General features: G+C 38.0%; 2 protein-coding genes and 1 pseudogene across 3 annotated transcripts; 2 read left to right on the plus strand and 1 right to left on the minus strand.

The window, feature by feature from the left end:
* The first annotated feature begins 8,031 nt into the window (after positions 1 to 8,031).
* Positions 8,032 to 93,792, plus strand: ABCB11 (ATP binding cassette subfamily B member 11). The gene is given in 28 exon segments (XM_036023345.1): positions 8,032 to 8,103; positions 8,105 to 8,123; positions 9,791 to 9,812; positions 13,162 to 13,213; positions 13,994 to 14,232; positions 24,241 to 24,328; positions 25,435 to 25,568; positions 27,178 to 27,349; positions 30,888 to 31,012; positions 33,027 to 33,201; positions 40,347 to 40,460; positions 42,476 to 42,586; positions 44,543 to 44,668; positions 46,559 to 46,762; positions 48,438 to 48,608; positions 49,074 to 49,275; positions 50,172 to 50,247; positions 54,393 to 54,496; positions 66,004 to 66,167; positions 71,318 to 71,422; positions 71,534 to 71,695; positions 79,354 to 79,557; positions 80,885 to 81,126; positions 83,097 to 83,253; positions 84,417 to 84,614; positions 87,517 to 87,723; positions 89,725 to 89,871; positions 90,696 to 93,792. Coding segments are annotated over 28 exon segments (3,978 nt in total). The 5' UTR covers positions 8,032 to 8,046; the 3' UTR covers positions 90,897 to 93,792.
* LOC114495726 lies at positions 91,455 to 91,553 on the plus strand (annotated as a pseudogene).
* Positions 93,793 to 100,525: 6,733 nt separating the features above from the next.
* Positions 100,526 to 107,829, minus strand: G6PC2 (glucose-6-phosphatase catalytic subunit 2). 2 transcript variants are annotated; one of them, XM_028511020.2, is made up of 5 exons: positions 107,495 to 107,799; positions 106,785 to 106,894; positions 105,034 to 105,145; positions 102,732 to 102,847; positions 100,526 to 101,948 (listed from the first exon to the last, which is right to left on the minus strand). In XM_028511020.2, exons 1-5 carry the CDS (start codon positions 107,710 to 107,712, stop codon positions 101,437 to 101,439), a joined length of 1,068 nt encoding a protein of 355 aa, XP_028366821.1. In that variant the 5' UTR covers positions 107,713 to 107,799; the 3' UTR covers positions 100,526 to 101,436. The 2 variants fall into 2 exon arrangements, with proteins under 2 accessions (XP_028366821.1, XP_028366822.1); XM_028511021.2 differs by lacking the exon at positions 102,732 to 102,847 and having other exon boundaries at positions 101,831 to 101,948; positions 107,495 to 107,829.
* Positions 107,830 to 108,517: the final 688 nt, after the last annotated feature.

Raw genomic sequence — 108,517 nt, forward strand, 5'->3', positions numbered from 1 at the left:
CTTCCCCCTTTAGTTCATGTCCATGGGTCATGTAAGTTCTTTGGCTTCTACATTTCCTATACTATTCTTACCCTCCCCCTGTCTATTTTCTACCTACCAGTTATGCTTCTTATTCCCTGTAACATTTCCCCCTCTCTCCCCCTCCCACTCCCCTCTTGATAACCCTGCATGTGCTCTCCATTTCTGTGGTTCTGTTCCAGTTCTAGTTGTTTACTTAGTTTGCTTTTGTTTTTGTTTTAGGTGTGGTCGTTAATGATTGCAAGTTTGCTGTCATTTTACTGTTCATATTTTTTATCTTCTTCTTCTTAGATAAATCCCTTTAACATTTCATATAATAAGGGCTTGATGATGATGAACTCCTTTAACTTGACCTTATCCGAGAAGCACTTTATCTGCCTTTCCATTCTAAATGAAAGCTTTGCTGGATAGAGCAATCTTGGATATAGTTCCTTGCCTTTCATAACTTGGAATAGTTCTTTCCAGCCCCTTCTTGCCTGTAAGGTCTCTTTTGAGAAATCAGCTGACAGTCTGATGGGAACTCCTTTGTAGGTCACTGTCTCCTTTTCTCTTGCTGCTTCTAGGATTCTCTCCTTAATTTTAATTCTTGGGTAATGTAATTATGATGTGCCTTGGTGTGTTTCTCCTTGGGTCCAAATTCTTTGAGACTCTCTGAGCTTCCTGGACTTCCTGGAATATTTCCTTTGCCAGATTGGGGAAGTTCTCCTTCATTATTTGTTCAAATAAGTTTTCCACTTATTGCTCTTCCTCTTCTCCTTCTGGTACCCATATAATCCAGATATTGGAATGTTTAAAGATGTTCTGGAGGTTCCTAAGCCTCTTCTAATTTTTTTTGAATCCTTGTTTCTTCATTCTGTTATGGTTGGTTGTTTATTTCTTCCTTCTGCTCCAAATTGTTGATTTGAGTCCCAGTTTCCTTCCCATCACTATTGGTTCCCTGTACATTTTCCTTTAGCGTAGGCTTCATTTTTTCATCTAATTTGCAACCAAATTTAACCAATTCTGTGAGCATACTGATTACCAGTGTTTTGAGCTGTGCATCTGATAGGTTGGTTATTTCTTCATTGCTTAGTTGCATTTCTTCTGGAGTATTGATCTGTTCTTTTATTTGGGCCATTTTTTTTTTTTCTCAGCACACCTGTTACATAGAGAGGGGCAGAGCCTTAGATGTTCACCAGGGCAGGGCAACCCAGTTGCTGGGTTGTGACACTGTATGTGGGGGAGGGGCCCAAGAGGGAACAATGGTGCTTACTCCACTCTCTGCCACCTTTCAGTCACTTCCCCCACTTCCCACAAGCAAATTGGGCCCTTCTGGTGCTGATTCCCATGTGGGTGAGTTTGTGTACATTCTAGGACGCAGTGGGTCTCTCCAACGAACTTTCCTGTGAAGCTGGGAGTTTTTCCTGCTGCTGCCTCAACCCCCACAGGTGTTTTTAATTGGTGGTTTGAGGCTTTATTTCCCTACACTGGGGCCCTGGGTTGAGCAGTCCATCCTGCTCCCCAGTTGTTTCTCCTGGTTCATCTGCTCATGAAAGTGGGACCGCCAGGTCCACCAGCCGCCTTGAGCACCGTGCCCCTCCACAATATGCCACCTCGCTGAGTCCACCAGCTGCTTCTTTGCTGTGAGTCCTCTCTGCCTGGCTGCCCGTGACTCTGCCCCTTCTACTGGTCTGAATAAGTGTTTCTTCTTTAACTCCTTGGTTGTTGGATTTCCATACAGTTTGATTTTCTGTCGGTTCTGATTGTTTTTTGTTTTTAAAATGTTGTTCTCTTTCTTTTAGTTGTGTGAGGAGGCACAGTGTGTCTACCTATGCCTCCATCTTGGCCCAAAGTCCTAAAATTACTTAAGTTTTTATTGAGATGTAATTGACATACAACATTGTGTAAGTTTAATGCAACATATTGAATTGATATATTGCAATATGATTACCACCATAGCTTTAGCTGACACCTCTTTCAAGTCACAAAATTATCATTTCATTTTTGTGGTAAGAACATTTAATATCTAGTCTCAGCAGTTTTGAAGTATACAACATAGTATTCTTGACTATAATCACTATGCTGTGTACTAGATCTCCAAAACTCACTCATCTTCTAGTTGCAAGTCTGTACCTTTAACAACATCTCCCCAACTCCACCATCCACCAGCCTCAGCTAATCCCCATTCTGTCCTGTTTCTATGAACTCACATTTTTTTGAAAATTATATTTTATTGATAATGCTATTAGTTTTCCTGATTTATCCCCTTTTTCTCCCCTCCACCCAGCACCTGTCTGAGGTGTCCACACCTCAGATAATCCCTGCAAACTTGTTCATGTCCATGGGTCATGTGTGTATGTTCTTTGGCTACTCTCTTACCTACACTGTACTTTACATCCCCATGGCTAATCTATAACTACTAATTTGTATTTCTTAATCCCCTCACCTCTCACCCATTCTCCCACAACCCTCCACCTCTGCATCTCTTTAACCTTTGGATTTTAATTATGATGTGTCTTGAAGTGGGCCTCTTTGCAACTATCTTGTTTGGGACTTTTTGTGCTTCCTAGACTTACATGCCTATTTCCTTTACCAAAGTAGGGAAGTTTTCTTTTGTTATTTTTTCAAGTAGATTTCCAATTGCTTGCTCTTTCTCTTTTCCTTCTGGCATCCCTATGAAGTGAATGTTGGATTGCTTAAGTTGTCCTACAGGATGCTTACACTATCCTTGATTTTTAGATTCTCTTTTCTTCTTCTTGTTCTGATTGGTTGTTTTTTGCTTCCTTATGTTCCTTGTTACTGATTTGAGTCCTAGCTTCATCCACTCTACTGTTGTTTCCCTATAAATTATTCTCTATTCAATTAGTGTATCCTTCATTTCTGACTTGATCTTTTTTATGCTATTGCGCTTCTCACTAAGTTCCTTGAGCATCCTTATAATCAATGTTTTGAACTCCATGTCTGATAGCTTGCTTCTCTCTGTTACATTTAGCTCTTTTTCTGGAGTTTTGATTTGTTCTATAATTTGGACCATTTTTTTTTATCTCCTCATTTTTGCATCCTCCTTATGTTTGTTTTTATGTATTAGGTAGAGATGCTTTGACTCCGTGTCTTGGTAGTGTGGCCTAATGTAGTAGGTGTCTTATATGGTCCAGGGGCACAGCCTCCCCTACCATCCAAGCTGGGTATTTGAGGTGTGCCCTTTGTGTGGGCTGAGTATATCCTCCTCTTGTAGTTGAGCCTTGGTTGCTTTGGCAGATCAATGGGAGGGATTTACCCAGGCCAGCCAGCTGTAACGATTGGCTGTGACACTGAACACCAACCTTCACCCTCTGTGGAGGATCAGCTGTGCAGGGGCAAGGTGATGGTGCTCCAATGTTGTCTCTAGCTTGTACTTGGGTGCACTAGCCCTAGCGTTTCCTGGGTGGTATAGGCCAAGGTCAGCACCCACCTGTGTTTTTGCCCAGGGCCACCTTGCCCTGAGTATAAAGCAATCTGAGATGGCTGCTACTTATGCTGGGCTTGGGGATTCCCAAGCAAAGCCAATCTGTGAATCTAGGCATGCTAGTTACGGATCTGGAGCTCACTGAGGCCAGCTGCTGCTTGTTTGTTCTATGGAAAAGCAGCTTGGGTGGGCTTGTAAGTTGGGTGGGATAGAGTCTCTGGGAATTTCCAAGGTGGGTTCAACAGTGTTAGCCAGGTTGATAGAATCTTAGATATGACACCAGTCTGCCACCCTCTGTGGGGGACAGGTCCAGAAATGGGAACAATGGCCTCTTCCCGCTTTGATGTCTGATACCTCAGCTTCCCCTGCATGCCACTGGTGCATCTCAAGCCACCTCCCTGGTGCAGGAGCCCAGAGGGAGTAAGTCTGTGTAGGTGAGTCCACTGTGTGGGTTCTTTATTATTGTTATTATTTTATTTTAATATTGTTCAAGTACAATTTTCTATCTTTACTCCCATCCCAGCCCACCTGCCCAGCCCTCCCTACCTCCCTCTCATTTCACCCACCCCCTAGTTTTTGACTATGTGTCCTTTATACTTGTTCCTGTAAACCTGCCCCTTTTCCCCTGAAATCCTTCCCTCTCTCCTCTGAACACTATCAGCTTGTTCTCTATTTCAGTGTCTTTGGTTATATTCTAATTGCTTCTTTGGTTTGTTGATTAGGTTCATGTAAAGGTGAGATCATCGGGTATTGTTCTTTCCACGCTTGCTTATTTGCTTAGCATAGGCTTTACAGCTCCATCCACGCTGTTGCAAAGGGTAGGAGTTCTCTTTCTTTTGTTGCATAGAATTCCATGTGTAAATGTACCATGGTTTTTTGATCCATTCATTACTAATGGGCACCTAGGTTGCTTTCAACACTTGGCTATTGTAATTGTGCTGCTATGAACATTGGGGTGCATAGGTTCTTTTGGATTGGTTGTTCAGGGTTCTTAGGATATAATCCTAGCAGTGGAATTGCTGGGTCAAAAGGCAGTTGCATTTTTAGTTTTCTGAGGAAATTCCATACTGTTTCCATAGTGGTTGTACCAGTCTGCAATCCCACCAACAGTGTACTGGCGTCCCTTTTTCTCCACAACCTCTCCAACACTTGTAGCTTGTTGCTTTGAGCACCAATTTACACCATACACAAGAATAAATTCAAAGTGGATAAAATATTTAAATATAAGCCATGCCACTATTAAAGTCCTAGAGGAGAACATAGACAGGAAAATCTCAGATATCTTGCGCAGCAACATTTTTACTGATATGTCCCCCAGAGCAAGGGACATAAAGGAAAGAATAAAGAAATGGATCTCATCAAAATAAAAAGCTTCTGCACAGCTAAATAAAACAGTATTAAAATAAAAAGAGAACCAACTGTATGGGAAAACATATTTGCCAATGATACCTCAGACAAGGGTTTTAATCTCCGGTGTGTGGACTCTTTAAGAGAAACTGCAGAAGTTTCCTCCACTGACTCAATTCCCACTGGTGTTTGCTGGCAGAAGTTTTGGGGACTTACCATCCTAGCACTGGAACTCTGGACTGGGGGCCTGATGTGGGGCTGGGACTCCTCACTCCAAGATATCCCTTTCCAAATTTTCATCCACCACATGTGGATGTGGGACAAGCCCATTCCACATCTGTGTTTCTCTACCAGTCTGGATGGATGTGTTTACTTTAATTCTACAGTTGTCAGACCCCCATTCAACTCAATTCTGTCAGTTTGAATGATGGTTGTTCTATATTTTAGTTTTAATTTTGTTGTGGTTGTGCAACGAATCAAGCCCATGTCTGCCTATGTGGCCTTCTTGATTGGAAGTCAGTGAGTTCACCTTTTTTAGATTCCACGTATAAATGATATAACACAATAATTTTCCTTCTTTGTCTGGCTTATCTCACTAAGCATTAGGCCTTCAAGATTCACTCATACTATCACAAATGGCAGTATTTCATTCTTTCTCATGGCTGAATATATTCCATTGTTTATATATATATTCACCACATCTTCTTTAACCACTTATCCATTGACAAACACTTAGGTGATTTCCATATCTTGACTATTATGAATAATTCTGCAATGAACTTGGGACTATAGATATCTTTTTGATATTCTATTTTAATTTCCTTTGAATATATACACAGAAAATAGATTTCTGGATCATATGGTATTTGTATTTTAGTTTTTTGAGGGACCTCCATACTGTTTTTCACAGTGACTGCACCAATTCACACCCCCATCAACAGTGCACAAGAGTACCCTTTCTCTGTATCCTTACCAACACTTATCTTGCCTTCTTGATGATAGCCATTCTAACAGATGTGAGGTGATGTCTCATTATGGTTTTGATTTGCCTTTCCCTTATGATGAATGTTGAGTATTTTTTTCATTTACCTGTTGGCCGTTTGGATATCTTCTATGGAAAAACGTCTATTTGATTTCTCTACCCTCAGTTTCTCTGCCTTTTTGTTCTGTTCAAGCCTTCAAAAGATTGAATGAATGGTGCCCATCTACACTGGTGAGGGAGATCTTCTACTGATTCAAATGATAATATCTTTTGGAAATATCCTCACAGACACACCCAAAAATAATGTTTCACCAGTTATCTGGGTATCCCTTTGCCCACTTGAATTGACACATAAAATTAACCATCCCATCAACCTCAGACAAGGCCACTCTGAGGCCAGGATACAATGAGAAAAAGCAAGCCCATTTCATAATGTTGCACAGGACAAAATAAGATCACTGTGCAACACACAAAAAAACAAACATCCCTCTCTTCTGCTAAATAAATGACTACTATTTCTTTACCCAGTCATAAAACTGCTCTGGCTTTCTGATAGCATCCAATCTGGAGCAACCTCCACTTCATTGGACCTTCTCCCAAATCACCTAACTAAAGCCCCATGTCCTATAATTGTTCTTCCTAACATCCATTTACTGAGCTACCTATAGTTTCCCACAGTGTGTTCTCTCTTGCTGCAACAAGAAATCCAAATTGTTTAACCACAGGTGTATTCCTGGTGGTCCCTGGCTGAAGAGCATGATGATGCTATGAGGATAAAACATCTTCATAACACTTTGCAATATTAGATATTTACTCTTTGCCAGTATTTCAATGAATGATTTTAGTATTCATTGCTGATCATTTTCCAAAAATTATTCATTGGGGTGCAAAATAATAATTTTTCTAATTTTGTAAGATTTTAAAAATCACCCAGGCTGGTGTGCCTCAGTGGATTGAGTGTTGGCCTGGGAATGGCCACTGGTTCGATTCCCAGTCAGGGCACATGCCTGGGTTGTGGACCTGGTCTCCAGTTGGGGGCATGGGAGACGAACCAATTGATATATCTCTCACACATCAATATTTCCCTCCCTCTTTTTCTCCCTCTCTTCCCCTTTCTCTAAAAATAAATAAAATCTTTTAAAAAATCAATAATGGATTTTTATTTTTATTGAATACTTTTCTGCTTATATCAAAGTAATCAAAATAGTTTTACATTGAACAATCACTGCATTCTTGGAATTAACATTGCTCATTATATATTTTCATATAATGAAAACTTCTGAATGATATTTAACAACTTATTTAATGGTTTTAAACCTATTTTGAAAAGTATTTATGATTTTTATAACATTTTTGTTTTGATGCCAAGATTATACTTGTTTTCTTTTTTTTTTTTTTTAAAGATTTTATTTATTTATTATTAGAGAGGGAAGGGAGGGAGATAGAGATAGAGGCAGAGAGATAGAGAGAAACATCAATGTGCGGTTGCTGGGGGTTATGGCCTGCAACCCAGGAATGTACCCTGGCTGGGAATCGAACCTGGGACACTTTGGTTCCCAGCCCGCGCTCAATCCACTGAGCTACGCCAGCCAGGTTGTTTTCTAAAATAAGTTGGATAGCAGTTCTGGTCCACACTGGACTTGCTGCATCCTGGATCTAGGAACTTTATTTACAAAGGAGCTCTGAAGGTTGCCCACTGGTATTTGCGTGTCATTGGTCAGATATTGACCCCAAAATTTTGCCAATTGGTTGTGCACTTCCAGTGTATTTAAAAAAAATTATGTTATTGATTCCAGAAAGGGGAAGGGAGAGATGGAGAGAAACACTGATCAGTTGCTCTTGCATGTGCCCCAACTGGGCACTGAACCACAACTCAGGCATGTGTCCTGACTGGGAATTGAACTGGTGACATTTTGGCTTACAGGACAATGCCTAAGCAACTGAGCCATGCTGGCCAGGGCATAGTTATTTTTCTTTTTAATGATAGAAGAAAGGAAGAAAGGAAAAAAAGACAGATAAGCTGAAAGAACAGATAGCTAAAAAAGCAACTGTCCATTCATCAGTGTGAGAAATCTATAATCAATGGTTTGGGTTTATCTTTCCTAATCATTATTCCCTTTCATGGGGTTATTAATCACTAAACAATCTTTTTATGAGATTGTTAGTGAAGGTTTTTTCTTGAACCAAATTGTTCTATGTTTTGCTACTTAGTTAAAAAAGGGATAATTGTAATCATTCTTTTATTTTATCTTATAGGGTTACTGGCTGCAGTTACATGTCTGACTCAGTAATTCTTCGCAGCGTGAAGAAATTTGGAGAGGAGAATCACGGTTTTTGAGTCAGATGGGTCATGTAAGTGGCCTTTTTCTCTCACTTCCTGTTGTAAAAAGACAGCTTAGAACAAAAGTGGGACAAGCCAGTGAGGTTTCAAGGGGCAGAGAAACCATCAACAATATTTAGAACTATTACTGAACATGTTTCTCATACATGAATGGGTGCTGCTCCCCAGAATCCATGTAATGGAATGTCTGAAAATATTATGGTAAAAATGTACAAAATATGGGTGAGTGCATTATCTAATCTATAAATAATCTCTTTCCTAGGCAGAGCCAGGTTTTTCCAACATTGGCTATTATTATTACCTTTATTCATACATTGTAATAACTAATTAGAGTAGTAAGTGTTCAGCAAGCACTGCCCCCTGAGAGGAACTGTACCAGGACCATGCTGGCCAGAATGGAAGGGGGCTAGTACCAGCATATAATGAGCACAGATGATTCTAAGCAAGTCTTATTTTTTAAACAAATCTTATGATTTTATGAAACTGAGACTTGGATAAATTTTTTCAAGACTTGGCAAAGATCACATGACTAATAATGGAGCCATAATCCTAATCCAGTTCTCTCTGTTTCCCAAACCTGCATTAATCTCTATCTATACTATGATGGCTCTTTATTCTTACTTACATTAAATTAAAATGCCAGGAGAATTAGGATGTGCTATCCTATGGTAATGGTTGGCATTGGCAACTTGGGTTCCTTTCCCTGTGGCTTCTCTACCCCAGGCCCTTTTACTTCCTACCCTCCACCTGCTCTGATTTATGCTGGGAAAAATAATATGCTGCTCAATCCCATAGCTTCTACTCGTATGTGAATATCAATGGCATCATACTGCATAGTTAGTTTGTGGTATAAATTTTAAATAGATAAATTCTGATGTTTCTAAAGAACCAAATAGTAAATAAATATTCATTTTACTTGGTATTAGGGTGGTCGGGGACATGGGCCATGTCAGAATTCACAAAGAAAAGAAAATTCAGAGAGTAAAGTTTTTACTCACTTTCCAAGAGTGGAAGGGGGCAGGGTATGAAGAGATACACCAGCATTGATGGGTGGGAGCTTTGAGCTTTTATTGGATTATAAAAGTATGGGGGATTGCTGTTGCATGGGCCATGGGCTGTTGGGAGCATTGCAACAAAGGAGGTTTTGGGTGGTTTTGCATAAGCTGCAGTTTGCTCCAATGTTATCTTCTGCCTGTGGCTGTGGGGAGTGATTAGTTATGTTCTGTTCTCACTTTACTGTAATTTCCAGTCCTGGGGTCATAAGTTCAGAAGAGTAAAATGGCAGTCATGTTTAATAAGGTCATAGGCCTGCTCAGCAAGGGGTGCCATAATAGCAAATGGATCTGATTTTGTCTTTTGATATGGTACTTCCAAAAATCATATCTTCTTCAGCTAATTTAGAAACGTTGGTCTCCAGCTGATATTCAGAAGATACATTTCATATCCTAGAAAAAGTCCAGAAATGTACTCAAGCCAGCAGTCCTAATCCTGAAAGAATACCATCTTCATATATATGTAAAGAAAGAATAAGAGAAAGGAGAAAAAGCAAATAATCATTTTGCTATGTTTCATGGACAAAAATAATTTATAGGAATTTTTTCCCAGAGCAAAATCGTTAATGATTATGTTATATTTTGTCATTATTAACTGCCTTATGCATTGTTTTTTTTTCTAACAGATAACAATGATAAGAATTCACGGTAAGTGACTATTTCAACAATGCATCTTTTCTAGAATAATTCTACAATTTTCCTATAAAAGGCACAGAAAAGAAAAGATATTTTTTAAGATTTTATTCTTTATTTTTAGATAGAGGGTAAAGGAGGGAGAAAAGAGTGGACAGAAACATCAAGTGTGGTTGCCTCCCATGTAACCCCTACTGGGGACCTGGCCCACAGTCCAGGCATGTGCTCTGACTGGGAATTGAACTGGTGACCCATTGGCTCACAGGCCCACACTCAACCCACTGAGCTACACCAGCCAGGGCAGAAAAAAATTTTTATGTATGTTGTACTTCCTATAAGTGGTATAGATAATCCTTATTGTTCTCTTTAGATTTACTATATATAATTTGATTTCAAAAACCTTTTGGAATATCCCTTCTAGTCTAGGTCCAAATCTCCCCTGTATATCCAGGAACAGTACAGAATTCTGACATAAACAGTAGAAGAAAGTTGGGACAATTATGATTTCATAGTACAGGGGAGGTACGTAAGACCCAGATTGTCCTCACAAGCAAATAGGAGAAACCTAAACCTTAATTAATTGATATTCCTCTTTAGTTAAAATTCTCATATAAAACAAATATCAATTAGTTATACTTTGACAAGAGAGCAAGAATACATGAGTCTAATTTAGAAGACAGAAGGGAGGAGCCAAGCAAGGTGTTATAATAGAAGTGGTGGAAAGGGACAGGTGAAGGTATTTAAGAAATTCTAAGTAACTCATGGAGGGGTTGGGTGTGGCAGCATTAGTTTGTAGTAGGAAGTGGTAGGACCAGCCTGGGCCTAGAAGAATTACACTGGGTGGGAAAGACATGAAAATGTAGATGAAAGGTGATGAGAGACTGAGCAGGAAGTTTAAGTAAATTCTTAAGAACTTAAGTATTTCTCAAGAACATAAGTAAGTTCTAGAGGAGAGATGAATCTATCTCCTAAGAGATGTGATAATGTAGGATGAAAAGATAAGTGTGAAAGTTTGATAAAGTTGCTGAGGAGAAAGAAGGGAAGAATCGCTAGAGGGATGAAGTACAGAGTTTGGATTGAGCTAAGGCTGGAGACCATACTCATTCATTCGTTCATTCATTCATTATTTCACAATCAATATTTCACAAATATTGAGTGTCTACTAGGTATCAGACACTAAAATTAGTGCTGATGTACAGAAAAGAACAAATTAGGCAAAAATCTCTGTCCTTGAAGAGCTTGCAGTTTAGTGAGGAAGACATAATAAACACCATAAATAGATAAAACATATAGCATGGTAACTAGTTATAATTGATCACTATTTTCTACAAAGGGAAAAGTAAACATGGAATGGAGTTATGAAATGATGTGGGGAGAAATTGGCATTTTAATGACTTTGACCAGGGAAGGCCTCATTGAGAAGGTGACTTTTGAGGGAAAAGATCCGAAGGAGGTGAGGGAATTGGCCATGTACACATCTGAAGAGACAGCATTCTGGCAAGAGGAAATAGCAAATGTTGCAAATGCCCATAGGGTGGAAATAAATTTGGCATGGACAAAGTTAGCAAAGAGGCCAGGTGGCTCAGATGGTGAGAACTGGAATGCAGTAGAAGAAGACAAGGTGAGAGATCCAGTTGACCAGACCACGGAGGGCCTTGAATGTTTCTCCAGGACTTGGGTTTCTTTAAGACAAACTCAGGGCTAGCAAATGCTAAACATGGCATGTGTTTAGCATTAGACCAGAGAAGTTGTCTCCAGTTGGCCTAGTAGCCTGTTTCAGGAGAAGAGGGCAAACATGCTGGATGGATGCAAAGATGGAGTTTCCACAGAAGGGTTTGGGGAAAATGATTGATTGAAGGTGATATTGAGAGTGTGGTTCAATTGGCAGATAGTGGGATCAGGAATTCATCGGGAAGGAAGCAAAATCTTGATGAGGTTTAGCAATTATAAGTAGGTAAAGGGCTTAAAGGACTGTATGTCTCAACTGAATGACAAATAGCTGTGGAAGGGGGAAGGAAGCAAGAAAACAAAATGCCTGAACTGTCCCTGCATGCGATGGAGTGGAGTAGAGTAGTTCCTGGTGAAATCAAGGTCCAGGGTGTATCCATGAATGAATGACTCAGCTGAAGTAGAGATTCCTGGAGTTGAGAAGGTCAAAGATGGTTTAAGTATAATTTTATGAGAAATAAAATAAGTAAGAGATACTAAGAAAGTATAATTTTATGGAAAGTATGGAAGTTTAGGGGGAACTTTTTATCATATCAATATTATTTAATGTAGTTGTAAAATTTTTAAAATGCTATAAGGATGTTTTAAATCAGCTAATCCAACCACTTCAATTTACCCACAAGGAAATGTATGTAGAAATACGTGAAGTCAAGACTGAACTCCAATAGTTATTTTTTCTTTTGATTATGCTATTACAGTTCCCCCAATTTTTACCCTTGCCCCCCTCCACCCAGCACCCCATTCTGTCTGGCAATTCCCCCTCCTTAGTTCATGTCCATGGGTCATGCATATAAGTTCTTTGGCTACCCCATTTCCTATACTTGCTCTTAACATCCCTCTTTCTATTATGTACCTTCCAATTTGTACTTCTTAATCCCTTCACCTTGTCCCCCATTCCACCAGACCCCACTGGCCACCATCCCAATGTTCTCCAAATTAATGATTCTGTTTCTGTTCTGCTTACTTACTTAGTTTATGCTAAAGGAGTTCATCATCACCAAACCATTATTATATGAACTGTTAAAGGGACTTATTTAAGAAAAAGATCAAAACTATGAATCTTAAAATGGCAATAAATACACAACTATCAATAATGAATCCAATAGTTATTATTAGTATAACTGAGTGTACAGAGTACTTTTTATTTTCTTTCAGTTCCTTTAGAAAACCTCAGTGAATCTCTACGAACATGATATATAGCTATACTGAATTCTCTCTATATACAGCTGTACAGAAGATGGTAACATCTTGAAGAACAAAATCTTGTTTTTAATGGTAAACTGTTTGGCAAGAATTTCTCAGCCAGGGGGAGGCTTTCATTTCTTACTGAAGATGACTCATAGCTCTGGCCAGCAGCTCAGTTGGTTAGAGCACTGTCCTGATACACCAAGGTTGCAGGTTTAATCCCTGTCATGGCACATCCGAGAATCAACCAACGAATGCATCGATAAGTGGAACAATAGATTGATGTCTCTCTCTCTCTCTCTTTTCCTCTCTCTCTAAAATCAATAAACATATCTTCAGGTGAGGAGTGAAAAAAAGAAGAGAAGGAGTGATTCATAAAATCACCATCTAAGGAGAATTTTTCATTGTTTAGAAATGCTAGTCTGTAAATCCCTATTTTTTTTCTCCTCAGGTTACAAAATGAGAAGAAAGGTGACAGCAGTCAAGTTGGCTTCTTTCAATTGGTAATAAAACTGTGCCAATATAGGACATAGTGTTGCAACTATGAATTGTTCAGACCATGGAGGAAGTATTAAATCATTAGTCATATTGGCAGGTTTTCAACTATAGTGATCACTTTTTCAGTCATAAGCTTTGTCTATGTGATAACATAGCTGACTAACAATTAGAAAAATAGTGCTGATCAAACACATCAGATGGATTAGAAAAGTGTCCTGTAAAATAATTACTAGGTTTACGATTATTTTAGTAAGGAGAATCATCACAGTAATCATATCATGTATATTTATTACTATAACAAGAGTTTAGAAATTACATAGTATAAGTATTTTCTCCAAATCTGTTCAGAGTAGAGTCATTTTTAGACACAAGTGGGCACTCTTCATTGTCAGTATTAGTTCTGGGAGAAAATTCAAACTATTGCTGAATGCCCCACACAATAGGTACGCATGGCAATGGCATCAGTGCTGGTGATTGTGTCTCACTTAAGTTGTGGACAAATAACTAAGAGCTAAAGTCAGCTCCTGATATTAAAAAATTAAAAAGTCAATTCAGAAACCAGGAAAGAAATAACATGGACAGATAAGGTAAGAGTCTAATGTTCTAGACAATTGATACACCATTTATTTTGATAAAATTAGTGAGAACTCTATTGTTCATTAAGAGGATCACACAAAGATTAGTGTTGAATACTGTTTATCAGAATGGAGTAACTAACATTAAATAGTCCTCTACCTCTCCTGCTTTGCACCCATAGATGATCTCTGAATCCTTTGTTTTTTAAGTTCCGATTTGCTTCAGCGACTGACATTTGGCTGATGTCTGTGGGAAGTATATGTGCATTTCTCCATGGACTAGCCCATCCAGGAGTGCTACTCATTTTTGGCACCATGACAGATGTTTTTATTGAGTATGAAAATGAATTACAAGAACTCCAGATCCCTGGAAAAGCATGTGTAAATAACACCATAGTGTGGACCAACAGCTCCCTCAACCAGAATGTGACAAATGGAACGCGTTGCGGGTAGGCTGTGATTTTGTATTTTTTACTTCTTTTTTGACATTTTAAATTGTAATTCAATAATGTGTAAAGGGGACTTATTGACTAAGCTGGAATGGTATCTAAGATAGAGAAAACATTACCCATATTTCTACAAATTACTCTGACCTGAGGTTCTCTATCCTACCACATTTTAAAATCCTAGCAGAAAAACATAACTGGAAATTGTCCATTAAATACATCACCTAAATTAAACCACTTTTTAGACTATAGACTCGAGGATGGGACTACCAATACTTAATGCCAAAGAAGATGGCCCATGAATTTTACTTGAGTCCCATGTCATGTTTCATATCCAAGACTTCTTTTTTTTGGGGGGGGGGGTAACTCTCTCCTGTTCCCTAACTTCTGTGGCCATGACTAATGATCCACTAGATCCCAAGCCTTTTCTATACAATGAGAATTTCATTAGTGTGCCTCAGGACTTGGAATAGGGACCACTGGTCTTGGTTAGTAGTTGAGTTTCTTTCAAGAGTGCTACGGGGTAGTGAACAGGAGGAAGCCATGCAGAATTAGCCAAAGCTCAGGGTGCTCTTAGTGATAAGCCCAACAGGCTAACTTGTAATCAGTGAGTCCGTAGAGTGCACAGGTTGACTCACTGTTATGGCATGGACTTTTCAGCCTGCCTCACACTGCCTCAGGGTCATAACAAGCTCATTTGCATGTATGAACACATAGACTCAGGTTTGAGGACCAAGGGCAGGGCACATTCTGGTTAGAAAGACACTCTGAATGACTTTCCAAATGAATTTATATTTTTTACCTTCATTTAAAAATTTTTCTACAGGCTTAATTCCAAATTATATAAAATCCTTCTAAATCATTGACTCTTTTCCATAATATTACCTACTATTTAGGGTATTCTTTTTATTTACTCATTCAACCAAAAATTTTAAAACACCAACTATACCTGAAAGTTGAGAAAGTGTCAAGGATACAGTGGTTAAGAGTCATAGTTCTTATCTCTGATACCATCATTAAATCAATGACTGTTCAAATGAGTATGTAGTTGCAATTTTGGTTACTGCTAGATAGAAAAGCATAGGACAATATAAAATATGCAGAATTGCCCTTTGAAAACTGCTAAGCCTACTCATTAGAAATACATTTTCTAAAACCTAAATATGTATGTTTTTTCTAAATTTAGAAGATTCAGAACAGTTTGTGTAAAAGAGAGACTATCTCCTGTGACAGTTCTTTAAGTCATTTATGGTGGAGGACAGAGATGAACTGCTTTTTACAGAGTGAAATGACAACAAAGTGCAAAGTTAATCCCTTCCTCCTTTGAAAAAAACACATTCAGACTTGTGTGCAATGTAAATAGATCCACATCTTTACAATGGTCATGAAGATAAATTTTTTTCAAGGGAAAATTTCTGTAAGTCTATCCTGCTATATTTAAAAATTTGGAAATAACTATTAGGGAGACCAAAATTTGAGACCAAGTGCTTATAACGGTCTATTAGATGAATTAAAGAATAAATCTACCTTTAATTCTGTATCACCAACATCCATTAGAGAGGAATTCACTGTGGCTACTCATGACTCACACTTTACTCACCCTTACTAGATCATATACTCTAAGGTGAGCAAATAGTGCAAAAGAAATAGGGGCTTTCAGAAATTCACTGGCTTTAGCTGAATCCACATGATACCAAACATGTAAATGAATATTTATCCTTAAAAAATTCTATATGATAACTGAAATTGGGTAGACCATATCTTTGTTGGGCCATTCCATTACCAGGAACTCTGTTGATGAGTTAAATACCTTAATTGTGAGTTATTATGGTCACTGACATAAATACTGTTACACCTCTGAATTAATACATTTGTTTAGCTTTTATGTAGAGTGATCACTGCAAAAATGGAGTTGGGTGGAACAGGGGAGAAGGGAGAGGACATTTTCCTATCTGTAAGTAGTTAATATGCCTCCCAAATTACCCAACTCTTTGCAACTTGTTTTCTTGAGAAAAAAGTATATCATTAAGAGTACAATATCTCCACCTATTATAATAGATGAATTACTCTTGTTATATACAAACCAACTCATGATTTTATCACTTAAGCATGAATGTGTAATGGTAGGAGCTAGTTTTTCTCTTTCATTATATTGGCTTCCAAATATCTATTGGATGGAATTAATAGGCTAAAGCCTTTTAAATGGCTTTTACTGAATAATGCTGAAAAGGATTACAGAAAATTAGGCCTCCTGATTATCTTATCAGAATTTAATTGCTCAGAATAGTCCAACAATGAGGTTAAAGACTGAAAGAGATGAGGAGCTCCAGCCAAGATGGAGGAGTAAATAGATACACTTTGCCTCCTTGCGTAACCAAAAGAAGGACAACGAATTTAAAAAAAAAAACAAAAAAAAAGAACTTCCAGAAAATTGAACTGTATGGAAGTCTGATAACCAAGGAATTAAAGAAGAAATATTCATCCAGACTAGTAGGAGGGGTGGAGATGGGCATCTGAGTGGAGAGGACTCTCGGCAAGGCAATGGCTGGCAGTCCCACATTTAAGTGCATTTAAACTGGGAGGAACAACTGGGGAGTGAGACAGATCATGTTACCCAGAGTTCCAGCATGGGGAAATAAAGCCACAAAATATCTGGCTGTAAAAACCTGTGGGAGTTGAGGCAGCAGGAAAATCTCCCACCTTCACAGGAGAGTTAGTTTGAGAGACCCACAGGGTCCTAGAACTCACTGACCTAGGAGTTAGCACCAGAAGGGCCCAATTTACTTGTGGTAGCAAAGAAGTGACTGAAAGCTGGCTGAGAGCCAAGCAAGTGGCATTGTTCCTCTCGGAGCCCTGCCCCACATACAGCACCACAGCACAGCCACGTGGGTTGCCTCATCCTGGTAAATACTTAAGACTCCAACCTTTACAATGTGACAGGTACACCGAGACAAAGAAATATGGCACAAGTGAAAGAACAGATCAAAACTCCAAAAATAGAACTAAGCAATGAAGAGATAGCCAACTTATGAGATTCAGAATTCAAAACATTTGTAATCAGGATGCTCACAGAAATGGTTGATTATGGCTGCAAAATAGAGAAAAAAGTGAAGGCTATGCAAAGTGAAATAAAGAAAAATATACAAGGAACCAACTATGAAGGGAAGGAAATCAGGACTCAAGTCAATGATTTGGACTAGGAGGAAGAAATAAACATTTAACTGGAACAGAATGAAGAAACAAGAATTCAAAAAAATGAGGACAGGCTTGGGAACCTCTGGGACAACTTTAAATGTTTCAACATCTGAATCATAGGGGTGCCAGAAGGAAAAGACGAAGGCCAAGAAATCAAAAACTTATTTGAACAAGTAATGAAGGAATCCTCCTCACCTCCCCACCCTGCCCCACCAATCTGGCAGAGGAAATAGACACCCAGAAGTCCAGGAAGCTCTGAGAGTTGCAAAGAAGTTGGACCCAAGGAAGCACAGACCAAGGCACATCATAATTACATTATGTGCTGTCTTTGTCTGCTTTTAGTGTCAGGTAATACTGACCTTAAAGAATGAATTTGGAAAAGTTTGTGAAGAGATGGTATTAATTCTTTAAATATTTGGTAAAATTTATCATAAAACCTTCTAATCTTGGGTTTTTCTTTTTTGAAAGTTTTTAAATTATTGATTCAATTTCTTTACCTGTTATTGATCTAGTCTGATGTCTTATTTCTTTTTGCATCAGTTTCAGTAACTTTGTGCTTTCTAAGAATTTTTGCCTTTCATCCAAATTATCTAACTTGTTGACATATAATTGTTTCAAATATTCCCTTATAATTCTTTTAATACTGTAAAGTTAATAGTAATGTTCTTATTTCATTTCTGATTTTTAACTATTAGAATCTTCTCTATTTTTTCCTTGGTCCATCTATCTAAAGGTTTATTAATTTGGCTTTTCTTTGTGAAGATAAACAGCCAGCAGATGAGAAAATATAAGAAAGATAAAAAACAGAAAAACAATATAGGAAATCAATATAACAAAGAGCTGATTCTTCAAAAAGACCAATGATATTGACAGACCTTTAGCAAGGCTGGCAAAGAAAAAAGAGAGAAGACACAATTACCAATATTAGGGATGAAAGATGAGATCACGGCTAAAGGATAATAAGGAAGAGCTATAAACAAATACAAACACTTAAATTTGAAAACTTGGAGAAATGAACTGATTGCTTGAAAACACAAACTACCATAGTTCATCCAATATGATATAAGTAATTTGAGTAGTCCTAACTATTAGGGAATTTAAAAACTCCAAAACAAAAAGGAAGAAATCTCCAGACCTATATGTTTTCACTGTAAAATTCGACCTATGTTTAAAGAATAACACAATTTTATACATTATTTTCCAGATAATAGGAGGGAATACATCCCAATTCATTTTATGAAGCTAATATTACTCTGATACCAAAACCAGACAAAGGTGTTACAAAAAAGAAAACACAGATTACTATTCCCTCAAGAAAGCAGATGGAAGTCCTAGCCTGTGCAATAAGGAAGGAAATAGGTAAAAAAAAATACTGATATAATACTTAACACTACTGAACTGTATGCTTAACAATGGTTAAGGCAGAAAGAGTTGTTATATATATTTTTTTTTACTACAATCAAAAATTCAAAGATGTAAAGGAAGAAATACAACCATTTTTATTGGCAGGTGACATGATTTTCAACATAGAAAATCCCAAAGAATCTACAAAAATTTCCTAGAACCAATAAGTGAGTTCAGCAAGGTCATAGAATACCAGATAAACACACAAAATCCAATAATATTTTTATATACTAGCAACAAACAAATGGGTACCAAAATTCAAAACACAATGCCATTTACAACTGCTTAAAAATTTTTATTTAGGTATAATTCTAGCAAGACGTGTACAGGATTTGTATGCTGAGAAAGGCAAAATGCTGATGAGAGAATTCAGAGAAGACCTAAATGAGAGACACACTGTGTTAATTAACCAGAAGATTCAATACAGTAGAGATGTCAGTTCCCAAAATTGATGTACAGGTTTAATACAATTTCTTTCAAAATCTCATCAAGATTTTTTGTAGATATAGACAAGATTACTCTAAAATTTACATGAGAATGAAAAAGAACTAGAGTATGTAAAAAAATTTTGGAAAAGAAGAACCAAGTGTGAGGAAACTACATACCCAGTTTTAAGAAATTCCATGCCATAGCAACCAGGGCAGCATGGGATGGACAGAGGAGCAGAGCAGAAGAGGACTCAGGCCCATGCAGAGGTGGCTGCTTGTGGGCAGGGGTGAAAAGCAAAGCAGTTCAATGAGGAAAGGATAAAGTTTTCATCAAATGGTGCAGAAATAAGTACTATCAAAATGAACCTACACAGAAATTAGCTCAAAGTGGATTATAAACTTAAATGTAAAAAAAATAAACAGTGAAACTTTAAGAAAACACATAGGAGATCATTTTCAGGTCTATAGCTAGCAAAGGAGTTCTTAAACTTGAAACCAACAATAATACTTCAAAGGAAAAATTTCAGGGGAAAAGGGGAAGGGTTTACAGGAATGAGTATAAAGGACACATGGATAAAAACTAGGGGTGGGTGGAAATGGGAGGGAGGAGGGGAGGGCTGGGTGGGTGGGTTGGGATGGGGAGTAAAAGATAGAAAATTGTACTGCAACAACAATTTAAATAAAATTTTAAAAAAAGAAAAATTGATACTTTGGACATCATCAAAATTTAAAGCCTTGGTCTGCAAAAGACCTTGTTTTGAGGATAAAAAGGCAAACTACAGACTGGGAGAACATATTTGTAAATTATATATCTAACAAAGAATTAGGACCTAGAAGGCTAAACAATTCTCAAAACAATTGTTAAAATAAATCTAGAATATGGGGAAAGACATGAACAGACATTTCACTAAGGCTATAAAGATGGCAAATAAGAACATGAAAAAGATGTTCAGCAACATTAGTAGGGGGTTAGGAAATGCAAATTCAGAGAAAAATAAGATATTAGTATACAAGATCTGTCCAGAAAGTATCCAGCCATGCACTGTGAAAATGGGGACTTACTGAAGATGATACAAGATAGAAGAAACCTTGTACACAGGACAATGATACTTAGTCCCCTTCAAAGTAGGTACTTTGGGACCTAACACAGGTCTCCCAGTTGCCATCAACTGCTCTGTTTTGTTTTCCTGAATCTCATTGCTGGTTTGAAATCTCTTCCCTTTCAAAGGTGATTTTAGTTTTCGGAAAAGCCGGAAGTCACAGGGTACCAAATCAGGGCTGTAGTGAAGCTGAGTCACCTGGGTGATTTGATGTTTTGCCAAAAAGCTGTACATGAGTGGGCGTGTTGTTGTGATGAAACCGCCAATCACCAGTTGCCCATAGCTGCAGCCTTCATCCAGATAGTTTCTGCAGAGGAATGTTCAAGCTTAATGCAAAATTTGATGCAGATTTGTTGCTCTACTTGCTCATTTTAAATGCCACGGCCACACAGTACACACACTCACTCAATGGTGTCTGCCTCCTCTCAACTGACTAGTACAGTGAAGTTGTTATTATTCACACATGTGCATTCTAGTCCACTCTTCTTGGCTTCCAGGTTACACCTATGTTGCACAAACTGTTCTCGTTATATTAATGATGGTTGTACTTTTTCTGGACCGACCTCGTACATCTATCAGAATGACTGAAAAAATAGTGGTAACACCAACTGCTGGTGAGGACGTGGAGGAACTGGATCACTCATACTTTGGTGGGGGTGTAAAATGTGTGGCCACTCTGAAAAATAGTTTGGCAATTTTTTAGGAGCTAAACTTGCAACTATTATATGACCCAGCAATTCTACTCTTGGGGATTTATTCCAGAGAAATGAACTTAAATGTAAAAAAAAAAATAGAAGCTTTATAAAAATCTTTATTTCTAATAGACAGAGAATGGAAACACCCCAGACATCTTTCAATAGATGAGTTAATTAACTCACCTATAGATGTATAAATTGATACATCTATGCCATGGAATACTACTTAACAATAAAAAGAAATGAGATATTTATGAAACTTGAAAGCATTATGCTGACTGAAAAAAAAGCCAATCCCAAAAGGTTACATTCTGTGTAATTCCATTCAACATTTTTCAAATGACTAAACTACAGTGAGAACAGATGAATGGTAGCCAGTGGGTGAGGGAGGAGTGGGGCCAGGTGAAAGCATGTGTGGAAATAAAAGGGCAGCACGAGAAATCCTTGTGCTAATGAGAATGTTTTGATTTTGATTAACCAATCTCAACATCCTGACTGTAATATTGTCTTATAGTTTCCCAAGATGTTACCAACGGGGAAAAAACTGGGAAAAGGGTTAATCTCTCTGTATTAGCTATACTTGCTTGTGAATCTATCCTTATCTCAAAATAAAACATTTGATTAAAAATAAACAAAAATAGCTTCCCAGGTAAAAAAAAATTGTTGTGGACTCTCTGAAATTAACATCTAGCTATTCTAGAAATATGCTACCTACTGTATGGATGTTCTAGCAACTTTAGCCAGGGACAAGCCATTTACTCATAGGTCAATGTCCTTCACATTAAGCAATATAGAGCCTCCAGCATCCTGAAACTAGGACATGAACACATTTCTGCCAGCTCGTGATGCTCAGTTTAGAGCTGACACTGATGTTCATTCTAACATGTCAGAGTTATGTCTACACACCATGGAACCACCAAAACAAAAACTCCTTAGCAAGCAAAGCAACTTGTTGTAATGACCTCCTAGGTATTTTAAATGAAAAGCCTATGGCTTTAGTAAATCTGAAACCTTGAGGTGTAAATTGAGTGATTCAACCTTATGATGCACTTATTTTGTTAGGAAAAGCAAGGTAAGAATCCTCATATATTAATAATTTGTAAAATATCTCTTTCCTTCTAATTGATGTCTCTCTCCCCTCTTCTCTCTTCAACAAATGAGTCAAAGGAAACTTAATTTATTCAAGTAGATGTAAGTTAATTTTGCTGTTAAAAAAATGTGCCCCTTCTGGGATCCAAATCACCTGCACAATTATATAATCCTTTCCAACATCACAAGATCTTCCCACCACACAGATCATGAAGAGTTGGATGTGCAGTCAAAGGAACTAAGCCAACCCGCTCTTTTCCTTCTTGTTAGTTCTGATATGTTTGTCCTGTAGTTCCAGAAATATTCTCAAGTAGTCTCTAAAACAGATAACTTTTTCTTCCCAAGTATAAAATAGAAATGAGTTAACCATTTATCTCTGGGGTGTCTCAGGAGTGAAAAGAATCATGAACGACACATGTCCTTATTCACACCACTTGGCAGTGACATAATTCTCCTGAACTTGGCCTCAGTAATTCCTGGGGCTGGCTCAGTGCTCAGTTCTCTAAATCCACATAAGTTTGTTTATAACTGGCAGCTGTGTTTTTCATGGCAGGCACTTTATCACCTCTGCTTGGAGTGTCTATAGAATGAATGCACTACGGGAAGTCTAAGTAAAACTTTTTGACAAATGCTCATAGGTTTCTGTTTTGGGATAGCCAATTTCATTTCACAAACAGAAAACTAAAGTATGGACTCCTTTATACATTAGAAGGCTTTACTCATAATATTACATGATAGCTCCATACAGAGATAGTTAGCCTCTGGCTGTGGATACTTATATATAAGTTTATGTTTTTCTAGACCTTGTTCATTTTTGGGTTCACTTAAATCATCATGAAAAACTGGGAATGTGGTGAACACAGACATATTAGCTGGTTTGGAGATTATCAGAGGTTGACCAAGACAATTATTCCCTTCCTCGTTAGTATTTCAAAAGTCAGAGCAAAGTCAAGAGACATTTATTGTGTACCTACAACGTGGAAGATATTGTACCACGCTTCAGGCAGTATGAGCAAGCAGCTAAAACTCATATATAAAAATGTATTTAATAAAGACATTGAATAATAGTGCAAGGTAGCATAAAATCCATCATGGATAATAGTTTGTTGTGAATAAAATGAATTCTACTTTGATACTTGGTTTGAGTTCAGTAGAGGGGGAGAACATTCAAGTTTGGTCACAAAAGGAAGTCCCGAGAGAATGCAGAAAGCATATTGTGTGAGAGCATCAATGACGAAGATGATGTTTTCTAATTTTCTAAAGAAATGGACTCCATATCATTTAGCTTGTCCCTGAAAATCAGGATTGTCATCCACCAATATGTTAATTTTCTAATTCTAAAATCCCTTATTTCCTGAAAGAGATCACAGAATAATTGTGTCCTCCTGTCCCTGCTTCTTCCCCTGTCAATCCCAAACCCTGTGCCGCAGCACGACAGTTGTGCTGGAAAATGCTGCAGAGCTTTCTTGCCGTTTCCCACAAGTTCTTTGGCTCCCACCTTGGAAACTGCCCTGGAGAGTGAAGCTTCCTGGGCTGTAGTCAGCAGGACTATGCTAGTGAAGTGTTTTTCTGCCTCTGTGGCGAGATGACACTCAATTTCCTCACAGTGTCACTCTGAGATGGTGGACTTGAAAAGCTTGCTTTGATTCCTAAAGCAGGAAGAGTAAGCCTCCTGATTTACAGCACACACCTCTCTGCCGGGGTCTTTTTAGATACCTGCCTGGCCTTTGAAAATTGTTCTGGAGCTATGATTGCTCCATCACTGCACAAGGAGCCTGAGTGAAGGGGGCCTCAGTGGACAGAGCATTGGGCTGCCATCTAGGGTCCCCGAGCTCCCAACAACTGCATATTCATTACTTCATACCCCTAGCATCTCTGCCTCTAAAACTGAAGGGGATAGGCATCTTGGCTGTGATTGGTACCATGAGATCTATTCAGGGATTTTGTTGGATTCATTATAATTCTACATAGATAAAATGCTTTAACCATATTTAATAGAAACACAAATACACATATTTTAAATTCCTCTGCACCCACAAATGTAATCTTTGGTAGCTTAATTCTACTTGTGAGCCTTAACATTTTCTCTCTTTTTTGAAGGTTGCTGGACATTGAAAGTGAAATGATCAAATTTTCTGGTTACTATGCTGGAACTGCTGTCGCAGTACTTATCACAGGATATATTCAAGTGAGTAGCACCTCTATTTTACTTCTTGATCAACATCTGGGTTCAAAGACATCACAATGAGATATACAGTGTACTCTTCAACTCTTAAGTTATTCAGAAGCCTTAAGGACTACAGTTTTATTTCCAGGGGACAACTGAAGGATTCTTTCCTCAGCTGGAGAGGAGGATACAGCAGCTATCCAGAGAGATGGAGAACAGGCCTTTGGTTTCAGTGTCCTGTCCTTCTCTGCCCTCCCTACTTCACCTTCTCTTCTACACTTAGAAACAGACAGTGTGGAGGTGTTTGTGGACGGAGAGGGAATGGTCTGGAGAAAGCAGGGCCCGAGATTTGGAGGAAAGCAAACTTGACTTCCTTTTTCTCCTTCATTGCTAAAGTCTCACCAAAACAGCATTCCAACTCAAATTCTGTGAACTGAATGTAGATCGCATTCTAGATTTAAGCCATGGAAAGGCCTGGAGTTACTTAAACCTTATTAAGGAAAAAGGTATTTCATCTTTTGCTGCCTCCTGTAAAAAAAGTAATAAATGTCTCCAACCCCCATTCACTCAAAAACTCCAGGAAGTTAGTGTTAGTTGAAGAGAGAAATGCATCAGTTTTTCCACTGTGGCACCGGCTGTTTTAATGACAGGCTCATTTTGTTTGGTTGGGGGAAACTTAGCAGATTCCCTGTTATGTCATAATGTTGTCTTGCTTTCTCTGAAAATCATTGTCCTACACCTGAAAACTATGTATAAATGCTGTTGGCAGGCCTCTCAGGGGAAAAGTTTACTCAGAAGTGGTATGCAAGACTAATGAGTTAAAAGCAATAATTATTTTTGGCACTGTGAGTCAAAAAATAAACTCAATAAGTTTACGTCTAAAAGTGGCAGAGCTGGATTCAAACCCAGAGCTCCTGGCTTCCCTGTTTGCAGTTGTTCTGCTCACCTCCACTTTTAGGAGCAGATGCCAGTGTTTTCACACTTTGATTTCCCCAAATGAGGCATTTTGTGAAATACTTTCCTTCTTTTCTCACCTGTTATATTGGAAGTATTTTCTTAGGAAAAGAGAAGGAATGAATGAATATTTTTAACATTGCAATGCTAAATATTCCTTATTCCATTTCCAGATATGCTTTTGGGTAATTGCTTCAGCTCGTCAGATACAGAAAATGAGAAAATTTTACTTTAGGAAAACAATGAGAATGGAAATAGGATGGTTCGACTGCAACTCAGTTGGAGAGCTGAATACAAGATTTTCTGAGTAAGTAGCTGATGGGACATTATAATATATGTATGACTTTTTTATAATAACACTTTTATTTCTAAATTAGATAACAATTGAAAACCTTCTTAGTTATTTTTGATATGTTTTGTCTCTAAGTTGAACTTTTGTAAGTAGCATGGCTTTCTCATAGATAATGTGTTATCAAATATGGTCATTATAGCTTGAAGGCCAGGATGCTACAACACAGCTTATAGGTCCTTGAATAACTACTAAAATGAAGTATTACAGGAGAGTTAAGAGAAGTAGGGTCATTGGCCTCAAAGGAGAAATTGAAGGATTTCACAATCTAGGCATCTATAAAGACAAATACAATGAAAAAATTTTCTTGCTTTGACTGTTGAGGCAATTTATAGAAACACACAGAAACAAAACCAAAAAAATCCACAGTAGTTTGAAAAAGATTCAAACTGAAAAACTGGTTGTAAATCCAGTTTACACCTGAATACTAGTTTGGGTCATTAATAGCCCTCTCAGTAATTCTGAATGAGCCCTGAGTAATTAGAACCAGTTCAGAGGAATTAAGCTTTGAAACCCCGTGAAAGATAGTGTATAGTGTGGTGAAGATAAATGTAGGTTACATGTTGGATTCCAGCCTCACTCTGTCTCTCACTGTGACTTTGGACAGATGTATAACCTTGCTAGAATACAATTGGTTAATCTCTACATAATGTCTTAGGTCCTTTTTTGCTATCAAGTCCTAAACCTTGTTTGCTCCATCTAGACAGGGGATTACAGGGAAGTTCCCAGGAACATCAATTTGATGTAACTATACTCAACTAACATTCTGGAGCACTCATTCTATGCAAGGCATAAGGATAGCCACAGAACTCCTAATCTCAAGGAATTCACAGCCTACTGGGAGGACAAAAGGTGCCAGGGAATAATTAGAGCAAACACATAGTGATTGCTTACTACATCCTAGGCACTGCTGTACAGATTTATTGTGCATATGTTATCTAACCCTTGTTACTACACACTGAGGTAGGGTGTCATTATCCCCATTTTATAGATGAGGAAACTGAGGCACAGAAAGCTTAAGTAACTTGACCAAGAAGAGCTTGTATTTAAATTTAGTGTCTGGCTCTAGGCTCTCTCTTCTTAACCACTATTCTATACTTTCTATAAGCAGAATACAGTAATTATATACATACACATACATGTATATAGATTAGTTATACAACTATGTAAATGCAGGGAGGAAGATATTACTTCTTTCTGGGGAGTTATGGTATGTGAGAACCTTGAGACTAAAAGGACTTAGCAGATATAAAGGAGGGAAAAAGGGCTTTCCAGGGCAGACCCAGGGTATTAGCTATAAAAAAGAGACAAATAAGATGGTTTCCAAAAGCCTTCGCCAATGTTTCATGGACACCAGCTGGGAAAACTGGGTTAAGGACCAATTTACTTGGCTGTGAGGGGAGACGCTGGATGACTTCCTAAGCTGCAGCAAATTTTCCAAGATGTGAGAGTCTGTTATGTTTCCCAAGGGCAATGGGGTACGGAGAAGAGGAGGACTGTGATTTCTCAGTAGGACATTTGAATTGACCAAATCCATTTGAGTGATCAAAGCCTCTCTTGTTTCTAGTGATATTAATAAAATCAATGATGCCATTGCTGACCAAATGGCCATTTTCATTCAGCGCATGACCACGAGCATCTGTGGGTTCCTGCTGGGCTTTTTCCAGGGCTGGAAGCTGACCTTGGTTATCATCTCTGTCAGCCCTCTCATTGGGATTGGAGCAGCCATCATCGGTCTGGTAAGAATGTCTTCTCATTTCTCTCCATGGGAAGGCGCTGGCTCTGAGACATAGCCAAAAATGTAAGCTGGAGTCCCTTCTCCTGTGTGTCATCAGTCAGCATCTTTATCATTATTTTGATTGATTAATTCTCAGTATCAAATAACATTTCATAGATTAGGGATTAATAATATTTAAATAACAGAAACATTGATGTCCTAATAACAATAATATTATTTATAATACATTTATTGAGCATTTACTATTGTGCCAGGCACTATGAGGAACTTTTACACATTATCTATAATCCAGTAATTATATACATACACATACATGTATATAGATTAGTTATACAACTATGTAAATGCAGGGAGGAAGATATTACTTCTTTCTGGGGAGTTATGGTATGTGAGAACCTTGAGACTAAAAGGACTTAGCAGATATAAAGGTATAAGGGATTGTTTATGACAATCTTATGAAATATTAATGCCACTTTAAATATAAGGAATGGAGACTGAGAGAGGTAAAGAGACTTGTCTGGGACTGCACAGCTAGTGAGTGACTGGACAGAATACAAATTCCAGGGAGACAGATGCAAATTTCCACCCACTCCCCAAAATGCCTATTGCTTCTCTGGTCTTCCAAGCTCAGATGTTCCCCCTCAAAAAGGCCCAATAAATATACCCATGTCAGTGACAAGCACCTAAGAGATTTCTGCAGTCATGACTGTGCTGTCTATTCCATCTGATCAGTTTCAGAGAGATTACCTGCTTCATTCTGAGCAGTTTCCCTTCCACAGTCTCCGCTCCCTGAGTATGCAGGCCAAGAAACAATGTAGGAATAGAAATTTTGGGTTATTCCAGTTAAAACACACTCCCAAAGATTGAGACATTATTAAAGCTTACTTTTAGAGCAGCCACAATTAGATAGCATGTCCTGGGACCAGGGACACTAAAAATTTGCTATAAATGAGGGTAGAATTCAAGTGAAAGCTCACATTATTGAACAACAAGTACCAATCTCCATGATGGTATTTTTCTAGCAAAGTATTGGGTTGGCCAGAAAGTCCGTATTTTTTTTCCATAAGATAAAAGACACATTTTTCATTTTTACCAATAACTTGATTGATTTGGATATTTTGAACATGCCAGCTATCTCCCACCTGGTGTAATGTTGATTGTTCTCAATTAATGTCTTGATTTGATTGCTACCAACTTCAATTTGTCTACTGGACTGTGGAGCATCTTCCAGTGAGAAATCTCCAGCATGAAACTTTGCAAACCAATTTTGACATGTTCACCAGTCACAGCACCTTCTTCATACAGCTGCACAAATCTTTAATCTTTTGCTGCATTTTAGTTGTGTTTTACTTTCTTGAAATAATAAAGCATAATATGTCTAAAATGTTGCATATTTTCTTCCATCTTCAATATTGAAATGGCTACACAAAAATTCACCAATTTTGGTAAGTTTCTTAAATGCACACTGATATGACAGCTGTCACAATATAATCTAACAAAATTGTTTTGGATGAAGTTAAAGACACCTATGTGCTACTTATAGAGCCAGCTTACAAAAAAAAACCAAATGAACTTTTTGGCCAACCCAATATTCTCTACAATCCACTGGTGCTTTATCCAAATGTTTCCCAGGTAATACAGAGTGCCAACAGCAAAAACTCACTCCACTGAACTAGGTCACCACCAGGATCTTTCATCTGGCTTATGAAAGATATGTTTAACTTATCCAAACTTCAGTTTCCTCATCTTAAAAATAAGGATAATACCTCCCAAAGTCATTGTGATGATTTAAAACATAGTCCACATTATGCATTTAGCCCAGCAGCAGACACAGAATTAATTACTAAAAAAATTAGTTTTTATTTTTTCCAATCCACCATATCATGCAGGCTTTATAAAATGCTTTTCTGCCCAATGCTTTCCAGATGCACTCTTAAAAAGCCCCAGTTTCTGTGGAGGGTCTTCAGGGATTCTGTGAACATTTGATTCAGCACTTTTTCCTACCAAATACATTTAATCTCTTTAAACCCATAATAAATTAATATTCACACTTTAATGAATCACAGTCATACTTTAACATATAGGAGACCAACACGTGGCCTGGTTTCCATGGTTCAGGCTTAGAGCACAGTTTCTCTGGTCTCAGCGCCCACATGTCAACTTCCTGTAAGTGCGTCACTGATTGGCAATGTGGTAGCTCTGCAATGGTTTATTTTTGAATTCAAGTCTGTGCATGTTTGTGTAAAATGATACAAGCAATTTCACTGGGTTCAGTTAAAAAGCGAAACAAACAAAAAAGAAAAGGTGGAGGGGCAATGTAGGAGGTATTAGAGGTTATGGGTTCTGTTTGCTTTGACTTTTATGTTTACAATAAGAAACATGAGCATTTGTTAGATATTTCCCAATCTACATTTTTGAAGCTCCAGTATCCATTTAATTGAAATATCCTGAGATTATTTAATGTGCCATTACAACAAAACTAGTAACATCCTAGCTACTTAATTACCTTGTTACCATGCTGCCTGTACACACTGGTGAAATAAATTAGACAGGAGCTGGTGAAAACTGCATGTCATCCATAACACTCACATTTTAATGTTGATGAAAATAGCCCTACTTTTTACTTTTCTTATTGTTGCCTTTTCAGCTCATTAAAGTTTTATAAAATGTGGACTTGTGAAATAAATATAATAAAATACTTTTAATTGTTTTATATCAGAATTGTGCTTAAGATTTTCTTTGCTAAGTGTTTTGCTGCTGAAGGTTTGGAAAAACTTGGAAGATAAACCCTGTTAGTGTGGGAACGGTATATTTTTTAGATTTCTGAATGAGTTGATTTTTCACAATGTTTGCATTTTTCCCCTTCTTGTTTCTTCATCTGTGCCAGAAATTTCTTTGGTGGTTAATTCTAACTGGGACTCAGTCTAAGTCCTATTGTAGAGAAAGTAACTTGTTTAATATTAAGGGCAATGTCTTTTTATTTCCTTTTGTAAACAGCAAAGGTGGTTGAACCCCTACAGCTGAGCTAATATAGTGTGATATTTACCTAAAGCTTTCTCCTACGGAATTACCTCTGCCTCATCGCACCTTTGCATGCTCACTACCTCCCTTGTCATTCCATATTCTGACCAGCAGGATTCCTGCGCTGACCTCTGGCCTTTGCCTCTGTTGTTTGTCTGTGGACTGTGCAATGGTCCTTGGCCCAGTGGCAATGACATGTGACATGATTTGACTTGAAAACTTCATTACTCTAATGACTAAAACACTCACAGAATGCCCTACTGGAGGCTTAATTCTGTATGAAGGTTTTTGAGGCTGGCTTTTAATACAGCCATTTGGATAGGCCAATAACCAAACACCTGTGGATGAGGCTTAGCATGGGTCATGGACCAAAGTCTTCCTCGGTGAATGCTGTTACAGTGAGAATCTAGTCTTGTATTAACCCATGCCACCTGTTTGCTCACCTAAATGAATCACTGAGTGACAGACTGACCCAGTTACCTGGTCTTTACATTTTGTTTTCTTCTTTTGGATTTTAGAGCGTGTCCAAGTTTACTGACCATGAGTTGAAGGCCTATGCCAAAGCAGGGTCAGTGGCGGACGAAGTCATTTCATCCATTCGAACAGTGGCTGCTTTTGGTGGTGAGAAAAGAGAGGTTGAAAGGTTGGTTAATTGAAATGTCTGCCGGAGGCGTGGTGGAGGTGAAAGAGGGCATAAGAGGGATAAATGGTAATGGAAAAAATACAACAAAAGAAAAATTTTTAAAAATGTCTGCCACTTTTCTGAATTTCCTTTATCCTGGAACTTCCCTATTTTTTGTATGAAGTGGCAGTCTCACCCTGGTCTATGCTACCGCAAGGGAGCCTTTGTTCAAAAGGGAGTTTTTGTCCAAGAGATAGCTTGGCAGAGTAATGAGATGGATCAAAGCACCATAAGGGCTCCTAAGTTAGGTGTGTGTTTTGAAGAGGTTAGAGTTGGTAATTTTTAGGAAGTCATCTTAGGTTTGATACTTATTTCAAGCTCTGGTGGGATGCGTGTACACACACTGTACCACATGCCAGTCTGCCACCCCGTCTGCTGCCGCTAAGGAAAAGTTTTCATGATCTAAAGTGCAATTTCACACATTTTTATTGAACACAATGTGTTTTAGTCAGCTACTCTACTACACACTCCTTGTAAGGTCTCAAACTGCAATTGAATCAAACAGAATTTAGCATTGGTATATTATAGACCATCATCCTAGGAGATTAATTCTTAATGAAAATAAAAACCTAAGTGACCAAAACAACATAGTTGCCAAACAGTTGTTTTTACTTATTATTCCATTTATCTAGTATTTATTGAGTGCTTACATGTGCCAGGTGCTGATTTTATAAACTAACCGGCAACTTAATTAAACTCTTATTTCATCTGTTATAGATTTAGTATGATGGTGTCATTCTCAATTGCTAGCAACTTCACCAAATAAAAAACAGGATTTATAATCTTTAATTATCCTCTCTTTTTATTTGCTTCTTTTTGTCTTTATTTTTATTGTTGACACTATTGTAGATGTCCCAATTATCTCTTTTGTTTCCCGCCTCCCAGCCCCCACTCCACCTTCCCTCTGGCCATCCCCACACTCTTGTCTGTGTCCATGGGTCATTTGCTTCTTTCGGTTTGTGGAATGAAGTTATCTTATTTCTCATAAAAATTTCAGTAGCATATTTCCTCCATTATGAAATGTATTATCTTGTCTTTTTAAAAAGATTTTATTTATTTATTTTAGACAGAGGGGAAGGGAGAAAGAGAGGGAGAGAAATATCAATGTATGGTTGCCTCTCATGCACCCCCTACTGGGGACCTGACCTGGACCTCAACCTGGGCATGTGCCCTGACTGGGAATTGAACCAGCAACCCTTTGGTTCACAGGTGGGCACTCAATCCACTGAGCCACACCAGCCAGGAGAAAGGTATTATCTTCTACTGTTAATAAAATAAGCAGTGTAAATGTTTTAAAAATGTAACAAAAATAGGCTAGACCTTCAGTTTTGTCCCATGAAATGTTTAAAATTCTCCATTAATTGATTTTCTTAGATGTAGGAAGGAAGCTACAGAATGCCTGAGCTTTAAGACAATGCCCATTATTGATGGCCAGATGATAGAATTATGGAAGCTTAGTGCTTGGACTGAATTTCCACACAGTTAGCCATGTCCCATGGTGTGAATCTAACCCGTCATGTCACAACTGAACATTCTTGGTCACAGGGCAGATGGGTGAGTGCATGTGGTGCAAACAGTAGTTTCAAACCTGGGAGGGAAACAGTTGCATCATTTTCTGATAGGAAGTATGCCATGTGATTTAATAAAACAATTTAAGCACAAATAGTGCTGGATTTCTCATATCCAAACATTTGTGATGAAAAATTCCTTTCTCTTAAGGGCAAAGCTTACTCCACTGTACTCATCCAGGAAGGAATCAACCGTGAGGCTCTGCTAGGCATAGTCCCTTCAACGCATTTCATTGCCAGGTTTAAACAAACTACACAGAAGTTGCTGTTTTCTTTTCTTACAGCAGCTCTGTGTTTGGTGCTTTGTAATCATTGAAGAAAGCCACTGCATTGTGGTCTGTTTGAAACACTCTAACTTGAGCTGCTGCTTCTGCTGATGAAATAGACTCACTTGTTTCTCTTCACAGGTATGAGAAAAATCTTGTGTTTGCTCAGCGTTGGGGAATTAGAAAAGGGATAGTGATGGGATTCTTTACTGGATTCATGTGGTGTCTCATCTTCCTGTGTTATGCACTGGCCTTCTGGTATGGCTCCAAACTTGTCCTGGATGATGGAGAATATACAGCAGGAACCCTTGTCCAGGTACCTTGGTTTTGATGACCCTCATATGGCATTTCATGTTGGCATCTCAGAAAAGCTGACGCGTGCTCACCTGCCTGCAGTGAGCATGGAACACTGTGGATGGCTCGTCGAAACACAAGAAAAACATACACAGAGACAACCAGGTCCTGTGGGGGAATAGGGACAGGATGGCCACCCTGTCTCTAGTGGGTAGAGTGCCTCGTCTCCATACCCAAGCAGATTTTTATTGAGAAAACAGACTTAGTTTGTGGATTCACAGTCTGGCAGAAAAGATCAAAAGATGTAGGTGACTTACAAAGGTGTAGACAGAACTCCTGCAGTGATTCTGGGCAAAGTTTGGGGTCTTTAACATATGAAAAGACTACAGGTTCCAAAGGTTTCCTGCCTGTGCCTTTAAATTCCAAGTTAATAACATCCTCCAGCAAACAGATCTCACAGGATCTTGCATATTCTATGTCTCAGGCCTGATTACCCTGGGGGCCCACTGTTTCTGGTCTGGGCTGCACTGCCCCTGCAATTTCCCCAGGCTTGAGAAGGGCAGGAGACTTGGATTTCTCACAAGGACAAAGCCAAGGGGGCAGGGGTTGATGCCATCACCCCTTCATATCCACAGCCCCTTCCCTTAGGACTTTTCCACGTGATCGCGTCTGTCTTAGATTCATTCTGTATCTTAGAGAATTGTTACCCCTCATTGACTGCCGACCATGCAAAAAGGAAGCCAGGCATTAGAACAGGCAGCGTTCATGCCAGGGAAATAAGTTTTGTCTCCTAAGTGGCTCCTGGTCCGGAGGTCTTTTACTCAGCCTAAGTCACGGGGGGTTACAACTTCCTGAGACCAGGCAGGGCGGTCCCCAACAAAAAGCCCTCAGTTAAGGCATTTCATTTATTCCTTTAGTGTCTAAGGAAAGAAAGTGTCAATGATTTGATGGAGCCCCTCTGCAGAAACAAGCAGTACATATGCATTTTTATAGTAAAGGGATGCTGAGCATTTGAACTGATGAGCCAGTGACTTCATGATTTCCAATTAAATGAAGGTTTTATAGCTGTAAAACAATGATTTTTCTGACTGAGTCCAAAAGATAATGTGCCAAGAAAATTGCAAGTCAGTGATCTCTCAGTTAAAAATTAACCGCTCATATAGTTGAGCCTAATAATAGCACAAGATATGCGCTAATGGACATATTTGTGGAAACATGAGTTACTAAAATGTCAAGCCAATAAAATCCTCAACTGAACAGATAATACAAACATATTTTATTGGTCACTTGTGCTGTAGCCATACTACAACTAATACCATAAAAACTAAGTTTCTGTGTCCTTTCAGTTGCTCTTTCAAGGATTAGTGAACGCCTACTATATGCCAACCCCAAACAAAGTGCAGAGGGTTCAATAGTGAGCGAAAGAAATGTGATCTTTGCCCTGGAGGAATTTATAGCTTAACAAGGAAAATAAGCAATACATAAATAATCACATAAATCACATAGTGGCAAATGCTAACATGCGTTGTAAAGGAGAGGACAGGGAACCTTTACAGTGCCTAGCAGGATACCCAGGTGTGGCAGGTCAGGGAAGGCTATTCCTCCTGCTCATTCTCCCAGGGCTTTTCCTCCTCAGCTCAGGGCCCCTCTTGTTGCAGCTGAACTGTTGTTGTTGGGATTCTCAGCTGAATGGCACTATCCCAGCCAGGCTTCCATGCTCATCCACTCTTCTTTTTTTGGATTTATTCTTTTTTTTATTTTAAATTTTCATTTATTTTTGAATTGTTCAGGTACAGTTTTCTGCCTTTTCCCCCCACCCCAGTCCAACCCCCCAGCCCTTCTCACCTCCTCCCGTTTCCACCCCCCACAGGTATTGTCCATGTGTCCTTTATAATGGTTCCTACAAACCCTTTACCCTTTTCCCCTGAAATTCCCTCTCCTTTCATCCACTCTTTTATTCTCTTGTACAGCTTGCTGAACTTTTCCTTCAGAGCACTTGAATAATACTGAGCATTCACATGCATTTCCATTTATTCCCACACCTTCCCACCCTCACACAGTGAGCTCTACACAAGGTCAGCAAGGGAAAATGTAAAATGTATGTTTCATTTGGCCTATTTGTCATTTAATTAAGTCTGTTAATTTAAGCATATTAATTCTTCTATAAAATATTTGTGTTCCAGGTTCTTGGTAGAATGGGCACCAATTAAATAATGTAAAAAAACACACCCAAAATCTTGTATGCCAGAAATTTGCTGACTAAAAGCCTGAGATTTGAGATTTACTGCTTTAATAGAAATACATTTCTAGAGAAAGTTTAATGGAAATTTTGTTTGCAAATAGAAAAGATTATCAGAGGTCAAAACATAATTCATTCTATCCCATGGACTTTATTTCATTAGAGCATAATACGCTAAGAACGAGTTTTAAAATTCAGCTATTCTTTAGAAGATGAACAGCTGGCATCACTTGAACTTTGTTTAAAAAATTAAGTATGATAATGCATGTTAAGCTGTTTTATAAACTTTAAAGGGATTGTATAGATGGAAAGTGTTATCATTATCATAATTTAACCACATTCTCAACCTCGATATAGCTTTGCACATTTGAAAAGCCAGTGAAAATATTGCAGGTCTGAAATCTGAGTGTAAAGTCTCTTTTCTTTATTGATCTAATGAATCTTCAGAACTTTCAGCATTTACCAAACTAGAGATACCAGTAGTTGATTTTAGTCACAGCTGCTTATACCTGCTCATTCAGCAGAAGTACATACACTGAGAAAAGACATCCTTCCTTTCATTCCATGCCTTCAAGAAGAGGACATATGTGTGCACAAATAATAATTGAGAAAAAAAATAAATTGGTAAATTGGCAATTAAATAACATACAATTCCACTTGGAAACACTGAATTTAAAAAATCCTAAAAAACTCTCTCTAGCAAGAATCCACTTTTGTGGTTCTGTTAAAAGGAAAATGGAGGCATATTAAAACTTTTAGGAGTTTATTTGAGTAAAAATAATACTGTTGTGAGAGAACCTTGGTTCTTCTTGCCAAAACAGTAAAGAAGTGCAGATCAGCAAGCCTATTAGCATGCAAGCAAAGTGTATGAGTGCTAACTTCTAATGGGAGAGCAAAAGCAAGGGTGGCAAGAGCAAAGTGGCTAAAGGCTAGGTGGCCAGAGCCTGGGTGGCCAAAAAAAGAGATGGCCAGAGGTCAGGTTGCCAGGGCCTCACAACCCCCCTTGTGTGGCAAGAAAGCCAAGAGAATGAGTCCCTTGTTCTGAGGACTTACATAATTGGTGGGATAGGGGTGAAGAAGTTACCTTTTGATTCACAGGTAAGGGTGGTACCAGGTTTCCCCTGAGAAGACGTGACTACCCAGATGTATGTATGTGTGGGGGTCCGTTAGTCTGAATCCTTATCTTGCTCCAGACTCTATTTGTTCATTTTGTATACGTAACAGGAGGCAGGCAATCAACTGAAGTTGTTTTATGGGCTTTTCTTGGGCACTGTGGACCCCCGCCCCTTCCCTTTCCAGGCTTTGGGATGAATACACAGTCTCAAGCTTTTCTTTTTCCCAGCTAGTGGAGATGATACACACAGACTTACACCTTCCTGCACTATCATAGTTGTGCTTGTGTTGTTCAGGATGCCTGGCAATCTTATCAGATTAGGCTCAGGACTGCTGGGTCCATGGTTGAGATGTGTCTTCCTTTGCTTCCAGCCTCCTGTATTAAATTCTTTGTTAGATTGTAATGGTGAGGGTCCTGCCTTTATTTCCCCTCTGGCCACTCATTCCTAGCTGCTGCCTAAAAATATCAATCAGGCAATGCCAAAACAAGTCATTGGAAAGGCTTCACTGATAGAAGTGAGGGGAAAAACTTATAGAGAAGAGGCTGAAACAAAGTGAGGAAATTACTTGGTTGTAACTTAAATAGTTTCCATATTTGAAGAAGCCTAATTAGTTGTTTCTGATTGGTTGTCAATCGGTTTTGATTTCTTAACCTTGAGGAATTTCAGGCTTAGGTTTTGGTTTGTTTATATAGGCTACTAAGGCATTAAAGCCACCTCAGTCTAATTACCTCCTCGTTTAAGGAACAGTTCTCACCTTCAAGTTTCCTGCCAATTGGATTGTGGGCTATGCTATAACTTCTATAAATAATTTATTCTCTCAACTGATATTTCTTGAGAACTTACTGTTTGCAGACATGGGATTCTGCATGCCTCTAATCTTTAAGTCATCATTCTTTTCCATTTTAAAAAATTTTATTTTTCAATTATGTACATTCAACATTATTTTGTATTGGTGTACAGGTACACAGCACATTGGTCAATCATAAATTTTACACAGTGCTCCTTTCAATATTTCCAGTGCCCACCTGCACTATATGTAGTCATTACAATGTTATTGACTATATTCCCTATATTAGTCATCAATTATTAACTCACATTTTACTCCTAACCTCTTCCTGCAAGCCTCCTCTTATACTTCAAGAAATTTTTCTTTGGGAAGATGAGAGACATCCTTTAGCAGTATAATCATTGATCATTCTTTCTCCCCTCACCCCCTCTTTTTCCTCTTTCCCCTTTCCTCTCTCTCTTTCGCTCATGCATGCATGCACCTTTTTGGCTGCACTTCTGAACAGCAAACTCTGAAGACTGAGTATGCATGAGCTGAGTGTTTCAACCACTAACCTAATTAACAATTAGGTTAATCTGATGCATCTTGTGATGCACAAAATCATTATTGGCTGCATGGTAATTGGGCATAAATACTAAGTAGTTCACATAAATGACTATAATCAGTATCACTTGTACCCGGACAAAAATTATGCTCTGTGATTTATCAGAAAAAAAGATGAAAGGGAACTGAATGATGCAGAAGGCTGCTCTTTCATCCCCCTCTTAATTTTCAGGGCTCAATAATAAAAAAAAATAATAGCAGTAATAGAGAGGAACATTATTCAATGTATACAAGGTGTGAAGCACTGAAAGGGGTATTTAATAAAATTACCATATGTAATACAACTTCATTGTGTAATCGATGTCATTATACCACCACTTAAAAATGAAATGAAGCAATGAAGATGAGAAATACGTGCCAAGTAGTATGGAGTAGGATTTGAACTCAGGTCTCTGTGACTCCAGGGCCTGACCCACTAACCACTGTTTTCCTGCCTCTGGACCTGTCTTCCAAAAGGCCACAGATCCCCTTTACTCCAGCACAGCACCCCCATGGGGAGGTTGTTTGCCAGCAGTCTTCCCTTTTCTCACACTAGTGTCCACAAGGCTAATGAGTGGTACTTAGAGTGAGAAATGATGGTCTGTTGGGATGTGTGCTCACTATTGTCAGGTACTAGGTACTTGCCCCAGTCCCATCTCACTCACTTTTCTCCTAAGAACCCTGAGAGGGACCTTTGCTTGAGATAATGCTTGCAAAGCCTGGCTGAGCAAGGATTTGACCCCAAACCTCAGTTTAGGACCCTTGTGAGTCAGTCTAGAATCTAGCCCAAGGATCAGCAAACTATGGCCAGTAAGTTAAAGCCAGCCTGGTGTCTATCTTTATAAGTAAAGTTTTATTGGAACACAGCCACAGCCATTTGTTTAATATTGTCTATGGCTGCTTTTGTACTAGATAGTGCAGTTGAGTAAATGCTTCAGAGCCCATGTGGCCTGAAAAACCTTAAATGTTTATTCTCTGGCTGTTCACAGAAAATGTTTACTGACCCTTGATCATAACACATATGGAAGGCTTCCTTTGCTCAGGTAGGAAGATGTTAAATGAAGTGGTTTTAAACCCAAATTACACCACAATTACTATTCTGTCTGTTCATCTTTTCACTTCCTAAGTATGGAATCTTGCTTATTTCATCATCACCATCATCACTATTATTTACATGGCTGAACTGGATTAATCACCTTTACATGCATTATCTCGTTTAATGCTCATAACAATTCCATGAGATACATACTCATTATCCCTGGGTTGCAGATAAAGAAACTGGGTCTTGAAAGATAATGTAATCTGTCCATGGAAGGAGCTACCTACCATAGACAAGGAAAAGAAACGAGAAGGACAGATGAGATAATGTCTGGTCCCATGCGTTGAGTGGGGAATTCAGGAGGAAGTCAAAAAGAGGCTGGCCTACATAATCCTGACCTGTGGAGTAGAGAGGTTACTGAAGAGGGAGGGAAATGACTGTGAGGCTAAGAGAAGTCCCATGATCCAGCCATAAGGAAGAGAGAGGGTGGAGAGGGACTCTGGGAAGAATCCAGTTCATGGAAACCACTACAGACTAGGATGAATTGATTACCTGAAAAAGACAGTATTCATGCAGAAGGCAACCTTTAGCTCAGCAGATAACTATAGTCCCTTGATAGATGGTGGCCATTGAAACAACCTCCATGTGAGTCATGAGACTAGCAAGCATCTGTGGTTGAAAAGGTGGAGAGAGAAGGAGTCCTGTGCTCTTCCTAGAGGCCAATGTGAGGAGTTGCCTCATTGCCTCTTCCTTTATACACAACACTGATAAAAACAGAGTGCTTCTTGCTAGGAACATCTAGCCATCATCAGGTAGCTTCTACCTAACCTAGTGAGATGGCTGTGCTGGTGAGTCAAGGACAGCTTCCCCAGTTCTGCACAGGAACCTCTCCACTCCACCTGCGTGCAATCTCCAGCAGATGAGCCTGGGAGGTAAACAGAATGTCAGTCATGAGTCTTGGTTTAGATATTGCTCTACCACCTAATATATGTTGTAACCTCCACACACATCTGTTTCCATACACATCTTTTATAAGGACTAAATGAAGTGGTACAGGCGAAACATTCAGAAACATACTTTATTATTGGTATTATTTTTGGTAGTAGTAGTATAGTACTAATAGTAGTAGCAGTAGTTATCCTAATAACTAGTATACTAGTAGCAGCAGTGTAGCAATAGCAGTTGTAGCAGATCTATATTACACATACCAATCTCTAGGACAATCAAGTTAATCTTAGTGTCTTTATTGTTTCAAGGAACCTTTAACCAGAGAAACCATTATAAGGCTACTTATATAATAAATTATCATATCACTATTCTAACCCACTTTGTGTTGATTGAAATCTCTGAGTTCACATGGATAGCTCCAAAACATATGAAAACTATGTTCATCTCTTCTCATCAGATTTTCCTCAGTGTCATAGTGGGAGCTTTAAATCTTGGAAATGCATCTTCTTGTTTGGAAGCCTTTGCAACTGGTCGTGCAGCAGCCACCAGCATTTTTGAGACAATAGACCAGGTATGTGAAAGCCGAAAGTAAAGGCCACTCACAGGTTGGTGTGGGAAGAGAAATGAACTCTCGAGGAATTTACCCTTAGAGGAACTATCACAATGCCCTTAATTCAGCTGTGCTTAATAAATGTCATGAGTCAGACCCTATTGTGAACTGGGCATGCAAGAGTGGAACAGAATCAATAAAAATCCCGCTGTCATATTGTAACCAGGAAACAGGCAATAAAGGAGTAAGCACATTCAAAGGTAAGATAACATTGAACAGGACACTGAAAGAAATAAAATAGGCCAGTGTGATAGCAATTAGGGGTGGGAAGAAGTCTTTAAATTGAGTGGTGATGATTACATCATCTCTGAGGAGGAAGTATTTGAGCTGAGCACCAAAGGAGTCAAGTTGGCCATGCAAAGGGAGACTGGGAGTGGGTTGGGGGTGGTGCATGGGAAGTAAGAGTGGGAAGGTTATTCATGGAACAAACGTTTCCAGTTGGAAAAGGGCTTGGTGAAAGCAAGGGACTAAAACAAGGTCAGTGTAATGGAGCAGAGTAAGCAAAGGACAGAGGCTGGAGGAATGGGAAGGGACTAGATCATGCAGGACTTGAAGGCCAAGTTCATGAGACTGGATTATCTTCTAAATGTGACAGAAAGTCTATACAAGCTTGAAGAGGACCCTGGAAGTATGGCTAGGATTTTTCTGGTTAATCTCTTAAATCAAGCTAGAAAGTCAAAATTCAAGAACAGAAAGGGAAGATGGTGGCAATGCATTTTTTTTTCTCTGAAAAAAATGCCCCGGGCTAAGAGAGGCCCTGTAAATCCAGAGGCACTTTGTGGGTTTCCCAAGTCATCACTGTGTATGAGGCATGTAGCCTGTCTGAGAAAATTTCCCATCACTGTATCTGTTTTATATTTGAGATATAAATATGGGGGTTTTATGTATTTGAGATATGCAGAGATTGTTGAAAAATCATGCAGCCCTGTTGAACAGTCCAGATTCCATCTCATTCTTGGGTTGTTATATGCTCAACTAAGATGATGAGTCTAAAAGGCCCCTGAAATTATTTCAAAAAAATTAAGGCATTTAAAAATTATTTTATTATTTTTACTAAAGACCCAAGGAGAAAGTTGGCTATACTATAGCTTGAAAGAGAGGTGTGAGCATGAATTTCTCTCACTGGTGTGGAAGAGAAAAGAAGCTGACCCGGGAGTGTCTGGCGGCAGGAGAGGACCTTCACTGTTACCTGGTGAAGTTCTAGGTTAGGCTCACCACTAACAACAGCAGAGGTGAAATTCAGCACATCTGTTGAAAGTTTGTAGTGTCTGAGGACACCAGCTGAGCACATTCAGTTGGTTTTCACCATCATTTATAACAGATACTCAAATGTTAGACCCCAGTTTGGTTGACTAGTTATGAGGCCTTGCGCAAGATACTTAACCTGTCCTCCACTTCCTGAAGTGAAAAAAATAGCCATATCATCTGTCTTGTTAGGTTATAGTGATAATTACTTATGGGGAAAAATTATACTAAAACACCTTGTACATTGTCTGCTATAGTATCTTAATAATATTATAATACCTGATAATCTTAATATATTGTATACTAATATATTAATTATATATCAGTATATAATATCATAGTAATGTATCAATAATTAAATTAACTAATGTGATATTATATATAATTTTAAATTAAGTGATAATATTTTATATTATCTATAGTTATTTATGTTACATATAACATACATTTACCTATAATACATATTGCATATATGTATTAATGTATGTGTGCAATATAACATAACACTATTAACATATAGTAGTATAATATCCCATTAATATTTCAATAAATAGTAGTGAGTATTATTACTATTATTAATAATTACTTAATGTGGAAGCAACTTATCTTTAGTGTGTCTCTGCAATGTTTTACCTGGCTATTATTCTCCTTTATGAGTAAATTCAATTGAGATGGACAGTAAATGTATCTAATGCATGTTGTTGCTATCTCCCTTTTATATTCCATTCCAGAAACCTGTTATTGACTGCATGTCAGAAGATGGTTACAAGTTGGATCGAATCAAAGGTGAAATTGAATTCCGTAATGTGACCTTCCGCTATCCTTCCAGGCCGGAGGTGAAGGTAAGTGCCAATCTTTTCGCCAGGAACAGCAGCATTTTCTTCCTTGATGATTCATTTCCAGAGCCACACATTGCTTGTTTTTCTGAAGCATGACTCAGTTTCCAGCAACATGGGAAAGGAGCACGTTTCTCTGGAAGTGCCCTTGGGTGTTGTGTCACTTCTCAGGCACAAAACCACATTCCTTTGTGACACAACGATGTGCAAGTTCCTCTGGTGGGACTTTATGAAGTGCACTGAGTTCACTTTATGAACTCTGCAGAGCTGAGTGTGCCGGGTCCTGTCATCGCAACCACAGGCTCCGAAAACTGCAAGGCAATCAGAGCAGTGAAGGAGTGCAGCTGTGCCCGACTGCTCCGTAGTGACAGCAGAAGCGGCACCCTCTGAGTGGGCAGGGGGTGAGGTGGCAGAGGAGAGCCGCTGCCTTTGCAGTTGTTTCCTTCTTATCTGTGATTTCACAGGGCTACTAGATCAGTCCTCCATGCGAAGGTGATCTTGTGATGTGCTCATATGTCACCCCTGGTAAAGAAAATTCAGTTTTCCTGTACCTACTGAGCAAACATCTTTAAAGGCAATTTACTGTATAAGAAAATTGAGATCTACTTTCCCTGAATGAATTGGCTTTGAAATAAGACTTATTCCTCATTTTGAACAGAGTATCTCTAGCCACCCTTTCTTAATATTTCTGTTATCCCTGCAGAACTAAATTTCGTGCAACTTAATTTTGATACCACATACCTATAACACACATGCATACATCATCCATATTGTATGTGTAAAGCATAAGTACATATATGTTATTACATTATGAAATATATTTGATTAATGTTATATATTACATATATATAAACATTCACTGTCATAACATATGTGAAAGTACTTTGGGAAATACAAATCACAAAGTAGTGTTCACTCAGTAAAGATCTTTGAAGGGATGGCTAAAAAGTTCCTTTATAATATTTGTTCAGAACCAGCTTAGAATAGCTATTCAATAAATACTAGTTAAATGGAAACACAGTTATTTCATTTCTGCTTTACCTTCTAGTCCCAATACCAAAAGTTTGTTTTAATACATATCTTCTTACTTAGATCTATAAATATTCTTCATTCATACCCGAGTATGCATTTAGCCTTGCCGGGCGCCACAATGTCCTGAGACTACAGTGATTAAACACAAAAAAGAAGCAGCAGCAGCATACTCAATGCCTGCCTGCTTGCCGGGCGGGTGGCGGGGGGGCGGGGGGCCCGGGGAGGTGGGGGGGGTGGAGATTACAGTCCAGTAAGTGAAAATTTGTAAGCCTGATCCTCTAGTCACACAGAGGACCCCAAACCAGCTCTACATAATAAGTACAAAAATCACCACTGAACTGGTGAAAATATCCAACAGATGGTTTTGAATTACTTTTTGTGCTTCCCTTTCTAGACTTTGCAGCATTCATTCTCTACCTTGAACTTTGCTACCTAGAGCTTTGCACCCAGCAAACATATCACAGCCACTCAAATAATATGTTCACACACAATGCAAGTGTATGACAGCTTAACCTTGCACACTGGTTTATTATTAATATGCGGTCAGTAAATTAGTATTATATTTCTAACCTGATGGCTTTCTTCCCTTAACTAATTGGGACAGTTTTCTTGGGGTATCCTAGTATGTCCAAAATGTTTCAAATTAAATCCTGGAACATTTAAAAGTTAGGCCTGGTTGATTTACTTTAACTTTGAGGGTTACTACATATCAATTTATTTGATTGGCACAGCTATCAGTCAAATCATCAGTAGCATGCTAAACGCTAAAACCTCATCCTAGGCACTGTTTACAAATTTTCTGCTTATTCATGGATACCCGTGGGCATTGCTTACAGCGCATAAGTAAACAAACACAGTGTCCTCACAAAGCATCCTAACTTGTAGCCTTATTGCTGACAATCTGAACATTGTTCTTTTCTTTTCTCTCAGATTTTAAATAACCTCAGCATGGTCATCAAGTCTGGGGAGGTGACAGCTATGGTAGGACCCAGTGGGTCTGGGAAGAGCACCGCCCTGCAGCTCATTCAGCGATTCTACGACCCCAGTGAAGGCATGGTGTGTGTCTTCCAGAAAGTTCTCGATACAGGGGGTGGGAGTGTGCACACGGTGATAACATAGTCAAACACAAAGGCCTAGCACATGCCGAGGCCATCCTGACACACGCATAGTTGACTCAATGTTTTCACTCGCTGCACTAATTCCCGGCATGACCGTGTTCACTGAAGAACCAGTCCACTCGCCCAGTAATGGGACTGACTGTGCAGGTGCATTCAAAGCAGTACTGCTGCCTCTTCAGTGAGCCAAGGTTTTCATTTATTTCTTTGTATTATAACAGAATTATTATTGTTCTCCTGAAGTTTTTCAAATGCTAAGTATAGGAAAGTTTACATGGCTAGAACTAATGGTACAGCTCCTTTTTTTTAGTATATTTTATTAATTATGCTATTACAGTTGTCCCAAATTTTTCCCCCTCTGTTCCCACTCCACCCTGCACCCCGCTTCTCCAGCATCCTCCCCTGCTACCTTAGTTCATGTCCATGGGTGGTACATATAAGCTCTTTGGCTTCTCCATTTCCTGTACTATTCTAAATCCCCCCCTTGTCTATTTTGTACCTACCAGTTATGCTTCTTATTCTCTGTACCTTCCCCCCATCTTACCCTTTCCCCCTCCCCATTGATAACCCTCCATGTGATCTCCATTCCTGTGATTCTGTTCCTGTTCTAGTTGTTTGCTTAGTTTTTGTTTTTTGTTTTTCAGGTTCAGTTGCTGATAGTTATGAGTTTGTTGTCATTTCACTGTTCATAGTTTCTGATCTTCTATTTCTTAGATAAGTCCCCTTAACATTTCATATAATAAGAGCTTGGTGATGATAAACTCCTTTAACTTTACCTTATTGATTACTGCTTTGAAAAGTTAGGTTTAAAAAATATTGTATATCAGAAGCTACTTACTCTTTTTTTTCTGCATGTTTGATTATAAACATAGAATGAAACTAAGAAATAAATATTAATAATTTCTATTATATATTATAATTCAAGTACCTAATAAAACGATTACTTATTTTCACAATGATTGCAAAAGGTAAACATCATTTTACAAATGTGGAAAAAGTCAGAGGAGATTGAGACTTGCCCCTGATTTAATCCCAGGTTTGCTGGTTGCCAAAGGCTTTTCACTCTCTAAATCACTCTTGTCAACATCTGCTTAGTGCTTTGGGGTGGAGTCATTGGAGTACATATCGAAGACTTCAATGTAATGCATTCTCTGTAGTATGTGTCCTGCTACACTAACATGGCAAAGGAACCAGAATTTTCCTTCATCACAGACATTTCATTTTCTGATTGGATATTTTTTGCACATATCTGCATAACTACACTCTCAATATGTAAAAATAATGGCTTCTTGATGTAAGATTTTTATATTTTTGCTAATAATATAAATTTAATTTTCTCATTCCACTTGACAGCCTCAATTGCTATTGGACACCAAAGTGGTAATTGGTGAATCTGGCCAGAAAGTTAAGAGTTACTGTAAAACATATATACAAGATAGGGGTCATAGGGATATACAATGATAGGGATCATTGCTTATTTTCATTGCATCTTTTGAAGTCCATTTTAGGTCACAAGTCAAAACATAGTAAAAGTATTAAAAGTACAGTGAGTAGCTGATTCTATTCTTTACTGAGAAACTAAAACCTTTTGTTAATCTTATTAAGTGGTCTTTCGCATCATTTGTGTTTCTACAATGAACTTACAGCTCTATTTGATTTCAGTTATATACTGTCAATCATTCTTATATAAGCAACCACACTCTGAGAGGATCTGCCTCTGTTACAGTCTTGCTGCTCTCTCTCTTTTCTCCCCACGGGTTAAGTACAACATAGCATTATGATTCAGTTCCTTAAGGGAATCCAAGACAGGTGATGTGCTCATGCTCTCTAGGTGACTTTGGATGGCCATGACATCCGCTCCCTTAACATTCAGTGGCTCAGAGCTCAGATTGGAATTGTGGAGCAGGAGCCTGTGCTCTTCTCCACCACCATCGCCGAGAACATCCGCTATGGCAGAGAAGACGCCAAGATGGAAGACATAGTCCGGGCTGCCAAGGAAGCTAATGCCTACAACTTCATCATGGGGCTGCCGCAGGTAACCCTCGCGTCCGTTCCGGGGGAAACGCTTGACAGGGAAAAACACTTCTACGATATGTCTTTGTTTTCATTTGGATCCTAAGTTATTAATGGCATATTTCAGCTTCATGCCGGGAAATGTACCATGAGTTTTCCGCTTTATTTGAAACTGTTATTAATCTATTAAAAGTCTACCAAATTGGGAAACTTTTTTTTTAAAGTTACTTTGGCATAGATACAATTTCCTTATTCTTTCCATTAAGCATTTTTCTAAGCAGATGATAAATTTATGTGGCAATAACTTGCACAATCTTCTTTTGATATCTCCCATTGTCATTTAATTTTCCTGTGCTTAGACAGCTAATAGGTGTCCTCAGTACTGTACCAACATATTCAAAAATTCCTCCTTTATCTTCATTTTAAGCAACAATGCCAACATAACCAATCCCATATTATTATATGGATTTTCCTCCTAAGGGTTAGCTAAATCAAAGAAGGGTTATTATTAGTTAAAACATATATAGTGCTTACTATAAACCAGGCATTGTTCTGAGCAGTTTGCATCTATTTAGCCCTCATAACCATCCTTCCAGGCAGCTACTACTATTCTCCTGAACACAAATGGAGAACTGAGGCTCTGAGAGGTCCGATAACTTGCTCAAGGCAGGAGAGATCAGGTTCACACCCAGGGATCTGGTTCCAGAGTCTGTGCTCCAGAACATTTTCTTTTTTTTTCCTTCCTTCCTTCCTTCCTTTCTTCCTCCCTCCCTCCCTTTTTCTTTTCTCTAAGCCAGCACTATTTTATTTTTATTTTTTTGTTGTTGTTGAAACTATTACAGATGTACCCCATTCCCACCCCTGCTTTGCCCCCTCTAAAAAACTTTCTAAATTTCCTGTATGGATAGGATTACAGCTGTGAGTATAACATAGGGTAGTGGTTAAAGTGTATAAAGCTTTAGCATCAGAATGCCTTCATACAAATGCTAGCTCCTCTACTTGCAAGCTTTGTAAACTTGGGGAAGTTACTTTACCCACTTATACCCCAGCATTTCATTATCCATCAACTGAGGAGAATAGCGGTACTTATCTCATGGGGCATCTGTGAAGACTAAATAAGAAAATGTGTAAAGAGCTCAGTTCTCTGCTTTCTTTGTATATGGTGGGTGTTCATCTCGTGTTGACTATTAATATGCAAGAGAAGAGTCTGACATCAATACTTTGTTGTTCCAATATAATGCTGTATGTGCAAGATATTCAGTAACTATTTGCTGTCAATGGTAATGATTATAAAGATAGTTTGGTCTTTTATTCACAATATAAAAACAGCTTTAGCGTTGTGTTTTCTCTGTTGTCTAGCTTGAGAAAAGAAACAAGATTTGATATGTGCTTTAATCCTCTAATGGATTTTCAAGACTCTAATCAACTTTTAGTTTGGTGGAAACATCTTATTTGAGGTTGAGCTAAACAGAAATATTTATACAGCCAGTTAATCTTGAAATAAAAGAATAAATCAATTTATTTATCTTACACACAAATATTGATGAGACAACCTGTTTCAGGAAAGGGCATTTTAGTAAAAGCTGGACCTATGTGGATTCATGCTTGAGGAGGAAGCTAGAAAGGACCTCCTGATGGATTACTGTCAGGAATTATCAAATTCTTCCTTGTTGTTATTGGTATCACTTTCTTCCCAGAAATTTGACACTCTCGTTGGAGAAGGAGGAGGCCAGATGAGTGGTGGCCAGAAACAAAGAATAGCCATTGCCAGAGCCCTTGTCCGAAATCCCAAGATCCTGCTTTTTGACATGGCTACTTCAGCACTGGACAATGAGAGTGAAGCCATGGTGCAAGAGGCATTGAGCAAGGTTTGTTGAAAGTCTGAGTTTATTTTGCATGTGGAAATGTTTGTGCTGCTTTAGAGAGGCTGCTGTTTGAGAGAGGAGAGAGGGAGAGCTGGAGAGAGAGAGGCGACATAGGTCAGTGTATGCAGTCTGACTGTTTGGGAAACATTGGCTGACTACAATGTTCCTCACAGTTGAACAGAAGACACAGGATTTGCTTCCAAAAGTCACACATATCAAATTTAAAATCTGGTTAAGTCTAACTTAAAACATGTGACTTTTACATTTCCTTTTTTTGTTTTTAGCTGTTGATTAATAGCAGCAATGGAACAGCAATGTGAGAAAGTGTACTGGCCATTTCTAAGGCCTATTTAAGGATTTTCCCAGGGACCAAGGTTCTGACTTACTTGCAGATTCTGAAATGATCCAAATGTCAGTGTCAGCTCTATCTTACAGTCTCATTTAACGGCACACTGTCCATTGTTACAGATGCAGCAAGGGCGTACAATCATTTCAGTCGCTCATCGCCTATCCACAGTTCGAGCTGCAGATGTCATTATCGGTTTTGAACATGGCGCAGCAGTGGAAAGAGGCACACATGAAGAACTGTTGGACAGGAAAGGAGTTTACTTCACTCTAGTGACTTTGCAAAGTCAAGGAGATCAAACCCTTAATGAAGAGGGCATAAAGGGCAAGTGACTTTTTCATTATGCTTATACATTATGTTAAATAGTTAACATATATAATGCTTTATGTGTTTCCATGTACTTCAACATAAACTGTCTTATTTGTTCTCCCAAAAGCCCTTGGATGCACTATACAAATGATAAAAGAACAGGGGTCAGGAGGTTCAGTTACTTCATGAAATAGAGCTAGAACCCAGGTCTTCTGTGGAAAAATGTTCAACTCCATCTTCCTCCCTTTCCCCCAAAGTTTGCAAATAAGAGAGGTTTCCTATAGTGTCCTGCACACAATAGGAGTGTTATTCTTGTTGGTTGAGTGAATTAATCAATGACTAAAATATTTTGTGCTTATTTTTACTAATGTAAGTAGATACTTCAGGTACTAGTGCACCTTCTGAATTTTTCAACCTAAATTTTTAGATTTGGTAGTTTATCCCAGCCTATATCAGTCAACCACTCCATACTTTCTATACCATATCACATATCAATTTTTGAACTCCACTGGGTATAACTCTATAGTCTAACTGTATATAACTGTATGCATTTAACATGTGTGATTTATTCTGAATGATTTTTTTTAAATTAGTGAGTCTATTATTTTTTTCCCTACTTCTAGTGGGCTTTCTTTACATTTTTTTATGATTCATGCTATATCTATTTCTGTGGTAATAACATATTGGCTATTTTATATATATACAGTTCAAAGGATTCAGTGTTGCTGAGTATTTTGAAATATTTTTTGTTAGGAGGTGCTAAACAAGTACTAATTATTGCAATAAAGTTAACAGAATGTTTTCGCATCAGACGTAGTAATGGTACATGAGGCAGGCAGAGTAAATAATTTTATTTCAATATGGTTCTGCTTATGGCATGCACTAAGGTATCCCTTATGCTGTGTTAACAGGAAAAGATAACACCGAAGGTGCTTTACTTGAGAGCAGACAGAGCTTTAGTGGAGGGAGCTACAGGGATAGTTTAAGGTAAGTTCAAACCATGGAGCAGATGTTAGGTTTTCAAATATTCTTAGGAGCCTTCTGCAGCAATGATCCTCAGGCAGTGTCTCAGGTGCTCCCAGGAGAGCCCTGAGCATAGCCCCAGTGCTTGGGCAGTAGCAACGTTCAAAACAACCCTTGGTGGCTGTACTGACATTCCTGTTTCTGATTCATGCGGATTTTTTTCTTTATCTTCTCATCTTACTGAGGGTGGGGTCATGGTAGATATGCTCTGTAGTTAAAATGTTGTTTATTGGCTTTAGAAAGAGTATTTAAAAAAAAAATCTGTGTTTCATTTTTTCCCCTAAAGCTAACTGTGAAATGAATTACCATCTTACATGGAGGTCAAATTCATTCTTTAACTCTACTCTTTAACCTACTGAATTGCAACTGAATTCAAATATTTCTTCTTCCAGAGTAACCCATCCAAAACCATATTATGTTTTAATTAGATGAAATAAGAAATGTATTTTCTAATGTTTAGAGAGAATTTTCCTAAACACCAGCTGTTTCTTTTTTCAAAATTTTAACTATTTTTCTATGGATGACTATATGGGTGTTCACTCTCAAAACATTTTTGGAGTATGATTATTAGCAAGACTATAAATTTTAGTTTTTCATCCTGATTTAAAAGTTTTAATAAAATGGGTACTTTAATATTAAAAGACTTTGAATTAAGAAGAATTCTGCTCAGGAATATGTCTATATTCATGAAAATATCATTGAAGATTTTTTCTTAAGTTAGAATACTGTAGTAGGCAATGAGCTGACAGCATATTCCTCTACCATTTTCTTAGCATTGCTAGATCATTTAATTCAAACAGTGCTCTGAGCAAAAGCTGTTACTGGACTTGTTCATTCAAGATAGAGAACTAATCATTTATTGCAAAAAAATGGTTAAAGAGCTTAAAACAAAACATTCAGGTAACAACTTCAAGTAGATCAAATACAAATTTATTTATTTTTAATATTCAAAGGAGAGTCCACTAAGTTTATGCTTAGAGTTTTGTATTTTTCCTTTTGAGAACAAAACTATACAGAAAAATTTCATAAAATGCTATTTTTATTGAATTTGGAAAATAATAAAATGATAACTTCAAGGTACTCTAGGAAGTAAAAGCTATAAAATTGCCAAAGTTATTTGTTAGTTTTTATAGATATCTGGCATTATGTCTATTCATGCTTTTCTGAAACCAGGCAAGGTCAGGCACTCATGTGCAGTTTGGCTGTAGACTAATCATGCTTTTCTGATTAGAAGAAAAAATTAAATTATAAGGATCATTAGAATCATGGCCTGAAGATAAACTAACTTCTTAAACATAGAAAATGACTAGACATCTCTTTTGATCATTAGGTGAAAGGTTGCAAAAAAGAGTTGTATCTCATGTCGACAAGAAAAGGGATATTTTCTTAACTTTCCAAATGAACCAAATCTATCTGTTCTAAGTAGTTTACTTACAGTTTATTATTAGGACCTAATAAACATTTTAATACATACAAATGTTTCTTTTCCTATTTGACCATTTGTTCTCATAAATTATACATTTCGGTGACTAGGATGAGAAATCCAGACATACAGTCTATACATAGAAAATGGCTATTAACCTTCTGCAGAGAAAAATTTGTAAGTTCAAGAGAGAAGGATGGTTAAAAATACCTCATTGTGTATGCTGACAGATTTTATTTTGCTAAAAAATGACTAAGTGGAGTGTTAATTTGTGTCTTATTTCCTTGCCTACAGTCTTTCTGAAAGCTAAGTCTCTCTTTAGTCATATATTTTAGGTTCAAGAACAATTTAATGGATAATAGCAATTAATTTCCAAAATAATAATGTTGAGAGAGAACAAGCGTCTATTCCCCAAATTCGCTGTTTTTATTTGCAGTAGGAAGTGGTGACACAGCTTCTGAGAAAGGGAGTGGCAGGTGTAGGTTTCTGGGAAGAGGTGAGAGAGAATTCTAACTCTGGTTTTTATGGTAGATTGGAAGGGGAACTAGATGACAGATAGAGTGCCTGAGGAACTGTCTCATTGGGGCCACCTATGACAGACATGTGGAATGATATGGGGGATAGGAAGAGAGGCTTAAGACATGTAAGATTAAAGAGTAGAAGTCTGAGGGGACAGGGACAGAGATCTTCCTATGCTCAGAACTGGGAGGTAGTCAACTGAATTTTTACACCTTCCTCTTTCCACATACTCCTCCTATGGGTTCTAATGCTTTCAGTTTTATTTTAGCCCCACGACCTTAAGTCTCAGCCTTATCATGCACTCATCCTTCTCCAGGTGACACCTGTCTGTTCCTTACACCTTCTGGAGAAGACAGCTCCACCTTAGTTACCTAATTCAAAGAAATGACTATGGCTGAAGATCAAGTGGGAGGGAAATGCGGTGTCCCAGAAGAAGCCAGTTTGGTAGCAGGCAGTAGGGCTAAGGAGAGATGTCACGCTTGTTCTTAATGAGGTTTGGCAAGAGTCTGAATATGCAAGATTGAGGAATAGGGAGGACTTGAGATAAATGCACCTGGGTTGTTGAACCTGGGTGACTAAGAGAATGATGGTACCATTAACAGAACGTGGTAACAACTTAAAGTAATTAGGTTGATGAGTTACTGCCTTCTCAAAAAGGCTAGATGGCATATATAATAGGCACCACCTTGATATTTGTTTTAGCCCAATTTCTACCTGGATAGAAATGATAAAGACTTGTGATAGAGATAGAGACTTGTGAATGGCTCTATCTAGATTGCACAAAGCAGTTGATGTAGGTCTCTTCATCTCTAATTTCTCTCTCTTTACATCATATTAGTTCCAGTTAAATGCTTTGATAAGGAAGCTTCCCTCCTCTCAAGTCTTCAGCATTGCCTTATTATTGAAAACTCTGCAAATGAATGAAAACCTAACACAACCTGGTTTAACCTATAAAGGGAGAGAATCAGTTGACATAACTAAGTAGTCCTTGAAGGATGCCTTGGCTACTGGCAAGGCTGAGGCTTCAAAGATTTGTCCAAATCTTTCTCCACTTCTCAGTTCTACTATTTTTTTTCACTGCTGGCTTTATTTGTCAGGAAGCTTCTTAAGAGTTTTGACATAATTACCAGCAGCTCCCAATGCTACATATTTTCACGTTTAACCTAGAGGAGAGTAGGAGTCTCCTTCCCAGAAATTTCAGGAAAACAAAACAAAACAACTTGAACCAATTATTGCCTATATCTGTCCTGTACTAAGTATATGTAATGAATATACCTGTTCTCTCCTCTCTTCATGCTTCCATTTACATTATTCTCTCATTCAGAAATGCTTTTCCTTCTAGCCTACAAAACCCCAAATCCTTCATTAGTTACCTCTTCCAAGAAGCCTTTCATAGAAATACCTGCCATACATTTCTTTTTCCTTTAAATTTCCATACTCTTTATTCAGACCTGCTTTATAGCACTTAGCACATTCTTCCTTAGATCAGGACTGGGTACATGTGTTGCTCTTCTATAAGACTTAAGCTCCTTGAGGGAGAAGCCTGTGATTGACCAGATCCCACGACACCCAGGACTGGTTCGCATGCTGTAGTTGCCCAATAAACATCTGCTGAATGAATGAATGAACACATCAAGCTAAATTAGATTTCTTAAGATATTTGTTGATAAAATGCATCCTTAGAGGTGAGATATAGCATGGAGAAAATCTCACCAGGGGTTTTTTCCTCCCAGTAGCTCATTTGTATCCAGGTGGCATTACTTTAAAGTAAGCACACGGTGAGGGCAGGGTGGGGAGAGGGAGGCCAAAACTGTAACTCACAACCCGAAGGGAAGTAAAGGCAACAGACCATTGCCATTAAAGTAATTAGCAGAGCCAAGTGGGTTTGGAACAGGTTTGAGTCTTACACATTTTTCTGGTAAACTAGTACCCCCTTCTCTTTCTACCCTCTGGATCAAGGTCCAGCTTGGGGCTGAGAGCAACCCCACCAATTAATTCTACCCTAAGAATAGCTCTGTCAGGTCTAACCAGAAAGCTCCCTTATCTGGTTACAGTGTGACCTGGCAAACATTTCTGTATTTGACATGTGTTGTAAACTTTGATACCAGTTGAGTCCTGTTCCAACCTGCCCACAATCTATAGACTCTTTCATCTTTTTTATTTACAGAGCTTCCATCCGGCAACGCTCCAAATCTCAGCTTTCTTACTTGGCACACCAGCCTCCATTAGCTGTTGTAGATCATAAATCTCCTTATGAAGAAGACAGAAAGGTCAGTAACCAACCACTCATGAGGGAGTGATCTCTCCTGGGGACTAGTGTATACCCTTAAAACCTAGAATGTGAGTTTTCAAGGCCTATATCTAGTAATATTTCATGAAGTCAAACTAAATGGAAGAACACATTAGGACCTGATGAAAACTAAATTTTACAAAATCTTTTTAAAGAAGCAAAGATTAATTAATTACTTTTAAGAATATGTGGTAACTAAAACTGGACTATTAAGGGTTAATTAATAGTCCTTAACTACAGCATTCTAATAAACATAGGCAAATTACAAGTACTTAGCAGATTATTTGATTATATAGATACCCTTTAAGAGTTTTTAAGATTATCTGAAACTTTTCCCCTAGATTTTTAAATCCATTTCTTAAATTGTAATAACCTTGGCAGAAGTTTTTGATCAACAAGGATATTTGATAAGGCTAACCTTAACAAGTAACCACAATTTTTTAATTGACAAATAACTGACATACAACATGCTATTACTTTCAGATGTACATCATAGTGATTTGATATTTACATATCTTACAAAATGACACCCTGCAATAAGTCTAGTTACCATCTGAGGTAACTAATCTATACTACTAATTTTAACATAATTCAAAATAACACAAACATGAAAGAAATAGGAGAGGAATCAACACACATAGCAATATAGAACCTTCTTCATCAGGACACACATATTCAAAGTTGTTGAGGGTACTGACTTTTACACAAAGTGACCATCCTCCTCCCTAAAGCCTTTCTTAATCATCACACTTTGTTCTTCAACCCTGATGCTCTCACTTTTGATCCCCCATTACTCTCCACTTGACTCTTTTCATGGCAATTTTATTGTTGAACTTTATTTGAGGTCATGTTATCTTATCTCCTTACTAAATGATAAGTTTCTTTTTTAAAAAAATACACTTTGTCTATATATTTTTAAAAGATTTTATTTATTTATTTATTTTTAGAGAGAGGGGAAGAAAGGGAGAAAGAGAGGGAGAGAAACATCAGTGTGTGGTTGCCTCTTGTGCACCCCCTCCTGGGGACCTGGCCCGCAACCCAGGCATGTGCCCTAGATTGGGAATCAACCAGTGACCCTTTTGTTCAAAGACTGGCACTCAACTCACTAAGCTACGCCAGCCAGTGTCAAATTATAAGCTTCTTAAAGTTAGGGACTATATATTATTTGTGTTTGTATCAATTTGGGCACCTTACCAAGTGCCCTGCACCTAGTAGGACATTGGGAGATTTTAAAACTAGTATAAAAAATTGAATTTCTACAATAAAATAAAGGCTAAAATGCAATATTTATTAAAGGAAATAAGTAAGAGAATATTTTAATTACAAGCACATTTATTACACATAATATAATTTCAAATTGTCTTTAAAGATTGCAATGTGAGAATTTATTTTGGAAGTAATCACAAACCTTCGTTCACAATGACAAATTTGGGAGAAAGTGCAGTACTACTTATGATCTTATGACTAAGAAGGATTTTTAAGGTTCTCTTTTGGTTTCAGTGCATTAATAGTGAGTAAATAAAGGTCCCACTACCTAATAGAGTTGTTTTAAGTAAATTTTATAGGTGAACGCTTTTTCTCAGCAGCAGCAGGGTGAATCACAGTGAGAGAAAACATTTAACAAGCATGATTGCTTACTGCATTTTACCGGTAAGGACTTGAGTCTTCTTTAAGTTCTACAATAGAAATTGGTATTTCATTGATGTTCATGGTGCTTTGACTAATAACTTCGAGGAACATTACGTGAGGTGTTAATAGAGCTTCAAGGGAGAAAGAACCAAACACAACGCTGAAATTTCAAACACAGCAGCACCAGTCATATTCAATTTGTGCATTTTTATGTTTTTTTTTTCCTTCTGGGCAAACATTTGACAATAAAAGCAAGAGCATTAGGAAGAAGAAAAAATCTGCTTTTGTTGTTGCTGTTGTTGAAACTGGTAGGATGGCCCAGCACAGTTGCAGGGAACAATCAGATTCCCTGGAGTTCAGATTGCTGTGGTGTCCTTATGATGCAGGGAAAACTCTGAAGGGAGTCATTTCAATAAAAGGAGACAAATCAAAAACAGAGCTTCATTTTAGAGATGTAAAAATGTTCCATATAATAGTCTACTCGTTAGCATAGTAAATTAGAATGGAACAATTAAACTCAATTAAATGTTAATCAGTGTAATTTTTAAAAGAGCCACTTTATATTCTATGTCTAGTTAAGGGAGAAAAAAGAAGGAGGCAGAAAATGACAGGAAAGCCAATGTGATTTTGCTAAAGTTTCAAAAGGAAAAGATCTTATGCTCCTATTAATACTACTTGCTTGTATGATAATTATATGAAAGTCTTTTAAATTTAAAAATACCAAGTATTTTTATGAAGGATACAGTAGAAGTAGGGTTAATAAATTTTAAGTCATAGAATTTCTAACCCCAGTAAATTTTAAACTATTTTAAATATTTGAGTTATTCTAGTCTCAAGTAAATTTTGCATTATTTTCATAGTTAACTAAATCTGCAAGCTCAAACATTGGTGAAATTCTTCCTTTTTAGGAGCTCTAACCTTACCTTCTGTTAATGGGGAAAACGTTCTATCTTATGTTCCAATGCAAAAGGTTTAATTACATAAAGAAGTTACTCCACCTTGTGGTCTCTTAGAGTTTTGACTCTGAAAAGTTACAAGAGATGGTTTGATAAGTTTTATCATTAGCTAGGCACAGAGCAGAGACTACAGCCCACTTCTCTTCACCCTCCAAGCTGTACTATTGGCTCCCAGCAGTGGGGTCAGATCTTTGTGATAATGCTCATAAAATTCGGTTTAGGATTAGGGGAAATCGGCGGGCTAGGGTTTTTAGTTTCTGATATCTAGGCATCTCCTTCAGGAAAACTAGAACACAGGTAGAATAGAGAGGTGGGCAGAAGTAGGTTACAATAATAATAAATAATATAGTAATAAATAATAATACAATAATAAACTCTGTGTTTCACATACTCACAACTATAAATGTACCTCAGCCCATCCCTGTATATATAAAATCAAGTCAACATTGTTGGGAGGAAAAATTTAGCCCTACCACTCTTTGTTATATGGGCTTTGTTGAAGAGTTAAATTGACATATGGGGTCTCCATAAGAATATGAGATCCAAAGACAAATAGACAATTGAGGCTTATATGTCTTCCAGAGCTAGGAAAGTAGACAGACATCTGCGACTACAAACAGCAGGAGAACGATTCACAGGAAGATAGGAAAAGCAAATTTTGCCAGACAGTGCACAGATACAGGGGCACAGGGAGACTTTTGAATAAGCAGGTTTTGCTAAATTGCCCTCAGTCTACCACACCTAGCTCATATTCTCTGCAGTAATTTCTGGTGATAGCTCACTTCCTGGAAAAGGCCCTCTATCTAAATTCTTTTATTTAAAAAATTTCAGTAGTTTATTTTTATTGTATTGTTTCCATTACTATTTATTCCCTCATATGCTCTTCCAACTCCACCTACACTCTCCCCCCTGTAATCACCACACTGTTGTCCATGCCTGTGAGTTATTTTTACATTTTGCTCAATCCTACCCCCACAATTCCCCCCTGCCCAGAGCTGCCAGCCTGTACTCTATCTATGAATCTGTCTCTATTTTGCTTTTTAGTTTAGTTTGTTCATTAGATTCCACATATGAGTGAAATCACATGGTATTTGTGTTTCCCTGACTGGCCTAATTTCACTAAGCACGATGTTCTCTGGGTCCATCCATGCTATCACAAAGGGTGAAAGCTTCTTCTTTGTTATGGCTGAGTAGTATTCCATTGGGTAAATGTCCCATAGTTGTTTTATACACTCATCTACTGATGGACACTTGGGCTGCTAATCATTAGAAAAATGCAAATTAAAGCCACAATGAGATATCATTTCATACCTCTAGAATGGCTATCATCAATAAGTCAACAAACCAGTGCTGGGGAGAAGTCAGAGAAAGGGGAACCTTGTTGCATTGTTGGTGGGAATGCAGGCCTGTGCAGCCACTGTGAAAAGCAGTATGGAGTTACCTCAAAGAGTTAAAAATGGGGACTTCCACCAAGATGGAGGCATAGGTGGACGCACCGTACCTCTATGCACAACCGAGATTGGAACAACAACAATTTAGAGGTAGAATAACATCCAGAACTGACAGAAAATTTATCTGAATGGAAGTCGGACAGCCAAGAAGTTGAAATAGACCCATTCATCCAGACCAGTAGGAGGGGCAGGGACAGCAGACAGGAGCGGGTCATGGTGAGGAGAGCAGAGAGAGTTGGGCACATAAGGCATACAGGGGCGCATAAGGCATCTGGGGCGCGCAAGATCACAGCAGGTGGACCCTGAGTACACAAGTGGCAGCTGGCAGACCCAGTGAGGTGGCGATTATGGAGCAGGGCAGAGTGTGCAAACCAGGAACCCAGAGAAGGGACTTAGGTCCCACAGAGAATGAAGCAACTGCCATTGTTCCCTCTTGACCCTGCCCCCACATACAACGTCACAATCTAACGACTGGGGTGCCCAGCCCTGCTGAACACCTAAGGCTCCACTTCTCAATGTAACAGGAGCAACCAGACAAAAAAAAAAAGAGAGATGGCTCAAACAGAAGAACAAATCAGTGCCCCAGAACTCATCTTTTTAAGCGACCAAGAGATAGCTAACCTATCAGATGGACAGTTCAAAACACTGGTGATCAGGAAGCTCACAGAATTGGTTGATTTTAGGCACAAATTAGATGAACAAATGCAGGTTATGATTAAAGAAATGAAGGAAAATGCACAGGGAACCAACAGTGATGGGAAGGAAACTGGGACTCAAAACAATAGAGTGGACCAGAAGGAAGAAAGAAACAACCAAACAGGAAGGAATGGAGAAATAAGAATTCAAAAAAATGAGGAGAAGCTTAGGAACCTCCAGGACATCTTTAAATGTTCCAACATCTGAATTATAGGGGTACCAGAAGGAGAAGAGGAAGAGCAACAAGTGGAAAACTTATTTGAACAAATAATAAAGGAGAACTTCCCCAATCTGGCAAAGGAAATAGACTTCCAGGAAGTCCAGGAAGCTCAGAGAGCCCCAAAGAAGTTGGACCCAAGAAGAAACACACCAAGGCACATCATAATTACATTAGCCAAGGTAAAAATGAAGGAGAGAATCCTAGAAGCAGCAAGAAATAAGGGGACAGTAACCTACAAAGGAGTTCCCATCAGACTGTCAGCTGATTTCTCAAAAGAGACCTTACAGGCAAGAAGGGGCTGAAAAGAAGTATTCCAAGTCATGAAAGGCAAGGACCTATATTCCAGATTGCTCTATCCAGCAAAGCTTTCATTTAGAATGGAAGGGCAGATAAAGTGCTTCTCAGATAAGGTCAAATTAAAGGAGTTCATCATCACCAAGCCCTTATTTTATGAAATGTTAAAGGGACTTATCTAAGAAAAGAAGATACAGAAAAAAATGTATAGTAAAAGAACAGCAAACTCACAATTATGAACAACCACACCTAAAACAAAAACAAAAACAAACTAAGCAAACAACTAGAACAGGAACAGAACCCCAGAAATGGAGATCACATGGAGGGTTAGCAACAGGGGAGTGTGAGGAGGAGAGAGGGAGAAAAGGTACCCAGAATAAGTAGCATAGATTGTAGGTTGAAAATAGATAGAGAGAAGGTAAAAATAATATGAGAAATGAAGAAGCTAAAGAACTTATGACACATGGACATGAATTAACGGGGGGAATGTGGGTGGGAGAGGGTGTACAGAGTGGAGGGGAGTGAAGGGGGGAAATGGGACAACTGTAATAGCATAATTAATAAAATATATTTTTAAAAAAGAGTTAAAAATGGGAACTTCTGGCCAAGGTGGAGGCATAGATAGATACACTTTACCTCCTCCCCTAACTAAAAGAAGGAAACCAAAAAATTTAAAAACAAAAAATAACGAGAACTGCTAGAAAATTGAACCATATGGAAGTCTGACAACCAAGGAGTTAAAGAAGAAACATTCATCCAGACTGGTAGGAGGGGCGGAGACAGATAGCCAGGGCAGAGAGGATTTATGGCAAGGCAGTGGCTGGCCAATTAGGTGATCTCACATTTGCATACAGGTGAACTGGGAGGAGCAACTGGGGAGAGAGACAGACCTATGGGAAATAAAGACTCAAAACCTCTGACTGAAAAAACCTGTGAGGGTTGTGGCAGCAGGAGAAACTCCCAGCCTCATGAAAGAATGCATCAGAGAGACCCACAGGGTCCTAGAAGGTATATAAACCCACCCACCGGGGAATCAGCACCAGAAGGGCCCAATTTGCTTGTAGGTGGCGAGGGAAGTGACTGAAAGCCTGCCAAGAGGCAAGCAAGTGGCATTGTTCCCTCTTAGACCCCTCCCCCGCCACACAGCTTCACAACGCAACCATGTAGGTTGCCCTGCCCTGGCCAATACCTAAGTCTCTGCCCCGTAATACAGAACAGGTGCACTGAGACAAAAAAAAAAATATGTCCCAACTGAAAGAACAGATCAAAGCTCCAAAAATAGAACTAAGCAATGGAGAGATAGCCAACCTATCACATGCAGAGTTCAAAACATTGGTAATCAGCATGCTCACAGAAATGGCTGAGTATGATTGCAAAATAGAGGAAAAAGTGAAGGCTATGCAAAGTGAAATAAAGAAAAATATACAGGGAACCAACAGTGACAGGAAGGAACTGGGACTCAGATCAGTGATTTGGACTTGAAGGAAGAAATAAACATTCAACCAGAACAGAATGAAGAAACAAGAATTCAAAACACTGATAAGAGGCTTAGAAACCTCCAGGACATCTTTAAACATTCCAACATCCGAATCATAGCGGTACCAGAAGGAGAAGAGGAAGAGCAACAAGTACAAGAGTTATTTGAACAAATAATGAAGGAAAACTTCCTCATTCTGGCAAAGGAAATAGACTTCCAGGAAGTCTAGGAAGCTCAGAGAGTCCCAAACAAGTTGGATCCAAGCAGGAACACACCAAGGCACATCATAATTACATTACCCAAGATTAAAATGAAGGAGAGAATCCTAGAAGTAGCAAGAGAAAAGGAGACAGTTACCTACAAAGGAGTTCCCATCAGACTCTCAGCTGATTTCTCAAAAGAGACCTTACAAGCAAAAAGGGGCTGGAAAGAAGTATTCCAAGTCATGAAAGGCAAGGACCTGCATCCAAGATTGCTCTATCCAGCAAAGCTTTCATTTAGAATGGATGGGCAGATAAAGTGCTTCCCAGAAAAGGTTAAGTTAAAGGAGCTCATCACCACCAAGCCCTTATTATATGAAATGTTAAAGGGACTTATCTAAGAAAAGGACTATCTAAAATATGAACAGTAAAATGACAACAAACTTACACTATAAACAATTGAACCTAAAACAAAAAGAAAAAGAAACTAAGCAAACAACTGGAACAGGAACAGAATCACAGAAATGAAGATCACATGGAGAGTTATCAGCAGGGAGGGGAGAGAATGAAGGAAAAGGTACAGAGAATAAGAAGCATATATGGTAGGTAGAAGATAGACAAGGGGAGGTTAAGAATAGTACAGGAAATGTAGAAACCAAAGAACTTATATGTACAACCCATGGATATGAACGAAGGTGGGGGAATGTGGGTGGGAGGGGGATGTAGGGTGGATGGGAATAAAGGGGAGAAAAATAATAGGACAGCTGTAATAGCATAATCAATAAAATATACTTAAAAATAAAAAATTAAAAATGGCACTGCCTTATGACCCAGCGATTCCACTTCTGGGAATTTATCTGAAGAAACCCAAAACACTAAATCAAAAGAATATATGCATCCCTATGTTCATTGCAGTGTCATTTAAATTCTTTTAAGCAGTTAAGGAGGAGGTAGAAAGTGTTCCTGAATCTTTTGTTTCTTAAAAATAATCAGGCTAAAATAATCCTCATGCCAAAGAGACATATTTCAGGGTTGTGAAATCTTGTTCCCCTAAAGTTTTAAGTATTAGAAACCCATCACTGCATCATAGTTAGCTTATAGGATACGGTTCAGGCATTTGGTTAAAAGGTATGACTGAGACAGGACCCATAAAATTGACTATCAGTATTTATTCATTTGAAGAATATCTGCTTGTCATAGTTACCATTTATTATCATCAAACCTTAAAGGCATTATCAAGGCAGGAGGCCCTATAAATTGGCATGCAGAAATCACTGTAACAAAGTATAAAGAGAAGGACATAAAAGTTAAGTAGGAAGTTAAATTTTCACCTAACCTATATAAAGAGATGAAAGGAAACTGGGAAAAACCCAGTGTCTAGCATTTAACCATCAACATAGTAAGTAAGCGATCAGTATTATTTTTTAATAAATGTTTTGCTGCATATATGTACCACGGGCATAAAAGCTTCCTTCACTCTTTCATCTAATAGACATCAATTATACATCTCTTATGTGCCAGGTATTGTGTTAAGGAAGCAAGAATAAATAAGGGCCGCTGTCCTTCTCTATGCACTGGGGCTGCTGGCAGGATACTTCTTTACCTGTGACAAACAGATGAGCCCTGTGCAGCTCAACGTTGCTGCAGCAGAGCCAGAAACTCTGAAGTGAGGAAACACATACATTTTTATAACTTGACCTTTCTCTCTGAGTTACTGGCTTGCCGTTAATTTATTCATCTTTCCATTCTTCATCTTAGTTCATCTTGAGCTTTTTTTTTTTTTGGATGAGTAAATTTGTCATTAGCTTTACAACATCAGAGAAAAACCTTTCTGTACATAATGACCTTAATTGTACTTTTTTTTCTTTTATTCTTCTATGCTTTTAGCTCTATCAAATGAAAGTCAATGAAAAGTCAAATTATTCGGGGACAGAGTTCTTGGTTTTTGCATCCTTTAGTCTTTATAACCACATCTTTTGGAGGGTTAGGGAACAGTTTCCTTTAAAGTTAAATGTTTAGTGAATTTGGAGGAAAAAAACTATTCAAATTAATTAAATTTTGCTTCCTGTTAGTTTATTTGGAATGAGACTAGGCAAAGTTATTTCATGTTGCTTTTAAATGTCTCAGATATTGTTGTTTAGGGTTAGAGATACCTTCAGGTATCAAAAAGCCAGAGAAATTTCTGTCATGTCAGGCCAATGTGTGGACTACCCAGTGTGAAGGTGGTGCCAGGAAATGTTGGAGTTTAATGTTCTGGCTGACACTTTCAAAATGTATAATCATGGAATCCCAGATATTTAGTGCTGGCATGGATCTTAGAGCTTGTAGACAGTACCGCTGAGGGTCTCACAAAATGGGCTATGTCACCAAATTACCTGAGGAGTGTTTTTTTTAATCCTTATACAAGAGAATGTTTATTGATTTGAGTGAAAGAGAGACAGAGATCAACACTGATGTGAGAAAGAAACATCGATCTATTGCCTCCTATATGCACCCTGACAGGGGGTCAAACCCACAACCTAGGTATGTGCCCTCACCGGGAATCAAACCCATAAATTTCTGGTGCATGGGGAGATGCTCTAACCAGCTGAATCACCTGGCCAGGGCCTGAGAAGTATTTTTTAAATCACAGATTCATACTTAAGCTTACTAAATTAGAATTTCTGGTGACAGGACACAGGAATCTGTATATTTAATCATAGATCCAAGTGACTCTATCATGCATCCAAATCTGGACACCAGTCACTATTGAGAACTGTAGAGGGTCTAGTATTTTCCTCTATTGCAAGTTACCAAGTTAGCCTGACACAATTTCATGGATGCTGGCAGAAAACAGGCCAGTCCCAAGTCAGAGACAAAAGCTTTTGTTAAAGCAATGCTAGTAGCCAGAGTATAGCATTTACACTTTTCATAAATTGATGCAAAAAGGGCTGGGTGATACCAATAAATGAAGGGAGGTACTTTATGGGAGAGGAATCCCAGCTTTGAGGAGCCTCTTAAAACAGATGTTAAGCACATCTGACCTTTTCTTGGGATGGAGACACCATCTGTCTTTCAAGGCTATTTGCTATACAAATATCCTTGAAAAATTAGTATGAACAAAAGCAGTCAATGCTTCTGTTCACAATATGTGCAGAAACATGAGAAACCCATAGAGAATTGTTGCCTTCATCCAACTCTCTCATTTTGAGGATCAGGTAACTGAGACCTTAAGAGCTAAAGTGCTTGGTGATATATTCCATTGTTGGCTGTGTGGGGCTCCACCAAGAATTCCATTCTTTCTACGCATATTCCACTCAGCTTTCCTAGACTCCTTTCTTCCTCTCTGGAATTGATTCCTAGATTTACTAAACTGTCAGAAGTAAAATCATTGAACAGAAGGATTTGCTGCATGAGTGAGTAGTAATGACAAGTGCAAATGTTGAGGGCAGGCCAAGAGAGAGCTTAAGATGAAGTCAGGAACACATCCATCTCTAGCTAAGCTGCCTTCTTCATCCTACTTGGCTTGCAACTCTAATGACACAGACATGATACAGGCTTTTATTTAAACTGAATTGGTTATATGAGCTTTGATTTATAAGCAAAAGAAAAGCATTTGAAATTCCTTGCTGTTGTATGTTCCAGACATTCAGCTACCAAAAGGGTAAATTACTACGTGTTAATGAAAGAGAACATGAATAGTTTTATAGTCAATTTCCTATAGATATTTTAGTATATTTGAATAGAAAAATATAAAAATTATTACATATCTATATAAGCCACATAAAATCCTTTCTCAAATAAAGTATGTAATAAATTTAAAAATTATTGAATAAATGGGCCAAAGACAAAGCACTGAGTAATATCTATAGCAAGGAAAGATGATGGTAAAAATGAGGTTTTGAATATAATATTTGCCTTCAAGAAGATAAAAATTTGCTGGCTATGACACTTTAATGGCAAATAAAGAGATCAGAACAGGGAAATATTGAAATTATTTTCACTCCTGTGAAGAAAATGTGAAGTTGAGAAATCTAGATTACAATTTACTCTTGGGTACTAATGAAGAAAAACCTTACAGAAAACATGTAAATGATAACTGTTGACACCATTTCACAAATTTTAAAAATTATTTTGCCTCATTTCAGATACTCTGTCTTGCCTTAGGAACTTTGACATACCTTGAAAATTACATATGTCCTCAAATTTATAAATACTACTGTAACACAGTAGTATTATTTATTATTTTAAATTAAGGGTTTATTTTTCTTACAAGTCCAACATATCTATTGTTCACTGAGAGTCAACACATATGCTGCTGTGAAGTGAGAGCTGGAAGCCCACTTTCAGGTGAGTCCCCTTCCTGGGCTCCTCTCTGCTGGTGACAGTGTGGTCGCAAGAAATCCAAAGTCATTCCTCACAAAATAACAACTCACTACCTCTTACAGGTCTTTCAGGTCACATGTAACCAATCACACCACGACTCCTACATCTGTGAATGCCAACAGACCTCCTGCATAAAAAACAGAGTATATGAGAAATTGTCTGTGTGTACACTTGGATGATCAATCTAACCCTCTCTCCCCTCAAGGACCTTCCCGTGGAAGAAGAAATTGAACCTGCCCCAGTGAGGAGGATTCTGAAACTCAATGCTCCGGAATGGCCCTACATGCTGGTAGGGTCTGTGGGTGCGGCTGCCAATGGGGCAGTCACACCCCTTTACGCCTTTTTGTTCAGCCAGATTCTTGGGGTAAGCAAACAGCTGGACTTGCTTTATTCTCTCACCTTTTGTTCTTCTCTCAGTGGATATTGTCATTTTTGATAGATTGGCTGTTTAACGTATTTAGGTTTTTTTTTTCTCATCTCTAAAGCATTAAAAATGCCCCAGCACCCCATCACACCGAAGGTAAGAAGGCTAAGCTAAGCCCTGTTGTTGGGGCTGTCAGGACACTCATAGAGCCATCGTGTCTGTAAAAACTGCACCACGGCTGCAAATTTAGTGTAGAAAGGGCCAATTTACCTACATGTGAACCAAATCAGAATGCAAACAGGTTTGCTGAATAATACAAAAGGGTTTTAGGGCTATTTTGATCTTGCTGAATTGCTGAGGTACAAAGTTTTACTTATAATAGCAGGTTTTCGTGCATGTTGTGTAAGTCTCTGCTTTCCTGCTGATTGCATCCTTGAGAGAAAATGGGAAAAGGAAAGAGAAGTAAAATAAGGCATGGGAAAAGATTAAATTTATTTGTTTTTCACTTCCTAGAAGTTTTGATATTCTCCATATGACTTCATTGCTATAGTAAAAAAATAACTACAAACATTAAGTAGACACTGTCTAAGCACTTTATATACAACAGTTCATTAAATTCTCCTAATAACCATCTGCAGTAGGTATTCGTATTGTTCCCATTTTACAAAGAAGCAAACCAAGGCATAGAGAACTTAGGATAGCAAGTAGGGAATCTAAGACTCAAATTCAGGCAGTGCAACTATAGAGTAAAGTTCTACTGCAACCTTATCATTGCAAAATTATTTATCAAAATGCTATCAAGTTTTTTGAGTTGAAATTTACACACACATATACATCTTGTGAGGTCAACAGGAAGACCAACCTAGAATGCAGAGAACTTTATTCACTTGTTCAAGGTAACACAGGCATTAGGTGATGGGGCCAGGACTAGAACCCAGCTTTTTGGAAGTCTAAAGGATTTGCCAGAACACCACGCTGTCAGAGCTTAGTTAAGAGTCCTAAATTTTCATTCCCCACCCCCCTTCTCCCCCCTTTCCCTCCCCCCCCCCCCTCCCCTCCCCTCCCCTCCCCTCCCCTCTCCCCTCCCCTCCCCCCTCTCCCCCTCCCTTCCCCCTCACTTTCTCTTCCCTCTCCCCTTCTCTCTTCCTCTCTCAGAACTCCTGACCAGAAATAAATGTTCCCACAGGCAATGAGCTGTACAGAAAGTCCTGGTTAGTCAGCAAAATCAAGTCAGCTGGGTAGCCAGGGTCTCTGGCTTCAATTTCCACACTGCCCCCTTGTGGTAAGTGAGGAAATAATGTTCATTTCAGAGAAGAAATTGGAAACACAGGGACATTCAACTTCTGGTAAATGAAATTTCTGGTTATGTAAAACCTTTATGCTGAAAATCTTTTAAATAATTAATTTATATTCCTTAATGTCTAATGAGTACAATATCCTAAAATAATAGAAATATCTTTGTGTTCAATCAACAGATATCTGTTATCTCCCCTAGACACGGTGCTAGGAACTTAGAAATGCAGTGCCAATCATGGTGTCTTCCTTTAATGGAGTTTCAAGTCTATGAAGAAGACAGGCATTAAACAAAAAAAATTCATTCATCTATTCACCACTTAACAAACATTTATTGATTACTTATTGTTTACTAGACCCTGTTGCTGGTGTTGGGAATAGAAAGATGAAGGAGAAAATCCCAGCCCCCCCACCCCGCTCTCATAAATCTGACATTCTAGTAGTGAGAAGCCCTACTCACACTTGGCAGTGATGTAGATGCAGAAGGCATAGGGGATGGGGTTGTGTTGGTAAAGACCCAAGACTGTACCAGAGATGTTTGCTTTTAAGTAAACCCAGGAAGTCAGCATCTTTGCTGATCATCTCTCTCTGTTTCATAAAAGCAGAGTAAGGAATATGCTTGCCCAACTTCACCTTTTATATGAGCTGCTGTGGAGAGAGTCCTGGTTTCCCTGTCAGGAGACCTTTCTTCTGAAACTGGCTCTGTAGGTTGCTTACCAAGTACTGTATTTATTTTGTTATGATGACTTTTATTTTGCTTTTGGTGCAGAATTCAGTTTCTATTAAAATCTAACCAGTGCCCTTCACTGCTGTGATAATTGGACATCATCTGTCATATGCCCTGGGTTCACATCATGCCACTTCTCTGGGCCTCTGTTTCCTGAACTATAAAGTGAAGAAGCAACAAAGATAATTTCTAAGATAACTTCCAGCTCTAGTGGTCTATGAAATGACCAAGACAAACAATTTGATGATTCAGCTATAACCCCTGCCCTCACAGAGCACCCACTGGCTACTGGTGGTGAGAGTATTCTCTGTGATTCTCCTGGTCACAACCAGAAATCCTAACAAACAGCCTGAACAACTGAGCTTTTCACTTAAGGACTGCAGGACCAGGGCAGCAGGGTCTAGTTGGTGAAATCCAGTCTACTCATGGACTATGTTTGCTAAGGGAATGATCCTAACAAAGTACCGTTTTTCCTCTCTGGTAAAGAAGATTGTTTCTGATTGCTCTTGGAATAATTATCACATATTTGTTAGTAGGTTCATGATGTTTTTATCCCATGAGGTATAATCACGAGTCAGATAATAGTCTGTTTTTAATTGTGCTGTTTTCACTCTGACATCTCTAAGAGGCACAATATTCACTTTGTTGTGTTGAGACCACAGTTCAGAACATGGACTCAGCAAATGACTGGACATTATTAGGAACCTGACTGCTAGTGTAGTGAAGCCTCAGTATATAGAAGGCATAATTTATCTGATACACATTCCCTGGGTCTCTCTCACTTGGAAAATGCTCCCAGTGTTCCAAGCACAGCAATTGGATGGGAAAAAGCCTGAACTGTGGAGTCCGCCAGCCCTGGCTTTGTATGTAGTTGGCCTTTGCTCTCTACTCTTTGTATGCATTTGGGCAAGTGGCTTCTCCTGGATGTGCCTTAGTTTCCTCATCTGTAATCAGGGACAGGAAAATCAATCTCACCGAGCTGTTTTAAGAAGCCCAATTTAAGGAAACCCTCGCTTAAGTTAAATTAGGTTAATTAACACTTTCGGTATCTGGTAAATAGCAACAGTTTTTCTCCTTAAACAAACTTACTATTACAAGAATGGCCCTGATGTATGCTCACACTACAACTTGTCTAAGAACAGAGGAACCTGCTGAAGGCTAGCCCTTTGGGTTGCAGGTGCAAAGAAAGTAGAAAGAACACACGGGGCAGAATTTTGCAAAAAAACTTTTGGATAGATAGATGCCCAATCTTGCATTGAACAGTTATGTGGATCTAACATTAAATCCACATAATAAGTTTAGCGTTTAACATTAGTCAAATATTTTTTTTAACACTGAGAAGATGAGTAATACCAAGAGTCGAAGAGCATGCTCAGAAGTTGCACTGAAATCTGAACAACAGGCATTTCCTTACCAATAATGACCACCAGCTACATAAATGTGCACAAAAGACCTGATGTTTTGGGTTTCAGTTTTCCAGCTATAAAATAAGACTTAAACTGGTGAATCTACAGTTCTCTAGTCTGCGATTATAACAGGTGGATTTACGGAGGAACGGAAACTGTGCCTTCACTGTTTGGGTTTGCAGGGGATTTTTAGAGTGCTTTCAAAAAGCAAACTGAAATATATCTTTAAATTCCTGAAGTTTAACTACTGTAAAGTGAAAATGTGAGCTGCTTTATCAGGGGAAGAATGACTGTGGTGACTTTAGAGCCCACTTTACCTGCATTAAGGACCAGGAAGGCTCTAGAAATGTTTTGTCCTAGAAACAGTAAATCTCATTAATCTGGAACCTCCCCTCCACTTTGGAATTTGTTATACATTGTTTTCAGAAGATTTATTTGGCATATAGCAGACACTCAATAAATATTTATTGAATGAATTGTTTCCTTTAAGCAATAAATAAGGACTTGTTGTATAGCTCTACAATGTATGCTTCTTTTTTCTGAACTCTCAGTTTCCTCATTCAATCCGAATTAGAAAGAGTTTTTTAAAGATTTTATTTATTTATTTTTAGAGAGGGAAAGGAGGGAGAGAGAGAGAGAGAGAGAGAGAGAGAAACATCAATGTATGGTTGCTGAGGGCCATGGCCTGCAACCCAGGCATGTGCCCTGATTGGGAATCGAACCTGTGACACTTTGGTTCGCAGCCCGCACTCAATCCACTGAGCTATGCCAGCCAGGGCTTGAATTAGAAAGATTTTGTTATACCTAAAACCCCTGTCATTGTGGGGCAATAGAGTAGGCAGCTATTCTCTCCACTTTCTTATTGCAGCAGCTTGGTCCCCAGTCCACTACTTGAGCATATCTGTAAATTCAGAAAATAGGTACTTATGAGTATAGTTTACTACTTATTATAGGCTAAGACAACCCACTCACAATTTTCATAGTTTTTGAAGGGAATGTTTTCAGCTTCTGGTGATTTAGAGGCAACAACCTCAGTTTCAGATGGATGGAAGCTTTTTTCTTTCCTAAGCCAATTGCCAATTCCAGTTAATGCCTTGATAGCTAGTTGTTTTATAATGATGCTAGTGTGTGTGTGTGTGTGTGTGTGTGTGTGTGTGTATTCTATAAAACTAATGAACTAATGACAGGCAATATACCTGACTGGGAACATGTTCCCGTGTAAAGGAACATCATCCTTTACTGCATCTATTGTGGAAGAAAGACCAAGGTTATAATATTTGAGTTTTGTCCCATATAACATTCTTGGATTCTCAAGCATCTCCCCTCTTCCCTCCTTTCCTCCTTTCCTCCCTCCTTTCCTCCCTCCCTCCCTCCCTTCCTTCCTTCCTTCCTTCCTTTTATTTATATTATTACATAAAGGATTTGAGGTATTTCATCACATTTTCCATCTGTATTGAAGAAAAGCCAACATAATTGCCTATATCAGGGAAAGAAACAAGATGAAAATTTTGCAAATCATAGCCACTGGTTTTCATTCTCTAGGGTTCCCTCCCTGCGGGGAATTAAAGTACACACATTCCAAGTTAACTTTGCCTTAATTACTAGTATGTTTAAAGTGAAATCATTTTTAATTCTATGTTTAAGAGAAACTTCTAAAAGAACTTTGATTTCTTTTGCAATTGTTTGTAATAATAAATTTACTTCCTTGCTTACTGCTTGCAAAGACTTTTTCACTTCCTGATAAAGAAGAGCAAAGGTCGGAGATCTACGGTGTGTGCCTGCTTTTTGTGGCAATGGGCTGTGTATCCCTTTGCACTCAATTTCTCCAGGTAAGGAATTTTTTTTTCTAAATAAGCAATTTAGCTATTATTTCCATCTGTAGCAATTTATTTCCATCTTTTCAGTATTACCATATCACTAAAGACTCTTTTGTGATCTAGGGATACGCTTTTGCTAAATCTGGAGAACTCCTCACAAAAAGGCTACGTAAATTTGGTTTCAGAGCAATCTTAGGGCAAAACATTGGCTGGTTTGATGACCTCAGAAATAGCCCTGGAGCACTGACAACAAGGCTTGCTACAGATGCTTCCCAAGTTCAAGGGGTAAGCTGTGGGTGGGGTGGGGGAGATGAGGGTGTGTACTAGGGCTGGAGTAACTCTGGTAGACTTTCTTTTGAGCTGTCAGAAAATCACCTACGTATTTCCTATGAAATGGGACCTCACAGGATTTGGATTCCCCAGAGCCACCTATTCTCCTATTCCCAATGCTGAGAAACAGTAGCTAAAAAGCACAGGGTCACCTAGGCAGTGCCCAGAATTGGTGTTATGGCATGAGTGAAAATATGTCAGGGTTTTGGGTTTCCTCAAAGTCTAGCAATAAAGGAGGACTTTCCTGAGACACCTGTCTCTGAACATTTTTAGGCTCCGAGGCTCAGATCTCAGATTCCACAAGACTTGCTAGAGCTCCCCAGAGGGTGGAAGCCAAGAGTGTGGGGGAAAGCCTCCTTACCTAGCTCGACACATCCTTCACTATTTTTTCGTTCTCAAAGTGTAATCATTGGATTATACTGAAAGTATAATCATTTCGAAGGGTTTAATATGCATTATCTTACTGATTAAAGGAAAGTCTATACCAATTCACTCTCATCATCTGAGTATTCTAGTGTCCAGCTCACCTTACTCTTGAGCTTAGGTTAAATAAATAAACCATAATCTTTTCTATTTTTCTGTCCTTCAGTCTGCAAGGGGCTTTTAAAAGTTATTCACTCTTACTAGAATTTGGAGAGTAGCATCTAATCATCTCACAAAAATTTTACTTATCCTTTAAAAAAGGTTTCTAAGAGTTTTCTAATATTTTTTTAAATGAGGTTACTAACCAAGGTCAAATTTATATTAATATTGGTATGAGGTAGAAATTTGTCTTTTTTCCTTCAAGATTAATAGAAATTAAAAAAATATATTTAATATAGATTTCATTTTCTATTGATTCAAAATTTTCCTGCCCTTTGTGAATATCAACTTCCCATGTACATGTAGAACTACTATATGGGGTTCTCTATTCTCTTTGATCAATTTCATTTATAATAAAGTTATAGTAATTAAAACTTTTATTATAAGTTCTTATTATCTGGTAAGGCACAGTGATTTTCTCCTTGAAAATTTTCCTCTATCTATTCCTGGACATTGATTATTCTAAGTGAACTTTAAAATCATCTCGACTTCTTAAAAAACTTCATTTTGATTTTGATTGAACACACACACTCACACTCACACTCACACTCACAGATTGCTTTTGTGGAGATACTGAAAATTCTCAAGAGAGACATAACAAATAAGACCCTTTGGTTTTTAGCAAGGTTTATAGCTATATTAATATACCCCTCCATCTTTTTCCTTTTTCTTATTTATTTTTTCACTATTTGAATAGATATTTTTCTCAATTCTATTTTTAAATGAATGTTGGAGGTTGAAACTAAAACTACTATTTTTGTATATTTATCTTATAGTCACCCATTTTTTCAAATTCTGTTATTAATTATAATTTCTTAATATAATCTTCTGGATTTTCTAGGCATATAATCAAATTATATGCAAAAGAGATAATTTTATTTCTCCTGTTTTAATATTTGAACCAATGATTTTTTTGTTTTTCTTTACTATTAGAACTTTCAAACATTGTTGAATAAGATAATAATAATAGGAGATTGTCTTAAGCTAAATATTGTAGGAAATCATAAAGTAGACTTGTTGGGCTACATACAAATTTCTGCCTTTTATATAAACTATATAATTATAAACTAGGAAAATATCTATAACAAGGATTAATATGTTTAATAACTCTAATATGTGTAGTACCTCTAAAATTGAGAGAAGATCAAAAACAAATTAATAAAAATGTTAAAAATAGATATATGGACAGGCAATTCCTCCCCCAAAAATGGAAATGTAAGAGGGAAATTAATAAATGAAGATCTGTTCAACTTCACTAATAGAGCTCCACTAGTAAAACAATGAGATACCATTTTGCACCTATCAACTCAGTAAAACTACCATGAATAATAACTTCCTATATTTGTGAAGATGAGGAGAAACTGACATTTATGTAATATTGGTCACAGTATAAATTCCTTCAACCTGTTTAAGAGAGTAATCAGGTAGGTAAACCCTTTACCAAAATTTATGTAGAGAAAATTCTCTCTTATTGTGTGACAGTATGCATTCAAGCATATTTTTTGTACTGACAAAAAATTAATAAATCACATGGAAACTACCTGAATATCTACCCATAGGAAATAGTTGAACAAATTCTGATACAGCCATACTAAAGAATATTAAGCAGCTAGTTTTCACAGTGCCATATATAAGGATCTGGAAGGATGGTTATGTTACACTAAGTGAGAAAAAATCAAAGTGCAAAGTAATATGCAGAATGTGATCCTTTTTTGTGAAAACACATACATATGTATATGTATGCAGCCTAACACACTATATATGTACATGTATATTTATAGTAATACAGCCTAACACACTGTATATCAATTAAATAAAGTATAAAAGGAAACAAAATAATATTCCAAGGAAAACTGCACAGCTATTTTTCAAAGACTCCTTTCCAACCAGAAAATCTTCTTCATAAAATTGTGGTAAAATATACATAACATAAAATTTTGATAAAATATAAATAACCAAATTTACCATTTTAATAATTTTAAGTGTACAATTTCATGGCATTAAGCATATTCACACTGTTATGCAACTCTCACCACTATCCATATCCAGAAAGTTTTCATCAGCCCACACAGAAACTCTGCATCCATTAAATAATAACTGGCCATTGCTCCCTCCACTCTCCTCTGATAACCTCCATTCAGTCCTGTCTCTGTAAATTCTAGGAACCTCATATAAGCTGAATCATGCAAAATTTGTGGTGACTGGCCTGTTTCCCTCAATGTCTTCAAGTTTTGTCCATATTGTGAAATATGTCAGAATTTCATTTCTTTTTTAAGGGTGAATAACACATCATTGCATACCTAGACTGCATTTTGTTTGACCATTCCCCCATAGATGGGCACTTGAGTTGCTTGTACCTTGTAGCTATTGTGGATAATGATGGTATGAGCATAGGTACAAAACTAAGAAATTCTTAACTTAGATTTTACTCTTGTCTTCAAGGGAGCTAGTACCAACACATGGGAATTCTGTGGACCACAGAGTTCCTATTCTATTTGAGTGTTCAGCACAGTAGAAAGATGCAGGTTATAAATACTGCTTTAGCACCTGTAGTTACCTAATACCTTACTTTTGGTTGTTTTACATTCTTTGTCTTAAATAATGCTAAAGTCTCTTCAATTTTGATTAGCAGTCTTGTAGAGTTGTGTGCACCCATGCATTTTCTATACCGGAGGCACCAACCTTTGGTCATGTTTGCATAGCTGCAAGTGAAATGAAGACTTGGAACTATCAAATACTTTTGATTAGCATAAATACTAATTACCACAGTGGTCCCATCTCCATCTATGTTGAGACTGAGTCCATTTCGTCTATCTGTGTTGACTAAACAGCTATATATTAAGTCAGCATGTAACTTTGTGCCAGTGAGCAGGCTAACTTCAGTGAGAATCAAAGTGTCTTATAATAGGCCTGAGTGAATTTTAAAACTGTAATTATGGCACAAGCATCAATCTTCACTGAAAAATAAGTAATATCATCATAAGCCTAATGCTTGGGTATTTTCAAGCAAGCCAAATGCATGATGCCTGACAGCCATGCAACCCATGCTTAGGGCTGAATTAATCTCACACTCACTACTCAAGCTCTGACACCCATGAAATGAGGTCAGTTAATAGATGAGCTTCCAAGAAGCTATGAATAAAATGGACTTTTATTAATCTAGCCTTCACATGTATTAGGAGAGCCCATTATTTAAAATAACCTACCTTTTTAAATATGGAACTACCATATGACCCAGTAATTCCACTCTTAGGTATATATCCAAAAGAACTGAAATCAGGGACACACAAAAAATCTTTCAACACCAGTGTTCATAGCAGAATTATTTATTATGACCAAAAGGTAGAAACACCCAGGTGTTTATCAACAGATGAATGGTCTATACATATAATGGAATATTATTCTGCCTTTAAAAGGAATGATCCAAAATCCACTTCTGGGTATTTATCTGAAGTAAAGGAAAACACTAATTTGAAAAGACATATACACTCCTTCATTGTGGCATTATTTATGATAGCCAAGATGTAGATGTAACCTAAGTTCCATCAATAGATGACTAGATAAAGAAGATGTAATATTTATAAATGAAGAATGAACTACTTTTTGCAACAACATGGGTGGACTTAGAGAGCATTATACTAAGTGAAATAAGTTAGAGAAAAACACATACCATATGATTTATCTTGTATGTGAAATCTAAAAGACAAAACAAAACATAAACAGACTCACAGATACAGAACACAAACTGATGATTGCCAGAGGGAGAGGAGGTGGGGGAATGGGTGAAGTGGGTGAGGGAAATTCAGAGAGGTACAAACTGTGACTAAATAAGTCACAGGAGTGTAATGTGCATCATCAGGAATAGAGTCAATAATACTGTAATAAATTTGTACGGTGACAGGTGGTTACAAGACTTATCATGGTGATTATTTCTTAAGATATTTAAATGTTAAATCACAATGTTGTACACTGAAGCTAATATGATATTGTATGTTAACTGTGCTTCAATTTAAAAAAAGAAAATTCTGATACATGCTATAACACAAATAGACTTTAAAAGCTTTAGGCTTAGTAATATAAACTAGACACAGAAACATATTGTATCATTTCGCTCACATGTGGTACCTAGGAAAGGCAAATTCATAGACAGAAAATAGAATAGAGGTTATCAGGGCCTTGGGAGGGGGTGGAATGGAGGTTATTGTTTAATGGGCACAGAGTTCTTGTGGGGGATGATGAAAAGTTTATGGGTGTGGATGGTGGTGATGGTTACACTACATTGTAAATGTACTTAGTGTCATTGAATAGTACAGTTATGAGTGGCTGAAATAATAAACATTATGTTATATATATTTTAACATAGTATTTTTTAAATTACATTTTATTGATTATGCTATTACAGTTGTCCTAATTTCCCCCCTTTGCCTCCCCTCCACCCAGCACCCCCCACTCCCTTAGGCAATCCCCACACCCTTGTTCATATCCATGGCTCATGTGTATAAGTTCTTTGGCTACTCCATTTCCTATACTGTACTTTACATCCCCATGACTATTCTGTAACTACCTATTTGTACTTCTTAATCCCCTCGCCTCTTCACCCATTCCCCCACACCCCATTCCCATTGGCAACCATCAAAATGCTCTCTGTATCCATGATTCAGTCTCTGTTTTTCTTGTTTTCTTAGTTTGTTTTTTAGCTTCAATTGTTGATAGGAAGGTATTTTTTGCCATTTTATTGTTCATAGTTTTGATCTTCTTTTTCTTGAATAAGTCCCTTCAACATTTCAAATAATAATGGTTTGCTGCTGCTGAACCCCTTTAGTTTTTTCTTGTCTGGGAAGCTCTTTATCTGCCCTTTGATTCTAAATGATAGCTTTGCTGGATAGAGCAATCTTGGCTGTAGGTCTCTGCTTTTCACGACTTTGAATACTTCTTGTCAATCCCTCTAGCCTCCAAAGTTTTCTTTTGAGAAATCTGCTGATAGTGTTATAGAAACTCCCCAGTAATTAAGTAACTTCTTTTCTCTTGCTGCTATGAAGATTTTCTCTTTATTTTTAATGTTTGGCATTTTAATTATGATGTATCTTGGGGTAGGCCTCTTTGTGTCCATCTTGTTTGGGACTCTCTGTGCTTCCTGGCTTTCCATGTCTATTTTCTTCACCAACTCAGGGAAGTTTTCTTTCATTATTTTTTCAAATAGATTTCCAATTTCCTGCTCTTTCTCTTCTCCTTCTGGCACCCCTATGATGCAAACATTGGACCTCTTGAAGTTTTCCCATAGGCTGATTATACTATCCTCATTTTTTTGGATTCTTTTTTCTTCTTGTTGTTCTGATTGGTTGTTTTTTGCTTCCTTATGTTCCAAATCATCAATCTGATTCTTGGCTTCTTGCACTTTACTGTTGTTTCCCTGTAAATTATTCTTCATTTCAATTAGTGTAGCCATTGTTTCTGACTGGATCTTTTTTTTATACTGTTGAGGTTCTAAGTTCCTTGAGCATCCTAATAAATAGTGTTTGGAACTCTACATCTGATAGATTGCTTATCTCCATTTCGTTTAACTCTTTTTCTGGAGTTTTGATCTGTTCTTCCATTTGGGCCATATTTCTTTGTCTCTTTGTTTTGGTAGCCTACTTGTGTTTGTTTCTATGTATTAGGTAGAGCTGCTTTGACTCTGTGACTTGGTAGTGTAGCCTAATGTTGTAGGTGTCCTGTAGGGTCCAGTGGCACAGTCTCCCCTGTCACCCAAACTGACAACTTCAGGTTGCTCTTCATGTGGGCTGAGTATACCCTCCTCTTGTAGTTGAGCCTTGTCTGCTATTGGCAGATTAATGGAAGGGATGTACCCAGGCCAGTCAGCTGTAAGGATTGTCTGTGACCACTTAGTACCAACCTCTGCCCTCTGTAGAGGATTGGCTGTGCAGGGGCAGGATGGTGGTGCTCAGATGTGGTCTGTAACTGTCCACTAGGTGCACTGGTCCTGGGGTTTCCTGGGTGGTGGAGGTCAAAGTCCACCCACATGTGTGTTTTGCCTAGGACCACCCTTCCTGAGCTTTAAAGCAATCTGAGGTGGTTGCTAGTTGTGCTGGGCTTGGAGATTCCCAGGCAAAGCCAAGCTGTGACTCTAATCTGGCTGCTACCAGGGCTCAATGAAGCCAGCTATTGCTTGCTTGATAGGATTTAGGAGCCAGGACAAGCCATTTATATGGAAAAGAAGCTAGGGTGGGCCTGTAAATTGTGTGGGGCAGAGCCTCTGGGGATCTCCAAGGCAGGTCACACAGCCAGGAGTGTCAGATATGGCACCAGCTTGCCCACAATGTGGGGGTAGGGTTTAGCAAAGGGACAAAGGTTCACTTTGATGCCAGACACTTCAGTTCCTTCCTTTATGCCACTGGTGCCTTTCAAGCTGCTGTCCTGGTGCTGGAGCTCAGACGGAGGAGTCTGAGTAGGTGAGTGCATGTGTGGGTTCTTTAAGAGGAACTGCTTGGGACTCCAGAAGTTTCTTCCACTGACACAATCCCCATTGGTTCTTGCAGCCAGAAGTTGTGGGGACTTGCCTTCTGGCACTGGAAGCCTGGGTGGGGGGGCTTGGTGTGGGTCTGGGACTCCTTGCTCCTGAGAGACCCCTCCACATGTGGGTAAGGGACCAGCCCGTTCTGTGTCTGCACCCCTCTCACCCAGTAGGGATGGATGTGGCTTCTTTAATTCCATAGTTGTCAGACTTCCATTCAGCTCAATTTCTGATGGTTCTGAGTAATGGTTCTGTAATTTAGTTGTAATTTTTTTTAATCACCTTTCAAATACAGTTTTCTCCTTTTTACTCCCAATCCAGTCGATTTAGTTGTAATTTTGATGTGGTTTTGCAAAGAGGTGAGCCATGTCTACCTGCACTGGCATCTTGACTGGCAGTCAGTCCTATCATAATAACTTTAAAAAAACTATTTTCTTAGTATAAAATAGCCATTTCACATAATGGGTTACGGTAAAAGAGACTGTATATCTGAGGTTACTTGACTGCTTTTGATTTCCAGGCTACCGGCTCTCAAATCGGGATGATGGTCAATTCCTTCACTAACATCACGGTGGCCATGATTATCGCCTTCCTCTTTAGCTGGAAGCTAAGCCTGGTCATATTGTGTTTCCTCCCTTTCTTGGCTTTATCGGGAGCTGTACAGACCAGAATGTTGACAGGATTTGCCTCTCAAGACAAGCAGGCTCTGGAGATTGCGGGGCAGGTAATCTTATAGACCCAGTTTCTAGACTGATCATGGCTCAGTGGCTGTCACGCCAACTGTTAAGAATAAGTGTGCAGCACAAAGAGACTTGGAAGCTGTGAGCTCACTAACTTTTGTGCTTAGCAACCTCCCACTAGCCCTTTTCATATATGCCTCTGCCCAAAGGCTGTGACAATAAAGTTCTGTTACAGAATTTGAGTAAGTTTGGACAGATAGTGGGGCATGTTCAATTTGGCTACATGTTCAATTTCCTCTCAAATCGTTATTTTTTCCACAGTTCAATTTAGTGTATTTTCATTTGAAGAGCCAATAGTTTAGTTTTCTATCTGTTCAGTTTTTGTCAGCTTAATGGTTTCCCCAGGTCATGCTGCCCACATGGAGCAGGATTATCTTTTTAATCGCACACACTTTTTATTTTCACACTTGAGTGTGTGGTGGACTTGTGGCAAATGTTGTTCCTATAAAGAACCATGAAGTATAGCCTAGATTCAAATTCACTGAGGTTTTAGTTATGCACTTTAAAAAATGTGTTCTAAGTAACATCGGGTTGTCAGGGGTAAATGAGGGAATGGCAGCATGAACATCCTTTAGGTGTGAGAAATCATGCACATGCACACACACATAGACACACCCTCCTTCTTTTAGCCACTTTACTCTAATCTAGGTATTGTCTCTTTTAAGAGAGAGAATGTGAATACTGCCCAAGCAGGCAGAAGCCAAAAGGATTTCATACACCAGTAGTTGGAAGCAGCCCACCTTTGTGTCTTATTTAGGATAGGACCTTAACTTAGAAACAGTGATTATTTACCCTGGAGGATAGATTGAAACAAAGCTGTAGTATAGACTAAAAGATAAACTTTATAATTAATGTTAGTTTATTTAAATAATATTTGGTCATTAATTTTTTAAGAAAATAGAAGCTAATATTTTAAATTTGTATTATTAAATAAACTTTTGTCCAAGAAGATATTTAAGATACCATGTTAGACATTGTAAAGGAATTAATGGACAAGCTGAAAAGCTTTCAAGGATAACTAACCATGTATATATATCTGCCCCTTCCCCCGCTACCACCACCACTCCACAGTCAGTGGAGGCAACAACGCCATGGTAGTTTTAAATACAACTTGAGCTTAACTCAGAGAATGTCTCACGGTCCAACTCAGTTGATCTCCATCAACTTCTTTGTGTTCCCAGATAATATCTTTGTCTCTGATTTGTAACACATTCTGCCATTTGCACTAGATCTAATCCATGTAGCAGCTGAAATACCACAAAAGTAGTTATTTAAATTCTTTTATTCCTAAGACTCTTTTTCATTCTTCAGATCACAAGTGAAGCCCTCAGTAATATCCGCACTATTGCTGGCATTGGGAAGGAGAGGCACTTTATTGAAGCATTTGAGAGAGAGCTGGTGAAGCCATTTAAGACGGCCATTCGAAAAGCAAATGTTTATGGATTCTGCTTTGGTTTTTCCCAGTGTATTGTGTTTGTTGCTAATTCTGCTTCCTACAGATATGGAGGTTACTTAATCTACAATGAAGGGCTCCATTTCAGCTATGTGTTCAGGTAAGGACTATAGGCTGAAGTCATAGAAGATCACACCACGTGGGAGGAATAGCTTGGCTCTATAAGTTAGCTTTTGATGCTTAACAAACCATTGCAAACTTGGTGTCTTAAAAAGCTGGGATTTATTGTTTCTCAAGATTCTGTGGATTCTCAGAGTGGTTCCCTTACTTACTTGTTACTTACTATAAATCATAATATCACAGAGGAGTAAAAAGTCATATTACAAAGGGGTACATATGGAATAATAGGATGAATTAAGCATTTTCATAATCTATCATACTGGCTAATGCTAACAAAATCTAGAGACCTCAAACAGAATGGTTCAGAGAACTACTTTATTTGAATACTACTTCTTACAAAAAGGGCACGTTTCCAGCTCACTCCTTCTAGCTGGAGACAGAAAAGGGCAGCTCAGGGAAATTATGTTCCTTTCTTATAGCTGGAGCCTGCTCTTCTAATAAGCTTAGCTTTGAGTCCAGTTTCTCACATTTCCAGAGGTGAGAGAGAACCTAAGGGTGTCAGGGCACCCAGGGACATGTATATACATGGGTGTGGTGTGGTGTGGTAGGGGGCATTAGAGGGAGCTTAGAGAGATAAGGGGAAATGGCCCAAGGAAGCCATTGGAAGCCATGGCCCTTGGAAGGCATTAGGGAAAGTGGTCCCAACAGAAATCTGTCCTTTTGGGTTATTTCTCAAGTCATGAGTTCTGTCTTCTTGCCTTTGAGCTGCAATATAGAAGAATTTTTTTCTCCTGCCCCATTACACTGACCCCAACCAGGAAAGTCTCTTCTAACTGTCTACACATTTAGAGCTATTAAGTCTGAAATCACAAATTGTTGCTTTTTAGTTCATGTAAGATTTCTGAAGAATTATTTGACAACATGTAAAAATTTGGAGATTACAGAAAGCTCCTCATTTCTGGCTTCTCTTTAAAAACTGAAAGACCACCTTCCACCATCTCCCCACTTTATTCATTCTTTGTCATTGCTTTAAGCTTTGGACTGGGCTCCTGGAGATGTTTGGGTTTGCAAGTCTGGCCTAAAACAATTCCTGTTTATAAACTGAGCAATAAAACTCACAAGGACACTGCCCACTTACCACTACTGGGGCGGGTCCTCTGTGCTTGGCAGTGCAGGTGGGCCACTCTGCTGGGCACCCCTTGCATCGTAGTGTGTATAGCCTCAGAGCTGTGTCTCACCGAGTTTATCTTTCATTTATTCATTTACTCATTTGTTTGTTAATTAAACACATATTGAGTATAGTTAGAGGCTAGGCCATGTAGAAAAATACAGGCAATTACATCTTTCTTATGCTGTCTGAAGCATGCATTACAGGTTGATACTTTTATCACCAATCATTATCTTTTTTTTTTTTTAGATTTTTATTTATTTATTTTTAGAGAGGGAAGGGAGGAAGATAGAGAGAGAGAGAGAGAGAGAGAGAGAGAGAGAGAGAAACATCAATGTGCGATTGCTGGGGGCCGTGGCCTGCAACCCAGGAATGTACCCTGGCTGGGAATCGAACCTGGGACTCTTTGGTTCCCAGCCCGTGCTCAATCCACTGAGCTATGCCAGCCAGGGCACCAATCATTATCTTTTACTCACTTATGATAGATTCAAAAAATGTTAGCATTGTAAAAAAGTCAACCCAGTGTAGTGATTTTTTCATGCCCTTCTTTTTTTTTAAGAATTATTTTTTTAAACAAATTTCTTAGAAAGAGACTTGCAGTGGAATCAGGGTTTAGAGGTCCGAGCCTCCCTTGTTTAATCCTCCTCTTGCCCTTTTTTCATAGGACACAATTTGAAAACTGCTAATGTCTCCAACTCTACCTTCCCAGACAAGCCTCAGGTGACCTGCCCATGGCTGCTCAGGTCTTTGCTAGCAGAACGAGAGCTAAACCCCCAAACTCCTGCCTCCTTAGGCCACCACACCACAGCCCTCTCTCTACATGGGTGTCTGTCCAATTGCAGGGTGATCTCTTCAGTTGTACTGAGTGCAACAGCTCTTGGAAGAGCCTACTCTTACACTCCGAGTTACGCCAAAGCTAAAATATCAGCTGCACGGTTTTTTCAGCTGCTGGACCGACGACCTCCTATCAGTGTATACAGTGCTGCAGGTGAAAAATGGGTAAGTACTAAGGTAGGGGTATGGGGCCAGTGGGGTGGGGTGTGCTGTATGTGTGTGTGTAGAATGGCCATTGTGGCTGATCATACAATGTCACCACTTAGCTTCTAAGTTCTACAGTGTTATAGGTTTATTCATATGTACTTGTAGTGGACAGACAGATTTACAGATGTAAAAAAAGGAAGTAAATTAGCATCAAAACTTATAAAGCAGTAGTATTCATATGGATTATATTTATATTCATGTAGTATAAATTAAATTCATATTAATTTAGTATTCATAAAAATTATACTGTAAAACACACTTTGTTGCAGAATAATGAAGCTACCCAGCCACCATGTTTTCTACCCATGTTCTGGTATGGAATATAGAAAAACCAGTTCTTCTTGTCCAATAATATTGATGTAATTCATGTTTATCTGGGTTTAAGTTTTAGCTCATTCATATTGACTACCAGAAAATTAGTTTGATCTTAACAAAATACCATTTCTTCTAACTGATAATCTCCACAGGTATTTTTAATTTTCCCTGCCTATTTTTTTAATATCCAAACATGTTCAGGTGAGTAAAACAAATCTAAACCCTAGTAAAGCTAACCTAAATTCAAAAATCTTTTTAAATTGCTCAAATGACCTGTTTCTTCTTCAGTTCAATAAGAGTAAAGTCTTTGTATGGTCTATTAAATGTCCATTTCTAGAATTCATAATTCAGATAGTACAACTGAAGGTATTCACCTTTGCACTACAGGAGTTATGTAACTTTCTGTCATTTCAAGTATACTGCTATTATTTTAACTCTTTGGAGGAACAGATCTATAGGAGTTTGGACAATTCCTGGCTTTTGTGATGTAACCATATGTTCTAGTTATTCTCTTCCATTTGTCATTCTCCCAGAATGTCAACAAATGGATGACAAGGAAGTCACCTTAGGTTAGAATGGGTATAAGAGCTCAAATATATTTAATTTCTCTGTTCAAGGCTCCCTTTATTCTACACCTGCTAGAATGGGGAATAGAATTTCATTAAGTCGCTGTCTTTATACTTTGCACTTTGGCAGTGTGGTGTCGAAGGTATCTGAAGAAGGGATTTAAAACTCAGATTTATGTCCATTTTCAATATTCTAGATTCCTACAGGAGCATATATAATTTTAATCTTTCCACCCACAGGACAATTTCCAGGGGCAGGTTGACTTTGTCGACTGTAAATTTACATATCCTTCTCGACCTAACGTACAAGTTCTGAATGGTCTCTCAGTGTCGGTTAGTCCAGGGCAAACACTGGCATTTGTTGGAAGCAGTGGATGTGGCAAAAGCACCAGCATTCAGCTGTTGGAACGTTTCTATGATCCTGACCAAGGGAAGGTGGTAAGCAATGCACATGCTTGAGAACCTTGCTTTCTGCTGAATATCTCCGGTGCCTGAATGTGGTCTTCAAAATTATGCCTTGCCAAACTCACTCTAAAGCGGTTACTTGCCTTGGACACTCACCCCTGTGGATAATTTCTAGTACCAATCATTTGCTGGTTGACCTGATTCTACCTTACTATTTCTAATGTCATATTCTTCCCAGTTCCAGATGGCCTGCTGATCAGTTAGACAAAGAAAACTGGGCACACTGCAAAGCTGGAGATGAATGTATTTAACAGAAGCATTCACTTATCCGTAAATGGAGCAGAAAGTGCAGACTAATCAGGGGACTAATGACTGGGAACGGAAAAAGTGGGGGTGATAAGGGAGGGACACAGTGATAAATGAGTAAAAAGGGGGATTTAGTATGAAAAAAATCAAAGACAATCTTGGTTCAAGAAGCTTAAATTTCAAAAGGTCGTCATGCTCCATAAAGCTTTGATGAGAATATTTGAAAATGTGTGCATTACTTTGTTGCTATTTTTACAGCATTTATTTCTATTTTTTCTCCTTTTTTTCCTTTTCATTCCAAATAATATATGCAGAGGAATACAGAGTAAAATAAGAAAAATTGGTAATGAAAAAGCAAGTTTTTACTCCACCCTTTCTCCCACGTTCCCACTACTCTGCTCAAAGGCAACCCCTTCTAACTGCTGATGTGTTTAGATCTCCCAACAATTACCTCAGTGTCTCTAAATAATGTGCTTATGCTGTCATTTCATAATTTAACAGATTTAGATTCTGCTGATTTATTTTCAAGAGATGGAAATTTAGTTTACCCTCATTGCTCTTCCTCCTTTCCCCCACCTCCTCCCAATATAAATGTATCAAAGTCCCTCTATTTGTAAATTTAACGAATACATTTCTGTTTCTTTTTCACCACCTATATGTAGATAACATCTCTGGAATTCTTCCTGAGGTGAAAATATTAGCAATTCTACCTTTATTTTCACCCCTTCCTCCTTTTACCTGTTAAGACCTAATATTACACTTTTATATGATCAAGAATACAAAATGCTTACACTCTGTTTAAAACATTTATTATCCTTCATGCTTTCACTCTAGGCTGATTCTAAAAGTTGAAGATTAATTAGCAACTTGTGTTATGATTATGTAAATAAATAATGTTTATCCCATAGTCAAGTAGTGAGGTACATTAACATGACATTTTTTCTTTGTTTTTCAGAAAGGCTTTCTTTCTTCTTGCATTCCCTTCCTTTATAAAATCTTTGTCTTCCAGTGTTTCTATCCTGCTACCTGTTTTGAAGGACCTGCTTCTTTCTCTCATTTCTGCATTGCCTGGGCTAATTACAGCCTCTGCCTTCTGAGTAATTGTCACCCTCTGGGTTTCCTGCAGTGTTTTTGTAGCTTAGATTCATTATTTCCATAGTCCCCATAACTTCCTCATTCTTGCTTTTCACTCTCATTTGTTGGAGTGTATCCACAGTCATTTTCTAAGATACGATTTAGAGGCATGGGTCTCAAAATTCTTTATTCTGCTCCACTCTTGACTGTTTCATTCAATATTTTGAAAAGTGCGTTTAAAAATTTTCCCTGAATAATTTAATTCTCCTTGTAATAAGAAAATATAACACTATGAAGAGAAACACTGAGAAAAATATGTACATTAAGTATATTTCTCTAAATGTGCTCAGTGAGCACTCTGGTCACAAGCAGAAAGCAATGCCCATGAAGAAATCAATACAACTTTGTAGATACATTACATTTTGTTATCATTGTAAAACATTTCCACAAATGTTTTTAAGTAGGTGAAATACCACATTTTGTGCAATTTTGAAACATACTCTATGCTTTTAAGGAAGCTACCAAATGCAGGTATTCAACCTTTCCAGACTTAACTGGATGCCTATGGTGTGCAGTACTGCATTAGTCCCTTTGGACGATTCTAAGGAGCATGAAGCATGTCTTTGTCTTCTAGGAGCTTACAATACTAACACATGTACAACAATTAGCAAACAGCTCTAATATTTAATTGAGTATTAAATTGTGCTTTGCACAATTAATATAAGTACTATGGAAAATGAGAGAAGGCTGATTGTTGAGGAATGCCTTATGTTTTTTTCTGATAGTGCTTGCTTTTTCCACTGCTGAAACATTATCTATAATATAATATGTTCACACCATTTAATGTAGTCTTTTTCTGAAATCATAGGTCCAAGTACTTTACAGTAGTATGTTAGACACACTGTATCTTAACTAGACTTTTAAGTGAACCAGCTCAAATGGCAGGTATTTGAGTTCCTAAATTTAACTGCCCAACTAGAGGGTAAGTTCCTAGAAAAAAGAGATTGTTTTCTTCTTTCACAAAAAGACCGCCTAGGATAGTGCCTTTGTGACAGGGAATTCCATATATGTTTGTTGATTGAATAAGTGAATAAATGTACTCCTTTCTTTCTAGAGCCTACTATCTCAGTTATACAGAGGCTAGTGCCAGTAAGATCATTGAAACAGGTTTGATTCTTATGTTGTCCAATTTTAAAGCTCATGGAGTCTCAAAGTTGAGAGTTCTGCAAACTTGTAGAGAATGTCTTGCACCAAAATACAAGGGGAGTTTTTTTAAAAAAATCTAAACAGTGTCCTGAGTACCTTCCTCATTTGTACCATCTGTGGAGTGACAGTTTTCAAAACAAATACATAGAACCAAAGTCGGATATAACTTTAGAGCATTCTGACAGACCACTTGTAGGGATCAAAGGCAACATAATGTATTTCCAAGAGTCCTGGGATTGTTGCCTCTTAGGCAAAACAAATGCCCAACATAACACTAACTCTGGAATAGGAACTTGCCTCACATGGAAATTCTAAAATGTAATTGCCTGGTTGTCACCTCTGTTGGCAGATGATAGATGGGCATGACAGCAAAAAGGTCAACGTCCAGTTCCTCCGCTCGAACATTGGAATTGTTTCCCAGGAACCGGTGCTGTTTGCCTGCAGCATAATGGACAATATCAAGTATGGAGACAACACCAAAGAAATTCCCATGGAAAAAGTCATAGAAGCCGCAAAGCAGGCTCAGCTGCATGACTTTGTCATGTCTCTCCCAGAGGCAAGTACCAAGTTGGAGTTATTCCTTGGGGGAGATGCTGATGGGCAGAGGTAGAACAACTACAGACTATTATGATTTAGGCTGTAGGAGAAGGTCAAAGGCAACACAATTTATTTCCCAGTGTGCCTGAGGTTCATCTCAGTCTTTAAGCAAAATAAATGTTCTTCATCAACATACTCTTTAGTTTTGGAAAGTAGTATATTATCATGTGCAAAGGATGCTGTAGAGCTTGGTGTACATAAAGCAGTAGCACATTAAGCATCAGCTTAGCACAGCAAAAAAAAAAAAAAAGTCCTAAGACTAAAAGCAGGCATCAGTTTGAATCCAAGCTCTGCAACTTATTAGCTGTGTAACTCTGGGATAATTACCTATCTTTCCTGAGACTCAGTATTCTGCAAAGTGCAAAATATAACATTAAAATGAAAGCATATACATAATAGTCACACAAAGGAAGCTACTGCTGTTATTATTGCCATCATCATAATTTCATTACTTGGCAGCATAAACTGCAACTGGTGGGGTAAGTTGCATCTGCCTTAGTGTATCACACTTTTCCAGAGCCAAGTTCAAACTTAGCACAATATCAACTCTACATTTTTCTATCTACCAAGAGTATCTCTTGATGATTGATCACAGAGAAAATTACAACATGGAAACAATTTTAAGAGCCAAATATTACATTTAACTTTTTCTACTTCTTTTTCTTAAATGCCACTGTGGAATTGGTTTTCTTTGTAAGTGATTATGTTTATAAATTTTGTGGTGTTTGTGCTGAGATTTTTTCTTTGTTCTTTTCACAAAGGCTTCTAAATCTTGGGCTGTTGCCTCATTCTAACTCGGGTAGCTTAATGTGGAAATTACTATTTGCTGTATCCTAAATGAAAAGCAAAGCTTGTGTGTCCACTGGAAGACTCATTTATTCCACAAATCTTTGTTGAGCACCTACTCATTTTTTGTAGCCAAGCCAAGACACTGGCTTGGAGTTAATTTATTGCCTCTTTCTGATACAGACATACCTATAGTACCTTTCACTGAGCACTTCTCAGTGCTTCAGGAAGGACAAAGTTGGTCATTATGAGTCTCACTTGGCTGGGTTGCACATCTGTCAGGAGGCAGGGGAGGCAGAGGCAGACCTTGTTGTGGAAGGCAGGTAGAGTTCAAGGACAAGGGCTCAGAAGCCAGACACACCTGGGTTTAGATTTCACTGTTGCTGCTTTTTTATTTGTTTGTCCATGACACATTTTTCTTTCCTGTGTATGCCTAAGTTTTGTAATCTGTGAAATAGGGAGAAAATGATTTTTGTGACTATTAAATGATAATCTGCCTAGAATAGTTAGCACAATACCTTATGCATAGTAAATATTTCATGAATGTTAATTATTTTTGTATAGTCATGCCCAGCCTCTAGCAAGAAATTTTCTTTCATAATTTCATCTAAAACTCACAACAAATATGTGAACTAATTATTAATATCTGCATTTTTCAGACTAGTTTGTACCTCAAAGAAATTTAAATAAATTTTTCAGGATCACAGAGCTAGTAAGAAGCAGAAGGGAGATTCACACCTAGCCTTTTGCTGTAGAATGATGCTGCATCAGCAGGGGACTGAACCAGCAGATCTCTCACAAGGCCCTTCCACTGCTTGGATTATTCTGTCCCTATAGAAAGATCTTCCACAGAGGAATTTGGAAATCTGGGAATCTTGAATCAGGGAAGAATCTCATGCACAGGGAGAAAGAGATAAAAAATACAAAGCTAAAAGAAATGCAGAGGAGGGGATAAAATTCTTCTTGTATCCTCCACAAAAAGGTCACTAACTCCACGTTTGTTTTAGATTTCTAAATAGATTTGACATCCTACATAGAAGTCATTCACTAGTCCTGATTTGAAAAAAAAAAAACACAACAAATTGTTTAAATTTCCACATGGGTCATTAATGTGGGCTCCATACAGCATAAGAGCAATGGCTGCTACTAGTTTTCAAACTTATTCTTTTTCCAGAAATATGAAACTAATGTTGGGTCCCAGGGGTCTCAACTCTCTCGCGGAGAGAAACAACGCATTGCTATTGCTCGGGCCATCGTGCGGGATCCTAAAATCCTCCTGCTCGATGAAGCTACTTCTGCCTTAGACACAGAAAGTGAGAAGGTACGTATTGATTTTCTGAAATCTTAGATCACTATAGATTAATCTTTTCCTGTAATATTTGCTCTTCTAAAATGGCACTATTTATAATTTTCTGATTCATTAACAGTAGAAATTGAGAATACTTTGTGGAGCCAAGGACAGTAGCTAGAGAAAGTAATTTAAAATAGGATTGCTTCAAATAAATAATATTTTAACCTTAATATAATTTTTTAAAATGATTTTCTAGGCCTGGTGATATTTTCTTAAAATAATTAGCTTTCTTAAGTGAAGTAAAATAATCCAGGTTATGTGTTGGGAATTTCAGTTTTTGTAGCTCTAAATTTATGTGGCAGAGCAGGTGGGCAGCATACAACACAAAGTAAGAGGCAGTATATGATGTGAAGTTTGCATGGCAGGAAATGCAAATAAGCAAAACACAGTTATAGAATTTACTATTTATTAACTCCTTAAGAACCAGGATTCCATTTTGGAGACATGTAAAATGTCCTCAATGAAAAACAAAATCAGGAATGATCAATGATTCCTATCTTAGCCTTGTTTCTTTGGTTTCATTTTAGCAAACTAGCCCATCAGGTCTTTTGAAATTGCATAATGACCTCATAGTTCAATCTCTCTTGCTTCACTGAAATTTCTCAGCGTATGGACTGCAATTCAAACCATTGATGCATTGTACTCAGCAAATACTTATTTCTTTCATGTCAAGTCTTTGGGTTGAACCCCTGACGAAAGCAATGTTACTCAGGTGGTATTAAACAGAACTCTTACAGGGTGGGCCAGGGAACAAGTAGGTGTCTTTGCATCATCTTTGCATCTTTTCTTTACAGACGGTGCAGGTTGCCCTGGACAAAGCCAGAGAAGGCCGGACCTGCATTGTCATTGCCCACCGTTTGTCCACCATCCAGAACTCAAATATCATTGCTGTTGTGTCACAGGGGACAGTGATTGAAAAGGGGACCCATAAAGAACTGATGGCCCAGAAAGGAGCCTACTACAAGCTAGTCACCACAGGAGCCCCCATCAGTTGATTTGACTCAAGAACTTCATGCACAGATGATGCACCAATTACAGTGCCATGGGTCATTTTTTTCCTTTCAGAAGAAATGATGATTATTTTACTTTTACACACATTGCCATACATTGGGATCCAACCTAATTTCTAATGACCTTCAGCAATAATTTAGTTTTAAGTGTCTGTATGTAGAAAATGAAAGAAACTAGGTCTAGGGTGTGTGAAAAGCCAATGTCTTGCAGCTTCCCAGGCATCACCCAATGCTTTCCCTGTACAAGAGCCAGTCCCCATCACCACATGGGAATTAGTGAGAGGTCTTGGAGTAATGAGACTTTGAGCTCCTCAAGGGCAAATGAGCTTTTTTTTTTTCCATTTTTGAGTCTATAATTTTTCAGTCCTAAGATGATAAAAGTGGCAAATGTTCATCTTGTCTGTTAGGATAGAGTAGCGCCTTCCAATCAAAAGACAGTATGAGCCACTAATGAGAGCTACATATGTAATTTAAAATTTTCTGCTTACATTAAAGAAAGGAAAACAAAAAGATGACATTCATGTTAATAATATATTTTATTTAATTACTTCTTGACCTTTTGGCTAAAATCATGTGTAGTATCTGTTCTTATCAGTTTAATAATATATTTTATTTCAGTGTATTCAAATTATTCTATCACATGTAATTAGTATAGAAATTATTAATCTTATATCATATTAAATATTCAAACACAAAAGTATATTTATACTTACTGCATATCTTAGTTCAGACTAGCCACATGTCAAGTTCCCAGTTGAAATATGTGACTAGAAGCTACTCTATCAGACAGACAGAGTTAGAGGATCTAGGCTCTGAGTCTCAGTTGTTCCTTTATGATTTGAGTCTTACAAAAACATGACTCTAGCTTCTCCTTTGAAGCATGTCCTTATACTGTACTAAGACACTTTGGAAAACTTGTTTAGACAAAGATTATGGTGCCCATTTGGATTAAAAAGAGAGGTGGTTAGAATTAAACATAATGATTTCAGAAATTACAAATAGAGTATTAATTCTTCTTAGAGGGATTGAAAGTCTTTATATCATTTTATTTGATTCACCTGTTTGAGTTGAGTTGGCAAAGGCAGAAAACTAGGATTGCTTAGCTTTTGTGTAACACAATGTAACTTTAAAAACCGCCATATTATCATATTCCCCTGAAGTCTTCTTTCCAAAATAAGTTTAGTTCCAATTAATTTATTAGAATTCTTTATGATGTTTTTCTTATAAAGAATTCTTATGAATAGTTGGAACAGCAGACCTTCCAACTTATTTTAGGAAGAGACCCTCAGTTATCTGGTGCTTGTCAAAATTACATGGAGGCAGATGTCCATAAATGTTACTATTTGAGAAAATGTTACTATTTGAGAAAAAAGTAAGAGTTAGCCTTTACAGTGTTTCATCTAGAAACTTTTTTTTTTAGTATCATTACTGTATGTCTATTCAACATGTGCTTTTAGGAAATTATTTCAATGAAAAGACACTGTGAACTTAATGGTACATTCATATATGCAATTTTTTGGCAATTAAGCATTCACTAAAAAAGTATAGATCCTGAAATATGTTGATACCATGTTCTGAAAGAGAAAAATATATAGGATCATAATTAAGTATGGTTTGTCACATGTTTATTCATGAATTAAATGTAAGTTTCCTATCCTAACAAAATATCAGAACATTCTCATCAGGTTGGTTTAAGATCACATCTCACATTTCCAATGAAGGGTTGGATTTATTAATATCTCATGCATTCAGACTCTCTCTGTGAGCAGGTCACAGAAGGATGTTAGTGGAGATTAAAAATTGGCAAATTTTATTGCTGTTTTCAAACACATTTTTAGATACATTTACGTGTGTATCTGTGCCATTATAAAATAATTATGTCTATTTGCATTTGCTTTAAACTTTCAGATCAAGTGAATAATCTCACCTACCCATAAGAGATGGGAGAAGAAAGTAACTTAACTTAGAAACCCAATTCCGATTTCTTTCACACTGTGTTCAATTAAATGCCCAATTAATCTAAATGAGTGGACTGTAAATAAAGCAGTGCACATGATTATTATCTAATTGGCACTGGCCAACATTATAATGTGGTCATTAGTGAGTTGTATGGTATCCTAAGGCTCATAATGAGTAATTAGGGTACACATGATTGGCATATAGCTGTCTGGATACAACCACTCGATGAGATAAATCAGCACTTGGACAAAATGTGTAGTAGATTAAGGAAGAAGAATACATAGCCAGCTGGTGAATTGGCAATTCCCTCCTGTTTGTGATTCAGGTACAGCTTCTACTCTGAGATACAAATAGATAAATGTGAGAACAAAATAGCTGGAGATAAAAAGGGAAATGTTCACCCAAGGTGACTCAGATCAGTGCCTACAAGTATTAAGAATGATTACTGAAAAGAGAGAAAACAATGCTATCATGTTGGTTGAGAATATATATTTTTGATATATTAAGTAGAGAATCAAAGTTGGAGATAAGCAATGTTTTCATAAAATTCCTTCAAAGTTGAAAATTTAATTATGTAAGTATACCTCAAGATAACATTTACGAAGTATTTAATAATTTAGTAAGCATTTTGCCTTTATATTCTTTGTATGGTACTGTGAAACCATTCTAGTAGGCTGCAAGGAAGGAATACCGCTGTAAGTTGCATTCATTGTTATGTATATATTAATATATAAGTCACTATGGCAGGCATTATAGATTAGCTCATTTGACACTTAATTCTACACCCCTTTCCCTTGCCTCTACAGAGGCTAGAAAGTAAAGTAGCTCCCTTCCCAGACTCCCTTGCAGCTAGGGGAGGCCATGTGACACTGTTTTGGTCTATGAAATATAAGCACCAGTATCTATGGAGGCTGTCCCTTCTACAATAAAGCCTGGATCAAAGAAAGGTGGTTATCCATCTTTTTTCTTTTCTGAATGCATAGCAGCCATCCTGTGGCCATTTGGGTATGCCCATGAATGGCAGAGCAGGAAGACAAATTGAGCTTGATTCCTAGGCATTCTTGAGAAGCTGCTCCAGTCTGGGCTGCCTACCTCCAGAAAAAGACACCTCTCACTTGTTTAGGCCCCAAAGTCATTTTTTTATAGCTGTTGTTAATTTTAGATTAACACAATCTTAATGGATACAGTTAGATTTTTATTAAGAAAAATACTGAAACATAAGTATAAACAAAATAATGTAATGTTGAAGTATTGATGTGTTCTTAAATGACCTTAAAATATGACTTTACATCTAGAGGTTTTCCAAAAATATTGATTAAAGGAAGGAATATTAATTTTTTCAAATGTCACTGCTATAAAAGAAAATTTAACTGGATAGAAGTCCTCAAAACTCATTCTAGTGGTTTCCCAGAAACATGTCACATACCCTGCTTTGTTATGCTTTAAGTGAGGGAGGCTTTAACTTAAGGGCTTGGTGTTTTATAATTATGCTTTCTCATCCTGTCATTTGATAAAATTAATGTTAGACAAGGGATGATCCCAACTCCGTTGGCAGGTTATAGCCAGAGTTTAAAGGAAAGTGATTCAAGAAGAGAATGAATTTGAAATAGCGCAGGTTAAAAGCAATGGGGAATAATGTTACCAGCTAACTTGTACTGAGGATAGCCTCAGTTCAACTCTTCCAAGCCCACAGGCCAGAGACAGCCTGGTGTGTAGCCACAGCAGTAGCAGGTATGCCTGGAACCTCTGGGGATCTCCCCAAAGGAAAGAAAGGCCTAGATTGAAGTCATCCCTTGCATACCTAACACTTAAATGATTTTAATAAGCGTTTGTCCAGTGGGTGGGTAGGGGGATTAGAGAGAAAAGAAAAACATGGGCAAAAGGGACCCTTTTTGAACCTGAGAAGATCTTAAATGCTATTTGGAACTGGATCTCTAATTTTCATTTAGCATAGTCATCTTCAAAAATCTTGGCAACATATAATATGGTGTTACAGTTATGCTGCATTCAAGAAGCACATAACATCCATGAAGAATTAAAAAGTAAATTTTATGTCTTTGAGAGATCCATAATGAGTCTATAACAAACTTACAAAAATGATATTTTAAATTTCTAGTCACTTTCTCCTCCCATAAAGCAAACTTTTCCTTCTCTTTTTCTCACTCAGCAAGTTATTACATATAGCACCTTAGTATCTCTCCTAGCAAGAAGACTTTCCTCTTTTGAATGTTAAGAAAGGGGAGCTGGTAATTTAATTACGAGATCTCTTTTGTAAGATGTCTCCATGCATGCCTTTCTATAGCTATAAAATTCAGACTCATATAGGAACAGAATGTTTTTAATACTGAAATGTATTATAAAAATCTAAAATTGTTTATTAAAAAGCAAATTACAAAATGTATTCTTTAGAAGTTATAGCCTATTTGTTGCATGTAAGTAAATTTTAATATGCTCTAGCTTTTCTTCCAATTTCATTGAATGAGATCCTTAGAGTTGTAGAATGTCAGAGCTAGAATAAATCTTCCATTCTAAGCCCCTGACTTGAGAAATTGGTCAACTGAACTCACCAGTGTTAAATGGCCTCCCAGCACCCCAGTGCTTAGATGCAGAGAGAGACTAGAACCCAGGTCTGATGACTGCAGTCCAGAAAGCTTGCTGCCAAACTTCGTGAAGTCTTCTGTACATCTATCTGTCTTTGAATTTGCTTGCACCTGCCCCCTTGTGTTCTGACGCCCTTTGGGATCCATGCAGGGACCAGTGGCATCACCTCTTGATTGGTCAGCTTGAGCAGGGCATCAACATCCCAATGCTAAAAGAATAAGATGCAAGATAAAATTTCACAAACTCAGGCAGAGACATTTACTTTTCCTTTGTTAAGTCAATGCAATCTTCCTATAAAAAGACAGCAGGGACTCTATAATCCCTAGGGACTCTAGCAGGGAATTTTCTTCATTCAAAAAAATTGTTAAAAGGCAGAATTTGAAATGATTCTGCAGAAAAAGAGTTCTCGAGGGTTGGATGCTTTTAATGCAGAATTGTGAAGTTTGAGGGCAAGGGTCTTGAAAGACAGTAATGGGTGAATGCAATGTCCACCTTTAGAAAACTCCTGCCATTAATGGCAGGATGTGAGGAAGGAGGACAATCTGGCCAATACTGTTCATAATACACAGGCTGAGTCCAGGAAAAAGTCAATTCTTTGAGCAGAACTTAAAGTGTGATTGGCCCAATTGATATGCAAGGGTAAGGAAGAAGCTCTTAATTAGTTCTGGATTTCTTTCCCAGACATGCCCATGGCCTGCTCCTCCTGCAGAGTACGCAGATCATCCCAGGGAAGCAGTTTCTGCTCTCCCTTGGGCCAGCACTGGAAATGGGTAAGGTGCTGCCAGAGCAAATTCTCCCCTAGGCAGCCCCCAAACTGTGCCACAAAGCCCACTCAGTGGGACTTCAGCTGCCGCCCTCCCCTCGTTATCTTCCCCGATCCTAGCTGCTCCTTCAGAAGATACTGCTCTTTGGGGAACTATCACAGTTTTTTTGAACCAAAAGACAGATTCTTTTGAGAAATTACATGGCAAAATGTCAGGAAAGAAAGAAAAGATTCTAAGAAAGTTTAAAATTCAAAACAGAAAATAATTAATTGTCTTTAGGCGAACCTTTATAACCTCAATCTTTGAATTTTCTTCCTCCTTGAGAACAAGCGCTTCTGTGCTGCCAACAGAAATGAGATGTGATTTCTTCTAAGTCATTACTGTGATCTCCGTCACAAAAGAGCAAAGGCAGTAATTAGTACACCACATCAAACCAGCCTCGAATTTGACAAAAACTGTGTTTGTCCTTTGCAGAGCTAAAACGAAGTGCTTCTAATTCTTAGAACATTCCCACAACTTGCTGTCATTTGACAGAAGTTTCTGGAGTTGTTACTTCTGATAGGTCTTTCTTGCTGTTAATATTTTTAAAACAAAAACCAAAATACAATCTGTAAAAAAATTAACAAGTAGCACTACATGACCTTTAGTGTGAGATCACCATTAGAAAGCCTTAAACGTAAGGGGACAGGGCAAAAATTAGAGATATCTTGTTAGTTTCTTGGCCACACTGAGGTCCAGTTATTCTCCATAAAGCTGCTGGGACTTTCCAGAGTGACCAGGACAGTTGGTCAATGAGAGCAAAATCCTCTGGTGAAGCTGGACACTAGTAACTCTTTTTTGAACAGTTTCTCAGTAACCACAGAAGTACTGGTGCCCATCCAGGATACAGGTGTGGTAGACCCACCCGAGCAGAACAGCTTTGTTAGAAGGTCATCCAGCCATCTAGAATGTGATCATAAATGTTGGGTCAAACTTCACCCAGTTTTGTGGCTCTGTGAGAGCTTCCAGGATGTGGTGCAAGGAGGGGTACCCAGACTTCCTGATTGGAGGCAACAGAGCTAAGATCCTAGGACACCAAGGCCGCTGGAGCCCACAGGACAGAGGAAGAGAAAAGGGAGCTGCACAGAGAGATCCACGGTCTATAGAGGGTCTCCCTAAAACACACAGCTGCGTTCACTGCTAACTTTTTATAGTCACTTTAATCCTTCAAGCCCCAGAAATGTTGAGTGTCAGATACCACACAAGTTAAATGTTTCTTGTGAATGTGTAACGATCACAACAGAATTTACCCATCATCACTATTGTTTCATCTGGAAAATAACATCTGTGTACTAATCTAAAGATCCCTGGGCTGAGGTAAGATATTTTGTCCACGTTCTGCCAACAAATCAATTTCTTCATATAAAAATAAAGCAGATAATACTGATCCATGTTGTCTCACATGAATGTGTTCTAGGTGACAATATTTTTTAAAACATGTTTTTTTTTTTCCCTCAGAGAAAAGAAAGCACTGTGTGACTTAATCTGTGCCATCACTATCCATCTCAGCAGCCACTAAATACACATGGCTACTTAAATTTAAATTAATTAAAAGTAAATAAGATTTTATTTTTTATTGAATTTATTGGGGTGACATTGGCTAATAAAACCATGCAGGTTTCAAGCGTACAGCTTGACAAATCACCTGTGTAAAATTTTAAAAGGCGATCCCTCAGTTGCATTTGCTGTCTTTCAAAAGCCCAATAGCCACATGTGGCAATCAACTACCATTTTGGACGGCCCGGATATAGAATACTGCCATCAGTGTAAAAAGAAGTCCCATTAAAAAGTGCAGGAATATGTAGTTTTAATAAACTCAAGAAACAAATCACATTTTAAAACCATGTTTTGTTTTGTTTACCTTCTCTTATACCAAGATTTTTATGTGTATCTATCGATTTGATCTTGGATTTATTTGCAGATTTTGAATAAGAATAAAACATTTAGAGATATAACTTTGAGCTTCAAGGGCATTTTACAATAATTTTTTAAAAGATTTATTTATTTATTTTTAGAGAGAGTGGAAGTGAGGGAGAAAAACATCAATGTGAGAGGGAAACATCAACTGGTTGCCTCTCACACACCCCCAAATGGGTACGTGGCCCACAACCCGGGCATGTGCTGGGAGTGGGAATTGAACCAGCGACCTTTCAGTTTGTGAGACAATGCTCGACCCATTGAGCCACACCAGTCAGGGCAGTATCTCATAATAATTTTTAATCACCCATCTGATATACTGAAATCAATCCAAAGAAGGCATCAATTTAACTTTCTAAAACAGATGTCCAATCACTAGGTTGTCAAAGGAAAGAGATTTGTCACTCTTCTTGATAGCTAGTTTCAGCAATAATAAATTCTTTTACATTTCTTTTCAAATATATGTTTGATTGGACAGTTTCTCAAGTCACTTGTCTAGATTTTTTTAATCCTGAAAGCTCATAATGTTAATATTTTTCTTCTGCAAAATGTAGACATTTTGAATATACTGGTACATATGTAGTAACAGCAAGTCAAACGAGCTAAATTCCACTTACTTTTGGCAAATAAATTGGAAGCTGAAGAGTCTTTCCCATCGTTATTAAAAGCAGACATTTTCTCCAAGGCTGTGAGGAGCTGCTCCCCTTGCCGCCTAAGCAGTTTCAACTGCAGAAGCCCTTTGCCACCACATGGATTCCTTCAGGATACCAGCTAGAGTAAAAAGGGAGACCTCATCACGTGGGACTCCAGGGCTTGATGGCAGATAGGAGTAGCATTGTTGGGGATTAATTATAGAAAATGAACCCACACCTTATAGTGTTTCCCTTCTGAGGATCACGTATCATCCAACAGCACCCGCTGTGGGGACCTGAGCACAACTGAGAGGGGATTTATGATGGGGTCACTCAGTACAGTGGAACTCCTTGGCTATTGATGCCCCAGCTTCCTCAGGTCTTGGTAGGAGCAGGCTGAGACTGTATTGGGATGGAAGACTTTTCTTCTTTTTTTTTTAAAGATTTATTTATTTATTTTTAGAGAGGGAAGGGAGGGAGAGAGAGAGAGAGAGAGAGAAACATCAATGTGCGGTTGCTGGGGGCCATGGCCTGCAACCCAGGCATGTGCCCTGGCTGGGAATTGAACCTGCAATACTTTGGTTCGCAACCCACGCTCAGTCGACTGAGCTACGCCAGCCAGGGCGGAATGGAAGACTTTTCACTGTTACCATTATTAATGTCAACTGAAACTTTGAGGAAGAGCTCTTGGACAGGAATGAGATTTCTGACAAATGCGGAAGAGTGAGTGATGAGGTAAACGCATCATGAAGTGTGAAAGGATTGAAGTGAGGACCTCAGGTCACTCCAACTGGAAGGCTTGAACCAATGAACAAGAGTCACATGTTAAGAATCATTCTTCTCTCTTTCACCCTAAATGTCTCATCAACATGAGACAAATTTCATTTTTAAGATAATGTTTCTTTAGTACAACATAGGAGTTATAGTCAATAATATTGTAATAACTATGTATGGTGCCAGGTGAGGACTTTGTAAAGTATACGATTGTCTAACCAGTATGCTGTACTTCTGAAACTAATACAAAGTAATAGTGAATGTAAAGTGTAATTGAAAAAAAAATTTAAAAATATAATATTTCTTCATACCTCAGCTTTTTGCTTAGGAATCAGCCAATCACTAAAATCAAGTTCAGTTACCATTTAAAGAGAAATCTATTAAGTGTGTTTTGTAAAAGCAACAGAATATATTCTGTAAATATACCTAGAAATGGACCAATAATTACTTTGAGTTTTGGAGTTTTTGTTATCTTCAACTAATGCCTTGTCAAATAGCACTCACTTGAACTGTTATGTTTTCATAACATATGAGTTATTTAATATCATCATCTAAAATAAACTATGTATTAATGTCCTTGAAAAGAATTACATGAAGCATTATGGTAAATCACAGGTCACTACGATATGTACTTAATTAAAATGTACTTAATTGAAATAACAGAGTTATCAACTTAAAGTCCAGAATTACTAGGACAAATGAGGAAAAAAACTTACTAAGAAATTCTTAGTATACTATTAATATTCCATCAATACTAATTTTCTAAAGTAAGCCTATAGATTTTAATCACAGTTCAGTACACACAGAAGTTAACCCAGCTAAGAGATGTAAGCATTTAATAGTTTCACAGGTTGGAGCATGACTTTGAGGAAAGTCATGCACTTGATTTCTTCAGTTTCAAAAAATTGGCTCCTAAAAATAAAGTACAAGGATGTCATAGTAGAGAGATAAGCCTTTTGGGGCTAAATAATGTTCTAAGCAGAGTATCTTCAGCAGCGTTTATAGAAATATTAGAAACCACTACTGTAAAACAGAGGCCAGGAGTTGTGCAGAGGTTCAAGTCCACAGTAGCCTGGACTGTTTCCTTTCCCCTGGCTATGTCCATATCTAGAGCCATCACCTGGCCCCTCGAGGCCCTGCGTGCAAGGTGTACCTCCAACAGCGTATGACATTTTTATGTCAATGTTGCAAAAATAGTTGATTTATATAGTAATTGTCATAGACGCTACATAAAATCTTACAAATTATTAGCTCTTGAAAATGAAGAAACAAAACATAGTTTAATGGAAATACATGTCAGAAGACTTGGTTCTAGTCCCTGTTCTGGCGGTGGTGTGACAACAGCCGTTTCTTTTATCTGAATGAGCCTCCATTTCCTTATCTGAAAAGGGAGGCAGTTAGATTTGGCTGCCACTAAAATGTCCACAAGCGTCAGAAGCATCTGAAGATGATAAAAGCATCAGAGACTGAGGATCCTGTTGGGATGCTGGAGGCTGTGATAAATGGGTGGTGCCTGCGTCCTGTTGGGGACATTCGGGGACAGTTGATTGTCTCCAGATGGGAATGCAGGCCCTCTAATTGCCATATCATCAGATTTTTCAAGAAAATACAGAAATTCAGATTTTTGTTTTTAAATGTTGACAGCTAACTTGAGACACAGAGAGAGAGACCACTGTGAGAGCTAAACTAAATGCATGTGAGGGTGGAATGGGGCCTGTGGCTGCCATTGTGTGCCCTCTGAGGGGAATGCCCCAGTCTCTCCCTGCTCTGTGGCTCTCCTGGAGGGTGATGGAACTGGAGGGTCCCCCTGACACCACAGAGCACTAATTCTGCATAATTCTAATTAATCTTCTTTTCACTTGGTTTCATTAGCATGTGAATACAGTAGGGAATCAGAGCAACCACAGTCAGTGGGATGGATGCACTTTTACAAAAAGACAGCACATAAAATAAATGCTCTTCATGAGTGGGGATCTTGATGAAATGGTAGAGCTGTAGTGTGGTCAACGAGGACATGACACAGAGCAGCCGGAAGCTCAGCTTGTAGCCATTTTCCCCTCGGCAGCTCCTGAGGAACATCTCTGAGTTGATTGCAAAGCCCAGTCCAAAGAGGACCCCGAGGTTTCTCACAAGTCCAGCAAAAGGTGTGGTGTCAATGTGGATCCAGTCGGGGTTGGCACACCACTTCTTGGCTATGGGCACAGACCAGAGCAGGTCAATGTCAAGCAGTCTGAGAAGCAGGTAAAAACCAAGTGCAAACAGGAAGAGGAAGAGGTTGGTCTTCAAGTATGTGCTCAGGCTGGCCGTGTGGATGCCTGGAGTGTGTTCAAAGGCCTCTGCCACGAGCATGCCTGGAGATTAGAAAGAGAAACTGAAGGTGACTATGTACCCTTGAGCCCCAGGAAATCACTCCTCCCTGCACTAAAGAATTAAGCCATAGTTTTCAATGATAAAGGGCTTTAGACACCTAGGCTACATCTATCTTCCAAATCTTTCTTAAAACAGTAACTAAACACACACACGCCCAGTGGTCTTTCCACCATCCACATTAGGACAGGGTGATCTTTCAGGAACCCATGGCACTGAGTCAACCTACTTTATAGGCCGAGTGCTGATCTAGGTGCTTGCAATTAATATTTCAGTTGCCACAGCAATTAACTTAGCCTTTGAAAAGCATTTGGGGCTGAATGGCAGAAACTCAATCATGGTGAATGTTGCTTCAGGAATACAAAGCAGCTGTTAAGTGAAGTTCCCAGTCATGTAATAATCACTTCAGGTGTTTCAGAGAGTGGCGTGTTGTGTGGGTTGGAAGGCCATTAAGTCCCCCAAATCAAGACACAAGCAGGCTGTCTGAAAGGTGGTTTGGGAGTTGGACTTAGCTCTAGTCACACTTCAGAGAAGCCCATCTCACTGAGAGGTCAATGTTTATACAGTGAAGTGAGACTGTGCCATTGTGCACAGGGAGGATTTCAGAGGTGCTGAAGCATTTAAGCTCCCAGGGTAGCATTAAATATCAGTGGCTTAACAGAATTATCTAGAATGGAGAACTGATTACCAGGAAGAATCTGAGGACATAAAACAAATGACTCTACAGCTTTCAAATGACACGACCTAAGGTAAGTGATCATATTTACCACCAATCACTCCGAGAATAACTTGATGAGGAAAATGTGTTGCTATGAATACTCTGGAGATGCAGACACTGATTTGAATCAACCAAAAAAGACTCCAAAGAAATGACCAGGTCAGTCTACGATGGAAGAATAGATACGCGTGTAAAAAGCAAAGAAATTATATCACTCACAAAATTGGTGGGGTGGTGGTGACAGCAGATGACCTTTGTTAGAGGAATAGTCTCATATAACATCATGATTCTAGGGTCTTTTTCTTTTTTCTTTTCCCAAAATGTTGTTCCCACGTACTCCATAAGATTTGAATAGTTTTAACCGAGGTTTCTATATTTAGGAATGCATTTATAAGTGCTATATCCTGATATCTTTTTTTAAAAAGACTTTATTTATTTATTTTTAGAGAGGGAAGGGAGGGAGAAAGAGAGAGAGAGAGAGAAACATCAATGTGTGGTTGCTGGGGGCTGTGGCCTGTAACCCAGGCATGTGCCCTGGCTGGGAACTAAACCTGTGATACTTTGGTTCGCAGCCCGCGCTCAATCCACTGAGCTACGCCAGCCAGGGCTATATCCTGATATCTTAATAAATACTATAAAGGGAAGCAAATTTGACATCCTAATAATTATTTTAATGGAGTAGGGGGAATTCAAGTTTGGTGAATTACTAATATCAGAATGACCAAGAATGAATTATACACATTTTTACTCTTTGTTACATGTGCTTCCTCTTCTTACTCTCTCTCAACCTTTCTATCGCTGAAGAAAGCTCGCTGGAGAAGCAGTTGTCACTCAGATGACTAGTACGTCAGCATTTTATCAAGGGCGTAAAGTTTTCATTGGGTTTAATTTCAGACTCTCAAAGAATTGGTTGTTGAGATAGAGAAAATAAGGAAAAAGGGAATTGGCCTATAGGTTATATACTTTGGATTAGAAATGAGATACAAAAACTTATAAAAATATTAAAATCCAAACAATGCTCATCATTTTAATTAAAAAGAGAATAAGCAATATTGAACTTTAAGAATTTGAGGAGGTTCCTGGTAATCAGACAAAACTTTGCTTATTGAAAAACTAAGGAACAGAGAGAAATGGGACTTCCAAAGAGGCAGTAAGCAGGGGTTAACCATATGGAAGAAAAAATAAGGATTTGGTATTATTAAGGTAAGGAGTAGGCACTAAACAAATTATGATGGATGAAGGAATTTTGCATTTATAAACATTGAAAAAGAGGAGAATTTTTTAGAAGAAACACATATTTTACCACATTTGGATATTGGAAGAAGAAATAAACTACAAGGTGAGGCTTATCTAGATTCCTACATTGAGAAATAGTTTATGGATAGAAAATCTAATTTTTAAAAATTACCACTTTCCACTGTTGTTGTTTTGGATGATGAATGTATTAAGGCATAGAGTCACAGTCTCATTAGAATAAACTTTAAATATGCCCAGATTATTTTGGTCATTTCTTTCTTATATTACCCAATACCATTCTAAAATGTGGATTATATGATGAACCTTGGAAATTTTTTATTTAAAAGAACTTTTATATAATGGTATATGTTGTCATATTTTTAAAAACCAATTAACAGGCATATCTTATCCTAGATATCCTGATAATTTATGATTAAAGTGGTTGGTGTTCAGAACTGTTTTAATGATAAATTATTTCAGGAAAGAAGAGAAGGAAACAGCTTAATTCCTACAAAAATTTTGAGTAATCTTACATTAAAATTCTAGGCCTTTCTAAATACTAAAAATCTACTAACATGAAATGTATTAGCTTTCAAATTTAAGTTTGCCTGTAGAATGCTTTTGATTAAAATGTGTGCAACATCCTTAAAGCTGGAATATATGTTACTGATGTCAAAAACACTGGCTAGTCAAAAAGAGAAGCAAACTTATACTGAATTAAAGGATTCATTCAAGGGGAATGATGATTTTCAAAGTTTCTAGTTAATCTGAAAGCAAGAGAATGTGCATGCAAAATTATTTCCTTATATAATTTTAGATGACTTATTTATGAGATACTAAAGTGGTTATTATATTATGGAAACCCAAAGGCATATTTAGCAAATCATTAACCAATTAAACATTTCCAATCCTATAATGAGGCAATAGCTGTGAGTTAATTAGGACATTATCTTAAAGCGAAATATTAATTTTCTATTCATTTGCTATTTTGGTTGTGATAGAATAGAATGAGCATATTTTAACAACTAAAAGTATACTAAAGTGAATTTTTTAAAACACCTTATATATTCAAAACTGTTGTATTCCACTGCTACAGACACTGGAGCAAAGCTGACCTGTGCAGAGTGGCAGATGACTTATTTATGTGACTGACACTGTGGCTCAGGGCAGCCGTCACCATGACATACCAGACGCACGATGAGCCCATTGCATGACCAGATGGACTTCCTGCAAAAGCAAAATTGTTGATCCATTTGGAAGGTAGTTAACAGAGAACCAACATCAGAAATGGACAGTATAATAGCATATTAGCCATGAAAATTACAAACAACTCAGAAAAATAAAACAGGGCACAAGCTGTATGTAATGTTTAGACATAGGTAGACATAAAGAAAATTGAGCCAAATGGGGCCTGAAAACACAACTTCAGGTTTTTTTCCAGATTTTTCAAGTTTATCAGATTCCAGAAATTAAAATGTTCAAGGCTAATTAAGAACTCAAGGTATTGTGCCCAACTCTGCCATATCTCTGCTCATTGTTAACATGTAATTGTTTTGAATTGATGATAAAAATAAAGTATTCATATTGGATCTTAAATCAGTTTATTTTCCTTGGGCTGTAAGGTCAAATGTCTAAAGGATATCACGCCTGTGTGTGATTTACCAACTGACTGCTACCACTACGCCTATCTTGAGATGGCTGCTTCATGGAAGTTTTTGTTAGGTAATGGAAGAGAATCTGCAAAGGGGGCATCGATATTGGCAGAAGAAGCCTGCAGAGAGGTAATCTGTCTACTCCTAGCTGTCTTTCCCATGAAGCTTGATTTTTAAAAATCAGTTTACTTTGATAGAACACACGCTGGAAAGTGCTGAGATAAAACAAAGTAGCATTGCAATTGTCTAAAAAGTTATCCTTTCACTCACCGTCCATCCGTCCATCCATCCATCCATCCATATTACATTGATTTCACAAAGATAGAATACATACCATCCCCAACCTGATGGAACATAGTCTACTGTAGAAGCTAGATATATAAAGAATTAATTACGGTAATACACCAGAACTTACACATACACTATATTCAGGGTTAGTTTCAATGGATGTCAAATACAAATTTTCTGCTATGTAACAAGCTATGGTGAGTTATAATATAACACAGTCTTGTAAATTAAACCAATGACATGTAATTTCCTTTATATATATATAATATATATATATATATTTCAAAAAACCTTTTTATAGTCTTAATATCAACTTCCATGGTAAAGGTTTTATACTCATGTAGAGTCTTACTTATAACAAAAAAGGAAGTGGCCCAAGAAGCCTACTTACACACTATATCTACAAGGGGAAAAATAAGTTTTAGAGAAATCACTCTAAGATCAGAGATATCTTTGCTGGCAAAAGTAATACTGAGAAGTCCTTACCTTTCTTACAGAAAACGTGTCCATTTTTTGCTCATTCATGAGACTTTTCAGAAGACCTATAATAACTTTGAAAGTTGCTCAGCAGTAGATAAATCAGCATTTCTAGGATTTTAAAATAGTTATTTGGCAATTCATTTTAGCTAACTTTCTTGTTTGTTTTATTATCAAACCATTTCATTCTTCCAAAAAATAAATGCCAAATATAAAATTATGTAAGGAGTATTTTAACTTATCTTTTTACAAATAACACAGTGAAACCTGATTGCTCATAAAACTCCTTTCTGATTAGCAATTTTCATGCTTATGAACTTTCAGCATCCTCACTCATGACATTTTCCTTAAAACCCTATAGGGTATCATACACTTATTAAATAATAATCATACACAGTGACTCTCTGTTGGAATATCTTTAGTAATTGGAGGTTGCTGCAATTGCTTACCTGGGCCTGTTTCGCATGTCGTGGGAAACTGTTCAAGGCATGGACTTGAGTGATTTGGGTAGATCTGAGTTTCTTGGACCCACCAGTAAGGCCGGTCACCAAATAATATCCTGTATTTGAAGAAATATAAATATCATATATATTTAAATACACAACTACTACTTACTTGGAGACAAGCTATTTTTTCTTGCAAAAGTGATTTGGAGGGATGAGGGGGAAAACTCATAATTGAGAAACTGAAAGAACTTGGGTTCTGGTCTATCTCTCATTATAGAGGATGACATAGTCATTTGGGTTTCAGCATCCTAGTTTTCAGTAAAAACAGGGATGTATTTTCCTGACAGAGGAAGTCCTGTGGGTGCTTTGGGTGCTTAGACTGGGAATGTCAAAGTGGCCCCAGGCATCATCAATCTGTTCAGTATGGTGCGGCTCATTTAACTAACTTCTTGGCTAATCACAGTATATGTGTTACAGGGCTTGGGAATTTACTTATAAATTGGTATACATTTGTATATAAATGTGCACTTGTATGTAAGTATACATTTCTATGGTTTTTGTAAGTTCTATTTATGAATCTGTGTTTCAAGTTAACTGGTGTATTTGAAAGATTTTCCAAGTAAAACTACACATATCTAAAGTGCGACCATTAAGCCAAACCTACAAATTTAAGAATAAGCTTTAGGAAAAACGAAACAAAACAGAAGTCTTACCATTTAAAAATAAGATTGAACCAATCCCCAACGACTGCTACCCATATCATCTTGGTTCCAACTGTCTGATTAAGTTGAAACCAAAGTGGAAAATAAATAGAAAAGATATTCCGAGGGTCTCCAACATTGGACATAAAACTTAGAAAATTGTAGTAAGCTCGGTAGTCCTTCTGCAAATGCTGAATAATGAGCACTCCATTCCTATGAAGGAAATCCATCTTGAAAGAGAGGCAGTTCTAAACATAGAGCAGTTGGAGCTGACGTGCTCTGAGTCCCACCATTTTTATATGCCACCCTTGTGGCGTGTCCAGCCATTACTGCAGCATGTGATGCTGACCATCTGTGGAAAGGGCACATGGGCCCTAGTCGGCTGAAAAGCTCATTTGTTTGTGATTTTAATTGGAGCTGAAGAGGTGGAGTGCATGCTGATCTGGAACAAGTCAAGGGGAAATTTGTGTAGGGATACAATGAATTTCTTATGCAACTTCCCTTTTGTGTGAACAGTTGGATTGTGTTTGCTTGAAATTTTTTGCACAGTTCATTTCCTTCAAGGGCAGAGACATTAGCAATTTTTATGCTTGGCTAGAAGACTAGGCAAATAATTACTGTATGTCAAATAGCCCTTAAAGCCATGCATTTTAATTTAAAATAGACTGTGGCTCTTTGAGTATTTTATTGGGTTTTTGAGGAAAACAGATGAATAAACATCTGGGCATGAAAAATTTATGTGATACAACAGATTCTTTTCTGATTGCAGACTTTTAAAATATTTTTATTTTTCTTTATTAGCAAAGAGAATGATATATATGTCACAGAGAAGGAAATAAATGCAATAAATGAAATCTGGAAGGAAATGTGTTGCCTTTTACTTACAAGGCAAGAAAGAAGAGATGGAAGTCACTTTGCTAATAGAAGTATGTTAGGACTGAGTCATATTATTATGGGCTAGAGAATACAGTTGAAAGCATTGGGGAATGCTTGTGTGAAAGACAGGAATATACTTCAAAAAACTTTGGACGAATC

The sequence above is a fragment of the Phyllostomus discolor genome, chromosome 4 (genome assembly GCF_004126475.2).
Source record: "Phyllostomus discolor isolate MPI-MPIP mPhyDis1 chromosome 4, mPhyDis1.pri.v3, whole genome shotgun sequence".
In the NCBI taxonomy this organism is placed as follows: domain Eukaryota; kingdom Metazoa; phylum Chordata; class Mammalia; order Chiroptera; family Phyllostomidae; genus Phyllostomus; species Phyllostomus discolor.

Coding starts and splice junctions, on each gene's coding strand:
- G6PC2 (XM_028511020.2), bottom strand. CDS start 107,712: ATGGATTTCCTTCATAGGAATGGAGTGCTCATTATTCAGCATTTGCAG. Junction 105,146..106,784: donor GACATGCGAAACAGGCCCAG/GTAAGCAATTGC, acceptor TTGCTTTTGCAG/GAAGTCCATCTGGTCATGCA. Junction 102,848..105,033: donor TCATCTGCCACTCTGCACAG/GTCAGCTTTGCT, acceptor CTTCCATCGTAG/ACTGACCTGGTCATTTCTTT.